This window comes from Glandiceps talaboti, chromosome 20 (genome assembly GCF_964340395.1).
Source record: "Glandiceps talaboti chromosome 20, keGlaTala1.1, whole genome shotgun sequence".
Taxonomy (NCBI): Eukaryota; Metazoa; Hemichordata; class Enteropneusta; family Spengelidae; genus Glandiceps; species Glandiceps talaboti.
Window position 1 is genome coordinate 10,623,208 of NC_135568.1, and position 144,179 is coordinate 10,767,386.

Here is a 144,179-nt window from a genome sequence, read left to right on the forward strand (position 1 = left end):
ACTATTATCTTAGGTTGTTTCCATCGTTTCAACAAAAAGGGAGCTTAAATAGGACACTGTTCTTCGGGTTTCTCCACCTTGTTCTATTGTTTGTGTTACCATAGTAACAAATTAACACATTGATGAAATATAAACTTGTGCATATAATGTTTCCGCTACGTACCTCTACAAATCAAAGAAGTTATTCAATCATTTAAAAAAATTTAACAGCAATAAAAAAATACTAAATTGAATAATATGTATAGTGTTCTCTACACCTCTACAAAACAAAGAATGTAATAACTCAGAGACAGTTATTCTATGAATTAAAATTGGAGATTGTTATTTGAGTTTCCTCTCTCTCGTAGGTCTATTTTCTATGCTTAGCAGCAATAAAAGATTACCAAATTAAAGAAACATATCAGTGGTTATACAGTGGAGCTTTTTTCCACTTCTACACAATAAAGAATTTAATAAAGAAGAGACGGGCATTCGAATGTTCTCCTCTCTCTATATAGCATAAATTTATTTATACTATCGGAGACTGTTATTCGAGTTCTACCCCACTCCCTCGTTCTGTTTTCTGTGTTTAACAGCAATAACAAATTTATGTGCACGGTTTTATTCTCCATCCATCTTTATATAACAATGAATTAAAATCGGATATCGTTATTGAGTTTCCTCCTCATTCTATTTTCTGTGTTTAACAACAATGACATAGTTACCCGTTAAAACTATAAATGTCGTATTTAGTCCGCTCCCCTTCTGCAAAAGAATGAATTTACTAAATTAGAGAGTTATTTGAGCATTCTCCCTCGGTCTGTTATCTATGGGTGTCAACCCTCAAATGATTGTAATGAAAATCATCAATAACAAATTACCAAATTAAACAATTATTCATCTATAGCGTTCTCTTCATCTTTACAAAATGACGAATTTACTAAACAGTAAGACTGAATTCGAGCACCCTCTCTCTTTCTGTTTTCTGTGTATGTCAACCCTCTGTAATTGTGTCGCTGTTGTGTCACCACTGTCATCACCGTTTTGACTATTCATCGTTGATTGATTTACTTAAATCATATTCAACACCATGGTCGTTACCAATGTAGTATTGATTATGCCTTCAAGCCTTTACAGTTGCCCTGCATTGTTAAACAAAACTCAATTACTGGCAGCTAGCTTAAAGCACTGCATGAAATGATTGGATTGATAAATTATTCTAAATATATGTAATTCCCGCCCATTACTTATGCATTACTCTCTGTTTGTCTCTTTCAGCAGACTCACATTGGTTGTCTCGGACATACTGATTTACTTGTTGCTTGGCAACGGATGGTATACAGTCGAGACGTTAACAGACCATACACAAGTTCGATGCTCGCAATTTGACGTGATGTTCCATTGCGGCAATACATGAAGTTGATACTCGGATCAGTTGGTATCAGTTATTTTAGTCTCACTGGAGATGTCACCTCGTCCTTTTGCTCTCAGAACGTCTCTGTTATGTGGGATATTCAACGTACTTTGAAGCGTTGCTTGTCTAGTCGACATGCAGACACGATTGACTGACTATACGGGAATATATCTTCGGACTTCAACTTGATCATCGGCTTGTTAATGAATAGTTCATCATCTGTGTTTCCCGATGACGGGTTTGATATGGATAACTATACCATCGTTACCTCAGTCACATTCGGTGCTTTCGTGATAGCGATTGGTTTGATGACTGTTGTTGGCAATTTCATGCTGCTGTTCATTATCATTAGAACTCGACAACTACATACGATAACCAACGTCTTCATAGGTTCTTTAGCGGTTGGCGACCTAATCATGGGTTTTGCAGTGATGCCATTCACAGCTACATCATGGATCACAAGAGCCTGGGTATTCGGAGATGGATGGTGTCAAACTACGGCTTTCTTGCGTTCAATGACCGATACAGCCACTGGACTTAATCTAGCCATGGTCAGCCTGGACAGATGCTTTGCGATAACCCGTCCTCTCCGATATAACCTAATAATGACACCGTATAGTACCCTGTGTATGATTACTTACGTCTGGGTCCATTCAGCAGTATTTTCCTCCTTTCCGTTATTTGGATGGGGTAGCTATCACTTTTCAAAAACGATAGGAATTTGTACAATCGATCCTGCGTCAAACATTTCATTTCTTCTCATAGAAAGAACATTCAATGGTCTCTTACCAGGATGTATTCTAACCTGTGTGTTTATCCGGATCCTCAAAGAAGCCCACATGAGACAGAAACGCATCTTTGTGGCTTTGCCAGTACCATGGCCAGTAAACGCCCAGGGACAGACCGCTCCGAACTATAAACGTACAACTTTAAGAGCCATGCGAACCCTCTTTGTAATTGTTTTCGCTCTAGCCATCCTGTGCCTTCCTTATCATATAGTTTACTTACTGTGTGTTGTCGACCCTGATAAAGTGTCTCCTATTGGGAGAAGTGTGACTCTTTTAATCATGTTGACGAGCTCTGCGATCAACCCAGTCTTGATAACAATATTAAACAATAAATTTAGCGAACGATTCAATAACTTGATGTGTGCGAAATGTGCCAAAAGGACGGCTACGATTGACATATCAGCGATCGAAGCTAGCGTTGCTGTGCACCACACAAATCATACTCAGAGTACATATTTAAGATCCGATTACACGGCTAGTGCGATTGGCGGGACAAGTATGGTTGCACCGGAAATATCAACAGTGATGATAGAACATTCGGAGGTAGAGCCAAGTTGTTTGGAGAAAGATCCAAAATGTAAACCACACGAAATGTCAGATTTTGAGGAAGGCGAACCGAGTGGGGTCATTCCGCGGGATATTCCAGACTTTGTTTATAACGAACATACCGAAGATGATGATGAAACGAAAAGGGGGAAGCCTAGAGTGAAAGACAAAGATCGAAAGCACAAGAAACGCTCGAGGGAGCGTCTAAGGACTCTAATTCCTTCATCTTCGTCTCACCAAATGAACCCCAATTTACTAATGCCTCCGGGTCCAGTCCCAGAACTTACCATTCCTGCTTTTTATAGAAAACCAGAAGAGGAACATGATACTCCGTGATAGTACACACAGCGAATAAATATACCGCGATTGTCAAAGTGTACGTGATGTCAAACATCGTTCTACATTTTTTTTAAAAAAGAACACGGCAAGAGGGATTTAGCCTTTGTGTGATTCATACGACGGACAACATATAGCCATTCCTCACTGACTATTGCTAAACATACGAAATGAGCCCATCTGGTTACATGTATGTATAACGTTAGGGGACGTTTACACCTGTTATTAATTATGAACTTTTTATGGACTTTTTTTCAAAGTGAAACTCTATTGGGATACTCATTTTTCACTACCAAGGTGCTGTATTTTTACAAGTTGGTCGATTTTCTATTTTGATTAAGTTCAATAATAAAATCTGGTAATTTAGCAATGGTGTGTTCTACAGAATTCATTTTCGGAATGCCTGTTACAACATATATCGAAAGTTGAGGATTAGCCTGATGGATGACCCCAGTCGTCGATTCTGGATTACAGAATACGCACACATGAAATTCTTACATTCTCCTATATTCTATGGCATTTTGTTTGTTCACACATGTATAGTGCTTTGCGGGATTACCAACCTAACCTGTGGCGTTTGATGTGGGGTTTCGAATGGAATAGGTGGACGAATATTTGCATAGATGTACAGTGCGATTGTAGCTGTATTGTAACTGGAAGTAAGTGTGTGTGTATGTGACAGACAGACAGACAGACAGACAGACAGACAGACAGACAGACATCAACGAATCGAAACGGTCAGTTCCTTTAAGACGTTCTGGAAATAGGGTACAATGAAAGATCTAGAGTTCATGTGTTTGATGCCTTGGCCTACGCGTTTTCATCATGCATGTACTTTGTGAGCAGTGGCTGATTTACAAATACGCCGAAAACATACATCAATTCCTCAGGGACTTGCCAGTAGAATATGCATTACCGATGTAATCGCACTATAAAGCTGCTGTAATGGCAAGCATTAGCCGGATTATTACGAGAAACTGACTATCTGCATCGAATACCTTTCTTCAACCCTACCCGTTATTAATCCTATCTGATGAATGATTCGCATTTCTAGCTAAGATAAGTGTATCATATTTAAATAAGGTAGACACTATCAGCTTACTCGGAGAAAAGAGTGTTCACTATTTTTCTTATAATTCCTCTGTCAGGAAATAAGGGATAAGGTTGATCCTGGAATTGTGAGTTAAACACGAAAGGATAAGAAAATGTGTTTGTAGACTGTACGTTGCTATGGTAGATTACAGTAGGGGTAACTGTAGCCTGAATTCGCGACGTGTGTTGACATGACAACACAATATAAAAGCTGGTAAAGAAACATTTTTTTTATTTAAAGGTTGATTCAGTCATTATTTCATAATAATGGCCTGGAACCGATTGCAGTGATTTGAATGTTTTCAGATTATTCTGATAAGTTGTTTTGTCCCAAAACTGTTTATTTGTGGGTGGGTGGATGGGTGGGTAGGTGGGGATGGATGTGTGTGTTTGTGTGTGTGTGTGTGTGTGTGTGTGTGCGTGCGTGCGCATGCGTGCGTGTGTGACATTATTTATGTGTGCACTCTTGTCTGTAGCTATGATAAAAAGTGCAGACTTTGATACGAAATAGACTGAAATTCTGGCAGTCTGGGAGGAAATTGTAACTGTGTACAGACAATAAAATGTCAATAATACCGCCATCTTCACATTTGTCGTATAATTATGCCTTTGCCTTTGGCAATTTCATCTCTCTTTCTTATTACTGTCTTTTTTCAAAGTGAACGTCATATACAACATATTTCTAGTTAGTTAGTAAATTACAGATTCTAGACTCAGATCTTTCGTCAGCTATCTAGTATGTCACAATTTAAGCTTATAATTTACACACCTTTCTCAATCTAAATTCGTTGAAACTACATGTATGATCATTAAAACGAAATACTCCTTTCTAAGAATAGAACTCATCACCTTTCGCCCTGAATTAGGTTTGATTATTCAGATAGGGGAAAAGTTCATTTGTAGCCAAATGTCTTTTCATTTGATTGTGCCTTACAGTCAATTGTCTCTGAAACAATTCTTACACTAACTGTGTTGTATCTTTATGTCTATATATAGAACACACGTTTGTACAAATAATCTGAGTGGAATACAAATACTAAAAAACAAATGGACTATCATAAAGAAATTGCGTATGTTTTCCATTAGGCTTGGTGATATAATCTGAGAGTGAAATTGTGACGGTTCATTTGGCACAGGTGTATTTACAAAAGTGAATTAAAACTACACGAACTGCTGTAACTTGAATATTATTTCCTTTTGATCAGACAACCATCAATATAATTACTGAAAATTGTTAAAATACCAATAATTAGACCTTGTACATGTTATTAGTGTTCGATTGCATCCATAATTAGTATCGAATTTGGGGCATTGATTTGCGGGTGCGGACCCATAAATAATTTTATTTGATTTATTGTACCATCTTAGTGTACAACTGCATGAATACCTTTAGTCAAGGGTAATTCAGTACTGTTCAGGGTGTGCAATATGATGCTTAAGGTATTATTATTAACAAAACAGTTCTTCAAACTCTTCCAGTTGCAGCCACCACAGTTTTAAGTAAACGTAGTATACGATACGCCTAAGGAAATAAAATTCTTGAGCTTTAACTGTAACTTTGTTCTGCCAAACTCCCACCCATTCCTAGTCAAAATCAACAACAAAACTCATGGATCACCATGCATGCATATATTCAAAGTACAAGTCAATATGATTTTAAGATTAAGCAAGTGATTGATTTTCTTGAAAACTGATGAATCCCAAATTTCTTTTTATAATTTCAATAACACCAGGAGTATGTTTTCATTGGCACAGTTTGGGATATTTGAATTACTTCGATTACAGGCAAATTGGCTACTGGGGCATTGTAGGCTACTGACGCCGATATAAATATAAACATGCCGTGAACACCTCATGGGGGAAAGACTGCTTCTCATCTTTCATGGTCACTGATCTGTGTGTCTATTTTCTGTTTATAGGACATTGATCTTTGCACAGTGAATTATTGAACTCGAAATGTTTACTAAGGTGGCAAGTTATTGTCAATGATATCGGGTAGATTTTTGGAATTTAGTCGCGGAAGAACAGTAGTTGACATGAAATCTTGACCCTCAAGTTGTGTATTTGTGAAATGTTTGATTGACAAGAAATACTCGAAAAAACATTGTTTAAATCCATTGTTGTAATAAATATCTTCAAAAAAATTTGATTTTTTTATTTTATAAAATCAATCATCAGTAAGCATTTCATATATTAAATTAATTTGTTTTCCTAATATCGTATATATTTACCCTTTTGACTTATAAACGTGGTAATGTAAACATCAAAATTGCCCTAACATATTATTTGAGTTTATTTGATATTTGACATCAAAATCATCATCCTGGATAATGCTGTTATTAGCTCATTAACATATTTGTAAAAGGTCAACAAGTCATGATTCAGAAGCTGGAAGACAATTCAATTGAAATAAATCTTGTTTTGATTCTTCAATTAACTTTAATGTTCGAAATCTCAGACCTCTATAGGCACTGTGCAAACTACACATACGTGTCTAGGTTGGATAATTTCGTGGTTCATTTCATCAACTCTCTTCCTGTGGATAAATTCTTTGTACAATTGCCTGACTGGCAACCAAATGATTAGTTTTTTTCACAAAATCACTTACTTGATTGGGTTCATTGTTGACGCCATCAAATAAGCTGGGTTATTTGTAAGTGTAACTTATGGCATTTGCTCGACTTGTAGCATTTAATACAGAAAATGAAGTCAATCATACCATTCACAGTACGCCTGGTTATCGATAAAGGTATTTCATCTTACCTTGAATGTACTACTGGAGGCATTGGACGTGACAGAACAAGACACGTGCCTTGAAGACGAAATGACACATTATCTAGGAAAAATAACGATGGCAGAACTCCGTCACCCGGACCTTTCAACGTCTTGACATGTGTGTGGGAGTATTGATTATCTGTTTCCACTTTAAACGGATTTAATTCTTGATTGATGGTTTGATCTCACATTTCACACAATTTATATGCTAGGTAACATCTTTGGAATATGGCCATAATTATTATTTGCTTGTATGATCATGATACCATGATGATCACCACCACCACCACCACCACCACCACCACCATCATCATCATCATCATCATCATCATCATCATCATCATCACTACCACCACCACCACCACCACCGCCACCATAACAGCAAAAACCTTCGTTGCCACCACCATCTAAATCATACCCGCAACCAGCAGCATTATCACCAACACTACTATCGTTGCCACAGCTACCATCACCATCGCCATCATACCTGCACATCATCACCAGTCACAGCATTATTACCACCACCACCACCACCACCACCGCCGCCGCCGCCAGTACTACACTGTGGTTGGTTAATATTAAAAATGGCAGCTATATGCATAGGGAACTGTCAAATGTACGACTTGGTTGTTGATAAACCCAGCATCAAACTAATATGTCATTCCTATTAGACAATCCTATCGCCATTTTCCTTGTCAACCGAATCATATTTGTGTAGTATGAGAAAAGAATTCGACAATGGTGTGAACGTTAGAATTTTAATAAAGTGACAAAAAGATATCCTGACATAAGTGAATACCATTACAAAATCAACACCAGCTTTATCTGTTTTTGAAAAGTGTACTCATTAACTCAACACTTTCCAAAAAATGTGCAAAACGTTTGTTATTGTCTGTAGGCTTACAGGAAGTGATTTGTAAACAGTACCGGGTAAACTCAAGTAATCACTGGCTATACAAAATGTTCTTATATAGTGGTCTGAGCTGCCAGTAAAATAACAAATAATCACAGGTAATCAAGCTATGTATACATGGTGATGTTTATATGTGGGAGAGAGACGCATGCGTAGACTAAACTTGACGTAGTGATAATATCTCAATTTGTTTACACATTACTTTACGTAAATAACAAACTTATAACATTTGTTTGTTTTTAGCAATTATTGAGTTACAAAAATCCGACTAGGTATAAATTGTTTCACAACTTTTCAAATAGATAAACATAATACGGTTGTTTTATTAATTCAAAATCCAAAATTAATAATTGCTCATCCGCAATACAACTTTGATTTAAACTCTAAAACGTAGTGTAATATTTCAGAAGTGCTTTCACCTGTGATGAGATCTAGCCCACCTGTGAGATCCCCCTAACGTACTATTTTATCGAACACGTTATCTCCTCGGTTTTTATCATCCTTTTTTTTTTAAATGTTACAACCTAGGGATATTTTAAATGTCAGGCACGAGGGATTAATTTTTAATGCAAGTGATTATTCATCAGCCACGATGTAAAAAATCTAAAATAATCCACAATAGAAGTCTGGTTTTTATCAAAATAATGGCGAGTAATCAATCACTCGTTGACACGTCATGAATTATGACATTCAGGATAATATTATCAAATAGAGTGCATTAGAATGTTTTTATGATCTTCTAAGCCTCTAATAGGTGTAAATGTATAGACAGCGATATAAATTGTTCAGGGCTAGGTTCTGCAACATGAAAGGTCACAAACGTAAGAAAGTGTTGATCTGTGCTCCCTGTGGTCACCGTGTGTGCAACAAAAACGTATCAGCATGCATGATCAGACGTGTTTACGTATACTATGGTGATAATTCGCACCTTAATAAGTCATATCATTATGTTAGGAAAATTAAACCAACGTCAATGGCAGTTTTTCAACAGCAAAACCATGCAAGACGTGTTCATCATAGTGATTACAAATGCATTGTTGCGTCAGAAAAAATTGCCAAACGCCAACGACTGGGTTTTGCACATATTCATATTACACCCTTTTAATACTACATATGTTTCCTTGTCAATCATTATGACATTTACAGTTGGAAAAATCTTACTTTTATGTCCAGAAAATTTGCTCAACGTCAACGTCTGCATTAATTTGCATAACTCTTTTAAAAGGGAATGTCACTCCAACAAATACAGACATTTTCATAAACTCCCGAGTGTCGCATCTGCTGCGCAGTAACAGAATATTCACCATCATCACTTACATTTGCACTCACAAAACACGACTGTTGAGCCAGCTTTTTGTTCGCCTGTCACCATAGTTACACACAGGTCTCGCTAACTCAACAGGTGTATGTTATATTATGGGTTGATTTAATTCAACAGGTGGCTGTTGTTGCGGTTCGCATGACTGGAAGTATCTACTTATTTTAACCAATCTGTTTTCTACTATCACCGATTCTTCGTCTGATCAAATTCTTCTTCTATGAATTCAGCTTCCATTTCTGCTTGTTTTACTCTTTTCCGAGTGGCTAGAACTTTCAATTCTAATTACCATAAGTCTCGTTTTCGCTTTCCTCGAGGCTATACTCGCCATTGAACTGGTAACAGACTTCTCATCACTATGACTGTAATACGACCGACAACTACTGACCATAATACCAGCTATCACAGCTGGGGGTGCACACAAAAACCTAGTCCTAGTAGTAATGTTTATGGAGTTTAGCCTTGAAAGTGCCAGTGTCCTGACTGGCTTTCATAAGCCATTTTAGGTACACATGTGGAAATTTCGGGAATATAACTTGAGGCTGTCGGATCCAAGGCAGTATGTTTTCTCTCAGTAGGAAACCCAAAACCACTAATATTCTCTATTGAATGTTATGTAGTTTGCTTTGACTTCTCTGGAGTTAGCAAACTTCTATCTAACATTCAATTTCTAATACCTAGATCCAGATTTACTTTCCTATTAACTTCCACTTCAAGTTCCCTGTCAATCTTTTCCATTTCTGATGCTCCTCAAATAGCTGAATTTCGGTGAACGTTTCTTTATACGAATTAAATATTCCATCCAAAACAGAGCGTTTAATTTGGATCTCATCAAATGAGGTAGAAATCTTCATCAAAGTTGCAATATCTGCATAGAGTCTAGTCATATGAGCAATATATAGCTGATCTTTTTAAATGATAAATCGGAAATTGCTTACCTTCTGGCTTATTGAGGGTACTGGCTGCCGTTGCTTGCATTTCCAATTCTATAGCCTCTTCGGTTGGATCTGCAGGTGAACCACTTGATAAACCCTCTCAGATGTGTGTGGGTCACATCTTTTGACTTGGTGACTCCACCAATGGAATGGTCCATTCCTTACCATGATGATGTCATTGATATCCTTTGACGTTAGTGCTCAAAGTTGACGAATGTCTAAGAACATTGCAGGATCTACTAGTTCTACGTACCTCTGTCACTCCCTGTCCGATCACTCTAGCTACTTCAAAGACAAATTTTAGGCCTTTGTATACATTTCAAGTCTTTAATTGTGATGTTCTAGGAACGCTCTATAACTGACGAGTGAATAACGAACGAACGGGTCTACAACGAAATACAAAATAAAAGATACATTTAAATTTAATATGCCGTCGAATTGCATGAAATACATTTATAGTCAAAATTAGTACTTTGAACATATAGGCTTGACTTGCTGTCCTTTGAAACGTGCCCGGCCAACCCAGAACGTTAACAGTGCTGCGTAAGAATTGTGACTTCAGTTCACTTGAAATTAAAACGGAACAAAAACTCACCTTAGACAGTAGCGTCTCCAGGGGGACAAAGTAAGTTGACTGCCGTTGTTGTTGTTGGCTATATGACAAACGACCTCCCCACCACAGACTCTGAGCGTAACAGATTACTAAAGGGGTCAATTTAAATATTAGTACAGCACAGGTGTACGTATAGCAATGCAGCCAATCAAAGGAACACTTACAATTCCCTTCGGTGTGTACAGCATCTCCATGAATATTCATTGTCCAAACATGAATGCATTGGCCCACAGCAAAGAAAGATACCCTATAAAAGCACAAGATCAACTTGATGTTTCTCTGAAATCGCAAGTAGTTGTAGGTGATGTAAACTCATGAAAAGATTCTCCATAACCCAAAGTTTATGGAAATGACTTTATATCCTAGAATGGCGTTATTTTTCCCCTGTATAACTTCTTGTTAGTAGGTTTACTTTTTCGTAAAGTTCAGACTCAGTGGTCTGAGGTTCAGGCAAGTGTCAACCTAAATACGGAATTAATTCAAATGATAATTACCTAATATAAAAAAAAATATTTTCGAATCGTCAAATTTATGAAAAATTTCGAACAAATGGCCCTACATATTCTAGTGCTGTGACAGACTTAGAAAAGGTTCATGACCAGTGCTAGTTTGATTTTGAGTCATTGCAGAAAGAAGACGTTAGTTTATTTTAGTTTTACCAGGTACTGCATCGATGGCAATATCTTGCTAATTCTTGCGAGACGGGGTAACTTGTTCTGCTCTCTTTGGGGAGCATGTTCTACCGTTGCCGCAAAAAAGGCCTGAAGGTTTTACAACAAAAAGCTACCCTTGGAAAATTAGTTGTATGGGGTTGATGTACTTCTTCATACATTCATTGCGTGGTTAAGAATAGTACATCTTATTAAGTTTGCAAGAGTGAAAAACGTGCCTTTTTGGGGTTTTCTCTCTCTCAATATTTCAATATAATTAAGGTAATTTTTCACAAACAAGATCATCTAATATCATCCAAGGTCGTAACTAGTGAACATTGACGTGATGGAAAATTTATCAACACGTGCATTATGATAGAATAATATATCAGTCATGCATGGACAGCGATGGTCCTTAGGGAATTTGTGTGGATGAACATGTCATGAATATTTCAAAAGCACACATTATCATTGGTAAGGTAGAGTTTATGTTTTAGTAAGAATATAACACATCGGATGTGTAAACCTCAACATTTTCATCGCCATATTGATTTGAAAACACAATACGCTTCTTTTATTAAAAAGTGTGGAGTTTACTAATTTACATATCAATTGACCGGGGTGTATTATACATTTGCATAAATATGTATCGGTTGTTAGGAATAAATGCACCGCTGAAATAATAGGTCACATGACCAGGAGTGGTAATGAAAAAAAATAATTTGTATAGGTAAATCTTTCTCCTGAACAAACCTAGAGGCAAGAGTATAGCAGAATGGACCAGCTGTACAATAGATACCCATTTATAATCAAGCTAGGGAGTTAAAGCTAGGGCTATGAATTGGTAAGACTCCCTAACTTAGTCTTGATGGAAATATATCTGCGACACTATTCTACGTATGCCCATCCCGGACGAGAAAGTTACAGTTATATGATATTATTTTAATCATTTTTTTTGATAATTACTTTTCAAATATCAATTTGAAAACTACAATCCAATTTCAAATGGATTCAGAAGTTTGACTTGTCGAATTAATTTTACACAATAAAGAACTCCGTTTTCAAAAAGTTAATTAATGTTTTTAATTACCACAGCTGCCATCTAATTCCAATCTAAACCATGCCTTACAATTCAATAACCCCTGGAGCCAGTATAGACACATAAATCTAGCATTTGTGGTGTGAATAGAAGGCGTTTTGACTGACACACACAGCAAACCGTTTATCACACATACGCTAGCATTTTGAGATATTTACGTACATGGAACATTTGGAGGTGAACACTTCGCATTCAGAACAGACGATGTAATTAGTTATGTTTCCCCAAGGACAATAAAAACACTTGCAATCAACGAACAGTATCTGCAGCTGTTTATCGATTGAAATTCATAACAAAATATTACTTTACAGTGGAGATTCCTCGCCGAAGATAAAGACAAGTTCTAAATATAAATGGAAAATCGTTGTTACTTTATCGTTGATAGCTGCTTTATCTTTTACAGAGAAAAAAAAATCCCATCGCTGTAAATCAAGACACAATACGTGCCGAACTGTGAAAGGAAACTTTTTTATATTGATATCAATATTGAAGACCGTCTAAGAGAGTACGCGTTGATGACGGCGCCCTCAAGTGGCAGGATCCAAATATCCCCAATTATACTCTGCTCTAGCCGGTGGCAGTACATGAGTGGTCTTTAGAAATTGGCTATTTTTCATGATCCTACGGTATAAGCATGTTGCTCTCAATGTATCTTTATATAACAAAGGTTTGCTTAATTAGCTGATTTCTAGACTGGCAAAAACAATGAGATCATTGAAAAATGATGAATGTTATAAATGATATATGTATGTGAAGATGAATTATCTAATAGACGATGGCTGATTATATATGCATGGAATAGAGTATATTTGATTATGAGAATGGACATTACGAAGTGCACCTTTTTGTATGTATGTATGTATGTATGTATGTATGTATGTATGAATGTATGTATGTATGTATGTATGTATGTATGAATGTATGTATGTATGTATGTATGTATGTATGAATGTATGTATGTATGTATGCATGCCTGCCTGCCTGTCTGTATGTATGCATGCATGTATGTATGTCTGTCAGTATGTATGTATGCATGTATACATGTATGTATGTATGCATGCATGTATGTATGTATGTATGTATGTATGCATGTATGTATGTATGTATGTATGTATGTATGTATGTACTTACATATGCACGCATCCTTGAATGCACATACATATGCACACTTGCATGTACTCTGTTGACAGCATTTGTGTTCTAGCAACACCTGAAAGATCAGTTCTCTCCCCTGTTGTATGTATGTATGTATGTATGTATGTATGTATGTATGTATGTATGTATGTAAGTATGTATGTATGTATGTATGTATGTATGAATGTATGTATGTATGTATGTATGTATGTATGTATGTATGTATGTATGTATGCATGCATGCATGCATGTATGTATGTATGTATGTATGTCTGTCTGTATGCATGCATGTCTGTATGTATGTATGTATGTATGTATGCATGCATGCATGCCTGCCTGTATGTATGTATGTATGCATGCATGTATGTGTCTGTCTGTCTGTATGCATGTATGTATGTCTGTATGCATGCCTGCCTGTGTGTCTGTATGTATGCATGCATGTATGTATGTCTGTCTGTATGCATGTATGTATGTCTGTATGCATGCATGCATGCCTGCCTGTCTGTCTGTATGTATGCATGCATGTATGTATGTCTGTCAGTATGTATGTATGCATGTATACATGTATGTATGCATGTATGTATGTATGTATGTATGTACAATGTATGTATGTATGTATGTATGTATGTATGTATGTATGTACTTACATATGCACGCATCCTTGAATGCACATACATATGCACACTTGCATGTACTCTGTTGACAGCATTTGTGTTCTAGCAACACCTGAAAGATCAGTTCTCTCCCCTCTGTTGTCTATGATAAACTATATCTGGCATACAGCCAACAATTTTATCTTCCCAACACCCACAACATAATCAGTAAACATAGTTCATCACGGTCTTTATTTTCTCATTTCCATAATATACTTGATAATATTGACAGCAATAATCACAATATATTTTTCCACACTTTTGCAAAATACATACACACCATATAAATGTGATAAGGCAAAATAATTTTAAAAAATATTGTTTCCGACAACATGACTTCAGAAAATAGGATAGGTAGAGGTTGGAATTTTTATTTTATTTTAAATTTAACAAAAAAATACTCTGACCACCAGGATATGAATAAGATACTCGTTAGTCATAATACTTCTGCGGGAGTTTTATAAGGTGTAAAAGAAGTAAATGAAGACAATTGTTACCATTTTACCTTTTTGCATGCATAAAACTATGTAGGGTTGGGTGCTTACACTATGGTCAGTCGGGTTATTGGAAACACACAATTTTTTTTATTTGACCCATAGACCTGCCACATACCGTTGGTGGAGGGTCTATGTTTGGCCTAAGTAGGAAATTATGGCCACAACAAGTTAAGTCATATATCTTCTGAAATAACATACACTTCTAAAGTTCAGTACCTACCAGATAAGTAGTATTGCAAAAATATACAAAAAGTCAATTCACATGGCAAAAATTCTATTACAGAAGAACTAAAATTAATACATTAATTACTACATTTAATGTATGGGTATATTTTTTAATCAAAACAGTTATGAGAACATAATTACATAACATTACAAATACGCTTGCATTAATTAGAATAAAGTTTGTCAATCAAGTTACTTTTGTTCATGTCCAGATTTCGGCAATGTGACTGTTGCCTTTCTCATGGCAAGCTGACAATGATTACTGTTCACCACTAGAGGGCAGTGTGGTGAACAAATTGCATTAATTTACATACATACTCGTGGTATTTACGCTGTGTAATAGTAAAAACAGTCTTGCATGCCTGTATGCAAATGAGTGTGTGTGTGTCCAATGACATGCACAAAGTATAAAAACAGCTATATATGTTCAAAGTCGTATTTGTACTCATTTTTGGCAGATGATGGTCACTGGTAAGTACAAATTAGTCTGGTATTATGACAGAATCTGATGACATTTAAATGCAAGAGGCATATTTGGGGTATTTGCGCAAGTGTTTGGGCATTCTCTGCAGCCATAGTTTCATTAGTGTCGCGAGTCCAGCAGAAAACACTGCAAGCACGATTGCAAATACACAAAGTATCCACACTGTAACTCATGTACGTAGCATGGGATATTGTTATTATTACACGTTTACCCAAAACAGCAATATTTCATCAAACTCATTTGCATACCATTTGCATACAAGTACACAATACTGTTTTCGGTTTCACACTGCAGTACAAATACCACTAGTAAGTGCATGCAATGGTGTGAGTAATCAATGTTACATATTTTATTTACCGTAATACATGTATTGTACCTAGATCCATGGTTGTTGCTATTTCTGTATGTGTACTCTTTCAGAGATTTCGTTGAGTAAATTTGTCCCTATTTTACATACACTGATTCAACTTACTTTAAAAATGTTGATAGTAAAAAAAAGATGGCAGTGACATAGACCGTTTACTTTTACTTTAAAATAAACCATGTTCTGTCAGTAGTCCACTGGATTCTTGCCATGTTGCCCTCAAAATTTAAGCACCTCACACTAAAAATAACATCGTACAAAAGCAAATTAACTCCTAGGATTATTATGCTTACGGTAATTCAATTTGTGATATATTGTTTATAAAACACAAACAAAACAACAAATAACAGACAATTAAATTTTATGTACATTTTCAATAAAAAAGATGACTAGAATTTGCAAAGAATTGATTTTGTTTTCTTGGTAATTCTACCTGAAAGTATTAAAGTGACCATATGGATAAGGATTGGGATATTTATTTTGGATTTTTAATTTATAAAACAATTTTATCATGGCTTCCTTCTCAACAAATGAATGTACATAACATTGACAAAGTCTGTTTTTAAAACTCAATACACTGCAAAAAAGCTATTAAAAAAATGTGTAAAAAGTCTGCTATTGTACGTAAAAAAATAAACATTTTACACATTGATTGATCTTTAGCAATTTATTGAGTTACAAACAAGGACTTGGCATTATGTCATTTCACATTGATATTTCAAGTAGGACACCATGATAAAATTGTTTTTTATATTAAAAATCCAAAATAAAGACCAAATCCTCATCCATATGGCCACTTTAAACTTCTACAGAATTTAGGAGATGGCAGTAGAACTTGAATGATTTGATCAGAGTTACAGCAATGGCAAGCAAAGTGTGGCATTTGTTTGGTATACATACACAAATTTTATGTCTACATCAACACACACCTTAGTGAGTTCCTTATGTCTTTGATGTCACACACAGCATCACATCAGGCAAAAAAATTTCCACCCTTTAGATACTTAGTAATTGTTGTTGATAGCATCTTTGTTTTCATAGCTTCATCATTCCACTTGAAGTAACTGAAACCATGAATTAATACATGATAAATTATCTACCTGATGACTAAATAAGACACTTACATGTTACTGCCAAGTTTGTCATCTCCCAGAACATCTCAGAGGGTGAATATTATTGTCTAATGTATGAAATAATGTTGTGTAGTCAACACCACAGACATCAGAAACTCAATACGATGCTTTCTACAGTCAACAATATTCATTGACTGATTTTTAAAAAAAGAAATTTACACTGGGAATTGTTCCCAGTAATTTTCTTTTTTATGCAGACAAATACACACTGTCAGATAAACACAACCACACATTTCTACACAAGTCCATTCAGGTGTTGGGACTACGTGACCGGGCTATGCTGTACGCTCCATATCACATCACTGTGGAAATGTCAGGGGTTCCCAGTCAGTCCACATGCTATCCCAGAGTCTTCCAGGTCCGGCAATATAGCACCCGCAAGCTCCATGTGATTCCTTCATTTATGTAGATATAAGTTGGTAAATGCTTACCATTGCTGTACCAACAATGCAAAATAGTGACTTGAAATCACAGCTTTATGCCAATGCTTTTAAGAATATCTGCTGCCAGTGATGATACAGCTACATCAGCATGAGAACTAGCTGTCTGTGATAGGTGCAGTATAGAATCAATTAAAACCTGGCCCTTCTCTTTGATAACAGCTATGTGATGTTTATCAGCACTCACCTGAAAAAATGAAAGACTTTTTTTCATTGGAGATCATTTTATCTTGTTCAATATTGATGGTCACTTGCTTATTGAGTGTCTGTCTTCATAAGCCGCAATGGCCATATCCAGGAGGGGGATATAGGAATGGTTCTCTGTCTGTCTGTCTGTCTGTCTGTCTGCCTGTCTGTCTGTGAACAGCCGTATCTCAGATTCCCACAATTCAATTTGAGCCAAACTTATCACAAATGTCTAGGGTACATATACACATCATTAAATTTTTTGTTCTTAACTTGACACATTACATAATTATATACACATGAAATGAAAATACAATCTAGCTGACTCATTACATGTACACACACCCTGACATATTACATGTACACACTCAAACACATTACATGTACACACTCCCTGACACGTAACATGGGCACACACCCTAACACACATCACAACACATGAAAGGTCTACTCACAGCCCGTTTGATGACTCTGAGAAGTAACTTCTGTTTTTTAGCATCAAACTTTGGCAGGGCAATGGCAAAGCATTCCATACTGTCAGCTGACATGATTTCACTGTGTTCACCACCAAATAGTTGTGCCATTAGTGACAAACCATTACAGGCTTGATTCTGTATGTCTCTGTCATCATGACAAAGCTAAAAAGAAAAAAAGAAAATATAATAAAATCCACACATTGTTAGTGAAATCTTGGGTTTGCCATTTTGTTTTCAAGGAAATCAACACTTTCATTTTTCCATAGTGTTAACAAACTATTCAACAGCTATATTGGGTTCTAAACTGGATCAACTTGAGTATCATTTTGACATTTATTTTTTAAAATTGTATAATTTGTAACTATTTTAATAACTAGATACAACTTACCAGGTGAATAAGATGACTTGTCAACTCCACAAATGGTTTATTGGTCAATAATAAATTTTCAGCCCCCTGTGTGTCGGCTTCTCCACCACCTTTCTTAGTCTGAAGAATTAAGCAAATACCAGTGAACATCAGTTCTGAAACATCTGTTGATGAAACCATCTGTTCTGTATTTTCTCACATTCCCAACCCACAGTTTAATGTCTCAACTTGTTTTTTTACTTGGCAGTTATGCTGATTGTTTTCACATATAATTCAATGCAGGTAGGTAGTTTGGCAGACATTTGAATTTGAATGATGAAAAAGTAGAAAATTGATCTAGCTAGAAAAAAGAAAGTCTGCTTAACCAGACAATATAGTGGTATGGGCATTTCATTCAGTTGATTTGGTTAAAACTACTGTACAAGCTGAGTTTATTATGTTTTCACTTTTACCATAGAGCGTTGTATTAGCGCCCTCACAGGGCAAGTGCCAACAACTTTGTTTTCTGAGAAGAGTCTGTCTAATGCCCAGCCTCACCATCCTTATTATGTATAAGCAACAAAGGTTGTGTGATAAACTAGTGGATAAAAACAAAGTAACTACTTCATAAAACCTTGATTACACATTACTAGTATGGTGTTAATGTTGATGTAATGGCATTGATAGTACAGTTGATAATAAAGGCGTTTACCGTTCCTAATGTCAATTTTACCATCCGATCCTCATGTGCAAACAACCATATTTGGGATGAAACATGAATTATCAATTCTTTACCAACTTTTGAGTAATTTATGCTCATCAGTACAATATGATAGAGAAAAATAAAATTATACATGACAAAGGAAAATAGTGGTGGATAAAAAAAGATATAATGCAACTGGAGAATGAACTGCTAAAAAAATTAGGTGTTACGTATGATAATGAGAATGTAAAATTCCTGTATGTTTTAAATATATGCTTAGATTACAAAGTTGCTTAACATTGTTCATGGAAAATAGTTGTATGAGTTTGAAGACAGATGGTTTTTTCCAATAGTATGGCTTAATGAAACATACCCGTAGTTCTCTGTACAACGGACATTTAAGTACAAAATGAAATATATGATAAAGTCATTCAATTACCTGTAACACCAGCCTAACAACGTTGGAGACATACTTGAGAATAACCAGCAATAGATCAATGAGTGATGTCAATAACTGAGTGAGTGTTTTGGAGTCTGTTTTTTCATCCATATCAGAGTATAGTTTTACAGCCTGATAGAATACATTACATAGGTGATCTACCATACCTATTAATAGACAAGGAGAAATTCAGTTCATTTGATATGCATGCCATGTGTGTCCTGGTGAAGTGGTCTTTGCTCGTTGACAGACAAAATGTCTTGTATCATTTTCATTATGTTAAGCAAGTACTAATGTCTGGGTGAAGTGGTCTTTGCTTGTTCACAAACACTTCATTCTTGTATGTACATGGACATGTTTATGTGTAATGTCTGTTTGGTGTGTGTGATGAATGAATTAGTGAATGAATGAATGAATGAATGAATCAATGAATGAATCATCCAGCCAATCAGTCAAACAACCAGTCAATCAATCAATCAATCAATCAATCGATCAATCAGTCAGTCAGTCAGTCAGTCAGTCAGTCAATCAATCAATTAATCAATCAATCAATCAATTAATCAATCAACATCCTTACCTTGTTCATATAGCATCATCATATTGGTTTCTCTGTGCGACACCATAGTATGAAGTATAGCTAAAATATTCCTCATAGCACTGCTAGTAGGTACATTCTGATGATCAACCAACACTTGAAACAACACTGGAATTAACATCAACTCCTGAATTTCTCTAGAAAGTAATCAAAATGATATCAATTATAGCAAGTGCGCGCAAGTCAATATGTGTATGAACAAACAAACAAACAATATGGAATTTTACGCCCTGGTCACTCTAAGATGTGTCTATGTTATTGGCTCTGCAGTGTTGATAGCAGTAATCAATACAAGTGTACTAAAGGCAGAAATAAGTCTGACTGGACTTTTCCTTTAAGTTGATAGCAGTAATCAATACAAGTGTACTAAAGACAGAAATAAGTCTGATGGGACTTTTCCTTTAAGTTGATAGCAGTAATCAATACAAGTGTACTAAAGACAGAAATTAGTCTGACGGGACTTTTCCTATAAGTTGATAGCAGTAATCAATACAAGTGTACTAAAGGCAGAAATAAGTCTGACTGGACTTTTCCTTTAAGTTGATAGCAGTAATCAATACAAGTGTACTAAAGACAGAAATAAGTCTGATGGGACTTTTCCTTTAAGTTGATAGCAGTAATCAATACAAGTGTACTAAAGACAGAAATTAGTCTGACGGGACTTTTCCTATAAGTTGATAGCAGTAATCAATACAAGTGTACTAAAGGCAGAAATAAGTCTGACTGGACTTTTCCTTTAAGTTGATAGCAGTGATCAATACAAGTGTGCTAAAGGCAGAAATAAGTCTGACTGGACTTTTCCTTTAAGTTGATAGCAGTGATCAATACAAGTGTGCTGAAGACAGAAATAAGTCTGACTGGACTTTTCCTTTAGGTTGATAGCAGTAATCAATACAAGTGTACTAAAGACAGAAATAAGTCTGACTGGACTTTTCCTATAAGTTGATAGCAGTAATCAATACAAGTGTGCTAAAGACAGAAATAAGTCTGACTGGACTTTTCCTTTACAATACTTGATATTGATGTAGTACACAAGATACATACTTGATATATGCAGGGCTTCTTTCGATCAATGCCAGGAGTAATTTAAGACCATAGGATGGCAGTGGGTCTTGGTCCAACAAGATCTGTTCATATTGTGGTAGTAGCATTTTACCAATGATGTCATCTACTATCCTAGTATTGGTGATGGTGGTCTCCTGGGCCAAGTGTTCATGATTAAGAAATAGAGATGTGATATCGGAGAACAGTCTTAAACACAGTGTACGGGTATCACCTATATGAGAAATCAGAGAACAGTCTTAAACACAGTGTATCGGTGTGTATGGGTATCACCTATATGAGAAACCAGAGAACAGTCTTAAACACAGTGTACGGGTATCACCTATATGAGAAATCAGAGAACAGTCTTAAACACAGTGTATGGGTATCACCTATATGAGAAATCAGAGAGAACAGTCTTAAACACAGTGTACAGGTATCACCTGTATGAGAAATCAGAGAACAGTCTTAAACACAGTGTACGGGTATCACCTATATGAGAAATCAGAGAACAGTCTTAAACACAGTGTACAGGTATCACCTATATGAGAAATCAGAGAATAGTCTTAAACACAGTGTACAGGTATCACCTATATGAGAAATCAGAGAAAAGTCTTAAACACAGTGTATAGGTATCACCTATATGAGAAATCAGAGAATAGTCTTAAAAAGTGTACGGGTATCACCTATATGAGAAATCAGAGAACAGTCTTAAACACAGTGTACGGGTATCACCTATATGAGAAATCAGAGAACAGTCTTAAACACGGTGTACGGGTATCACCTATATGAGAAATCAGAGAACAGTCTTAAACACAGTGTACGGGTATCACCTATATGAGAAATCAGAGAACAGTCTTATACACAGTGTACAGGTATCACCTATATGAGAAATCATACTGAGGTATCAGCAGATCTGTAGTTACTATCATAAATTAACTTCTGTTCTTACCACTAGCCGGCTAACTTCTGATGGTCCTGCTATCACCATTTTTAACTTACTCTGATCCAGCACTAACTGAATCAAATATTACCATAACAATGTTTAACTAACTCTGACCTAACCACAAGAACTACCAACTTCTGATTTTACCATTACCAAATTTAACTAACTCACTAACCAGTAACTGGTCAACAAGCTTTGGTAGTAGCATTCATGGATAGATAAGCTGGTCAATATAGAGGGCAGTAGCTGGCAAAAAAACGGCTACTCCGCAATCTCTTGCCTGCTGCAATTTCTGGAATTTGCCTTTAAAATGTTATTGTTTCACCCACTATTTAACAATCGTTGGACAGATTTATAGGTACTAGGTCTCCCACATTGGTATTACTGTCTACTTTTTCAAGTTTACCTGCTAACCTTAGCTACACTACTTTTATTACTTAAAAGTAACTCATCACCTTGTACTAACCACAAGAACTGCTAACTGCTTACCATTGTCACTAGTAACTAGTTCTGCTAGTGGTGGTAATATTGTCTCTGCTACTACACCATGATATATTGATAGTCCATCAGTATATTGAGATACTTACCATTGTCACTAGTAACTAGTTCTGCTAAAGGTGGTAATATTGTCTCAGCTACTACACCATGATAGTCCATCAGTATATTGGGATGTTGTGTTACAGCTTCTAGTACTGACAATGTTGTACTGATCAAGTCATCTGTACCAACAGCACCTTTAACATAACAATTACCAAAACACATCAGAAATACAGTAACACTAACAGTAGACAGGTACACAAGTGACTACAATATCCAACTAGTTTTACAACTAAACACATATATTAACTCCCCTTGCAAATATAAATATCCATTATTTAATCAATTTTGACCGGACAAACTTGAATAACACTGGCCTTCGCTTCACTATTTTATCGCTGTTCTTCTGTGGCCATTTTTTCAGATGGATTTTCGACCTCAAGAGCATTTTAGTTGATTGTATAACTGAGCTTATTCACTGTAGGGGGTTCTTGGGTAATATACCTAGAGTAATTGACTGTTTGTGCACACAAAATTTTCTATTGTAGTATATCTTAGTTTGTCTACAAAAAGCTTTCCACTGTTAGTAGTATTTTTATTTTAACTTAGCTTTCTGGCTGATAAGTTTGTTCAAAGTAAAATTTCCACTACTTACCAACTGCAGGTTCTATACTTGTTTCTCCACTATCAATAGATTTGATGTGTCTCAACAGAGCTCCAATATCTGACATGAATGTTTCACTCACAATTCGAGGACGGAAAATCTGTAAAAGAACATACTTACATGTATTAGAATTTCCTACTTATTACTAAATGTGTACTGAATTTTGTAATTTTGATTTCATTTGGTGGTTTCAAAATATATGTGTCTTAATAAAATTGCAATTTTGAAACGGTGCTACCTTTCCGCATATAGTGCCCACGATGTTGGTTTAATTATTATCTCAGTAGGGTGGCTCTCTGAAAGCTAGTTGCATAAACTTAGTGTACTGTTTTGGGACTTACAATGTTTACACTATCTTGATCACAGGGTGATTTAGATTTGCACACCAAAGGAACTGCTATCACCCACTTGTGTAATCTACCATATTGAAGAACAACACTTTTAGATTGTGTCTATCTTTGTAAACCAAAGCCTTCATTACCAGAGTCACATTAATCATATGATATTGTGGCATGTAATACAAATATTACCTGACTTGTAACTAGGTGTAGCTGGATTGGAAGCAGTGGTAGATAAGTCTTCAGGTTCTTAGCCTGTACAGTAGATGGGTGTTTTCTACCAGATACTATGTTTAGAGACTCCAGAATATCATCTACAAAGTAATCATAAATAAATTACATGTATTAAAGTGTTATCCAGCCATCCATCCATACATACATACTAAACACATGCCCACATGCATGCACGCACACATGCACACATACATGCACACACACACATACATACATACATACATACATACATACATACATACACACACACACACACACACACACACACACACACACACACACACACACACACACACACACACACACACACACACACACACACACACACACTCATCACCTATTGAACCAGAAATAACACAACCTGTAGAAAGTACAATACTAGAAAGTTAGTTTGTGTTATTTCACAAAGCCTACACTGTATACCATTAGTGTATTAGTGTCATAGGAATACTCACTTGATACTAAAGGCCATGAATCTATGATATAATTGGTCAGTAAATCCAGACATTTCATTAAGTAATCCCACATTGGTTGGTTGTCACTTTTGCCTGGATTTTTACGACTGTCTCTTTCTATATACATCACCAGCCTATCAAATAAAAAGAATGAAAGAAGAAATTTGTGAAAACTGTGCAGGTGAAGATTATATTGCATATGGATAATATATACGATGTAAGCCATGATGAAAATTGTAGTGGTCACACCACTACGATCGATGCAATGTAAAAACATGATGGTAAACATGAAGTTCCAACCTTATCAACCTGTTTACTCAGATGATGGTAAACACATCAAAATACTACAAGAAACCCAGCACTGTATCTCACATTTAAAGTAAATTTTTATCAACTTATCAACATCTCAGTAGTAAATACAGAAGTTTTATCATTGAAGGCATGAAAGTTTTCGAAACTTGGTTAGAAGTGTAAAAATGAAGTTCAGCAATCACACTGATGCTAGACCCCCCCCCCCCAAAAAAAAAAAAAAAAAAAAAAAACAGCAACAACAACAAAAACAAACAAACAGAGTTCGCTTGTTGAGCTTGTGTGACATTGTGCGATCATTCCTTATTGCACTGATACGATGCAGAGCTGACAAATATACTCCTGCAGAGCTGGCAAATACTGTATACTCCTCTTTGCACCAACAGATGAGTATACTACTACTTGCTAGAATGGATTCACAATATGCTTTATAGGTACTAATTACAGGTAAGTTACTAACCTTGATTGACAGCAGGTTAACAGCATTTCACTGTTACTTTTAATAACTTCTAAGATAGCAATGAAAGCTTTGGCCCTGACAACAACAGATGGACTTTCTAGCAACCTCATCATTCTCTGTATAAGATCCTAGTGTAGGAGAAAATGGTGGTGATTATGTTGTTATTTACATCAAACATTTGACTATTTAGTAAAGGATTTCATGACTATATCTGTCCGAGTTTTGCTATTAGTATTGCAGAAAGATTTCAGCAATACTGAGGGTAAGGGTAGCATATTGGGAACAGTGTATATACATACATTGTAACACATACAGTTACATAATTATACACTTAATAGATAGGAAGTGATAAACTACACATTTTTATCAGCACTGACACAGAAAGTATACAATGTGAACAATAGGTTAATCTGTGAAGCCATACAAAAATCACAAACACTAGATATTACGTTCTGTATGCTTATATAGTCTGAAGACTTCTTCACAGGGAAATTCCCACACCCATGTAACAGTCACATACCCAGGACAGGGTTGTGTGCATGGCTGAACCATCCCTGTGGAGTCACAGTGGATGTACCAGCTATGTGTAAAATTTCCCTGTTAAAAAAAAGGGGGGAGGGGGTGATAAGATGTGTGAGGTTCCCTGTGTGCCAATATACAGTCATATGGAGGTGATAAGATGTGTGAGGTTCCCTGTGTGCCAATATACAGTCATATGGAGGTGATAAGATGTGTGAGGTTCCCTGTGTGCCAATATACAGTCATATGGAGGCGATAAGATGTGTGAGGTTCCCTGTGTGCCAATATACAGTCATATGGAGGTGATAAGATGTGTGAGGTTCCCTGTGTGCCAATATACAGTCATATGGAGGCGATAAGATGTGTGAGGTTCCCTGTGTGCCAATATACAGTCATATGGAGGCGATAAGATGTGTGAGGTTCCCTGTGTGCCAATATACAGTCATATGGAGGCGATAAGATGTGTGAGGTTCCCTGTGTGCCAATATACAGTCATATGGAGGCGATAAGATGTGTGAGGTTCCCTGTGTGCCAATATACAGTCATATGGAGGTGATAAGATGTGTGAGGTTCCCTGTGTGCCAATATACAGTCATATGGAGGCGATAAGATGTGTGAGGTTCCCTGTGTGCCAATATACAGTCATATGCAGTCATTTTAGGATCACTTCAGCAAGTTGATTTATAGGCTGTATAATATTTTTGGTAGCTTTTAATGATTTCCATTTGATGGGCACAAGATAGAGTAAATCAATAAAACACAATTTGTCATTTTGTGTCAAGTATGATACAATGTATTCAATATCAGAACTGATATTATCCATAGACTGATTAGTCATCTTGTATCAGTTTTGCCAAAGAATATCTCCAAGTGTCGGCCTTGGTAACCCATTGTCCAGAAAGAAGCAAAGGGGGACTAAGAGTTACAATGGTTGTCAGTCCAGTAGTGTGCAACAGAAAGTGTTAGTACAATATAACAACAAACACAGAACAACATTAAGTAAAGACAGACATAGAACAGAAGTAAAGATAAGTTTGGTGTGTTAAGTTTTTGTGTGTACAAATGTATATATTGTATTTTTGTCTTAATATAATGTCCAATTTTAAGAAGATTTTTAGCCAAAGCTGAGGACCAGCATTGGTACCATGGTAAGTTCTGTGGTAAATACTGTGGTAGTGTAATTTGAAATCATCTTTTCCCGATATTTCCCTGCAAAATGTTGGCAAGTTCAAATACTTCTTTTAATTTAACTGAGGTTGTAATTTCCAAGAACCAATAACAACAATTTTTTACACTTAAACTTGACTGCTTCATGCAGTTGGCATTCATGAGGAAAATTTCAAAATTATTTTTTCTTTAACATAGGGAACTTTGTGCAATGGGTCTTTTAAAAATGAAAGCAGCATAAGAACCAGGTGTATTGAAATGTATGGTCACATTAAACAAATGTGCCTGCCTACAAACTACAAAAATAACAAGCCCACAAACACAAAGTAACAACACAAGTGAGAAAATGCAAAAAGTGTGAAAAGTTGAAGATACAGAGAGTCAAGACGACAGACAAGTTATACAACTGTTAGTTACCTTTGGTTTCTGTAGAGATTCATTTCAATATAACAACCAAGCCAGGTTAATGTACAGTACCAGAAATATATAATGACATAATCACATGCGGGGTAAGACACAGAAATGAACAAATCAAGGAAATGTCACTTTTAATGTCTTATCAAAAACATTCTGACCAACATCATAACAAGTACAACATTTCACTATCAGTCAGCAGATGTTCTGTACGATATCATTTTAATGATAATTTTATCTTCAGTAGCAGGCTGATGGTCAACATGACATGTATACTATCCACTCAGCCTGCAAACTCAGCATTTCAAACTCGGTATATTTGGCAGCACCTCATTATCTACAACTGTTAACCATGAGGAAAACTCAGTATAGAATTACTTCAATTAGCATATCATGTGGTAACTTGGCACAATTAGCATAATATGGGCATCATATCACATAATCAAAACAAGTCATTGAGAATGACATAGTCCCCGCTATGATTGGGTTTTAAGGAATTATCACTACTCTGATCACACAACAACACTTGTGAACCTAAATCAAACAGACTTAGATATGTTGTGTCTGCTTGTTGGACATGGAACATGCCTACAACAATAAAGGATGGGTCGGGTATGGGGGATCGTATCACAACGAAAATGGATATGCACATGTATGTCATAGAACACTGTCCTAATACCAACTTTGAATGAGATCTGTTCAAGCATGTCTGAGTTATGGCTTTGGACATAGAAAAATCGCAAACAAAATGGCTGCCAGGCGGCCATATTGGATCGTATCACAACAACAATGAATATACACATGTATGTCATAGAACACTGTCCTAATACCAACTTTGAATGAGATCTGTTCAAGCATGTCTGAGTGATGGCTTTGGACATGGAAAATTCGCAAACAAAATGGCTGCCAGGCAGCCATATTGGATCGTATCACGATGAAAATGGATATGCACATGTATGTTATAGAACACTGTCCTAATACCAACTTTGAATGAGATCTGTTCAAGCATGTCTGAGTTATGGCTTTGGACATGGAAAATTCACAAACAAAATGGCTGCTAGGTGGCCATATTGGATCGTATCATGACAACAATGAATATGCACATGTATGTCATAGAACACTGTCCTAAACCAACTTTGAATGAGATCTGTTCAAGCATGTCTGAGTTATGGCTTTAGACAAGGAAAATTTGCAAACAAAATGGCTGCGAGGCAGCCATATTGGATCGTATCATGAAACAAATTGACGTGCATATGTATGCCATTGTATGTTGCCCCTGTACCAAGTTTGAAAAAAATCGGTCCAGGCATCTCCAAGAAACGGCTGCGGACGGACGAACGGACGGACGGACGCACGGACACACGGACGCACGGACGCATGGACAGACGGAACCCAATCCATAAGTCCCCGTCCCGGACTTCGTCCGGCGGGGACTAATAATATAGGCATCATGTGACTTATTCAATCAATCAGCTTTGACGCATGATATCCATGCAAATGCTGAGTTTAAATTACTGAGTTTGCAGGCTGAGTGAAGCTTGCAGGTTTGACATTCAGCCTTCTGTTTACGCTGTGGTAATTTCGGTAAACTCTATATATCAGCAGCATTCTAGTAAATGTTCCACACTGGTATGAAAATCTGCTGATTGAATTAGTTTGGTTGTACAAGTGGAAAACTAAGGATGCAAACTACATACAAAATCACAAACCATGCACTGAAAAGTGTGACAGTATTATACCTTTGATAACAAGACAGAATGTGCATGTCTAGTTCTCCGTGACACTACAGTGGTCTTACTTTCCTAATATAGTAACCATATAAAGAATGCTATAACCATGTTCTCATTTCATCGTATGGACACTAATGGAGCTGTTACAAATTACTACATATCAACAACAGTATGCCGATAACTGGGTAATTAGAATTTAAATCACAAAACCTGAAACAAAACTTCACTTGACTTGACAAAAATCTCACTAACACTACTACATTACAATGTTTACCTCAACAAAAATCTTACCAACAACAGTACATTCATTTTAATCAACAAATATCCTTGTTTGTATGATTTTTGCCCAGCCAGACAAAAATTTGTTTCACGTTTTCTGATTTTTATACAACTGTAAATGTGCAAAGCATCCTTCCTCAGATGTCACGGAATGCAGTGAAATTAATTACTTACAAAACCAATAATAGTGTGACAATGGACACATTACTACATTACTGGACTTCCTACAAAACTATCAACTATCACTACAGAACCAACAACATTGTCAACACTCTACCCAAACTAGTGCAAATTACAAATCAGTATCTTGTATCGTGTACTGCACAACATGAATATTTAACATAGCTAGTCTAACATATTTCAAATATATGTGTATTATATTGCAATCCAGAAAAAAGATATCCTAGTAGCAAGGATACAGAATTCAACAATCTCATATTTAACTACATGGTTGCACACACACACACACACACACACACACACACACACACACACACACACACACACACACACACAAACTACTTCTCAAGGAAATATTATACCTTCAGCACTATAGTTATGGGGAAAGATTAACCAACTATATGGTTGTTTCTCTGCTGGTTTCGAAATGCCATATAAGAAAGGTCAACAAATTATAAATTCAGGGGGCATATCACCAGTATAGCTTCCCTATGCAATTCAACCCTGTAACGTTGACATGGCAACCAAAGTGTTGATTCACCTTTAACATATGTTTCAACTTTGATAAACAACCACAGAGTTGGGTAGACTAAACACATACAAGATGACAAGTGGTTGTGTTCAGAGTCTCTGTCCCCCCTGTTATTACTACTGGTAATAGCTTTTAGATTATTCCACTATTCATGAGGGAGGTTTTCAACCATCACATTTGCGAGGGATACTAACCTTGTCTTGTAGGAATTTCTGTAGATGAGTTCCCTCACTTAGCATGGCAGCAAACATAGTGATGACAGCCTGTTGGACTTTAGAGATACTAACAACTAATGCTTCCAAGGCATTAGGAAGACCTACTTTATCAATCACACTCTGGAAAATACTGGCTGAATGTCTGGTGATTCTTGACAAAGCCTGAAAATAATAGATTTTTTTTAAATTTTATATTTTTATTTTTATTTCACACAATGTATGCACATGTGATTACTTACAGTGTATGTGCATATCATTTCTAGTAATGGTAGTAAATGGCAGTAATTTTTTTAGCACAGTGGACTAACTTAAAGTTGTAATTTGACAGAGTGTGATGGTATGGTACTTATAGAAATGGCAGTAATTTTGAGTAGACTACAATAATTTAAAGTTGTAAGTTGAGAGAGTGCGATACTTACAGAAATGTCAGTTTTTTTGAAATACTTTTGAGTGGACTAACTTAAAGTTGTAAACTGATAGAGTGTGGTACTTACAGAAATGGCAGTAATTTTGAGTGAATCAGCAGTTGAATGATTGAAGAGATACCAAAGCAGTAGACCAGTTTCATTGGTTGATAATTTCAGTGCATGTAATCCTGTAGTCGTGGCAACACTCTCAATAATCTTGGCAGCATAGTGTTGAACTATGGCATCCTCCTGTTATCACACAAAGAGAATGTATTATGCATATTACATGTGCAGAGTTGTTTTGTACTGAGTAATAAATGGGTAAAAATTTCCTGAGTTCCCAGCAATAGTATCAGGGTTCCATTCAAAGTTGGACTGATGATATTACCCTTGTAGTTGAGCCTTCGGTTTTGTAAGATAGACACAAAGTAAAACTATTGTCACAACATGTTGATACAACAGTGATAAGCTATTTAATGGAAGTTGGTTTAATTATAGTCTCAGTAGGGAGGCATCTCTGAAAACTAGTTTATTTAGAGGTCCATGAACTTGCAGTGCTGTTTGGGACTTCCAATGTTTACACTATCTTGATCACAGGGTGATTAGAATCATCCAACAGAGGAACCGCTATCACCCACTTGTGTAATTTACCACATTGAAGAACAGTAGATTTAGTTTGCATCTATCTTAGCAAACCAAAGGCTGGATTACCAGTGCCATAAGATGACAAAAAAACTGAAATTTAGGACCTTTGATCAGTTGCTTCATATCATCTTTGTAACGTCGTCATTTTGTCATTGCATGTTAGGGAATAACAAGGGTCACCCTTAACAATGTTAACTATGAAACTCACCCCTTCTCTAAGACATCTGACAATCATGGTATACGTAGCTGATGGTACAGTCCAGCAGTCCACTTCTCTTCCTTTTTGTTCTTCCTGCATGGCAATCAGATTTAACATTTCTCCTAACGCTGGCAGTGCTGCTTGTTTTAGTTTAGTATTACGGAAATTGTCTCTGATAACTTCTGTAAGAGCTGCCACCACCTGAAAATGAAAAAGTGAGATTTCAAAGGTTAGTGGTAATCCAATACACATGTCCAGATGTAGTACTTCACTTTTGTTGACAACATGATGCATACCATCACGACAACTATACTAAGCTCTTGTCCATCCCACTGTCTGACCATCACATTAAATTTGATTATTTGCTTGACTGCTGAGTTCACTTGAGGAAAGATTTGTCCCTAAATCATGTAAATCATGCAAAGGAAGATGGATACAGAGGTGTATGGTGGGTGGGTGGACGGATGGTTGGAGAGAAGGAGGGTAGGGAGATTGGATGGATGGATGGATGGATGGATGGATGGATGGATGGATGGATGGATGGATGGGTGGATGGGTGGATGGATGGATGGGTGGATGGATGGATGGATGGATGGATGGATGGATGTATGATGGATGGATGGATGGATGGATGGATGGATGGGTGGATGGATGGATGGATGGATGGGTGGATGGATGGATGGATGGATGGATGGATGGATGGGAAGAATGATATCTCCTACCTCAGTAACACTAAGGTCTTCATCTAACTCTTCAATGTTGTGAGCCATCAATCCTAGTGGTCTTGCAGCTTTACATCGTCTGTAATAAAACCAACACAAACATCAATCTATAACATGAAATCATAAATGGCTTCAACTGGGATGTAGACAAGGGCCAGTAGCTGGCAAAAACAACCAGGGTGTCTTCAGGAATTTCAGCTACTTTTCAGGAATTTGTTTCAAGATTCTTGTTTCAGCCACTATATTTCCATTGATAGGGCAGATTCATGGATCTCGTTCAATATATTTACTACCTATTTTTTCACATTTGACCAGCTACTTTGAAGGTTAGCAACAACCCTGTTCAATATATCACCTAAAATAGTAAGCTATTATTTTTACAAGTGATTTTATGGGTTCGCATATTTTGAAAACTGAATGCTTGTAGTCATGTCTGCTCACAAACAACGATAAACAATATTCAGAATACATTGAAGACCAAGCTTATCATTCAACCATCAGATCTGAACTGTGATAACTATATACTTACATTTCTAGGTGTTGAGGTGTTTTGATCTGCTGCTGTACAGCTGACACCTAAAATAGAATGAACAAAAGAATGATTTGGGATATAATGAATGCCAATAGCAGTCTTTATTTGTGGTTATCACTTTGTATTTATGAATGCCTGATTGTCTGGTCTGTACTGAATGTGAAGTATTTGATGATTGAAGGTATTCGGTAACGTTAATTGTTTGGTGTGAATCCATGAGTCTCTTTGCATATTGTGATTAAGCGTGAATTAGTACACCGGTCCTGAAGTGATTCCCATTCGAGTTAGTTCAATATGGCAGTGATACTTGATTCTTGATTCAGATTTCTCAGTCAAGTAACTGGTACATCTACAGGCAATGTTGGGTACTGCAGAAGTCTTGATTACAACATTCAGAACCAATGAGTAAAAACGGTGAGGCTGTCTTTGAATTTTTCTATGCTTTAATAGGAGTAAAGTCATTGTCATCAACCCTATATCTCTCTAAAAATGATATATAAATACCTCATTGGCAAATCTGGCTATTGTTACTTACCAGTTTTGTCTTTATGACTACAGCAGCTAGAGAACTATCATTACAAATAGCAGCTATATATGTCAGTAACTGTACTCTCATTCTTTGACTTCCAGCAGATTTATCATTCACTGCTTTATTCAACACTTCTGCCAAACCATTGGAATGTTCTTCTAACTCCTCTGGTTTCATCTTTTTCAGTTTCTCAATGTTTGGTGTCTGCGTTGGTAGGGCTTTAGGATCCCATTTCAATGACAATGGCTTCTGAATCTGATGAAGGAAATTAGATAATAGATTTGAACACTTTTGAATGTAGTCTCAGAGTTTACAGACTTTGTGTTGTCAGTACTATTATAGTGGAAACTCTAGAGTGAAGTCTCAATGTTGAACCATAGAACCTGGTCCAAACCCAAAATGCTGCTTCCTTGCTCTGAAATCATATTTTGCATTAGTTCCAAACTCGAGCTGAAATATACTAGGTAAATTATTTACCCTCTGCATTGGAACTAATATAAAACAGACCCCAGTGTTCATTCCATGGTTCAATGTATTGTGACTCTATAATGTAAGACAGACATCAGTAAAAATAGCAGAGATAAATTCACAATTAAAATATATTCAAAATTATGTTTTCTCTTTGAACAATCTATGTGACAATTAGATCACAATGTATATTATGAAATCTTTAATCTCTGAGTTAAACCATTGGATTATCGATAATCTGTGTGAATGTCAAATCTCACGTTATATCAATCTCTGAATTCTTACTCAGATAGTCAGTTGGATTATCTATAATCTGTGTCACTGTCAAATCCCTTGTATAAATCTCTGAGTTCTTATTTTTGGATTATCTATAATCTGTGTCACTGTCAGATCCCCTGTATAAATCTCTGAGTTCTTATCTTTGGATTATCTATAATCTGTGTCACTGTCAAATCCCCTGTATAAATCTCTGAGTTCTTATCTTTGGATTATCTATAATCTGTGTCACTGTCAAATCCCCTGTATAAATCTCTGAGTTCTTATTTTTGGATTATTTATAATCTGTGTCACTGTCAGATCCCCTGTATAAATCTCCAAGTTCTTATCTTTGGATTATCTATAATCTGTGTCACTGTCAGATCCCCTTGTATAAATCCCTGAGTTCTTACCTTTGGATTATCTATAATCTGTGTCACTGTCAGATCCCCTGTATTAATCCCTGAGTTCTTACCTTTGGATTATCTATAATCTGTGTCACTGTCAGATCCCATGTCGTATAAATCAATTCTTTCATTTCAGAGTTTTGACTTTCTGAGGCTTTCCTGTCTCTACCTGTAGATCTGGCTGAAACAACTTGACTTGCTTGGCTTTCCAACGACTTTCCTGGTGTTTTTTGTGACTTTTTCATCTCACTTTTTCTATAAGCCATACTTTTATCATCAGCAGCCTGTCTTTCATATGTTGAATTCTGTGTGGTTCTTGGTCTGGAGCTGTACAGTGTTAGGGAAGATACACATGTAGGCACACTTGGAGTAAACTCAAATTATCTGTAGTGACATGATTGGACAATTGTTTGACCTCCATTATCAATCAATCAATCAATCAATCAATCAATCAATCAATCAATCAATCAATCAATCAATCAAATTTCTATAGCACTGATTTCCAGAGCAATGTTCTGTTCAATAGCACTGAATGGCTAGAGCACACCGTAGGCTTTGGTTCACAAATTATTCTTCAGTTTTGTTTTGAAACAATCCAGACTGGAGGCTTGGTGATTGTCAAGTGGCAAAGAGTTCTATAGTTTGGGGACGAAATATGAGAATGAATGATCTCCTTGCCTGTAATATGGTGTTGTCAACAGAGTCTTGTTAGTGTTGTGATTCATTAGTAAGTGAGTGTGGTGAAATATGGAATTTTTACACATGAAGAAATTTTCTTTTTTGTTAAGAATGACTACCATAGTTCCTTACTTATCTAGAAATCTATGAAATTCTACCAATAAATATTAAACACTATATACATTTAAAACATTACAATTTTAACACAATACCTTAGACTAAAGACTAAGTAAAATCTATCTACGTTCCCAAGAAATTTACCAGGGTTCTCACTAAAATTATAATACAAAGTTTAACAGAGTTCCCCCTCTGCTGTTTGAGTTTCTCATCAAAATTATGGGGAACAATATGGAAATTTGTGCAATTTATCAGTACATATCATATATAATACCATGTTGCCCCTGACAACCAACATCATCTTGCAATCATAATACTGTGGATGGTTTAGAGTGTGCCTTGATGACAACATATGTCATTCACTAAAGCACCCAGTGTATAAATGGTTGCCAGTCACTAGTAAAGACTATTTGTAATAAATGTTAAACGTTTTCAACACACATGCATACTGTACCTTAGACTGAAAACGGCCTGTTTTATATCTGTCACCTCTGGTGAAGTTTGAGGTCGATTAGGGTCACCTTGACTTTGACCTTTATCCATTGTTGTCTTGAACTGTTGACTTCTGCTCAGTGACCTTTCAGCAGCTGTAAGTTTGTCTGGAGTTAACTCTATCAGACTGTACTTCTATAGATGATGGCGATAACATAGGAAAACACTTTTTACAAAATTCTGATGTGATACTTGGACACAAATGATAAAGATATGATGGAAGACACTAAAATTCTGATGAGTTTAGCACGTTGAAAATGATTGTGTCGATCTTAGTTTGCCGATAGTACATTTTTCATACCAATATCCGATGTCACCCTTTTATGCAAACAACTACACACAACAACAATAGTTTTAGTTTGTGTCTATCTTAGTTTGCCGATAGTACATTTTCCATACCAATATCCAATGTCACCCTTTTATACAATCAACTACACAAGACAACAATAAGATTTAGTTTGTGTCTATCTTAATTTGCTGATGGTACAAAAAGTCTTGCTATAACTTAATTACCTTTAGTGTATTTGCTGTGTTGGTAGAAATGACAGTGTCACCACCAGAAGACGACCCTTTCAATGTTGATGAGTCTGATACAATATCTGAAGATGTCATTGTAGCTGTACCTTCCTGTACACCAGAGACTTCTTCACCAGTGGCTGTGGCAGCTGAGTTCTCCTTCTCACTGTCATCAGGATGAACCAACACACCTTGCCAAAATGGATGGTAGACTAACTTATTCCAATCCATTCTATGAAGACAATAAACAATGTTATAGCAAGTTATAAATGATGGGATATTTCAACTAGATTTTATCTGAATGCCTCTTGTATCTAGTTTCATTTGAATTAAGCCAGGCTTTTAAAAAAATTATGACACAGACAGACAAACACAGCCAGACAGACAGACAGACAGACAGACAGACAGACAGAGACAGACAGACAGACAGAGACTGACAGACAGACAGACAGACACAGACAGACACACACACAGAGACAGACATCCATGCACACACACACGAACATGCACATGCACCCACGCACGCGCGCGCGTGCACACACACACACACACACACACACACACACACACACACACACACACACACACACACACACACACACACACACACACACACACACACACACACAATATTAACCAACATTGTCTTCCCCTTACAGGAGCTATAAATTTAGAATTTATGATAAATAAAATAAATTTCAATTTATAATTTCAAAAGTAGAAACTTGATGTTAGATTTGCACATCCCTCTAGGTGTCAACAAAACTAGTTGCGGATTTTGTACTCGTTTATTAGCAGAAACTTTGTACAATGTAGGTCTGGTAACTGGAACAAGTCAATTTTAGTTTTCGATTTGCCTTACCATAATTACTTACCTTTCTTCTGCATTCTTTTTCAGTAAGTTATTCAACAAATCGGCAAAATCTGGAGAAGGCTTGGAAGCGACTCTGGATCCCTGGACTTTAGGTGCTGGGGGAGGTTTATTCAGAATTTGATTAACAAGATCTGAATACCTCTCTGCCATAAATGGTGGCTTTCCTGTGAATAATAGTTACATTTTGATGAATGATACCTGAGAAGACTTACAACCCATGATGCTTGAGTATAAGTTGAGCATACTTGGGATATTTTCATGTGTGTTTGTGGTATTTTCTGTGGCCATATTTTCACAAGCATACCACAAGTGAAATTGTAGCAGAAAACACTGCAGGCACAAATGCAACCCCCCCCCCCCCCCCCCACACCCACACCCACCCACCCACCCAAGTACCAATACTGACATGTACACTTACGCAGCATAGGGTGCTGTTATTACTACATGTACATGTTTATCTGAAACATCAAATTTCAAGACAAATCCTATCATGTGGTCATGCAATTTTGTCTACAACGAATGATCATGCTCTTATTTGCATAAAATTTGCATGTACATATGCGATAATGTATTTAGTATTGCACTGCTGCAGTGAAAATGGCACAAGTATGTGCATGCAATTGTGCAAGTAATCACTGGTACATATTGTAATAATTCATACTATATTGCTAGTAGTACATACGTAACAGTATACTTACCAGTATAAAGTTCATACAACATACATTCAAATCACCATTTACTTACCAGTGTAAAGTTCATACAGCATACATCCAAACGACCACAAATCACTAGCCATGGAATGGTTGCCTCCTTGCAATACTTCTGGTGCCATATAGATGGGAGATCCTACGAATCAAACAAAATCAAATTAAAATCAAAGTTTGTTATAAATTACGTAAAAAAAAAGACTAAGGTAGACAAATACTCTTCATAACATGGAGAAAACATTTTGCTTTATTCCATTCATCTTATTTTGTTCATGTTATTTTTTGTAGATCCTGATAGTGACCTTCTCTGTGGAGTCAAAACGTTGGTAAACTAAAGTTTTAAACGTAGACTAAAGGACTTGTTCTTTTATCAAACCCAATTTTACAAATGTCAAGTCCATGTCTCCAAATTGGTCCATCACTGCAGTTTGACAGACTACAGTTTTCACTTTGAATATACTAACCTAAATACTTCCTAGGTTTCCTGTCTTTTTCTTCATCACCACCAGAATCTGAACTACCACCGGAATCACCATCAAATTGCTGAAATAATTCCTCTAAGTCTTCATCTTCCACTTTGGCAAGACTAAAATCATCATACTTTAAACTGCCTGTCCCATCAAGGAGAATCTATATACAGAAAAATAAATATATAACAGTTGAATTACTTGCTGTCAAGTTCTGGACTTGTTAATAGTATGGCTAACATGTATGAATATTTGAATGTAATAACGGATTTCATTCATTGACAAACTCTTGACACAGGTATACTTTCGTTTCGTCAAATTGGCATGGAATGGCAGAAGCAGCTGGCGCACAAAAAATAATACTCTTTTGGTGTTGGCTGATAAGACTCGCCATAGAGGGCAGTGATGTATGCCAATGGGTAGAAGAAGATCGGGTCAATTTAAGGATGCTTGATCTCTTTAAAGTTAAGATATGGATCAAAGTAGCTTTCTCTTATACTATGGATGTTAACTTTTACATCTGAAAATAAGTTTATTTTCTGTTACATTTTTTGTTTCCTATACATGTTATTGTACTTTCTGTACAAGTTGACAGTAGTTTTAATCGGCAAAGTTTGATTGAATTGAGTAAGATGTCTGATTATCACTGGTACTCATCAGATCTATGGCATAATAGTAGTCAGACAAACCAAATATTAAATAATTCGATGGGGTATTTTTTGGGTATACCCAAAGCATACCACTGACCTCAGGATCATAGAAAACACACAACCTATAAATCTGCCATTGTTTTATTGATATTATAGACTCTTTTGGGGGCAAAAATGAGCATGAATATCAAACAAAATGGATTTTCTGTAAGTATTTAGAAAAAGTAGTATCTCATGTCCCTTTTGGTAAAGTGCTCCTCAATGACTTAAAATAAAAGTTACTAAATTCTTCAAAATTGTGCAATATGAAAACTGTTTTGAAGTTCCTACATTGAATAGCTACAGGTCATTACTAGATCAAGGTCAAAGTATGTATTGATGTAAAGCTATACAAAAAGTTCCTATTTTGTAAAATAATTTTTTTTGGTCCAAATAAAAAAATGTAAATTCAGAAATTTGTTGAATAGTCGCCACTTAGCAGTACTCTAGTGCACCTAGTGTTAACAGCAAAGAGGGAACAGTGTATCTGGATAAAAACGTACCTTGGATGGACGTAGGTCACAGAATATGATACCCAAGGAGTGTATATAATGTAGTCCCCTAACAAGGTCAATGCCAAATTTACGAACTGCTGACTCAGGTAAATGCTCATCCTGGTTAATCAAGGTTTCTAAACTTCCACCTATTAATAGTAGACAAATAGAAAACAATCAAACAGTTACCTTAATAAAGGCTCAGTTTGTATTAGGATTAAGGTTTAGGCATGAAAAACAGTTTTCTGGTAGAGCTATAGACAAAGTCAGTCCAGAACAAAAGAATGATCCTATGTAATCCTTATGGCATTTCTGGTAAGATATCACTCATGCAAGAACCTGGGACTGAAACTTTGGCCTTTAAAATTTCCAAAAAAGTATACTCTTATTTTCACATCCACCTATCATGCATCATGCAAGATACCCACGATTATGCACAAGTGTCAATGGCTGATCATAGTGGCGATGTAAAATTTTGCATTTTGGATACTACTAAATATCTTTCACATATTGTTTTGGAACATTATACCCTTGCCAGCCTAGCTGAGTATAGCTGAGGTATGTATTTACTAAACTATACCATGTAACCAGAGTTTCTCCACCTGCCATCTGTATATCCCTTTATCTCCCACTTCAGTTAAGCTGTTCATACTAATATTTTTATCATACAAATTGGTCACCTGACTGTCCAGATTTTTACTGCCACCAACTTATGTGACCCCTTTGTTGTTTCATGAATTTTACCGATACCATAAATTTAGCCACCTACCTGTACACAGTTCTACCACCAGCCATAGATGATTAGTTGTTTCATACCATTCATGAAAATGTACAATATTGGAGTGATCCAATTCATGAGTCAATCTTACCTAGAACAGTCAACAAACAAACAAACAAACAAACAAACAGTTTAGTATCATCTTTGATCACACAAAATGGTATGTACATACAAATCTGTATTCAGTGTTTTTCATTATGGGTTGTAATATGAAGTTATTAGTACCCAATATCAACTCTTCGTTCGTCATATCACCATGAGTGCCATTTCCACATCATGACACAAGTCATTAGATAAATTATTTTCATTGTGTCAGTGGGAAAATGCTACTCTGGCTTGCAAAATGATGATAATCTCAAAATTATTATTATCTCAATATCATGATAATCGCAATACCATGTGATAATCTCAATATCATGATGATCTCATGATAACTTCAAAATTATGATAATCTCAATATCATGATAATCACAATATTGATTCATGATAATCTTAATATCATGATAATCTCAAAATTATGATAATCTCTACATCATGATAATTTCAAGATCATGATAACCTCATGATAATTTCAAAATTATGACAATCTCAATATCATGATAATCTCATTATAATCTCAATATTATGATAATCTCAATATCATGATAATATCTTGATAATCTCAATGTTATGATAATCATTGAAACATAAAAAAAGATACTTACTCTGTTGGTGATCTGTGGTCTTTTTACTTTCTCAATACAATGAATAGCTACAAATGTGATGGTACCCTTTCGTCTTCCCTTGTACACTATGGAATGATTCCCTTTGCCGATTTCATCATACAGGACAAAGTTCTCCATTTTAGGATAAAATAATCCTGCTGTCTAATCTGTTCAGGGTCAAAGAAATTAACATAAAATAAATTATACTATCATAAATTATGTAATTTACAACATATGGAATATTTTAAGTTATCTATTTTGCATATCTGACAGCAATTTATGAATTATATATTATTCCCCAATAATTTGTCTTCATTCAGGTAAATATGAGTGAGATAAGGAGCCTTGTCACTATGAGTCGCTAGACGGGTAGACACAAACCCCTTAGGTCATGAGTATTTTCTGCCTGAATGCAAAGAAAAGCGTTGGGACAAATCTGGAAAAATACTGGTGATTTGGAATGTTTTGCCTGAAATTCTGAGCACAAATAGAATCAGTGACAAAGACACAGGTTGTCAAGACTTACAATGACCAGGGTATATAGTCCATATTTTCTGTTCAAAGATAATAACTTGGCATGTGCATGGACATTGGTATAATGCTTTTTTATATATAAATTCATTACAACCCATAACACCAAAGTACAGTGATTCCTCTGTGAGCCACAGTGACTTGTGTATAGATTCCTGCATGCAGAAGGGGTAGATTGGAGATCAATTCTGACAATGACCATGTCCTGACTTGCTTTGTTTGCAGTAATATGTGATTGTTTATAATGATCATACAACTTACTTACAAGTATAAAATCACACTATTTGAATTGCTTTACACTACTGAGTACTAACACTATTTACAGATTGATTACTCTAACACACTATTGGGCTCACAATCAAACAAATGAAACAGTATAACTTTCACACTTGATATGCTATCAACGATTGTGACAGTTAGGCAGTTAGATGTAGATCATTAGTACTTGAGTGTTATAGCTTGTAAATGGTGTGAAAATGGTGTGTTAACATGACAATTGTTGACAAAGGGGTCTCTGTTTTCTGGAGGTTAACTGTACTGAAGTCTATAGTTAACTTGTCAGCATTCTAACATCAGCAAGACATAGTGTCAGCAGATCCCCCCCCCCCTCCCCATCAGCATTGTGACATTCAAATCAAAGTTACAAACGACCAGGTCATCCCCCTCCCGGCTCCCCCATGTCTCCAGCCACAATTTGTTCTAGCTAGGACATACAGTGATACACATGTAAAAATAGTAAGTTGGTTGAATTAAAATGCATTGTTTTGTATTTTTCATTGCTTTAGCTTTACTAAAATCGAGAGCTGAAGTTGGATATTCATAAAATTCTAAGCAACTGGACCTTGTCTCAAAGGCAAACTTTCCACAAAATTTCTCCTAAATTTGTTAATGAAATTTTAGATATTTTGCTAACAAACAGACAGACAGACAGACAGACAGACAGACAGACGGACGGACGGACGGACGGACGGACGAACTGTCAAACAGACAAATGCCAAACGGGATGGAGAGAAAAAAAATATTCGATGGTTATCCTTGACAAGCGATAGCGATCGTTAATAAAATGTAGGTTCACACATACACAAACTTACTGAAAAATATGACAGCCACACGTTACCTATCTTGAGCAGCAATCGAGAACACGTTCAAGTTAATATGATGACGGGATCTCCATCATTTTCGTTGTTTACAATGTACACGTTCAGTCGATCGCTTCGCTGTTCTACCTCTTCACGATAACATAAACAGGTGCAAAATCCCTCAAATTTCCCCAGACAGAATATCGATCAACTTCAGTCTTGAAGGTGTTCAGAAAATGTGCCAAGTACCAACGAAATCTTGCAATTTCATTTTCAAACAAGACACTACCTGTTCAACCTGCTCTGACATGCAACAGAGGAGTAAAGAAATCGAACAAACGTACGCCACTAAACGCAACCATTTTGAAGGGTACCAGATTCCAAATGGATGGGGTCTATTTATTTTTAACGTGATAAGCGTGGTCAAGCTGTTTACTTTATTGAACTTTTTCTCTAAATTACATTTATACATCCATTTAGTAACAATTTGATTCCCTACGCTTGAAAATGGTGGTCTAATGGAAGGGCATCAAGAAAGCGCACACTATAGTACCTGGCAAAATGGTTCCTTCCAACAAGGGCAATCCCTGGAATTCCCTAGTCAAAATAGGCACAGCCAGTTAGTGAGTATTCTGACAAACATCTATATAACCATAGACAATAGAGTCTCTCTATTGTCTATGATATAACAGACACTAGCTATGTACGGTAACTTGTGAGCTAAAGTTAATTCATGGATGTCGCTGTAAAAACCATCGTTTACTTTACTTACTGGGGACGATATTTCATCAAATCTAAAACTCATGAACTAATTACGTAATGTACTAGGAGAGCTCCATAGCTGCAATTTTTTTTTTTATCGTTCCTGACATTGTATTCAATTATTTCTATATGCAATCAAAAAGAGTGACAAACAGCTAATAAACAGAAAATGACGTCAATATTGTGCAGAATCAGTTTGCAGGCATTGTAATCAATTCGACCCTATTTTCGTCATAGAACGAACTGTTAATAATGATACTGAATATCCGTTGCTACTAACCAATCATAAAACTAATGACAGAGTTACTTTTGCAAGGCATGGAGCTGACAAAAATGACGAAAAACGTGAAAAAGTTGCGATATCATTAGCCATTTTATTTAGAAGTATGAAATTGCGCCATCTGGTATATTACTTCAGGAACGTGCAACTTGTTTTATAATACATATACTTGATCGTTGAATTGATTTTTCGTTTATTTGTTTGTTCATATGTTCGTCCATCCTTTTACGGTTACATGCTGAGCTATTTACACCAAGACATTTGCAATATACGATATTTGTTTGCTTTATACTTATTGTTACAAAATTTCTTGTGACGCATGATTCAGATACACGTTTAGTCTAGTTCCTATACAGTATCGTTACCATGGTTACGATTTATACCTTCACTCACAGACTGTGGTTAGACACCACAGTTGGCATCACTTCATGTAAGATATTAGATAAGTTATTCATTATATTGCCCTAGACTTTCCCAATCCCAGGATGTAATGTAGTCTGAATTATATGGGTTGTTATTCTATTACAGTTTACTGAGGATAGAATTGTTTACTAATAGTTTTGCTTCACGAAGTCGAAATAAATTAACGTTATTGTGGGCATGCTGTTATCATAATCTGACTGAAATCTGATCTTGGAAGAGAATAGATTCGAATTCGTTTCATTTACCGTATTTCATGTCCAGTCACATAGGTTGTGATTTTTACGAAAAACAGACGACAACGACGACGACGACGACGACGACGACGACGACGACGACGACGACGATGACATGAGCAGCAGCAGCAACAACAACAACAACAACAACAACAACAACAACAACAACAACAACAAACATATAAACACTGACAAGCATACCATAACAGATATGAACGATTTGGGGAGGGGAATGGTTATATATATGCTAAGTCATCTACTGTCCCTTTGTTTACGCCGGAACAGTGGTCCGATAAATAACTTTGCTGACGGGTCACGTGACCCACATTATGAGGACTTGCGTACGTGCCTGGACACCCTAAACCATAGATTATAAATAAAGGTGTGCTTTACGTCACATATTATATTATGATATGGATCATACAATATTACAAGTTACTGTTTCATTCAGTATATGCTTTTTACCAATTTAATAATTTTTGTGACAGGTTAATTGTCTATGCTTATTCGACATTGTTTTGTTTTGTTTTGACCCCCGACCCCAACCAGGGTGGTTTGTACCACAGTTTGCAACCAGACAAGGTCGTGACTGTACGCATGAAGATAAAAGGTCGTAGATGCTTCGTAAAACAGACAGCAGACTTCAGTAATTTATCGCTATAATTTCGTGACAATATGATGCTGACGAACAAATTTGTCTTTTTTGGTGCGATGGTCATTGCGATTGTTGCGGTGTCCATGATATCGGCACAGTTTTCCTCGCCAGTTTACCCGACTAAAATATGGTGGACGAAGCGTGTAACACGCGAGTTTTACACAGCCGGGCGATTATCATCCCGTCAGATGAAATATGCAGCGGAGACAGGCTTCAAGTCGATCGTTTCTCTTATAAATACCGATGCACCGGGTCGGTTTGGTGAAGAATATTTGCCAGACACAGGAGAAGCCAGACACTTGGCAGAACAGGTATTACGTGTCAAATTCTATGCAACACCAAGTGACCTTAATTGGTGGACGGTTGATGCCCTTGAAGAATTTAGTGCAGTAACTAAAGGGCTACCCAAACCAATTCTAGTTTTCTGTAACGATACCTATGTTTCAACTCTCGCTGTCTTAATTCACGTTTCAAAAACGGAAACACCATCAGGAAAAGACGCTGCGAATTACATTTTCAGACTTGGCAGGGCAATGGGACACGAGTATGAAACGGACGATCGGGTCACGTCATTGGTTTCTACCATCACAGGACAAAGGTTGGATGAGAAAGCTGCCGAACCATCAGGTGACTTACCTGATTGGAAAAAGTATTGGCCAGCTAAGTATGTTTCATCAACTTTCTTCGATGCAGGGCAAATCTGGAGAAGTCATATTCCACGTATTAAAGAAGCCGGCTTTAAAGCAGTTGTTAATATGCGGAAAGGTTTAACTATGCCAAATTCCGCCCCTTCTCAAGAAGAGGTTACTTTAATCAATGTCCAAGATGACACAGGATCCTATGCCAAGGGAGGAAGGCAGTTTATACTGCGATTATTGGAAACACAAAAAGATCCAAATAAAACGACAGATTACATCTACCCGGGATCACCATGGACAGTTGAACTTCAAAACGATGAAGAATTTGGTGACAAGGTTGGATACAACGTGAATCTAGAAAAAGTTGAGGTCGAGAAAGCGGGTTTAAAATATTATCACATTCCAGCTCGTAAGTATATAATTTGCTTTGGTGAAAAAAGTCTTAGGTTTGAATTTTTTCTAGATTTACATCAAACAGCTACACATGATGATTCAGCGGAGGTCACCATGACCTAAATAAATGCAGACATTTAAGAACATATTCTTCTCTGCAATATACGAAATTGGACATTATTCCCTATTGCCACCATAATTGATTACGCCAACTGCAGGTTGAAGCTAACATTCCCCTTTTATTACCTTGTATGCAATATGTATATAAACACGTACCTAAAAAAAAAAAGTTGTAAAGAATTTCATTCCTTTATATTATGTCACCATGGACATGTTTCAGTTCGAGACAAGTCTTGAGACCAGCTGTCAAGGGTCAGATCAAACTGATATTTGATCAGTACTAGTGTCTAGTCAATAATCTCTGTCCTACGTGTCGCAGTCTCAAGTACCCAAACACACACGTGATCACATCAAAAAACTTGTCGCTAAATCAAATATACACCATACTCTCGGCCAACGTTTCTTGCCAAAATAAAAACATGAAAAATATATCTTAGGAAAATTATGTTCTCGGGACTGGGATGCGTCTTAGTTTTGTTTACGAATTGTGACAGATTATGTGCATTTTAACAATGAATATTTTAAGCTAGCTATATGTCTTCTGCCATGTTTGCATTGATAGTGACAAAACTCGATTAAAATTCTTCTATTAAAGTTCAAAATTGTTGTCATCAGTTCAAATTGATCGCTTGACTTTGTATGACATGCAGAAGTTGCCGACCACAGGGATACGTATTATTACTCAGGTTATTGTTTCGTAAGCAAAATATCACACTATATATTCCTGCTACTACAAATGTATCAATACACGCTCTTTACAAGAAGATAACAAAACGTTCTTTCCATAAAGGTAGGGGAAATACATGTATATTCAAGTCAAAACGTTTTTATATTTAGCCTGTAGACAAATAAGGAAAAGAACAATTAAGGAAATACTATTCGCCCCTAAGCCGCCCACGGCAACAGTAACCATTCTTGGTACGCCTCCTAGTTTGTCAGACGAATTATCACAGACTGTCTGTGTTGTAACAGAGACATGTAACTAAAAATAACCGCATTTGTGTAAATAAATCAAAATTTCACATTTCACAGCTGTTCCGTGTGCCCAAGGCTGCCTTGACATATTTCATGCCAACAAAGAAAGATTGATGGAGATAGCAAAACAGCATGGACCTGTATTGATGCACTGTACCCTGGGATATCGTACTGGTATGTTGGTTTCGTCACTCATGTCACGTGATTTACTCCTAAATTAACTAACTTTAGAGTTCACTTAACCTCGAAAGTAAAAACAAAAACCATGTAAAGCAATTGAAGCTTTAACTAGACTACCAGAAGACTATCTATATGTAACAAATAAAATACATTTACGATCAAAGGAGGTGATTTTGAAAGTTTAGGTTGTTGTGTTACTCGATAGATAACAGCATGTTTACTGCTGACAACAGCATGATCGTTATTGTGGGAAGTTTCAAAAGTTGAATGAACGTATACAAACCTCTCGTCTGTGAGGTACGCCGTGACAGGGCGCCCTCACACATAAGTCAAACCGGTGAGGGCGGAACGGCACGACGTGTCTTACAGTCTAACAAAAGTCTCTCTTCAATCTTAATCCTGCCGGTGGCGATGTCTGAGCAATAAAAGTGCTCTTGGCTTGCGAGTAAAACAACAATCTCGTCTGGCGACGTGAGTCGAGTCGGGTCACTAAATGTACGTAGTACACGATGTACGTCTTTATGTACGCACAACAATCTTCTGACGAACACTCCCTGTTCTAGCTACAGTAACACCGTCACATACACGACACTACAATTTTCCCCACGGATTTTCATGCATATATAATTTCAGGAAATAACAACAACACAGTATTATTATTGTTTTTTTTTGTTTTTTTACATATATTATTGCAGGTTTCTTTTCACTTTTAATGGAGGCATATACGTCATGCAGGGACTTTGATTGGTTGGTTGATCAGGCTCACGTGATTGGTTACGATTTTGATCCTGAAAGTACTCCATTTGACTATGCCGCATTAAAGGAAGCCGTGGCTTCACCAAGACCCCATTGTCCGCTATAAACATATCGAACTACATAGTATTAAACAACAGTTTGTATGGTGCGAAGGGATGTAATTTTTTTTGATTTTTTTTTTTTTTTTTTTTTGGGGGGGGGTGTACATGTGTGTGTGTGTGTGTGTGTGTGTGTGTGTGTGTGTGTGTGTGTGTGTGTGTGTGTGTGTTTGGTTGGTTGGTTGGTTGGTTGGTTGGTTGGTTGGTTGGTTGGTTGGTTGGAAATAGCACGGTAAGGTTTATTGCAGGGTATAGTTATCTTTGGTATGGGTTGTATGGAATAATGTGGTCTTGAATTGTGGCTAAGTAAAATGATCTTCTACGTTATGTCTAGAGGGATTGTCAACAACATAGATTTCAGTCAACACCAGCAGATATTAAGATAAACTTTCCTACAACAAAAAGTCAGAATTCTGATTTCTCTCATAAACTTGTTGAACGTTAGGCTTAATTACCCTTTGAGGTTTTGTCAATACTATCCGCCGAACTAGAGTAATACTATTTTTCATTGTGTCAGTAGAAATGATTGTCTATACTTCAATTGTTGCAGAATCGTACTTTATTGTAGTTTGGATATTTCGTCATGGAAGCACTCGTGAGGATAAGTTGTCTTGGACGAGTCGATGTACTGATATTTGGGTAAATGATGAATTCGAAGTCAATGGATTAGCGTAGACCTTTCGAGTGTGCTCTCTCCGTTTGTGGAGATCCAGAGGACACCATAGAGTTGAAATACAGCACGAAGGTTTGTGGAAAGGACATAAATCCATGCACCAACGCTCTCTAGGCTAGGAATGTGTACTGAATATATTTTAACAACAAGAACATTGAAATCCAGTAACATGAGTAAGGATGCAGACTATCGGTCAGAGTATCACACATACGACCACAAGGGGGCGGGCTTCCACTCCGTGGAAACGGATCTGGGCGAACAAGGCTGTGCTATACAATATTGATAAGTCAAGATGATCTTTGACATGTGTATATATATATATATATATATATATATATATATATATATATATATATATATATATATATATATATATATATAGCATGGTCTATTTTTATAATAGATTGTAGAATGACGTCATTCCTTGTATAACATTTTTTTATAAACATAGAATGTTTGTGGGTTTTTACGATAATTTAGATATTACAATAAAAGGGAGTGGGATGATAATATATATATATGCTTATATTTGATGCTTGCGCATTGCCAATGACTTTGTCTCAACGTCGTAAACCATGCACAGGCCTTTTTACGACACTGTCCAAAACGTACCCGCAAAGAGGTTTATTTCGTTGCTTCAACAGAAATATGTGCTCTGGATTGCGCGAATGAGAATTCTGAGTCTCACTGTTCCATTACTGAACTTTAATATATGAAGTCCTAACTAGTCTTCTCTCAGTGCTGGTTGATGGTTCATGAAACGTCACATCTCAAGTTATCAATTGACTATTAAACCTGCACTAGCTGTAACTGGAGTATTATATTTCGATCAGTGAAATATGTTCATTGAAAATTGTTAAATTACCATATAGACATTGCACATTTGGTACAGTTGTAAAAATCACGATCGCGTTTGAGGAGCTGATTTTGGGGTTCGGACCCAAAAATTCATTTGATTGGATTTATTGTACCGTATTATGTGTACAAATACACAAATACATTTACCCACAAGTGATAATAGTACTGTTCAGGGTGTATGGTATTACGAGTACTACTACGTCATCACATCCCAGCTAGTGCTAATATTTCCACATCGTTTACTCCTTTACCCCCTGTTAAAATTCAATGTGATTTTAATTTTCATTCCCATAGTCGAATCTTAGACCACTATATCATGCATATAGTGGTCTGAGGTTTAAAAATTAATTCACCGTAGGCGAATATTGTAGGCGAATAAGTGTGACTGGTCGCCGCTGATGGCGCTCTTGAAAAGCTCTTGGGCGTTCCTAGCAACAGCGCCATTTTCATCGTGGTTGATCTTTTTCATGTAATGTTGCTCAACCGTGCAGACAAACACTTCTGAAAGTTAAACAGTCTTACAGTGGAGGAGACGGTGGCAATTACTCATAGCAGACACTTGTACCACATTGTTTACAAAGAGTGTAAGACATCGATGTCTTAACGTCGCCTGTTGCCAAGTAGCGATTGTGAGGCGTGAACACTGTGACGAGACAGGTGCATCGGCAGTAATAATAACAACACTGCAGAACAGAGTGTCTTGCGCCGAAGTGACACTTTTTTTAGCAACGGTACATAGTTACACCGTTTCGTAGCTATTGGATCACTTGGTTAAAGTTAACGACATGTCGGCATTGCACTGGGAAGCGCTGAGGAAACAGCATGTATTGGATCGAAAACACTTCATTGAGAAAGAGCGACAGGTATGTGTATATTTTGTTGATTGATAATGTTGCACACGTAAAATACTAAACATCAAACTCTAGGACTTTTGTGGTGGGATTGTTCATCTGAATGTGAAAATTAACAATTCAGTGAATTTTGAGATGTGAGGACAAGTTGAATAAGACCGATTTGATTAATAATGCAATCGAGATTACATTCGCACCTCGGAAATACATACATATTTCATATCTATTAATTGTCTGAACGTCACTTTCGAAACACTTTAAGCAACAATGTTAGAGAGCCGTCGAGTTGACGTGGATGTTAGATTAGTTTATCATGTATTGTACGTGTTAAAATGGCAATTTTACACGCGTTAACCCTTGGAACAACCATTCGGCAGTTGACACAGACAAATACATACGTCTGAAGTACATGTATTTCATTGATTTTTGTCGATAGTTAAACAGAATGAGAACGAGAAAAATCGATACATCGGTAGTACACATACCATGCCAACCATGGTGTATGCATACCATCATTCATCAGGACTGATATTTTTTTTAACACTTACAAATCATCTGTTGATAGCTATTACCATAACTGAATGAAATATCGAAAAAGATTAATACTCTCAAAATATTAGCAGGGCTGGGTTTTTTTTAAATAGATAGATAAAGAAGTAAATAATTTCTCCAAAATACTATTTGACGAATCTTGGATCGATGTGAATATAATGTTGACTCCCCTAACTCCCATGTGACAAATGGAAACTTAAAGGCCAGGGGTTTCAATCCCAGGTTTTTTACTTATTGTTATCTTATCAGTGGAGCCATAAAGATTAGATAGGATTATACTACATCCAAGACCAACCTTTCCTATAACTGTCAGACCGTTTTTTTACATCAAAATTGTCAATCCTAATATGTACTGGGCCTATACTAAAAGACTGTTGCAAACTAGCATTGATCACAGAATTCATCACCTGTGATTCTTTGTAAATGTTTGTTCAATACCAGGTACTGATGTGTCAGATTTAACCTTTGAACCTTTAACTTAGCAGTGCCATGGCATTGTATACTTTTGGATAAAAATCTTATGATTTATTCATCAAGGTGCAATCAAATACCAAAAGTTACAAGGTATCCGTTTACAAATACTTCTGTTGATCGAAATTACTAAAAGTTGATAATACCCTGGCCAGTCCCCTTCTGTGTAACTTTCTTTGGCTTCAATAGCTGAGGCCAAACATAATAGATTGTATCGTTCTTATTATAATTTTCAAAAATATTGTGAGTGGGTAAAATACTTTTTAATTTTCTTTTTCTTTTTTTTTTGGTGGGGGGGGGGGGGGGAACGATGACACGAACTCTCATTATTTTGCCATCTAGTAAAACTTCTGTTGGCTCAATTTTCTTGTTCTCAAATTACATACAAAAACTTAAACTTGGGTTTCCTGTTAAGGAACCAGAACCTCAATTGTGCCACCTTAAACTATAGACAGGGAGATGGGGATGATAGTGGAGGGTTCCATTCTTCCTTCAGAATTTACATGTACATGTAGATTTGTATCTCCAGGGTTTAGTTATCAGAAGTGCAATTTTTGTTGTTGTTGTTGTTGTTGTTGTTGTTGTTGTTTTGTTTGTGTTTGTGTATTGTATTGTTTTTGTTTTTGTTGTTTTGGGGGAGGTTAGGGGGGGGGGGGAGGGGTGAGTTGGCCTTAGAGAGAAGGTGGGTTGGCATTAGAAATTACCCATACCCCTTCTGACACTACCAGATAATACTGTAGTTTATGTTTATATTCCAGTCTGCCATGTTGTAGATTTTTCTGTTATAAACCATGGTAGAAAACAAGTATATGTTGGTAATACTGTTTGAACAACACCTGCTGTACTATAGTAATTACTATATCCTCTCCTGTTAGCATTGACGCATATCGGTTTTATGTTGGTTTCTTTTGTTACATGAGGTCAGCGTTTCCTTTTATTCACCTGCGTCTCCTTGGCACATTAAAAGCTATAGTTCCATTGTTACGCTGTTTTTTTATTTGTTCTTCATTGTCCATGACTGAAAACATCTCAGATAATGAGGATTTCTAGTTATTCTTGGTGCAATTTAACAAGTAGTTTTATGGAATCGATTAAAGTGAACTATGGTCTCCAACTAGGATCCATTTCCAAACAATAGACTGACTTACATTTTACATTGTACATGGACTCCAAAACTTAACAATGCGTCATTTTTACGAAGTCTTTGAAAGCTGTTAAAGTTAGCGATCAGTCATGGGAATAAACTCTTGTATTATACCCTATAGTGACCTAGTATATATTGCAAGACTGACCCAATTGTAATATTCACAGAGCACTTATAAATCTTATTGAATAAAATCAAAGAATTGAAACCTAGCAACCAGTGTGCTATCTGAACCAAATTTTATACATCATTGATGCACATAAAGTTCTTGCTAACATCAAGATTTTCATTTTGTTTTTCACAAGAAAAATTTTTTTTTTTTAAATCCTTTTTACCCAAAGCAAACAATCTTGACGTTAATAGAGTATTAATATTCCATTAGATTATTAGTTATATAGCAAAAATTACCCCCCCCAAAAAAAAAAAATAAAAAAATAAAAAAATAAAAAAATAAAAAATAAAAATAAAAATTAAACTCAATTTATTCCCTTTTACTTGTTTCAGTATTACTCACTGGTAGTATTGTACATTCTTTTGCATAGAAATTTTTTTTAAACATAAAATGTGCCTTAAAAGTTAGATGATTTGTTCTAGAAAAGTCAGACCAATACTGTATCTCTGTTAAAAATTGTAAATCACTGTGTAATTTACAGTGATTGTATGACTAGGCCATGTTACAAACCAATATTGCCATAAATACTATATGTATGTTTACTATAATTTAAAGGGTCCATATGAATGAGGATTGGGTATTTATTTTAGATTTTTAATTTATAAAACAATTTTATCATGGCTTCCTACTTGAAAAATCAATGTGAAATAACATATGCCAAGTCCTTGTGTGTAACTCAATACATTACAAAAGATTTAATAAATGTGTAAAATGTTTGTTTATTATCGTATGTAAAATAACAAACGTTTTACAAATTTTTTTAATAGCTTTTTGCAATATATTCAGTTACAAACAAAGACTTGGCATATGTTGCTTCACATTGATTTTTCAAGTAGGACGCCATGATAAAATTGTTTTATGAATTAAAAAGCCAAAATAAACACCCAATCCTCATCCATATGGCCACTTTAAATAAAGTATTGTTGTTGTTTTTTCAAATAAGACCGAATCCCCAAATTTTGATTTAAATTTTAAATACTGGAATATTGGCACTAATCTAGTTATATTTTTTTAGAGAATTAAAATATTCAGTTTACCATCAGAAGAGCTGAATGATTTGGATATTAAAACAATTAAAAAATATGGGGGGGGGGGGGCAATGACAGTACACAGGGCTCTATATTTTATAACAATTACACAGGGCTAGTATTGTTAACCATAGTAGATTCCTTGCTACAAGAGATGGTAAATTTTTGGTCTGCAACTGGTTTCCCAGCTACCATTATGTAACTTGGTGATTATTTGGTCAGGTGTGTATATGCACAATGTGGTTACTATAAGATATTCACAATGACATTCTTTGGTGTCTTTCTGTCCTCAGTAAAATAGTGAAACAGTTATCTAAGAGAAATATTTCAGGCTTACTGTAAAAGTTATTTAAAGGGGTACAATCTGTAACTTTATGGTCTTTGGTGGTTACTTTTGTTTGAAGGGACACAGTCTGTATTTTTATGGTCTTTGGTAGTTACTTGTGTTAAAGAGACACAGTCTGTAACTTTATGATCTTTAGTAGTTACTTTTGTTTAAAGGGACACAGTCTGTAACTTTATGGTCTTAGGTGGTTACTTTTGTTTAAAGGGACACAGTCTGTAACTTTATGGTCTTTGTGGTTATTTTGTTTAAGGGGACACAGTCTGTAACTTTATGGTTTTTGGTGGTTACTTTGTTTAAAGGGACACAGTCTGTAACTGTATGGTTTTTGGTGGTTACTTTGTTTAAAGGGGCACAGTCTGTAACTTTATGGTCTTAGGTGGTTACGTTTGTTTAAAGGGACACAGTCTGTAACTTTATGGTTTTTGGTGGTTACTTTTGTTTAAAGGGACACAGTCTGTAACTTTATGGTCTTTGGTGGTTTCTTTTGTTTAAAGGGACACAGTCTGTAACTTTATGGTCTTAGGTGGTTACTTTTGTTTAAAGGGACACAGTCTAACTGGACTGTGATGGCTTACTTTAATTCACATTGAAATAGATTATTCCAACTACTAAAATATACTGAATCATGTCTAGTAAATATTAGTTTTCACCACAAATTTGTATAAGGTAAAAAATGAAATAATTACATAATTTGTTGGTTACCAATGAATTCAGAAACTTTCCAACAAACACATTTTCCATGTCTCTCTGTGCATGTTTAACCAGATCTTGCACTCGGCATCAACTAAGATTTGCAACTAAATATGTTTTAGTGTAAAAATGAGTCTTTTTGTACATCTGACTTTAATACAGTAAGTTGGAAATTTTACCCCATGTAGTTTACAGGCTGTGTCACTTTAATAACAATTTGAATTTTGAATCCATTTCAGAGTAAACGCAAAGATCTTGCCGAACAAAATCGGAGAGAACTAGAAGAGTATGAAAAGTTTAAGAAGAACGATCCAAGAGGAATGCATGCAGGTTATGACAGAAGATTACATGAGATGTTGCCGTGTGGGAGAGGGGAATACCATAATAGCCAGGATCCCATCAGAAGGAAGAACTTCATTGATGCAAGCAGAGAAGATTATAACGCAAAGGTTGCCAACAGATACACAGTAAGTAGACTTTAAAGTGACAATAACTGAGAAATTACACGTATTTGAGCATAGTTTATGATGTATATTTATAAGCTATTTGCAGTATTGTACTTATACCAGTAAGTACAAGTACCTTATAAATATACATCATAAACTATGCCCAAGTACTGGAGCACACTTAGCCACTACTTGCAATTAACTGAACTGATACAACCGAACGTAATGTAATAATTTTCATTTAACATTTTTCTCCCTTTTTTCCCTGTACAGTCTATCCACTATGCCCAGCAATGGTGAAAGAAAGAAGAACAAGCCATCCATGAATCCCATTGTTTCAATGATCCGTCCCTTGCCAGTGTGACTTCAGCTTTGTAATATTTTGGTGTCAGAAGTTTGGAGTGTACAATAAAAGTTGTGCAGTTGCTATAGTGATAACAATATATATTTACTTGTAAATTGTATTATCATCAAAAAAGTTATTCCTGTGCTTTATGAGTGCAAATCGAACTATTATAATAATTCAGTATTTTTAACCTTAGTGATGTGGTGAGAGGGGGAGGGAGGGAGGGGGGGGGGGCGCTATTTGAATAGCTTCTATCCGTCCATCTGTCTGAATATTCACACTTCCATGTGTCTGTATTCAAACCTGGCATAAAGGTGATATGCTATTTAAATGTAAACATGGCTACATAATGAGATGGGGTGGGGTTCTGTTACTTAGAATAGATTTAATCCGTCCATCTGTCTGAATATCCATCCGTCCATCTGTCAGTGTCCAGACATGATATACAAGTCAATTTCATTCAAACCTAGCACAAAGGTGATATGCTATAGGAGGTTTATAAACTACTTTGTTGATTTGTTTTCTTTGCTGTTGTTTTAAATAAAAATTTGATGAGGTGAAAGCATAATACAAAATACAAAATTATGAATGAAATGAATCATTGCAGTCAGTGGTATATTTGGCATCTCAGTGTAAATATGTATAAACTCCCTGACTGCATAGATCGTAAAGTTCAACCGATGTGCTGAACAGATCTGCTACAAGTGACTTCATCAACTTTTTAATTCTGCACACCAATCTCTGAATACAAAACTTATCATCTGTCAAAAGCAGAACTGAAAAGTCAAGTCATTGTGATCTGGTATATGAAATACCATATACTTGATAAAATGTAGAGAGTCACTATCCCCAATGTAATGTAAGATTTAGTACATGACTTCATCTGGAAAACTATACATACACATATTTTGTTTCCCAATAAATTTGATTTTGTTTTTCAGCATAGGGAAATGAAACTAGGGAATGGGGAGTTTTATATCAATGTCAATCACAAAGTTGAGACATCTCTATGTTTGAACAAAATTATAGTTACATAATTTCACTGCCGAGTTTTCTTGTTCTACGCAATGTTGGCAAAAATGTTTCTCTCTGCCTTTCTTTCTTTTTTGAGGGTTATCCAAATTTATGCTATTGATAAACATCTCTTGTGCCTTGGAGTGATGGAACAAGTCTATGAATTGAACCAGGATATCAGATTCCACCTTAAAGGGCATTCTTTTTGTAAAATTTGGCACAGAAGACAATGATATTATTGAAAGGGTTTGCTCATTTTGATTCAGGATTTCATATATATTGCTGCTGCGAAAATTGATTGTATGGACAATTTAAGAATGTCTATGTATAGGACATATAAAAACATGTTACTTCTCTGGTAATTGAGACTTCAGTTTACTAAGATAGACATAAACTAAAACTATTGTCAAAATATGTTGATACAACAGTGATAAAGTATTGAATGGATGTTGGTTTAATTACAGTCTCGGTAGAGCAGCTTTCCGAAAGATAATCCAATAAACTTGCAGTGTACTGTTTTGGGACTTCCAATGTTTACACTATGTTCATCACAGGGTGATTAGAATCATACAACAGAGGAACTGCTATCACTTGTGTTCTCTACCACATTGAACAACAATAGTTTTAGTTTGTTATGAATATAACTGATAATAATATATTTACAGGTTTGCTAACTTAGATTGAAAATAGCGTAGTATATAATTTAAAACTTTTAGATGTGGCCTATTACTACATGTACTCTAGCAGTTGAGGTCTCAGTTACTACGATAGACACAAACTAAAGTTATGATATTGTGACATGTTGATATACGCTTCTGAATGAGGCAATATGTCTAACAACTTCCTTAAGTTTCCAGGGTTCATTTTTGTAGTCTGAAAGATCCAGTCATTGGACTGCTGAGAGTTGGAGCATATTACATAAACGGTAACAGCAACGGATCTTTCAGGTTATTATTTTGGGGGACTTCAATGTTGATATTATTTTGATCACAGGATGATTAGATTCACACAACAAATCACCACTATCACCCACTTGTGTATATATAAAATCTACCACATTAACACCAGTTTTAGTTTCTCTCTATCTTTGTAAACTGAAACCCAAATTGCCAGAGTAGTAACTTAACTCAGACTAGAAATGAAATTTTTGTGTTGATTTTTCCAAGCAATGTGTGATTTTGTGATTGGATAGGTAATATTGTGGTGTTGCAATAAATTTACTAACATTTACTGATAACTAAACCTGATGTTAAAATGTGTGACACAAGGGAAATGATAAGGAAATATTACTGTTTTTGGATTGTGATTTTTAATTTTTTTGAACTTGTTGCAATGTGATTTGTTTGTGTTTAAAAACAAAACTGTCGAACCTGAATGTTGTTGCAATGCACAGTCAGTTTCAAAAGTATCATTTAATGTATAATAATTATATTTTTTGCATAATAATTGCCTTTTACTCCTGTATTAAAATGAAGAAGATTGAAACGACTTGTGCAGCAGTTATGTACCATTATTTACAGGCACCTTCGTCTGGAGGCTATCTCAGATGGCTTCAAATCTCTTAGTTTCGAATCTCATGACATTTAGCTCAATGAGGTGCTGAGATGAAATTTCAAATTCAACTAAAGCCACCCATACAGTCATTAACATCATGTCTTTGTAATCAATCACAGAATTTTGCGCAATGATAAGTCAGTGTTTATTGTGGCAGTTATGTATTATCAAAATTGTCAGCTCAAGATGTTACTTTTACATTTTTTACATTTCTAACAGCTGGAGGTTTACTCATTTGCATGAACAACTTTTGGTTCATGATTTCTCATTGAGCTAGACAGACTGAAGGGAGATCTTGAGATTTGAAGCCACGGATAGCTTAAGACTATGGTAGCCGAGACCCCTGCTTTGGTTGATTTGGGCAATTTCCTCTCAACATGAGCTTTGAGATTTGCCCTGCAGTTCTGTATTCAAACCTAAGTTGATGATAACAATGGCCAATGCCTCAACCCACTGAGATACATCATGACATCTTTACCATGTGATTGGCTGCTCCTGTCTACCAACAATGTTTACGTTGCATAGCTCCACCCTCCTTGTTAATTCAGATCATGTCAGGACATCTTTGACATCATCAAATACAGTAGGTAGATTGAAAGAATTTGTAGCCTGCTTTCTGGTAAACACTTCATTTAAGTATTGAATTGAAATATCAAAGCAAGGGTTGGAAGGCCATATCCGAAATCAACCAAGCATATTAAATTCAAATATCGAAGCGAGAGTTGGGAGTCTATTATCGAAATCAACCAAGCAAAGGTTTGACATGTTTCACAGTGGTGTATAGGCAATATATTTTGGAGGTGAACATAAAATTCTGTGTTGTGATCATGTTTATTTAATAAATTTGACTTTGTTGCAGTGAGTATTTACTCTTACACAAGTTAGCTAGCAGTTGGTTTTCACTTCACAAATGTGTGCATTAATTGAGTGGATATTACAGTAACAACATTGTGTGCTTTGGTACAATAAATCAATTATGTTTTGTCAAAACATTCAAGTATTGTCTAAGTTCCATGTCTGTAAGTGTAAATCACATACTGCAAACCTGGACACTTTCACTAGAGACTTACTTTTGCTTATTTCACTGAACAACAAAAAAAAAACGCAAAAATACGTAGTATCCTGTCATTTTAAGTTGATGTCAGTTTCCACATCCACTATTTCTTGCAGGACTTCACAATTTTCACAATTTTATAATTTTTTTCTCAAATTCATTTTAAAAAAAGTTTAGGGTTGTCAATGAAAAACCAGGTGGGGTCGGGTAACAGGAACCAAGCAATTTTTATTTTTAGTTAGATTTGTATCTAAAAAAAAATCAGATTTCACTAGCAATTAACTTTCTAATGTAGTGTTCATTACCATGATTGAAAGTCAATTTGCTATAAACACAATGATACATCTCATTGGGCATTGAGTTGTCAATGGCAGCCAATCAGGTTAACTCACGTTAAACATGCAACTGGCAGTGCCTGGGACCATTTTTGTATATGACTGACTGTATGTTTGGAGGTGGAGAACTTGTGATGACTCACTGGCAAGTAATCACCAAAATATAAACATTCCCTATATCTGGGTTTTTCACATGCAAATGCCACATATTTGAAAAATCCTGAATGACACACAATCTAAGCAGCTGTTTGCAGGGGAATGTGTGTCATTTGGAGAGGTTTTTTCATTCTATGAAACAAACAGACTGATTTTCAACTAATTTGTGTATCAAGTTACCATCCTACAACATTCACAAACAATTTGTACATGATACATGACCTGTGTGTTTCTCGAAGCACAGAAAAAATGCTGAAAACAAGACCCAGAAGCTAGTGCTCTGTACAGCAGTTTGAATTTCCAGCATTTGCATAGATTAGCCATAATCCTCTTTTATGAGTTCCAATGACTTGACATTCTAGGCAGTTGACAGAGAGATACATATCATACTCATAATGCCTTGGTTATTCAATGATGCATTGAAACTATCTTCAACTACTATTATATTGTACATACAGCATACCTTACGTAAACAAAATAAAGAGAGAACATTCAGCTCAACATTCAAATCAAAATAATTTATTCATTTATACACAGTATTTGACATCCTTTCATTCCCAGTGATAGAGGGCGATATAACAGTAAGTCCCACCAAAGGGTTCAACTAATTGGAAAGCAAGTACCCAACTATATACATGTACTTCAATTTGGGTTTAATATAACTATGAACAATAGGACAACATATATCTTTTTTTCTATTGCCTCCTAACCAATTCAATAATCTCTAAAAAAAAAAACTTTATTTCATTGCACATCAACAGTATAAGCTAAATGTATACAATGTAAGACTGATATTTTTTTTAAACAAAAAATGAAGACTATTCTACCAGCAACATTATCTAATGACCAAAGTTGTTATTTGGTCAGATTGTTGTATCCAGGTCATAAAGCTTTACATCACATACCCTATGTAGTAGCATGGAAACATTATTTGAATCACATAACCATATAGATAGATAGTGATTACATTACTGGGACAAGCCATTAGCCAAGCAAGTGGACTTGTTATCAAAGAGTACCAATATTTACACATGTGATGATGGGCTCTTACATAACACAAGTAAACAGCTGTAAAACTTCTATTCGGCCGTCTGCATGGACTGCAATTGAGGCAAACCTTATCTCCGTCTTATATCAGTTGTTATCAATTTATTAGGCTATTATAAGTAACGCTACAAACAGCTTTAGAGATGCAAACAACTTTTATGACACCCGTTTTTGCCAGGCAAGCCCGCGGGTTTGTTGCACTTGGACCGCTAATGGTTTGTGACTGTCATGATTTTATGCTCAAAAACTTAAAGATCGGGGAAAAATCGGGGGAAAAATCAAAACCGATTCACTGAGCGAACTGATATCGAAGAGCAAGCCAGCCATATTTGGACGTGTGCTAGGGTGTGAAAATTAGTGCACTGGTTTCATATCCACTCTCCATTAATTACATAGGAAGAGATACTGGGTATATGATAATATGTTGCAGGTAGGTTGATTTTAATTGTAGTTTATTTTTTTACAATTATTTACAATTTAATTTTATAACAATTTGAAAATATGATTCTAGAAAGTTAAATATCAATAAAATACAATGTAGTATACTTGCTAAGCTTAGAAAAAAACTTCATTCTATATAATCACTTGTCGATGTGCATCGCAATAATACAGAGTCGCAGTAACATGTCAACAAATGATTAGCCCTATGTAGTCGATGCGGGCCAACAGTACAAGGATATTCCAGTACAATTATTCAGTAGATATTGGTACATAGAAAAACAACTAATAATGATGCTCCTGAGGCTGGTGAGAGAGTCTAGGTAGTTTTCTATAATCTCCTGCAACAGAGAGAAATGTTGCCTAAAATAACAATAAATTCCATTGTCATGGACACAAAGAACAATAAACTCCATTGTCATGGCAACAAAGAACAATAAACTCGATTGCCATGGACACAAAGAACACCCATCACATCACCTTCTATGCAATATATAATGTCAACCTATAAGTTCTTTGGACACTGAATATTTTTTGGAATGGAATATTCTGCTTTGGATATAGAATATTCTGTGGATATGGAATATTTAACTTTGGATATATAGAACCATGATTTTAAGTTCTAAAATAATCCATTTTGTAGCTGAAGAAGCACAAAGATCATTAAAAAAATATGTACAAGTTCAAAAAGTGATTATTGCCACTAAAAGTATAAGGGTTTATTTACGTACTTGAGATTCCGAAACCTAAAAAATATAATATATATATATACATGTACTTGGCAAAGTTAGATTGTTTTGCATGTCAAAAATAGAATTGCAGTAATGTATCAATTACAGTAAAATCACAGTTCTACAGTAAATGATAAGACTATACACACAACAAAATATGAATGAATAATGATTCCTATCAGAAATAAAACTGACGTATGACATTTATATACACACGTTTTCTTCACCATCATAAACCAGACCCTTTTTTACATCATTGTCAAGGATGCACCATGAAGAGGCTATTCCAGGCTGTTGTGGTTTGCTCACTCTGTTCCATCCAATCAAGACTATCCCACTTACAGGGTCTGTTACATTGAAACATGTCACACAGCGGAAAACTAAGTTCTGCATTGTGTGAACGATTTTCTTCTGTCATGGGGTACCCATAATTCAACTTATCATATTCATTGCTGATCAACATACATCATCTGTTCTCCATCCATTTTCAGGTTAAATATTTCTTTCAACAGTGGAGGAATTTCCACCATGACTTTGTCGCCTCTCTTTTCTCTGGCCCTTTTATAGACATTCAACAGGGACTTGACGTGATCAATATTCAGCTGTCTCAGCTCAACTAGCAGATTCAATATTTTGGGAAGGAAGGTTCTGTTGTCTGGTCTCTGTTGTTGTACCTCCTGTTCTAAGGCCATGGCCAAGTTTTCTTGAAATGTATGTATCTGTTTTCGGTCCCGAAGTCCCTCACGGTCTGCAAGTAAAAGAAAAATATTTATTATTTTTCTACATTCAGTCAAATTGGAGTTATATGCAAAGAAAAGTTCAATGACTGCAGGTTGGATACAGAGATGACTTGCCAGGGCCACCAACCAACCTGCTAGATTAGATAGTATATTTTGACAGCGAAACAAATATACTGATTTGTCAGTAACATTTGTAACTAAGCTAGGGAGTTTCATGCTCAGTCTCCCTAAATTAATGTGTATATATGAGTTCAAATCGAAGAAAAGCTACTCCTGGTCATAGACCCTCAACTTGGTGGAGGGTCTATGTCCTGGTGGTATAAAATCAGAAAGACTAGACATCGCCCAACGTTAACACTTTCACAAAAACAAAAGTATCTAATAAATGTAACTTTGGAGGCGCTGTACAACATACCTGGTGCTGCTAACGCTAAGGCACACAGCATTGCCATTTCTCTGTCAGTGATGTTCAAGTAATTCACTTTTGAACAAAAGAGTTTCTTAGGAAGTGCAACCTCCTTGACCATTCCACCATGAGCTGTTAACATAGCTTCTATGGGTATGACAAAACCTTGCTCATGTAAATTTAGCTGATTGGGGTTCAATGTACGATATGCATTCACCATGAGTATTGCTTCATAGCTACCATACTTTAGCAGGATAACCTGGTCGGCGATGTCTAAAGCACGGAATTCAACTAAAGATTTGGCAAATGCTGCAGCACACTGCACTGAGTACTGCAACATATTGTAACAGACAAAGGTAATCTGCGAAAGATCTGTAATTGTTTGTAGTTGAGTACCATCACTGTGTTGTTCTCTATTCTTATAAGGATTTTGACTGGACATGTGCAGATCCTTCTTGAGGTCATTTTCTGTATTCAAACTAAGAGTGACCTGTGGAAATATAGAAATATAGGTGTTTGTTTGGTAATATATTTGGAATTATAATATTACCATACTATATACGAGCCATATTAAATGTGTCAATCAATTAAAAAAGGGTATGGGAGTTATGCAGTCTACGTCAGAGCCTCTGCAGTTCTTGAATTATAAGTCATTCACTGAAAATGTTGAAAATAATCACAATTATTTTAACAAAGCAGTCATTTTAACCAAAGGATCAACCAATGATATTAGTTACCTAGTTATTATTTGAATGTGACAATCACATGTTTAAATTCAATCAATAGAAATATGGCCTACTTGTTGATATTTTCCTCACTATTTGCATGCAATCTGATCTAACTAACCAATAAAATACTTATTCTGACATGTGACAATCACATGTTTAAATTCAACCAATAGAATATGGCCTACTTGCTGATATTTTCCTGATTATTTGTATGTAATCTGATCTAACCAACCAATAAGTTACTTATTCTGACATGTGACAATCACATGTTTAAATTCAACCAATAGAATATGGCCTACCTGTTGGCATTTTCCAGAATGTTTGTATTCAATCTGTGATTTGAATGCCTGAATGTACGCCGAGTGTACCCTCTCCACTAAATCTGTAAAATCAGGGTTGTTCTCTTGTGATGATAATGATGATGGTGCGGGCGATAATGAACATGACGGTGATGGTGGAGAAAGGTTTGATAAGGGCTGTGAAGATGCTGCTGCTGATGATGATGATGACGACGACGACGACGACAATGATGCTGTAGATGGTGATGGTGAACATGAAACTGGTGACAATTTGACTCGACTTGCTAGATCATTCAGGATCTTCTCTTTCTCAACGTGGGGAATCCGTCCCATTTTAACAGCTGTAAGATATTGAAATTCGAACGATAATTAATAATAGACATTTATAAAGTGCCTCAAGAAAATCATAAGTGTCATGATCATAGTGCTGTGTAATCACTATCCGTGGCATGGTACAACAACCAAAATATAACTTGAACTCTCTGGGGACATATACAATCTATTGCAGCCTATGTAAGCATATCTGAAAGCATTCAGTCAGTAACCTCAGTCCTACCAGGTCTCCATTTAAACCGCTAAATGTAAGTGCTTTTTACATAACGAAACATTAAACCAAGTTCTTCAGCAAATTACAGTCTACTGGTAGTTGCGTTTTTAGCGTTCTTAACACATACTCAACCTAAATAAAATTAACATATGCATAAAAAGCATCGTCGTAAACCACAGCCTCTTTTACAGCACTGTCCAAAACGCATCGTATCGTCTTTTGTTGCATCAGCAGAAAATGGTACTCTGGCTTGCGAGAATGATAAAATGCTTCACAAGTTTTCTAGTCACATGTCAGTCACATGTCAGTCACATGTCAATTTACTAAGAGTGGCATTAATTGGTCTATTTCTTTTACCAATACTATGTCAAAGCATTCATTTGCATTAAGAATAGTCTAAAAAACCTCTCCAGATATATTCACGAATCGTAAGTGCTTATTACCTTAAGCTTAAAAGAAAGCAATCGTGAATATTTATGTTCAGTTACTAGTTAAATATACAGGGCTGCTGACTCCCATGAAACAATACAAGTCCATAGCAAGGACCAACACTGAACAATGAATGCGGATCAAGTTTCAATTGTGTTTCTCAGAAAACATATCTACTGTCGGTGATACAAAAACTCTTAAATCACTCAAAATCCAAAGCTTACATTAATATGCACATTAAGATAATTACGAAGAATAATACGTAAATTTTGTTTACCTTTGGTTGACATGCCAACTGATATACATTTTTGGTATCGACAGAATTGACATTTGTTTCTAGAGCGTATATTAATTTCACATGGATTTTTATCAAAATATGGACAGGGTTGATATAGCAGATTCATTCGTAAAGTTCTTCGGTAGAACCCCTGAAAGAGAAATTCAAAGACCAATGCTCTGTATTAAGTTCTTCAGTAAAAACCATAATCTTAAATGAATAGAAAGTAATATTATTAATGGTTTTCAATGGATAAACTAATGAATGTACTTCAATTTTTTATTTTTATAGTAATTTTAGACAAAATAATAAAGTCAATCTTACCACGGACAATCACACAATGTCACACAAGCTCAGTGTGTCTGAAACATTGCCCATATCTACCTAATTTTTCTGTTTTTATAGGAGTTTATCAGGCAAGTTAATGCGGCCAATTTCACTTAAGTTCACCGAAACAGTGGGTGTGACAAATGCATGTTTTGTTTATCTTGGTTTATGTAATAGGTAGTCAGTGAGTTCGGGAGGATTATGATGTGACAATAAACAAGGGGGCATAGCCCCCGAGTTTTTGGCAAATAACCCTACCGAAGAGTTGTCTATCTTACTTATACTACGGCGGGATTGGCTCAAAGGGATCTTTTTTCAAAATTTTGTGTAATTTGTTGCATGCAAATTGAGTGCTGAGTGTAATATAGGTCACAAAACCAACCGAAATCAAGGACTCTGATTGGCCAAGTCGGTCTAGCTGTAGTATAAACAACTGTCGTAGATAAGGGCAACACTTGAGACATACTGGCTCTTTACAAATGCAAACAAAAAGTAATGTTACTACTGAAAACACTGAAGTCTGGGAAATGTGTACATATGTGTTACACTTTAATGTACTAGTACTAGTCTAGTGCAGTGGGTCAGGTAGTAATAGCTACGGTATCACAATTACTTGTATTTTGTTTTCATTTGTAGTGAGGCAGCATGTCTAATATGTGTTGTTTTTACCCGGTGGTGGCAGTCTCAGACTAAGTGGGTACACATGCTTCATAGAAATTTCACGGAAAAGGGGATGTTTTTCGCCAGCGATCTAGGTCCGTGGAATCATAAAAAAGGTACCTTTTCAGATCACCCTCCGAGAATAGGGATAGGATGCCCCTTTTCTACGCTCTCTCAGAAGAAACTTCCCAAAACCTCCTAGATTTTGGAAATAAGAGGGTGTTTTTTTTACATTGATTTTCTCCCAGATTCACTAAAAAAAGGGTGTTTTTGATTGAAATATTCTGGGAAAAGAGGTATATTTGAAATTTCACTAACAAGCATTGGTATGTAACCCACCCATCCAGGGACTGCCACCATTGGGTGTTCTTGTTACCAATGTTGTATGAACCAAGATGGAAAGGTATTTGTGATATGTATTGTTTCAGCGAGGATAGGTGAAATATTGGCTTAATACTTGTATTTAATTCAGAGTTTTCCTTTCTACAGGAATGACAGGATAATACTACTTGTCTGTACTTCAATGTTGTCTATAATTCTTATAGAACTTAATTATCCTCTTTGTACTGTCTGCATTTTATAAAAATCCAAAAGTTTCAATCTCATTTGCATAATCACAACTTTATAAGATTACAATGGCTTCCTTTCAAGTGAAATAAATAAAGTGGTGTTTTTACCCTAGGATCATCTGACTATCATCGGGTTAACTAGTTAAAGTTTCAATTTGGTTTTCCTGGCAATCGAGTGGAATTTAGGAGAAGTAAAATCTTGAAATGACTCTCCAGAACCCAAAGTTTGCGATAATATATAGGACTTTATTTCCTGGAGTGGTGTTCTCCTTTTATTTGGATGGTGACCATTACATTTTTCTATGTCTATTAATAGTTTTGCATCTTACTTGTCTACTTCCTGACACTGCCGTGTTCCGATTTTACACTACACTATCTTCACACATTACGTCTAGTCATTGCAATGTCGTTACTCTCGTACAGAATTCTGTGCCCCCTCCCCCTACAGCGTTCATGTATATAAACGTGATGACGTTGTCGCGTCCCCACGTGACTTTAATTTCAGCAGACTGTACTGCAGTTGAGTTCGGTTTTTACATTTTTACGGTTCACAGCTTTACCAAATGAATATTAATGAGCTATGACGACAGCCTGTCAATTTGTGATGGACTATTACTTCTAGCGCTTCACCCAGCATGGGGTTTAACAACATTTAATGCCTATAGTAACGACATTGACTAGACATAATGTGTGAAGATAACGTAGTGTAAAATTGGAACATAGTCATCAAAAACTAGACCACATCTTACCTTACAGCCCTCACATGAGTGCACACCATAATGTAGACCGGTTGCTATGTCTCCACACACACAACATTTAAAGTTATTTGCTGAAAAAAATACAATAAAAATCCATGAAATATAAACATATGAACAGTAAAAACGTATGAACAACTTGCTAACATTCAGAAAAGGGTCCTCTCACCAGTCGAAAAAGTTACAGTGCATGAAGTTGTTTTATCTGTATTACTTTACACTGTACAATATCATACCCACAACTCTCCCTAACTGGTATGCTTGGAGGTTCCTAATGTTTTATAACTTCTTCAATAACCTATATTTCTCAACATTTTAAGCATAAAAATCACATTCAATTAATATGGGAAAAAAAGTACGCTTAGGAACCTAAAAGAAAGTTCTAACTTTTGTATAAAAATTAATGTACTAACAACTACATTAAACATGTACTTTGAATAAAACAGTTTTCAATGTCATAGTATCACTAACTTGGGTAGTCAGTGTATATATGAAGAGTTTTAATATATAAATTTCTTTTGTTATACCTATTCAAATAAATCTATATCTTTGGCAAAGTCATAACAGGTGCATATATTTTCCTTATTTTCCTTGCAAATATTGTGCATGTCTTTCAAGAAAATCAAATTTTTAAAATTGCTACTCACTGATACCAGAACCGATGAAAATGGGTATTCAGAAACTCAACAGTGGCAATTCTACACTTGCACTTAAATGGCAAAAATATTTTTACAAAACTCTGTACACACTGAGATTTGTCTGACTTCAACAAGGAGATGATGTCCAACAGTACAAATCAGAGAGTTGTGGGTAAAATATTGTACAGTGCTATATTGATATTCAAAAGAGTGGATGCCTTGGAGAGGTTGATTATAGGGGTGTGATACATGAAGTCTAGATATTATCCATGGCTTCCAATCTCAATATCTCTCGATCGTCACCCTGTCTAGCTCAATGAGAAATCATGAAGAAAAAGTTGTTCAAAGCACTGCATAATTATAATTATACCCCTGTTCCTCATCAGCCTTAATGAGCGTGACAGTTAAAGCCTAAGTGGGCATGGTACCCTGACCTGAACTGTTACTTTGTACACACAAATTACATGATTTAGTGCAGCAAGAAATGTAATATTAGTTGCAAACAACCCTTGTTTTGCAATGAAAGATCATAAAATCCTTGCTAGGACAAAAGTCCTATCCTCAGTTTGAAGAGCTTAATAGTAAAACCCGGTCAAGTCTCTCTCTGGGCACGTAGCAGTAGTTATATGACAAATGTATCATGTGGGTACATATAGATGCGGGCTATCGAAAATGATTCCATAGTAACTATGTTATGGTGACACAGACAATTAACTGATAATGTATTCACTTGATAAGGCCCCTGGATAACTAGCTGTGACATCCCCAATCTGATTAAAATCTGATGTGGTGAAAGCGGCTAAATATCTTTATTTATCTCTATTTCCATTGTTTTGTGTTGTTCGTTTTGTTCCGGGGTATCCCCACCTTCCCAAATCTGACCCTCTGTAATAGAAACTCTCATTTGAATCTCAGTAGCCAATCAGGATGAGCATTATATGTTCACAGCTGCACACACTGGATAAATTGAAAAACAACATGGAGGTCAACACAGATGATTGTGTGGCACCTTAGTTGACGACACGTCGACCTGTCGGTGGTGGTACCAACTCTCAGAACGATTTTGAAAGAAGTGTACTGATTGGTTGAAGAAACTGTTCAAGATCTTTGAAATTCAAACTAGATTTTCCATTACACAGGGTCAGATGTGGGAAGGTGGTGATCACCCGGAACAACAAATGATGATGGAAATAGAGGTAAATAAAGACATCTAGCCACTTTCACCACATCAGATGACATCCCTAACTCCAATACTTCTTGTCATGTTGTCCTTCGATTTGCTCTACAGTAACAAATCAACCTTACGTACTAGCATATAAATGGACATATTTTTCATTATCTCTATACACTGCAGTGCAACACCAAAACATACTGCATACATGTATCCTGTATGCAAATGATATGCAAATGAGTGCACGATAATTCCTCGTATCTGAAATTGCATGACTGCACAGTACAATATTAACAGAATTTTCGAAAAAACATATTGTAATGATAACAGCCCATGTGTAAGTGCAAGCGTGGGCACTAGCGGTGTTTTCTGCGCTACTTTCACTCTCTACACTCATGAATGTATGACCACAGAGAACACTGCAATCACTTGATCATTCAAATATCCGAAGTACGACTGACATGCACTTACTCATCAGGGGACCAGTCAAAGTCTTTCCTAGAAGAAATTCATGCTGTAACATGTATCCTTTACAGTAAAAGGTCAGACCATGCACGTACAGGTCTGAGCTTGTCGACTCAAAGTAAATTTCTATAAATCTACAATTTATTGATAAAAGATCCTTTTAACTTCAAAATACTGATAACAAAAAAGTGAAAGTCTGATAAAAATTTGATTGTGATAGAAGATATTGAATGGCATCTGGCTTGACAAAAATAAAACTCTTACTACTACCATAGCTACCATTTTATCATCTGGCCCAACAAACTCTTACAAAAATTGCTACATTTTATCATCTGGCTCAACAAATTCTTACAAAAATTGCTACATTTTATCATCTGGCTTAACAAAAATCTCACTAATATTGCTACTTTTTATCATCTGCGGGGCTTGACAAAAATCTCACTAATTTTGCTACTTTTTATCGTCTGCGGGGCTTGACAAAAATCTCACTAATTTTGCTAATTTTTATTGTCTGCGGGGCTTGACAAAAATCTTCTACTTTTATCATCTGGCTAGACAAACTCTTACTATAAACATTGCTACATTTTATCATCTGGCTTAGCAAAAATCTCACTACTATTGCTACATTTTATCATCTGGCTCAACAAAAATCTCACTAATATTGCTACTCTTTATCATCTGCAGGGCTTGACAAAAATCTTACTAATTTTGCTCCTTTTTATCGTCAGCGGGGCATGACAAAAATCTCACTAATATTGCTACTTATTGTCTGCGGGGCTTGACAAAAATCTTCTACTTTTATCATCTGGCTAGACAAACTCTTACTAACATTGCTACATTCTACTGTTTGGCTTGACAAAATCTTACTAACACCTATCCTTTTTTTGTCTGGCATGACAATACTCTTACTAACACTGCTACATTTTGTATTTTTTATCATCTGGCTTGACAAAACTCTAACTAACATCGCTACTTTGTATTGTCTGCAGGACTTTTGACAAAACTCTAACTAACATTGCTAATTTTTATTGTCTGCAGGGCTTGACAAAACTCTAACTAACATCGCTACTTTGTATTGTCTGCAGGACTTTTGACAAAACGTTTACTAACATTGCTGAATTTTTATTGTCTGCAGGGCTTGACAAAACTCTTTAAGATTATCGTTGCTACTTTTTAAGACTGAAGTTGCTACTTTTTATCATCTAGCTTGACAACAGTAGTTCACACAAAGCAAATGTAGGAATGATGGAATGTCAAAATAACTCTATCTCTTGATACACATAGAGAATGCTCATAGAAATAACTACATTTTTCTAGCTTTATTAAACTTTTCTCTTTCACTCCTGGTATACACAGCACAAGTCAAAAACTCACCAAGAAATAGGGGTCATTGAAAAATCTTTCTTTCAAGGAACTATGCCGAAACATTTCCGATGAAACAATGATCAAGATGATGCATTGAATCAGCATAATTAACTACATGTATCTGCAACCGGGGTACTATTTTCATGATCAGACAACTCTGAAAATTATTAAAATACTACTACTTAGACATAACTGTATATGTTATAGAGATCTACAGAACAGATCAACAGAATTTGAACTGAGTCTAGTTCCTATACGGTATTGTTATGATTTACAACTCACGTTTTGTTAGAGACCACGTTAGAATCCACACTAAGTTGAACCATGATTCATTGAGGTGCTGATTTTTGAGTGTGGACAAAAAATCAATAGATTTGATATAATACACAACACAAAAATGTTCACTCACACAGGTATGTCATTCAATACCGTCTGTAGGGTCACAGGTACATATGTAGGGTGTACAATATTAATGATTAATTCATTTCATCGAACAAAACAGTTTCAAAAAATATTCCAGTTGCAACTAATGCTGCTTTGAAGCATACAAAACATTGGACATGCACAAAATTATGTCACACGTTCAGTAAAGATAGCATTTAGAAAAATTAACTGATGAGATCCCAATCCCACAGGTGGCCGACATGACTTGACACTTTTTTGTGTGTTTGCTATCAATAGCACTAGATTATGTACACAGTTTCTGTTATGGACACAGTAATCAGTTTTATTCATATGCAAATTAGTTATTCTGTTAGCATGTAATGATGTATGATGTAAGCATGGCCATTTAGTAAAAACTTTTCGATTCACATCACAAATACTACACCAAAATAGGATGAGACTTTGTAAAGCTATTTCTTTTCAAATTAAAGTGGCCATATGGATGAGGATTTGGTATTTACTTTGGATTTTTAATTTATAAAACAATTTTATCATGACTTCCTACTTGAAAAATCAATGTGAAACAACATATGCCAAGTCCTTGTTTGTAGCTCAACACATTGCAGAAGATTAATAAATGTGTTAAAAGTTTGTTATTGTACATTGGCATCAAAGCACTTTATGATTTTAAACCATGGTATGGACCTATAATGGCACAAACACTCCTTCATACTTCCTGAACTCCCAAGGGAGGTTGCATTGCATTGCAGCCTGTAAATGTATAGAAGGAATTCAAGCATAATCACCTTTATCCTACCATATTCCAAAATTACACAGCTGGATGTGACTTGGGTATTATCATGATTCTAATCTTGCCCAGGGACTAACCACAGTCCCTCTATGTGCATGGACTATGGACTAAAACAATTCAGAAACAAATCTCAGGCTGACAACCAGTATCGTGCAGATTCCAAGCTATGATCTGAAAAATTTGGCATTGCTCATGTTGCTCACTGTTATGATTGGTGGAAAGCCAAGAACAATGAATCAGGGTGGGTGGGTGGGGGGAGGGGGGTGTTAATTCAAAGCCAGCCACTCTTCAACCATTCGACCATCATGACTACATAATGAGAACAGCAAGGACAAGCATATTAGTGCCAATACAGCCTACAGGTTTCCAAATTCCAAGAATACTTGCTATATGTAATTGATACAGATAAACTAGTATAGACAGTCTGGATGCCACCATTGGCACAGGAGAAAAAAACGACAATTTATCTATACTCATTACTTGTATGATCAAAATCAATATTTTAGCATCACTCTATGATGCCTCAAACCTGATGAAAGCACACAATTTGGGAGACATCCCTTACGACTGATGAGAAACATCAAAATCGGGAGTTCTGAAACTATAATCACTTTATGTGATGAACGAATCCGGCAGGAATTCAAGGCTGTATCATGATAGCTTTCATCATGATCATTTTAATACACTATCCGCATATATTATGCATCTTTTATCAGGTATATTGATATACTACCTACGTGTGGATACCGAATAAGCAAACAACGTTAGCCGAACCCTAAGAGTCTCCCAAACACAATCTCTTAATTAAGCATGGTTTATTTGAGGGTGATTCATACCAGGGGCACATGTATATACAATATGATACTGCACTGTGTCTGTATCCTGCAGACGAGATTTATTGTAATACAATTCCTGAGGGTGATTTATACACATTGTAATAGAATTGGCGCATGTGTCTATATCTTGCAGAACGTGGTTTATTGACATCCTAATACAATTGTTGCATATGTCTGCATGGTATTGTGTGCAACTGTATCTCAAAATTATTACAGGAATGCATAGTCTTTCATGTAGTCCTAAATATATCATCCTCTGCAAAAGACAGACTGAAGCAATAACTATATCTGTTCTGACATTTGTACCAGCACAGCTTCTGCTGTAACACAATGAGGGAAAATAACAGATTGTCAACTGCCTTGAACACAAGAGGGTGAATCTGTAGATTTCTTTTATGAGCCAAAGCTATCGGTTTTCAAATTGCAAAGTTTGGCAAAAACTTCAAATTTTTGGAGCAATTGTTTCGCGGGAGGTACTAATTAATCTACTTCATGAGTGACTGAATGAAGTCTAAGAATACAATTTGTGAACTGATTGATCCCAGACACTCTCACCAGTCCTCGGGAGCATCGCTATTAGCTGTTTTGTATGAACCAATATCTACTGAATAATTGTACTAGAATATCCTTGTACTGTGGGCCTGACATAGCGCCATGCTATTGCGATGCCCCAAGCACATCAACAATAATTAACCCTATGTGGTTGATGAGAGCCCACAGTACAAGGACATTTGACTACAATAATGCAGTAGATATCGGTACATACAAAACAGACCTTTTAGATTCTACACCGTGAGTGGTCAAAAGTATGTCAGCTAGTGACCCTTCATGTGTGGTCAATAGCGACCCTTCACAGTGACCCTGCACGTATGGTCAATAGTGGCACTTCACATAGACCCTGCACGTATGGTCAATAGTGACACTTCACATAGACCCTGCATGTATGGTCAATAGTGACACTTCACAGTGACCCTGCACGTATGGTCAATAGCCTTTACAATCACTGGTATTTATCACTTCTACCAGAGGTCCTAAACATTTATGGCCAAATGTGTATCAATATTGGGATATATTCTAAAAAGTAGAGTCTGGATGCCAAGGTAGTGAGCACATGGTCTCTAACTACAATAGTCTGGATGCACTAACTAAACTGTGACTCAGTGACTTGGTGGTGTAAATGTAACGATACTGTATAGGAACTAGACTGTGAGTGGAGGTGTAAAAGGTAACGATACTGTATAGGAGCTAGACTGTGAGTGGAGGTGTAAATCGTAATGATACTGTATAGGAACTAGACTGTGAGTGGAGGTGTAAATGGTAACGATACTGTATAGGAACTAGACTGTGAGTGGAGGTGTAAATGGTAATGATACTGTATAGGAACTAGACTATGTGAGTGGAGGTGTAAATGGTAACGATACTGTATAGGAACTAGACTGTGAGTGGAGGTGTAAATGGTAATGATACTGTATAGGAACTAGACTATGTGAGTGGAGGTGTAAATGGTAATGATACTGTATAGGAACTAGACTATGTGAGTGGAGGTGTAAATGGTAATGATACTGTATAGGAACTAGACTATGTGAGTGGAGGTGTAAATGGTAATGATACTGTATAGGAACTAGACTGTAATTAGGAAAAACAGTTGTTGTTTTTTTTAACTGTTCCATTGCAGCTTATGCCTAATAAAACATTTTTGTGGTTACGATTACACTCAATTTTGGAATAGGTGGGGTAGGTCTACTTTTTATTTTATTTTATTATATAATTTTTTTTCAAGTGTGAATGTCTAGTTCAGGTTTTCCATTGTTTTCCATATGGTCTCTGTGTTATTTATTTCTTCCCATCAGATGTACAGCCATTACAGATTGGAAGAACAGTTTTTATATTGTCTTTTTAAGTTGATGTCAGTTTTCGCATCCACCGTGAGACATGACAATTTTTGTGATTTTATTATTTTTTTCTCAAATTTGTAGGGTCGGCATCAAAAACTACGTGGGGTCGGGTAACCAGAACCAAACAATATTGTTTAGGCCTTAAATCAAATAAAGTTGAGAAATTTTGCGAACATTATTTTTTTATTTCACTTAAGTATAATAGGGCTAGAGAATCTGAATTTACCTGAAACAAAAATTGGAGGAATTCATGCATGTTAAGATACAGGTATGCAAGGCAAAAAAAAAGGTTTTTGGGATAGGTATACATCAGATTTTTTTTTTCACAAATTACTTCAACCTTTAGACAGGACACTAATTGGTTACAATATACCTCTGCTACAGTTTGATGAGGTGTGAAAGAAGCCAAAAATATGTAGACAAACACAATAATCGGACTGCCAGGTACTTAGTGTTGTCATGTATTATACAGTACTGATTGGACCCTCTTTGGGTCAATTCCATGTAAAATGACAGTGGCCATGGCAGGATTAGGAGTGTTTTTTCTGGAAAGTCATTAAAAAAAGTGACATTCCAGAGAAACCAGGCATAGGACAATAACTTGAACAGTACAGTCTGAATATTGTGTGCCTCTATTTCACCTACAATTGTCTACATTCACTTCTTTTACAGTTCATCAAACTATTTTGACAAAGATACTTTGGCAAGAAACTTTACACAGAAATAGAGGTAAATTCTCATCATTTTAACTTTTTTGAACATTTAGGGTTGGCGCAATCTGATTAAAATCCGATGTAGATGTCGGTTGTTATTATATTCAATGTTTGTTGATATTCAATGCGTACATGTATGCCCATGACAAGTAAGACGCAACCTGATTGGCTGTGAGTCTCGCAGCAGAAATTCGTTTGCGCATGTGCGCCAGTTCAGATGTAGAGGAGGCGATCAGGCTAAAAAATATAAACATGTACCAAGAAGGTCAATTCAGGCAAAATAATGAAGGTAAAATAGCAATGAACGATTAGCCGACGTCTACATCGGATTTTAATCAGATTGAGGTTGGCGGCTTTAACTAGTGTCAGTCGGGTTATCAGAACACAGGGTTTTTTTTTAATATGGCCTACCATACTAGTACCGCTGATAGGCATTCTTATGTATAATTTTTATCTAACATTAATTTATGGAGTATCTTGACCCCCCCCCCCAGTACCACACACACACATACATACACGCACGCACGCACGCGCGCGCGCGCACACACACAAACACACACCTGCAATCTCTCACGCACCCTAATGACATACATACAGTGCACCATAATCTTTACAGATGTACAACGGTGACAGGTGACCGATATATAGTGATTACTCGCAAAATGTGACCCGTACTATAATTGACAATATGTCACATTATGTGAGTTGAAAATGTCACAACGACCATCGCTTGAACTATGAAGATCTCTAATATTAATATCACAGAAACAATATGGCACCAAATTATATACATGATATTACGTAGTATTCATCAATTTCATCACAAGGAAATAGTTTCAAAATTTTCACGTTTTCATACATACCTAACCGAGATCTTCTCCTGCTGCTTTTCGCCTTCACACTAGTATTGGTCTGGAAAGATGTAATCTCGTCGATTCTACAAGCCCTGGTTGTCTCCATAGCCAAGCTCGAGTTGACGACTACTACTTCGCTAAATGGTTCCCCCACAGTTGTGGTTTATTATTTAACTCAGGTTTGAACTCTGAACAGGTAGTTTGTAGTGTCCGTTCTACTTGGTGCTAGTCACGTTTATATTATAACGGTGTTTCGTTAATCTATGCAGTGATAATACCATAACAATTAACATCCAGGAATGTCCCTTCGCCGCCACGCTGTGACTGTCACCGGGCTACGATCGAAGACGATGAACTTCAACCAGTTGCGGCCAGAATAATACATTTAGATCTCGACAGTCTCCAAACTTCGACTAAAATCGTGCTTTCTGTGACGAGTTTCCAAGCATAGTGTAGCCCTGCTGAACTATACGTACGTGCGTATGGTCTCAGGATACGGTCTGCGGAGATGCTAGATGCAAAGTCCAGGCGTAGGCGCTGGAAGTTTATGGTACGTACTGTACTTGTCCTCTCGCGGGTCGACGAAAAGGGCATTGACCATAATCGTTTGGCCAGGACTGACGCTCATTTGTCCTTCGCAATGATAATAGATGACGTCATCATTATGCAATAAGAATTATCGCATGTGGGCGTGACATCACGTTGCGTTGATGGGCCGAGGCATACCTAGTCTAGCTACCTAGTCTATCAGCTAACCCTCGGATGTTCTTCCGATAAAATACGACACACAGCCGAACAACGCTATCGAGGATGGAACATCCGAGCAAGCCCTCACGTGCGAACTTCGTTCGCTTATAGTTATAGCATCGAAAGAAAGCCCGAACATCTAGCAGCAAGACTAAAGCATACCGAGTCTGTTAAAGGTATGCCGTGACGGGCCGCCCTCACACATCGGCCAACATACAGAATCAAAAGATCCGCACGGCGGAGTCACGATCACTGATGATGCACTGAGTATAATACAGTACCGTAGCCTGCGGGGGGGGGGGGGGCAAGGTGGCAGCTGCCCCCCCCCCCCCTGAGATTTTGGAATAAAGAAAGAAAAAAAGCTACTTTTTGAATACGTAGAGATGCTATTAAAATCGTTATTTACGTGACGATTCCTAGCATGCGCGATTTAAATGGATAATTCACTAAAGTGACTGTACACTGACTCCTGGCTAATATGTATCTTATATCGCTATTGTACGCTGGCTTAACTTTGAATTAAAATGTGTCCAGTTAAAAATTGTAACATTTTGCAGCAAATTACAAATTCTTTGTGCGGGAAAGTACAAAAGAAGTGCGCACATACACTGTGCATTTTCAGTAGTCTTTTAACAGTAGTCTTGAAAGTCTCCTTCATTTGAAGATAGGAAGTCGCAATTATAATGTCAGCGAGTGAAACTCAAAAAAGAGACGGAAAAAGTCGTCCAACGTGAGATCGCCTTCAATGTGCTCACTTTGCTATGTTATAAGTCATGCCTTACGGATATCATAGCGGTCACTGTTTCAAAGAAATTTCTCTGGTCACTCATAATATACGTCCCTCCACCAAGTCTCTATTACCGCTATAGTAACAGGATTATTTAATTAAACTTATGTATGCAAATAGAGTTCGATTCAATGGAAATGCCGCAGTTGCGTATCCTGATGGTGGAGGGTCTATGGGTCACTTTAAACATTATTATCTATTGTGACCGTACTCATAGATAAATGTTTATTAATTGTGGCATAATTGAGAAACACAGCCTTGTAATTTCACGCCCTCAGCGGTGATTTCACTCGAGTTTTTCTGAACACTTGGTAATTAATAAAGGAAGTCACATGATTGCTTTGCTTTACATTTTCTTATATCAAATTTTATTGAAATCATGCAAAACTTGTGCCAAACGAACACACAGAGAATTATATGTAAAGTGAAAACAATGTACGAAAGAGTGAGTTAGAGTATGTATATACAAAAAAGTATTTATAGGATACAGACACTGGAAATATACAATATGAAAACGGCTTGCAATTTTATTACTCAGGAATACTATCGAGACACCATACACTGATATAAACTGCGCATGTTTAGCATTGATTTGTTTAGCGTTTAAGGTGTGTATGTTGTTAACAGGTCTCTATATATACATTCAAAATTTAGCTAGATTCTGCAAAACTCTAAGACCATTGATTTAAATTTTGTGAAGGGTGAAAATAATTTTATTTTGCTGTGCTTCACTGTATATTAAAGCAGTGAAAATTTTTTACTAAGAATCTTTTTCTCAAACTAATATTTCTAATAATTTTATTGCTGTCGCCATTTCCTTTCAACTGACAAAAAATTCTGAAAAACGTCTGATTAAAAAAGCTATTTAAGGTCAAAATTCACTATATATTAATTGAAACATGCCAAAGCATCAAACCTCACTGGCAGAACCTACTCTAATGTGATTGTATAATGATATACTACTATATATACATAGACAAATACAAAATTTAAAAGGTCTATTTCCGATAACATGACTTCAAAAAATAGGGTAGGTAGGTCGGGATTTTATTTTATTTTACTTTTTTTTCCTAATGATTACTTCGACCTAATGACAAGGTACTCGTGATTCACAATACTCCCATAACAGTTGATGAGGTGTAAAAGATATAAATGAAGACAGTTATGTGATTCAGAAGTAGACAAACATGATATGCAGACTGTGCTGTTATAGGATAAAGTGACATCGTGTCTCTCTGGAATGTGATTTTAAAAATGTAATCAAAAATACATTGGCAAGAAATCGATATCTTCAGCGAAATAGAAGTAAATTTGATAATTTTACCCTTTTCTATGTAAAAATTAAATGTTTAGGATTATCGGCTTAAACTAAGGCCGGTCTTGTTACCGGAAACACAATATTTTTTTATTATTTTTTTTTTATTTACTTTTTTTTCCTTTAAGCAAAAAACACAACATACGTCAACTTGTAAGTGACTATCGAATATAAATCCTTGTTCCGCATTGGTGGCGCACTTTTTCGGCACGACGTGACACACCCCTTATATCAGAACTGTATATATTGAACAGCCGTGCTCGAGTTTCTTAAAACTTGTTACTTGGAGTAGATGGTTTGGAAGTCAATCGGGAAAACCCAAACCGAAATATATCACACAAAAATTCCAGAAATTCTGCAACTGTGATTAGAGACAGTCCGATGTAAAGGCCAAGAGATCCTCCGATATCACCAATTAGATTCTCTAGCTGAAGGAAAAACAGATGTGAGAAATGGTTAATGGTCGATTAGTCGAAGTAGTTTGGCTTGGAGTTTGCAAGTTGTCGATTCTAGCCTAGCTACTACCATTTATTTCTGAATGGCCGTGTCCTTGGAAAAGATTTGAACCTTAATTGTGTTCAAATCAACCCATCCGTATAATTTGGTACCTGATAGGATAGGGGTTGCTATGTGAAGGATTTAATTATTTACTCTTACAGAGCCTTCGATGGATTTAATACCCTAAGGGGCCGAGGAACAAATGTTTGCATAAAAGAAAGGCAATGAATATAAAAACACATCTATTGAAATTTAAGGAATGTTAATATGGCACTTTTTAAAATCATTTAAATCATTTTATTGTCCCAGGGGAAAATTGTTCCTCCAGTTAAGTAAAACTGAAGTCATCCTGACACACGTCACCTTCAGAATGGTCCTGGTTCTTAGGTTCTACTATACATGTATGTAATTGAAAAATGAAAACTGCTTACCAGATAGGCTGGTTTTTCTTCAACCTTTTCAAGGTTCAGTTCTTCAAAGTAAATTTCAAGACGAGCCAAATTTGTCCTGAAAAGGTACAGACAAAACGGTTGATGAGAATTTCAGTTATTACACAAAGATATTGAAAAATGTCAGCTGGAAGTATATGTTTAGCACTATACATAACCACATTCTGACGTCAACGTGCGTCAATGTGTCTGTGTGTGTTCTATGTGTGTTGTGGACGTGTGTAAAAGGGGTAGGACCTTCTTTTTGAGAGCCATGTCGTTCGCAAAATGCACTGTAGTTTTTATGTTTTTAAGTATGAGCATTCATGAAGTGAGAATACTCACTGTGCATGGTTACTGTTTCTAATCTCCTTAGTCTTGGGATTTATGGAATGAAGCACCTTTAACAGAGAATCCTAAAACGAAAAAGACACAGAGAAAAGTTTACAATGTAAAGAACGTAAGATATTAAAAGTTAGCTCGGGATCCAAAAACAGTACAGGAATTCAGCGTCATTTACATATCGGACGCTAACATGTAAACCTGATGAGAGGTAAGCACACACACACACACACACACACACACACACACACACACACACACACACACACACACACACACACACAACACACACACACACACACACACAAACAAACAAACAAACGTATATCTTGTGTAGCTGTACTTGAAAGACAGTGTGCTACACCTTCGTGACCTTGTACCCTCCAGTAGCTTTGTAAAGTAGCTGATTTATATTGTAATATTTGCTTTGTATACTTTATATTTACATTTATATTGTACTTTTATCACCTCACACTATCCGATAGTGAATGTAGAGGAAAATAAAGATCGGTTGTCCCTTTCAGGGTAAATCTCTTTATACTAACTGCCACATTCTAAGTTTAGTGGTGTTCGCAAAATCGACTCAGATACACAAGATTAAGCTAAGAATTTCCACAAAATATAATCGAGTTTGTCAATATTTTTTTAATCTTACAAATCATCAGATTGGCTTACTTGTGTACGCACCAAGTATTAACGTAAGTTATTTGACAATTTGTGTATTCGTCAGTTTCGTTGCGTTATTTCTATACTCACCAAGTAACTTAAAGATGGCCAGTATGATTGTGAGATCGTCTTTGAGAACCATATTTCCCTGGAAGGTAAATAAATAAATGACAATGTTGTAAAAGCTGTGTTGAATAGTTAGAAATATCGTTGTCAATTCTTAATCAGCAGTTAAGGGACGAAATTGGCTTGGATTCTCGACTGGTGTCGCACCTTAGTGGACCATTTTCCAAGAAGTTGCATTCATTCTATATTCTTTAGCCGTTTATTTAATAAGTATTGCAAAACATAACATGTTTCTTGTCACTTGTGCACTATTGGGGGGCCTCGTTGGTTGTCTTTTACAAGCAAAGACTAATAGAGCAGCTGCTAACCAGAACATTGTCCAGTTTTGGTTGAAAGAAGGACGCTTGGTACAATTATTCACTGACCCGTGCTGAACATTTCCAAATAAGGCGCCAAGTAAGCAGCACCCTCTAGTGGCCACGAATTGAGAAGTATGCGATGACATACCTCCTAGACATTTAATAATGATTTGTTAAAATTGAAGGATGCATATACTTACTCGCATGGTATATTGCAATCACAATCCAATTTATTTCTCTGGTGTAAGAAATACATCAGCTGACGGCATATTTCTGTTTTAAAAGAAAATAAATGTAGATTTCATGTAAGCGCGCGAGCTTAATTATTGATAATGTTAACAGACACAGTTATGTTACCAAACTATTACAATAACTAGTCTAATCTGCACAATTATTGATTTAAGAGGATGGACAAAACGAGCAGTACATATGTGATAAAGATATGAACATGACACATCCTCTCAATTATCAACATTGCTGACCAACAATATATACAAATTATTTACAAAAAAAATCAGTTTTACCAGATATAGAGGGAGTGTGATTTTACCTACCCTGTGTTTTATTCTGTATCATGCATCGCTGTCCTTCGTCATTGAATGTGTCAACGCAGTCACAAAACTTTAACATAGATTTCTTAACACAGCTGTGTTGACATGCCTTAAATTTAAAAGACAACAGAGATGAGTGAGATAAAACAATATTGTAAAACACTTCTCTCCGATTACCATTGGATACAATATACTGATTAGATACGACGTGTCACGTCACGGCTATCAGCTAGCAGGGTGCCGGATTGATCGATGCATGAGTTGATACAGAATCGGTAGCAAAAATGCTACATTATCGGTAAATTTTGATACATTATCGGTAAATTTTTACTACTAGTACTGTCAATATCGGGTTTATACATTACCAATTATTTACTACATTATCACTTGTAACAAGCCCTGTGACCTTATAGACTCTTCATAGCAGAGAAGACATTCTGTTTCATTGACACCTGTTACATCCACCAATGAAACTGTTACAAATTTACCAATTTGTCGCAAATCGAGAATTCAGATGATATATGCACGCTTCTTAGGATTATGAAATCATTTAATTTGTTTATACAAATTCCGGTCTTCGGAATGTCTGGTAGATATGAATGTAGATTATACATCTGAGCTTCACGATTCTCGGCCGATTGGTGCGTTTTTCATCAGAAACAAAAATATTTTTCGTTCATTTTCAATACAACTGTATTTCGACCTAATATAACTTTCATCAATTTAACTTTCAAAGGAGTCAAATACAGGTAAAGTAACGTAAGGGGGGGGGGGGGTATACTCAATCATTTTCAGTATATTCTCAATGGTGACGTCACTTTTCTGTAACACGTGACTAAAAGTTAAAACTACCTACACTTTGAGAATAGGCCCAACCTTCCTTTGAGAGTAGAAAGTCGCCGGATTCTCCGTCTGAACATTTGCCATGGGGTAGTGGTTGTCTCATAATTATGCCCTAATACAAAGAAGGATGCAAAATATAAATAGTGATGATGAAATAGGTATTATAAAGTGCATGTAGAGAGGTTGTGTCCATCGAAGCGCATACTCACACAAGGAGAAAAACGTAGAAATACGCACACAGCAACACCATTCACAAGCTAAGTTATTGTCTTGAAACAGGAAATATGGATATATATCCTGCTAGGTTTACATCACGATATAGCATATTATTCCCTCCTGTTTCTCTTCATTCAGCCAAAAATAAGGGTTTATTTGTCACTACTCGTCTAGCGACTCGTGAAGGAAAAGCGCTGTGTACTTTCTATATTTAGTTCAAGTTTCTATATAGATGCCTTTAGTCGTTCAAAATGACAATGTTTAAACTAGAAATGCTGGAGTTTGTCAGTATTTCGGCTAAACATACCTCTTTGAGAGCAACAGATGTCACGCAACCTGGCTGGACTGTTATACCCTCGTCCTCCGGAAACGGTTCCTTGTCGTGCTCGTGTATAGTGACCCGCACTCCTGACGACTGTCCAAAAATGCTGATGTATTCACTCTGCTCGGTGAAAAACGTCAGCTTTAATCCTAGGAGAATTACCGAAAATTAAAAAAAAAATTGATTAAAATTTGAAAATTTAAATGAAATGTCTTGTTTATGTTATAAGTGGTTGGTCATCATATGATTTATGTGGTGTATTTGCTGACAAAGCAATGAACATATTGAAACACATATTCCACTGATGACCAGATGAAGAAATTTCATCTGTTTAGAACAGTTACTGAAGTTGACAATAACGTTTAAAGTGTCTTCTTTTGGTCTGAGAAACAACTCATATATGCAGAAACTCTTAATATAATGAACTTGCTACATCATCATCATCATCATCGTCAGCAGCAGCAGCAGCAACAACAACAACAACAACAACAACAACAACATATCATCAGCATCATCATCATCATCATCATCATCATCATCGACATCATCGCCACACTCAACCAAACTACAACTACCAACAAGCCCTGTTTCTCTGCTAAAAAATCTTAACTTCCGTTGCTACATTGTATGGTCCGGCTCGACAAACATTATCCATTTTAAAGGTGAGGTGCAGATCACCTAACATTCATGGACATTAATTGTAACAATAATCATGGCAGGTGATACAGATGATATGCAGCAAAGAACATAAATGTTTGGCACCTCAGACGATACAATTTTACAATGTTAGTATACAAGATTTTTGTCGATTCAGACGACGTTTAGTTTTCGGTTCACTGGCTTATAGTATTGCTACTACCCTGTTACTCCTATCCTCGTCACCACAGTCGATCCCCAACGTGGATCATGGTACATCATGCCTTCATAATTCGTTTATCCTTCCTAAAACTGTCATCTTCTTAATTGTTATGTATTCTACCTCCATCATTCACGTGTGTTTCTCACTTATCGTTATTATTACTTATAATTACTTACCATTGCTAGCACCAGCACGTGTTGACTGTTTGATGTTGGTGTTATTAAGTCCGTCGTTGAAGGTAAAACAGTTCCCATATTTAGAATTGGGAAACATCCTGAAATCCCTGTACGAAAAGAGAAGTTGAAATATATTTTTACTCAATCTGTCATCTCGTAGGTTGAACGTTTTAATGAAAGATCAATCTGTATTTACTTGCATTTACTTATTTATAATATCCACGTGTATTGTTTAGTTCTGAGTTCACATTTTTAAGGGAAACAGTCTGTAATTTTGCGGTCTTGAAATCACATGCTGTACATTATAAGAGGCACTCCCTTCTAGTGTATTGATACAATTTTCCAAAAACAGACATTTGTTCTGCCCATGCCAACGTTCATACCGTCCCTGACAGCTATACCGACTCTAGTAAACCTTTATTATTCCCAGTGTTCTGGGCAGACATATCTATTCAAATCGTAGGAACGGGGGTATTCTGCAAGATAAATTCTTCGAAGACAACCTCTGGATTCCCCCCCCCCCCACCACACACACACACACACACACGCACACACACACACGCACACACACACACACACACAGAGATTCACCTCTTATGAAAAGTTGGATGGATTGAAATTAGCTATGCTAAACCTAAAATTCTAGACAGCAAGACTGACATGTACAAATTAGCTAACTGTTCGACTCACCTGTAACTGCAACTCTTCTGGTCAAATGTACACTGGAGAATAAAATCCTTTGGCTGGTGACCGTAAGATAAAATCTCCTTTCGAGACAACTTCAAGATACGCTGTAAATCACTAAAATCAGGTGTAGAGCTGAATGTCATGAATCCGTACCAATCAGGAGGTATTTCGCTTTTCACACGTTCAAAACCAGGGTCTCGGAAATACATCGTTTCGAATTCTTGCTTAAGATGACTGTCATCCAAGATTTCCCCGTAATTGTCGGCCCAATTCGAAGAAAGCTTACTCTTTACATCGACTCCAACAGTCCAATCTAGATATAAATGATATTCGCAAATTTCAAATTTGATTGAGTATCGAGTCAAGAAATCTGAACTTTACAGTAATACCACTCTTAGCAACCTTCCATAATTGCGTACGTACGTTCTGTCTGTCTGTCTGTCTGTCTGTCTGTCTGTCTGTATGTCTGTCTAACTGTGTATCTGTGGGTCTGTCTGTCTGTGTGTCTGTCTGTCTGTCTGTGTGTCTGTCTGTCTGTGTGTCTGTCTGTCTGTCTGTCTGTCTGTCTGTCTGTCTGTCTGTCTGTATGTATGTATGTATGTATGTATGTATGTATGTATGTATGTGTATGTCGTTTTCATTCTTTTCCTCACGTTTCATTTTTTACTCTCCTTTCTTGGTTTATAAATTATTTGTTTTGTTTTGATTCGTTTTTTATCTTTTATATCGTTTTCTCATTTTTAATGCTACTAATAGGCAAAAAGTGTAAAAAGGGTAAATTTGTATTACATTATCGTTTTGAGAATATGATGCTGGAAACCTTTCTGGCTTTAATCTCATATAAGGTGAATTTGTGTGTCCTCGGTCCACTGTAGAAATGTTCTATAGTAGTCTGAGGTAAGAGCAAGGAGGCCACTTGAAACTGTTGACTAAAATGACAACCTGATAGAAGTGAAATGTGTTTACCTTCATTACAATCCGGAATATCACAAAATTCCCAATCTACACCGTCACGTGAGTCGTCGGCATAGTAACACCATGGCGATGTCATGCTATTGGCGGAGCTAGGGTTTCTACAGTAATTCCCCTCCAAACCTTCAACAGAAATTTAAAGATATCAGTAAACATCAATATGTATAAGACAATATATCTGCCCTGAATGCATAAACTTAATTACTGAGAAAATGTCCAATGTCAAGATGTCAGAAGCTGCTGTTAGACATTCAGTTATGGCTTATTGTGAAAACAAAATTGGCCCTCGGTTGTTAAAAATGTCATGTTTGGCCTCATTAAAAAGTGTCTACCAGGAGCTTGCATGATGTTAAGTTCTAGATAGTTATTTTATCATGACTTTTTCGAGTGACTCTTTCATTTGCAAATGCCGGAGGGCAATCTAAATGTCTATAGTTTCTCTCGTCAGTATTTTCCAGTTATTTAGTCCCTGGTGGACCGAGTTTCGAAGTGAAGCCTACAAGGTACAAGACCTCTCCTTTTGAATCTTCACTTCTTTCGACATGTGGAACCAAGATTGCAACAAGAATAACATCAATGTTACAGTCACGTGTCAATTATCAATACCATATATACCTGCATCAGGTCTCTTGCTTGGGACATACTTGTGTTTCGAATCTACCCATTTGACGCACGGTTTACCACTTGCTGTAACATCCACCAATCCCCTATAAGATGTTCCTCGCCCTCGGTAACACCCGGCTCCGTGACCTGAAAGGGTACAGAGGCACGATCTGTAACTTTACATTGATTGGTTATGTTTTATTCAAATATATATACCATTATACTAAAAAATAACTCGTGCTTTGCACGGGATCTATGTATTTGGTTAAGTAAACCTGGCGTATGGCATAACCACATCTCAAATAGATCAGAGACTTAAGCTAAAACTCAGAGACTATTCAAATAGTCTATTAAAGTCTAAATAGTCTATTATAGACCAAGTCAAATTGCTTCTTATGAGTAGCGCTCAACAGACATCGTCCGACAAATTTCATGTAGAGAACTCTTTTGTGAAAATAAAATTTTCGTGATCCATTCTGTCGTATCGGAAAATACCCCCAGACGAAACGCTTAGTACTAGTAGTATAGTTTATTCCAACTAAAATGTTTAATCATGTCAAGAAACTTGAAGGCTCAAGGCATTCGCATAGTATAAAATGACATTATGACATAATTTATTGTTTTAGAGAAATTTTTACTGATTAAGTATCCAAAATATATCACCCATTTCTCATCCACGTTGTCACTTTAATCGCAACCCAACCAAATAAAAGGCACAAACAGTGGAAACGAGCGCCACCCTATATGGTGTCCTTACCGACTGGAATACAGTTGATTTCATCAGAGCCATCTGGACAGTCATCACGGACATTACATCGATAGTATGGATGTATACATGTACCATCATTGCATGTGAATGTGAAGGAAGGACAGTTACCTACAACAATAAACACAGCTGTGAATTAGGAGTGGTAAATTTGAGAACAAAACTACGATTTACAACCACGACTCCGCCTCAACGCCCCAGCCCAACTTCCTTGGTCAGCTCTTTAAGAAAACTAGTATCACCCGGCCCTCCCCTCTCATCCCGGACACATGCGAAATTCCCATATATAGGTCTAAAATATAAAATAACAATAACCAATGGATGGTCTCAGCAAATATCTCCTCGAAGGATTTCGAAAAATTATGACTAGCTTTCGCGATGCAGCTGTTATTAAACAGAACAGCATTATGTCAACAGATATAAAAGCTTCTGTAAAGGCTACGATTTCTCCTTAGACATTACATAATTGTATGAAATACACTGAGAACAGATTTCTAAATGTAACAAGTAGTTCTGAAAATGTCGAACATTACGAAGTAAAGTTATTTTAAATAAATTCGAAAGGACAGTGGAAGATTAATGACCGTGGAGATATCTTACCATTTTCGTCGACATAATATAGACAATGTTCCTCGTCACTGCCGTCTGCACAATTATGTTGGCGGTCACAACGTTTCTTTCGTGGAATGCACTGTTTATTTTTACAAGTAAATTCACCACTGCCACATTGGTAGGCTGTAAAAGGATTGGAAAGTTTTGATTTTTATCTGGAATGAATATTTTTTACATATTGAATGTCAAAAAAACTGTAAGAGTTCTAAGGTAATAGCTGTCATACCACACACAAAGTGTGATATACGAACGCGCTCGAACAAAAAATATGATATATTACGCCATTAAAACTTGTATCTTCGTCATTGCTTGAAATATCCAAATTCACAATACTTTTACGCATGTATATGATAATATAATGATAATAATTCTAAATACTCTTCATTCAGTCAGAGAAATAATATGACCAAAGGGTTTTCTCTATCGACTGGTAGTGACAAGGCTACTTATGTCACTTTTATTTTCCTTAGCTGAATGAAGAAACTGTTGGGGAATGATATCAATATACATGTATGTCAACATTTGTATCTTTTGTCATACAGAAATCCATGAAAGAGCTAACAAATATGTGATATTGGACTGACAGAAGTTTTTTACGTACACGTGGAGCAGTACTCTTGAGGTTTCGCCATGTCGCAGTGCTCCCATACCACATCAGGATCAGTTGTATAACACCAAGGTTGAGATTGGCCAAACGCTTGTCCAGGGTTTCGACAAAAATTATGGTCCCCCAAACCTTGATTTGTGACAAGGTCTGGTGAGTAGTTGTGTTGATGAGGACTCTGTTCTGACCATTTCTGACAGGTTTTACCACTGGATGTTACATCAATGCTACCTCTGTAATCTACACCTTCTCCATCCATGTAGCACTCTCCTCCTTAAATTAAATGAAATAATTCCAGTATCAAAAACAAAACGTACAACAACAATAACAAAAACAAAAACAACGATATTGCACGCAGACAGACAGACATACAGACAGACAGACAGACAGACAGAGACAGACAGACAGACAGACAGACAGACAGACAGACAGACAGACAGACAGACAGACAGACAGACAGACAGACAGACAAACAAACAAACAAACAAAGACACGAACAAACAAACCGTGTTCTCAAATACATTATTACCATATGTCTAACAGTTTAGTATGTTAACGAGTCGTACAGGTTTTCATTCGTTAGACGACCGATTTCTCAACAATACAGCTCAAAAATATCTCAATTCCTAACATACTTATGACTTTTTTACTTTTTATCGGGCTACACATTTCCTATCATGCTTGAATGTCCAGTCACAGAGGTCTTGTAAAATACCAAATTAAAAATGATGCTATGGTAAGTACATTACTCACGATATGTGCAGTCCCATTCGTCGCTCCAGTCACCGCAATGGTTTACTCCGTCACAAAGCCGCTGCTTAGCGACACAATGCTGGTTGCGGCAGGTGAATTCACTGTCTTCATCACATATTCGTGTATCTAAACAAAATGATAGACTTAAGTCAAATCTAGTAAAAGATGACCGAATTTGAAAATCATGAGAGGGTAACAGCCAATTTGTAACCTCTGCTGAATGGAGGTTATGATTTCATTCCTGTTTACCTGGTTGTTTGTCCATTTACTTGTTTGCTTGATATTCAATATTCATGATGTCGTCCTGTTTCCTGATTGTCTGTCTACCCGTTTGTCTGTCTGTCTATTCCCATCGCTTTCTCTATATCTATATGTCTGTCTCCATCTCACTCCATCTTGCTTTCTGTCTGTCTAGAGCTGTCTCTCTGTCTCTCCATATCTTTCATTCATATCTATCTGTATTTCTCTTTCCGTCTGTCTGTCTGTCTGTCTGTCTGTCTGTCTGTCTGTCTGTCTGTCTGTCTGTCTGTCTGTCTGTCTGTCTGTCTGTATGTATGTATGTATGTATGTATGTCTTTCTGTCTATCTATCTGTCTGTCTGTCTGTCTGTCTGTCTGTTGTTCTCTGTCTGTCTGTCTGTCTGTCTCTCTCTCTCTCTCTCTCTCTCTCTCTCTCTCTCTCTCTCTCTCTCGCTCTCTCCCTCTCTCATTCTCAAATAAAATAATTATAGATTTACTTACATTCATCACACTGTAGTTGTCTAATTCCAGCATCACAATATTCCCATCTAACATCAGGATCAGTTGTAAAACACCAAATTCCAGCTTCGTTGTCTGGATTTCTGCAGTAATTATGATCATCAAGTCCAGCGGTAGGATACCTTCCGGGTATTCTGGAATGAGTGTGTGGGACTTGGGACTCCCATTTCTGACAGGTGCGTCCGGTGACAGTCGTGTTAACTGTTCCCCGGTAGTCAAATCCATTCGCCAACATGTAACATTCCCCGCCTTGATATAAATGAAAAGTTCTTTATAAACATGGTCATTGAGAGTTTGTTTATGAGTGAAACATTATAATAAAGCCTTTTATTTGTGTATAAGCTTTGTTTTTACATTTTAGATTCATCTTTGCTAATTAATACATTACACTCATTTCAAGATGCTCTATTCTTCTTTTCTATTTGCAAAAGATCAATTTCTGCTTGGGAAGACTTTACGTGTTATTTTTTGTGTGAATTTTTGCTTACTACCCCAAATCACATCAAAACATTTTTTTTTTAAATCGACAGAGTTGGTAAACGCATATCGTTTAGGACAAAAATGATTGTGTTTCTCCAATAACCCGACCAACTCTAGTTTAAGCCGCCGACCCTAAACATTTTTTTAAACATTTAAAATAAAAAGATAAATAAATCTTTGTCTTCAAGTATATATGTTTTCTTTCCTTGGTGATGTCTGTACATATTTCATCAAACTATCACAGAAGGAGTATTCCGACCGACATTTTGTTTGTTTTGGGGTTGAAGCAATATTTGTCAAAATTAAAAACAATTAAAAAAGATAAAATTAAATTAAATTAATTCCCACCTTATTTTCTGAGGCCATGTTATCGGAAAAACACAATTATTTTTATTCTACTTATTGTATAAACGAATTATTCTTGATGAATTTTAACGTGAAATCAAATCTAGGTTATTACCCAATATCACCTCTCTATGAGACTCAGTTCCTTTTTAGCATAATGATCCTCGACTCATAGCGGCATGCGGAAGGGGTGCACATGCAATAAACATGTATATATACTTACGATATTCACATCCCCATTCATCCGACCAGTCTGTACAATCATTTTCTCTGTCACATAGCTTGTTCTCTGGAATACACATTTGATTAAGACATTGGTGTTCCCTCTCGCCGCCGCCTTCGTCATGTTCGTGTTGGTGACATTCAGCTGGACACAAACAAAATAGCATGAGTTGTTTCAGAAGGTACTAGTACACATCACTTTCAACAATAATAATACTCATAAACCATGCAATAAAGAAATCTTCTAAATCGTTTGTGTGATGTTTATAACGAGTCAAATCCATAAAGGCCCATGATTCAATCGCATTTGTGTTTGGATTCGACGGATTAAATAGAATCAATCATATGATTATGATCAATTTTTCTGTAGCTCTAAAAGACAACTGTTTTTTCCCACATAAACTTAACATAATCCTAAGCTAGATATAAGCTTACTCACGATAATGACAGGACAATTCATCAGTGCCATCATCACAATCCACCTTGTAGTCACATTTCTTGGAACTTTCAATACAACGATTGCTATCACACATAAATCCGCGACAAGTTTCTGAAAACACAAAAAGGGAAAAAAATATATAGCGAAAGATTAGAACATTTCACAGCTTATTAAATTGCTACTTCTATATAGTGTATTTCGTTAATTATATTTTTAAAATTATTACTATACAATATCACGTTTGAATTGGTAACAATCGCCCATTTGCTTTTATTAAGAATGTTCCTAATGAACGATCAGTATACAAAGTGACACACAAGATAAGAACATTTGCAGAGCGCAAACCATAGTTTCAATATGTTTTATCCCGTTCTGTTCCGTGTCGTTTCGTGTCGTGTCATGTCGTTGTGGTTCTTGCCTTGTTATTTTGATTCGTGCCTTGGCAATTTGTTAGATATCATTGCAAACTATGCATAGCTTATTTACATTCTGTCATGGTAGCATATAATGAATGAACTTTTTTGACAGAATATTCAATCACTGCTTTATTTCCGCCAGCGTCAACTCAGCTTTGACAAAATCAAAAGACATGACATCATTAGCCTACTAAATGATAGATAACGTACGACATTGCTCCAGTGTTTCATCTGTCCCTTCGTAGCAGTCTCTAAATCCATCGCATACTCTCTCATTTGAAATGCACATCACTCCATGTGATCCTCCCCATCTGCACAGAAATTCATCCTCATCACAAGCTGGAAAAAATGACACATATGTGTTATTATTAACCTTCGAAATGCGACCGAAAATACCCGAAAATCACCCGAGTAAACCCGATCCATTCCCATCTAGTCATTTGTAGAAAGGTTTTCTAATTCTTTGCTTTAAATATTAGTAGTAAAGTTTAAATGATAACTCTGGAAAAATTATGAAATCATCCATAAGCTATTTTATAATTCACAGGGTCTTCAGACATTTTTAACCAAAATAAAGTAAAGGGGGCACATACAGACCTATTCAGATGTTACCCCAACAATTCGCAATAAAAAACTATTTACATAAGTATAAAATTAACTGCTATACATAGCCATATTAACCTAGATAGCACTCAAACTTATCATTTTGTATATTTCATTATAGTGAGTATGGCCAAACCTCCTGCAAAATTGTCTCTCTGTTAATGAAAATAATTGTTTCGAAAGTTCAGGTCGAAAAGCAGGGAGATAGTACTATACAACGGCTGATCTATCTGTCGAGGGCTGATCTATCTGTCGACGCGATCTACAGGCTGTCAGCAAGCCAGAAAGAGTTTAGGCGACTTTCCGGTTCTCCCACCATGCAACGTATTATTTACAATCAGAACGAGGCGCGGATCGATACCATTGGCTGAAATGAATCTGCTGTTGTCGTCTGCGGCGCATAGAATTTGGATGGAAATCAGTGGGCTTTGGTAGACTCAAGTGTGTATTTTATTACACATAAAGGTAAAAAGGACAACCGTTCTGTTCCATTTCGTTTTTGATAATGTTGGTGTGATAGGGGAAAATGTTACAAGTTTCCAGTAGGGCCAAAATTACGCCGAAATTCGTGGATTTTGGCTGTAAAATCGCACCATGGCATACATTTCGTAAACAACATGAAGAGTGGTGATATGAACCCAAGTCGTCTTCATACACCCCAACCATTTTTCCTTGGCATAAGAAGAAAGGCACCCAGAGAGAAGGGACAGTTCAAGTTGTAAACAAGGTTAGTTTAACTTTTAGACATTATTATGTATCGTCTACCCACCGAGTACTGCAGTTGTCGATCATTAGCTCTGGAAATATACGCTACGGACGGGGGTTTCAACATGTTTTCTCCCCTTCGAAGACGTGTCGAAACCCGGCTCGTAGCGTACATTTCATGAGCTAGTAGATCATATACTACATAAATGTTGTAAAACCATATAGTTAGTCATAAACGTTGCGAAAACTAGATAAGTTTAAGCTGAAAGACTGAAGTATGAGTGGCCGGTCAAATGACAACTGACAACTCAGGTGTAGCTTATGGGCAGATTTGTCGTTTTCATTTTTAAGGCCAAATAAAAAAAAGTTGTTTGGTTTCGTATACCCGACCCCACCTAGTTTTTCACGCCGACACTAAACCTTTTTTACGTATTCGAGAAAAATAATAATAAAATCGCGAAAATCGTGAAGTCTCGCAAGAAATAGTGGATGCGGAAACTGACATCAACTTGAAAAGATATAAAACTATTCTTCCAATCTTAAATGCCTGTACATCTGATAGGAAGAAATAAACAACATGTAGACCATTTGGAAAACAATGGAAAACCTGAACTAGACACTCTCACACATAAAACAATATAATACAATAAAACAAAAAATCTACCTATGCCACCTATTTCAAAATTAAATGTAATCAGAACCACACAATTTTTTTTACGCTAAATAACATGTTGTTTCAGACCAAAAATGATATTTTTAATAGAATCGCCCTCTAAAAAAATTAATTGTTGAGAGGGTGTTTAAGTGTTCTGTGCCCTCCCACTGGTGGTCTGCCCTCCCTCCTTCCCACTGGTTCCAACTTGCCAGCCAGCCCACTGCATACTCAATGTTGTAAATGATTTACCCACTCCAAACCAGAAAACATTTATGCTTTCCACTATACCAACAATACATTTTGGCATGTACAATCTGTGCCCCTCCCCACAATTCCATGTTTTCCCCTCCCACTGTATCAAAATCAGGACTTGCTTGCTGCAATTCTTTCTTGTTTGCTTCCCTCCTGCTACCGATCAAAAAATAATTCCCTGCCCACTGAAAAACAGCTATTTGCAAGAACAGCTTTGTTGACTGCACCTTACAACTTAAAGCTTGTTTCATGCCAGAGTTTAAATGGAAAACTGTTTTGAATGCAAATCCTGGAATGGTAAACAGTTCTTTTAATAATATGTTCTAAGTGATAATAATAATAAAACAACTAATGCTTCAATTATTGTGCTGCTCAAACTCAAAACTGTTTTGAATGCAAATCCTGGAATGGTAAACAGTTTTTTTAATAATATGTTCTAAGTGATAATAATAATAATAATAATAAAACAACTAATGCTTCAATTATTGTGCTGCAGCTAATGTGAAACCATCACTTTTAAACACTGCTCTGCAGTAGTTGACTTTCAAGTTCCAAAAGCTTGTATAATGTAGTACAGTGCAATGAGTGTAGTGTAGTGCATTGTATATAATGCAATGTAATGTAATGTAGCATAGTGCAGTGCAGTGTATAGTGTAGTGTAGTGCGATGCAGTGTAGTTTAGTATAGTGTAGTGTGGTTTACTGAACTGTAGTGTAGTGTAGTGTGGTGTGGTGTGGTGAGGTGTTGTGCAGGGTATAGTGTAGTGTACATATGTCATGTAGTGTGGTGGTGTAGTGCAGTGTGGTGTGGTGTACTGTAGTGTAGTGTAGTGTTGTGCAGTGTATAGTGTACATGTGTCATGTAGTGTAGTGTATTGTGGTGTAGAGTAGTATAGTGATTAGTGTTGTGCAGTGTATAGTGTATATGTGTCATGTAGTGTGGTGTGGTGTGGTGTGGTGTGGTGTAGTGTAGTGTAGTGTAGTGTAGTGTAGTTTTCCCATGAAGTACAACTGAATTTACACATAATTTGTTTTCAAGTTTTGTTTGAAATGCACTACTTTTACATGAACATTTCTTTAGTTTTCCTTTATTGATGTCAATCAGTATATGGTTCATTCATAATTAATAAAAATGTTTGTTTGTTATATCATTATTGGTTTTTGTGTGATGAATCATCTTTCAATTTTCATGTTACTTTCTAATATTTTTAGGAGATTTTATTTTGTCCACCCTTGAATAGAGTAATTACCACTTATTTAAATAATTATATCATTTGGCATTTCAGGAAAACATGAACAAGTAGTCTGATCATAATACAACACTGGACATTAATCATTATAAGGTGGAAGATGAATGTACAGTAGACCAGGTAGAGAGCTATTTATTTATTTATTTATTTATTTATTGCATTGCATCGATTTCCTATAATTAGAATTACTTCTTTGCCAGATAATGTGCTGCAAGGAAGTAATGTAACCTAATAATCACATGTTTGTGCTATCAATGTTTTGTTAACATATGTGTGTACATGTGTGTTGTATTAATTTTGTCTTTGACTTATTTTGTGCATGAATGCTGTGATAAACTATGATGCTACAAAGTCTACATTCGTCATCATTTCTAACTTGGACAAAACTTTGTATGTATTTCATTGTAAGACATCTAGTGGCTACATACGCTGTAACTCTTTCACTGGGACAGAGACTAACAGAAAACAGGTAATTTCTTTTTCCCTATCCAGTTAGTACATGATGTGTTCTTATCATATGTAGAGCATAGAACTTCAACAGATGATTATTTATATTACACAATATGTAAACTCTAGCATTTGGTCCAGTGTCATTGAGTGATGCTTCAACAATCAGGATAATGATATTTGAAATGTAAAAACTTAAAAGTATGGATGAAATAATGGTACAACAATATGCACAGTTGTATTAGAAATCTTGTATAATACACTAGTTTGTATGCTTATCATATGATGTGAATTTCATGGTATTCATACATTATTCTTATATTTCAGTCAGGTGTTGATGTACTTGAGTTAGTTTCCAAAACAGAACCAGAACCAGGACCTAGAGTCTAATACTGGAGAGGTAAGTCATATGTATGTTTGAAAATATTGTTCGATTAATTTATCAAAATCATTCTATAATATAATTGAAAATAATTCATTCATGTGAGCAGATGCGAAAAGAGTGTGATTTGTATCATTGTTCTTGTCATTGATTTTTCACCAAAAAATAGAAAAAACTCTGTTTGTGTTGTGTGTACTTACAAAATGGAATCATTATATTGTAATGTTCACTCTGCTGCTGGTCATACATACTGTCAAGAGCAACACCGTTCGCGATTAATATGGGATCCATCTGACCTGTGTGCAACCCAAATTTAGCTATGCAGAATGGGAGAACTGGTATTATGTCTATTGGACAATGCTTGTCGACTATGATGAAACATTACTCATGTTACTCGTAGGTAAATTAGCATCTAAAAAACCATATTGATATGAAAATAATACAGTTTTGAAAGTGCCTGCATCATATAAAATGGTTTAGAATATGACATTTTGAGAAACTGATAAGCTATCTACCTTGACAGTCTTTTTCATCACTACCATCTCGACAATGACGCACGCCATCACACACTAAATGTTGCTTGACACATTCCCAACCATGGTCACAAGGAAAATCTCCTTCAAGACAGACAGCTATTGGGAAAAGAAACAATGTAAACGGGTCTATGGTATAGCTATTGCTCTCTCAGCATAAAAAGCTACATTTGAAGTTAGCTTTCGTGAGACATTGGCCAAAAACAATGTTACATAATTTATGCAAATGTGTTATCATTATGCATAGAATGTTTAATGGTTAGACAGATAGACTGATAGGCAGGCAGGCAGGCAGGCAGGAGACAGACCCAGAGACAGACAGACAGACAGACAGACAGACAGACAGACAGACAGACATACATACATACATACATACATACATACATACATACATACATACATACATACATACATACATACATACATACATACATACATACATACATACATACATACATACATACATACATACATACATACATACATACATGCATGCATGCATACATACATACATACAAACAGACAGACAGAGCTGTAATATTACCACCCATTATAAAGGGTAAACCTGTTAACAGAGTTTAGATATAAATACCAAAATACTACATCATAGCACCTACCCGTTTTGCTTCGGTAATAATTTGTTTTACTGTAGTGCCCGAGTAATACGCTTTTGCCGTCTGGTGTTTCTGTACTCATGTAGCAGTTACCAGTTTTAGAGTAGTCCGCAGAATGACACACAAAGGCTGTACGTTGTAGACAAAATCGCAGACATTGGTCCATGCTGACTCCTCTGTTGACATGGTCATTGTATGATGTCACTGCTCGACCAATAGTCTTGTGGAAATAACTCCTTGGGAAAACTGGTAGGGAGAGATGGTAAAAAGGGATAAGCAAAAGTATACATAATCACAGAGATGAAAGTTGAACCAATTTCACCCATCCTCGACGAACAGTGCATGTCGCAGTTTCACTTCCAATTAGTATTTGTAGAAACGAACAAGATTCACAACAAATGAAAATGAAACTCAATTAATTGTAATACACTGGACCTGGTACTACATGGCCCACTTCAGTAGACTACATAAAATATAACATTATACATTTTCCCAGATTTCAATGACCAGTGGTAAACATCTGTTACAATTACTTATATTTATATTATTATATGTAGTTTTCAGTTTTAAAGAGTTGGTGTATCAACCAACATTTGTTTCTGCGAGGTTAGGTGAAATTGGATGATTAATTGTCATTGATGGTTACTGTGTACATTACCTAATGTTCATATGTAAGTAATATCAGAACAGTGCATAGAACATTTGTATGGACCAAATATGTGTTAGAAACAGAAAGGCAAATCACTGTCCCTCTGCCCTGATAGCAGAACTTTGGATAAACTCTGTCCTAATAACCAAAAGGGAGTGTACTGCATGGAGAGGAACTGTGTTCCAAACAAACAAATGAACATTTAAATAAATAGAAGTAAACATACATAAAAATAGTAAATATACCTGTAGATGTATATAGATACTTATTCATGTGCTAAAAATGATATTGTCATTTACTCATGCATATTATGTTTGATGTTTAGGTATATTTTAGCTTTATTTATGTCTGCACATATTTATATTATTTATAATGTATTTTTTTGGTTTTTTGGTTTTGTTGGTTTGTTTGTTTGTTTGTTTGTTTGTAGCATGGTTCCTGGGCATCGCATAGTTCATGTACCATAGCAATACAGTTACATCAGCTGTATCTGCAAGATTGTTCTACTTTTGAATAACCAACAACCGATAGTTTACGATTAGAGATTATAGTTACCAACAGAGAAATTCCTTGATTATGAAGACGTTTTTGATTTAATAAATAATTTACAAAAATATTGGACCTCACAGGCACCATCCTCACACTGATGACAAATTATGGAAGTACTAGATCAACAAAGTAACAGCGCCCTCAGTGTTAGAATGTGTTTTGGAATTGCAAAGTTACTGGTCCTCACCTTCTATAGATTCATAATGATTGAACTCAGCATCCACTGTCAGTGTAGCATTCGATGACGTCATAGATTCTCCATTCAGTAGACACAAACCATTTGTAGCCCAGTCCACAGACAGACAATCAAATGTCGTTGAATTGATGCACTTAAACAGACACGTCTTCAGAGTGTGTGATTCATCAGTTTCTTGAGGTGTCAATGTCGAACGGTGACCAGCATACTCCTCAAAATTGTTAAATGGAAACGTTTCTGAGAATATAAGGTGAAAGATGTTATGTTTGTTTTTGACATAACGGTATACACTGTTGGTCATGTTGTACACCACAAGGGCAAAAAAATAAAAACACATAAAGCAGAGCATATTTATTTCACGTGGTATGTTTTGGAAAGTGCCGCAAAATTATCCGGAGATTTAAATTATAACGTATAGAACCAAAACACTGAGGAACACACAACTTCCACAGGGGCACCAGCTGCGTGTATACATTCGATGAGGAGGCATACTTTTTGCTACATATTAGAGGAATAACTATAAATTGAAGAATATCCCAAGGTCATTTCTGCCAAGCTTGTATTTCTCGACAGCTATGAATGGAGCTATAAAAAATGTCAAGTATTGAATTTGGAGAAGGATGGCGGGAAATGTTATTTTTTTTTGTTCGCACAGCTGGCATTAGCATTATGTATATGTGTTACATACCTTTGCGTACATCAATATGGTTGAATTCGGCATCCTGTAAGAGTTGAACTTCTGCACTCCATGAATTCTCTATGTTGACATAACAAGTATTACGATCTTTCCAATAATCAGCTGAACGGCATTGGAATCCAGATGACGTCAAACACGCCATGATGCATTGCTCCTCCGTGACGTCACGAAGTTTAAATTCACTGAAGCCACGAAGAGCACGACCTTCATAAACAATGACCTGGTTCCATGGATAATTAGCTGTAAGTTGAGGTGAAAGTCAGATTAGCAGATATCCAGTCACAATAATTGGTTCAATCATGGAAACAAAGTTAACAAAGTATTTCGTCGTATTATCACATTTAAACAAGTTCAAGAGCAATTTCTTGTAACGTAAATGACTTCCCTTTGGTTTACTTTAGCACCGACTCCACCACACCTTTTCATCAAAAATAGTACCAGTAAATTAACCAAAGTTAGGGTTTAAGAATTGCATGTTTAGTATATGTTAAACGTGAATGATTGTGCATTTTACAATAACTTATATTAAATGTCTATGAGGTATTAGCAGTCGTTTACTACCCCGAGGGCTGTTATACTGCAACTATTTCGTGAGGCTGATAGTCGTGGGAAATAGTTGCTGCAGACTCGGACCTTTCTCTATAATGGTCTGAGCTACAGATCAGCACGTCTACTTGTTCCCGAATAATACAAGACAATAAATGTTTCATAACACATCACATTCTCTTGCAAGTATTCTTTTCAGAGCAAAGCAAATCACTGGCAGACTCTCAAGCTACTGTAAATGCTTTTAAAATTGTGCATGTCACCTAAAATAGGTATAGGAATTTGTATATCTACCTTCTCTGTTTTCATAATAGGTAATATTTTCGTCAGAGACCAGCATATCCCTTAATATTGTTTTGCTGCTGATCATTAATTCGCACACATTATCCAGCAGTTTGTAGTTTACAGATCTGCAGACAAAATCCGATTCATCTAAGCATGCGACTAAACACTCCTCCTCTGTTGAGGCGACCAGACTTTTGCTTGGTGGGGAGGATAATAATGATTCGACTGTTTTCTCAAACTCACTCTCCGGAAATGAAACTGTAGTCGATCCTACATAAATAAAAACAGAACAACGTTTATATCATGTACTATATTGCCGAGGTTCAGCCTCTGATATCGGTTTTATAATAATGTTATCAGACACAGCGTGAATATTTAAGGGACTGGACACAAATTATTGGGGGGGGGAGGCTGGAGTTTGCCAGAATTTTAGTGCATGACAAAGATTGACCCACCCTTACAAGATAATTACTGAGCCACCCCCCACCCCCCACCCCCCCCCCCCCACCCCGTCACTGAAATATCTCTGAAGACCTGCTCCTGGGAAATTGAAGTATTAAAGACTACTGTGTCGCTGTTGTTCCGTGTCACAGGTATTAATTGTTAGCACCTGCAGCTCTCCGGAAGACTGGTGCATTATGAATGCCCTTTATTAGTAGTCGTAGTAGTAGCATTTATTATTATTATTATTACTATTGAAATACCATAGTTCAAAGAATGGAGACCCTCCCCTCCCAAAGAACCACCGACCATGTAATTTATGTCCAGTCTTCAATGATGAGAATGTCATTTATTTTTATCTTTATGATTTTTCGTTCGTTACCTTGACAACATATGGACGTATCTTTCAAGTATCTCAACTTTGACAAGGCACTACTTTTTTCACGTATATTTACCGTGGGTCATATTAAGTTTCGCTCGTCCGGCAGTTATCAAGACTCCCTATCTGAGACCAGGTCTGAGAAAATTTGCATATCAGCATGTGAACATTAACACATTTAATAACAGTGGACACTAATTATAAGTAATAGTCCGTGCTAAACGTATTGACAAAGTGATTATTCTAATATTCATATAGTTTTGTCTTACCGATAACACCCTCGCCGCATCCCACAGATTTGTCTACACATTTTCCATCTTCACAACGTACCATTCGACCAGGGCACGGTGCTTTGGATAAAATGTAAACAAATAAACATAATTATTAGGACACCTTACTGTAAATCCTTGAACAAGGACAAAGAACATTCGATTTATTACACAAATATATCTCCTACTAGGAAGTTGCCATACTCTAAATAAATAAATAAATAAATAAAAAACAGGACAGAGAAATTGAGTAAGTTTTTTTTTCAGGAAAAAAGAGATTTCGCATGTAGTTGTATACAGCATTAGCAGAGAATTAACAAAAAATGTATTTAGATAAATATAATGATACCATCCATGACTCAATGTGTTTGTTACCGACAATTCAAAGTTTTTTATTTTAAAATTGACAAGGGCCGGGCAATGTATCATAGAAGAAAAATATTCCAAGAATGTAGTTTTCTTTACTTACTTCTTATGTCACATTCTAACGAAGTAATGTCATCACAACCCATGTACATGTCACATGTTGTTAGCTTAGTCACACATTTGCCATCTTGACATCGTACTTTATTTACTTCACAATCAGCTGTATATAGAAGTGTAAGAGATAACTTCTTACATAGGATAATGTACACTTTACATAAACTCCACACTGTACTCACAAATTACTTATAAGAATGGAACAGCTTTTAATGTTCTAGTAGCATTTTGAATACATTTATTTGATAATAGGGATGTTATTATCTATTTGAAAAAAATATTACTTACAAATATACAGTCTGACAGACAGAGACAGAGAGAGACAGACAGACAGACAGAGACAAGCAGGCACACACACATACACGCTCATACATACATACATACATACATACATACATACATACATACATACATACATACACACACACACACACACATACATAACTACGTACATCCATACATGCATATTGCTACTACTTCATTTAAATATGTCTTAACCAAAATAGATTCAATATACCAGTTAAAAGTAATATCAATACTGTAACAAGAGAAGAGCTACGAGGACAACCTTAAAAACGTTAAAAGAAAGGGTGCCATTAATTAAAGGAGAACGCTTAGGTATAGAATATAATTATAAGTCTAGGTAAACGACCTAGCAACGTACACACATTGTATATTAAAGTGTATTATCCACCCCCTTTCATGCATAGCACCTTTCATTCATGCATGCATGCATGCATGCACGCACGCACGCACGCACACACACACACACACACACATACATACATACATACATACATACATACATACATACATACATACATACATACATACATACATATGTTTGTCCCTACCGTAGGTGCACTTTGATTCATCACTCCAGTCACCACAATCGTTGTTGAAGTCACAAACCTTACTCTCTTGAATACATCGTTTGTTTGTGCATGTAAATGATCCATCGATGCAACTTTCTGGAAGGTGATCATTATATTATTGCAATTTGAAATACAATTAAACGAGGAACAAACTTGCACTGTTAATCTCATCGTAGGTGCTTTTGTATTTGTTTAAGCGACCAAACAGGTCACTTCCACCAACTCTGCATCATACAACCTCTTCGAGATCACAGGCAAGGAAAATAATTTTATCAGTGCTGAGATTGGCTTAGAAGAGGCCTGATGTATACTGGCCAAGAGACCTGATGTATATTGGGCGAGGCATTCGAGGAAACAAACACAGCTAGGAGTTTCTAATCTCATTAATCATGACCCAAACAATACAGAAGCTGGTGTTTAGCAGATCTCCTAGTTTTGTTTGGCCATATACATATATAATGACATCTGTGAACCCGGATGTTGATATCACTTTGAAACTATACAGCCAGGTAATTGCTATTACAACCTAAAACAAAATACAGGGGTGCACACGAACGTTGCAAAACCAAGAATGTCTTCCGATAACTTTACGCGAAAGTGCTTAGCAGTGAAATGTTAGACAGCGGAAGTTAAAATGTATTGCAGTTAAAAAAGTTACCGTATAATACGCAATTATGTTCATCACTCAGATCCTTGCAGTCTGGTATTTTATCACACGCCCATGCCGAAGGAATTCGTTTGTCAACGTCACACAGAAATCCATGTTCGTTCTCTGTAATAAAGTGAATAATGAAAACCAAATATAAACGTGATCAAATTTAGATTATAATGAATAATACCATTGGATTCTTAAGACAGCATTAAAAATGAACGTTCCAAAAGTCATATAAATTTGAAAGAAAAGGCTTCCACTAACATTTTCATGTTTTAAATGATGTTTTGCGTCTTCCTCACTCTATTTGAATAGCGACTTAATCATTCGAATATCAGGGAACAAATCCAAAATATATGAGCGGATATTTAGTTATTTAAAATATCTAGCAATGGTTTTATTTTGTTGACTTGGTTGTTCAATTCATGAAGCTAATTCCATGGTATTATTGAACTAAACACATTAACCATATACGTTTCATGACCAAAATGGGTGAATGGGTGTTAAAGTGGCCATAATGGATGAGGTTTGTGTATTTATATTTGATTTTTAATTTATAAAACAATTTTATCATTGCTTCCTACATGAAAAATCAATTTGAAACAACATATGTCAAGTCCTTGTGTGTAACTCAATACATTGCAAACGATTAATAAACGTGTACAATCTTTGTTATTGTATGTACAACACACCTTTTACAAATTTTTAGCTTTTTGCAAGGTAATGAGTTACAAACACAGACTTGTCGTTTCACATTAATGTCCCAAGTAGAAATCCATGATAGAATTGTTTTATAAATCCAAAATTAATTGACCAATCCTCATTCATATGGCCACTTTAACAGGAACTGCATTTAATTTGGCTTAATAATTTATAATCCATGATTTGTCCTTTCATACATGTTAACCTTTATCCATGTTTGTATTTTATGCCAATTGCTCTTCTCTTGTTAGAGTATCATTGTTTACTATTAACTGGTATGTTAAAGCTATTTTCGTTACTATAATGAGTCAATACGTGCTAGAAGAAGTCGGCGACCTTTAAATACGACTAGCATTGTAACTGCAGCTGACAAAATAATATTCAGGAAACCTATTAACTAGCCATATGGTGAATTGAACATATGAACTCTGAATAGTGTACACTGTTTAAATGCTTGATCAATGCAACCAGGTGTGTAATAGATTAGGTTTCATCAGAATAACAAATAACACAGAGCAAACAAAAGACCAATGCAAAATGGAATATCCATAGGTCGAACTCCAAAATGTTAAGGTTTTTTGGCGATTATGTTAGATATACGTGCAATAGAACTTGTATTGATCATATCGAACCAACACTGATTTTTAGATAGTTGTAACATTTTAGGGTAAATCTGTCGGTGTGTAGTTAGAGGAATTGATGGAAATAACAGAAAGTCACATATATCAATGATACAGAAGGTTAACTAGTAAAGCAGCTTACCACAGTTTATGAGAAGTTCATCCTCGCCATCACTGCAATGTTCATATCCATCACAAGCCTTTTCTTTGGGTAGACAATGACCATAATTTCCTCCAGACTTGCATTCAAACTCAGCAGAATTACACACTGCGAATGTAAAAATGTGAAATTTAACTCGCTAGTTTAAGCGTGTGTATGTATGTATGTATGTATGTATGTATGTATGTATGTATGTATGTATGTATGTATGTATGTATGTATGTATGTATGTATGTATGTATGTATGTATGTATGTATGTATGTATGTATGTATGAGTAATGCTAATTGTATTGCAAAATACTGCAGCATTAGTTCAATAATTGGTTCTAGTAATATCTGGAACAAAAGATGCAAGCATTATAACAATTAACACACTATATCTACCTTGTGATGTGGATAACGTGTTCAAATGCAATTTGATATATTTCCTGCTAGATGCAGTGTGAACCCAATAATACTGTACCTGTACAAAATAATTTAAATGTATTTCGGAAATAAACATAATTTGGTATGTATGTATGTATGTATGTATGTATGTATGTATGTATGTATGTTTATAAGTTTGCATGTATGTATGTATGTATGTATGTGTGTGTGTGTATGTATGAATGTATGTATGTATGTATGTATGTATGTATGTTTATAAGTTTGCATGTATGTATGTATGTATGTACGTATGTATGTATGTATGTGTATGTGTGTGTGTATGTATGTATGTATGTATGTATGTATGTGTAATGAAAAAATATAGATGTAGATATAATGTGTCTGTTGGATTGGGTTGTATGTTCGACGTTCAATTGTTGATAGGTACAGGATAGTTGCTAAGGCTGTTTCGTAAATACACGATTATGTTGGTTTTCTTACCACATGATAATTCATCTGCTGCGTCATAGCAATCGTTGGTTCCATCGCACATCTTTTCGCTACGAAGACATAGTCCATAGGGACTACCAGCCTCACATTTGAACTGACTGTCAGCACATTCACCTAATATTAGAGATAACACAAAAAGGAAAATCTTACACATATACTTCTGAATAATTCTGAAAGAAAGAAAGCTGCAAGTTACTCACATCTAACCCTGTCAGTAATATACATATATATCCAAAACGACCCACGAAGAAAAAAGAAAATCGTCGTTATTATTACTTACCATAATTACACTCTTCTTCATCACTACCATCTAGGCACTGCTTGGCGCCATCACATATCATGTAGGACTTTAAGCAGGTTATTCCATTACTGCATATGAAGTCTTTTTCTAGACAGGGAACTGTTGAGAGATTAGGGAAGCATTTGAATCGTTTGATTGATTAATGACGTATTTCCTTTTAAAATTCAAAGCTAAACAGGAGAAAGAAGTAGACTAGACTAGTGTTCTTGGTGCGTGACTATCGACGGCCAAGAGAATTTAACTAATCTAGAGATGAAGCGATTCGGTTTGTTTTTACTTAATTACCAATCGATAAATTCGTGTTATGCAATCAACTTTTAGAATGAAATATAATTTTGGAATTTTGTTTCCTGGTATTGATATCAAATTTTGAACATCCGTTATTTGAAACTCGAATCGAAAACCAAAATAAGAACAACCTTTAACGTTCTCACGTGATGAAGAATGGCTTTACGTCTATTCAGTGGTCAAGACTTGCAATTAAAATGATAAACTATCATTGTCTCATTAAAAGCAAAACTCATTCTAAACGGAATTCGCTATTTCAAAAATTTTCAACTGTATAGTAACCTTATATAGATTTCTGCTATCCACTTAACCACAATAACGAAAACTTTCCACCAGAACCAATCGCTAGGCAATTCCCTCGGTATAAGAATATCTGTTTATTGGCAAATAAAAGCTGAACAGGGCAATGATTAATTAACCCACTTAGTATAATTTAATCTTGATTATTAAGTCAAAAACAAAATTGATTGTCCTTGTGTAGAAAATTAAATATTACCATATTAATCAGACATGCAACTCCTTGCTAATTAGATCTCATTTTGGAATAGTTAATTCCTGTGTTGAAACAGTATAGTAGCCAAATAATTCACTGCCATAAACGATGGGCTTTCCAACTCACGTGGTTGTTTGAGTGACCGTGCTAAATCTGTAATCTACCGGTGGGGGGGGTCCCTGAATTTGAGACTGGCGTGTGTGGCCGAATTTCAAAACATCTAGTTATGTACAATCCACAGACAAACGCATTTATTGTTAGTAATTTCCCGCCACAGTCATCAGTCAGTCAGTTGCCTTTATTCTGATGGTATGAAGGTATTTCTAAAACATTAAGACGATTTCCATGTTATCGACATCATGAGTAAGAAATATTCAGATCAAAAGTCAACTCATTTTCTATGTTGTATTTATCATTGAAATTCATTCACTATTTACTAAAACGTTGCTCTTCTATCAAGCCAAAATGGCGTCGCTGTAAAACAAAATGAAGCCTCGTGCAAGCCATGTATATACACACAATTGCGCCAGAACATTTGGTCTGATTTAAACTGTTGATATGGATAATTACACTAACGTAGTCTTAGCTGTTGACAAGCTGTGATATTGAAAGCAGAAGTGAAATGGACATAGGCATAGACATGATAATGTCACAGCCGCGCTGGAGGGTGAAGTTAGTTTGATAAATGTAACTATTAATATGCTCATAAATCATAAAATGCTCATAAACATAACATGCCATCGTCCTTAAAGCTTAGCATTAGTCCACACCTGATATCTGATGTGATCTATTTAAACGGAAGACAAGGCGGTCCCTTACGGCCGGAGGCGTCCACGATGCTATTTAGTCGTTTGTTTATTTAATCTTTTGCAAAATTAAATTCACTTCTGTTATAAAGATGTTAATCATACTTATAAAACATGTAATACTACAATATGAGAACATTGATTTGTGTCCAGGGGGATTTTTATCAAAATAAATGAATCATATCACACTGATGAAAATAATAGAGACATCCTTAAAGGCATGAAATACATTAATACATTATTTTTCTTCTGATCAAATTCAGGCTCCAATTCATAATACATGACAGATGCTAAATGTCACAGCAGAGTACATCTTAGCTAGTAAATGAACTATGCAAATGTTTATTAGACACTTCCACTAAAGGAATAACTTTCATGCTTGCCCTTGCCTAATGTGGTGTTACTATATATGTAGGTCAAAATTAGTTTCAAATGAAATCATAGTACCCTGTATTCATATGGCCTAAAAAATAATTGTTACGTTCGGGTTACCCGACCCCACCTAGTTTTTCACTGCTGACCCTAAACTTTGTTTTACATATTCGAGAAAAAAATAATACAATCGCGAAAATTTTGAAGTCTCGCCAGAAATAGGGTATGCGGAAACTGACATCAACTTAAAAAGACAATTTAAAATTGTTCTTTCAATCTGTAATGGCTGTGCTTCTGATAGGAAGAAAACAATAACACAGAGACCATTTGGAAAACAACGAAAAACATAACTATCTAAACTAGACATTCACACATGAAAATATTATAAGAAACTAAAGTGAAATAATCTACCCACTCCACCTATTCTAAAATTGAGCATAATCAGAACCACACAATTTTGTTTATTAAGCCTATTCAGTTGATATATCTCCCATTTCTAGTAATACTGTCTTAGATCACAATAGATTCACACATACCTCGATTAACGTTAAATTATGTTTTAATGTGCAGTGTTTTTTAAGGGTATGATTTTCATGTTGGCATGTATGATATGAATGTATCATACGATTGTTTTTGCAAAATGTTCTTCCGTTATATGTTGATGGCTATGTTGGTTTAATATTAATTTGCTGCACGGTTTTGACTTGAAGAATCAAGATGTATGAATGAACTACAGAGCATATGAACATGTTTATATTCAATATTCAAACAGCTGGACAGTGAATGCGGAAATAAATGAAGAGGCATGGAGTTAATTTCAAGACGTGATGCGTACTCAACGAATTTTACCCTAGCTGGGGCATACGCAAGTATAAACACTGTAACCAAACAAGCCTGCCACTGAAGGGTTGTTTTCCCGCACATGTATACTTACACACATTACACAACAATAACAAAAACAAAACCAACTACAAAGCTCGAGGTGGTGGTGGTGGTGGTGGTGGTGGTGGTGATGATGATGATGATGGTGATGTTGGTGGTGGTGGTGGTGGTGATGATGATGATGATGATGATGATGGTGATGTTGGTGATGGTGATGATGATGATGATGATGATGATGATGATGATGATGATGATGATGATGATGATGATGATGATGATGATGATGATGATAAAAACAACAACAAACCTTACCATAGTATGGTAGAATTTCAGTTCCCTCCACTGCTGTTGTAAGTTCATTGTATTGGCTTTCGCTGATCGCAGATCTTCTCAGTTTATTAGTGTTACACACTGTTATAGCTGGAAATTTTAAAGATGGCGTCGACTCCACTTCGATATGCACTGACAGAGGATGGGCTATGTACAGCTGGACCAATAAAGCAAACTGCCTGACGAAAGCTCCAGCCGCTACTAGAAAGAAGACTGACCAGATAAGTCTTCCCAGTGTTGATTTTGCTCCTGCAATTCGTGGGATACCATGTGCCGTTGTTTCCAATCCAAACTTTTTGATTACATCGAAGTAAGTTTGCTGTTCATCGTTAGGTTCCACTTTCACAGTCGTCTCATCAAGTAGACTGTTTCTCTGTCCACGGTCAGCATAAATAGTGGCGTATTTTTGTCTACTACTGTTTCCATTCTCCTCGAATCTAAAGGGAAATAAATTAACAACTGATATATTCATTTTGTATATAATGAGCAAACAGTATTTCACATCTCTTCACGGTTTTACTCAACACATTGATCACTACTAGAATTAAATTATTGGGCCCCGGGAATAAAAGTGGCGATGCAGCGTTTTAATGAGCTAACATTTCACTCGAAACATACCCTTATACCATGCGCAAGCCAAGTTGAAGGCATTCAAACAGAAAATACGAAATGCAGAACTTATCTACTACATCAACTCAACGCGACTAAATCATTGGTTGTGTGGTGCTCGAAATACAACCAGCGAGACAGCACAAATGCGTTTCTTTGCTTGCAGTTGAGCAGGTATGAGACCAGGTTCATGCAAAGACGTGCAAAATTAATGTAATTAGTGCCAGTAATATACTTATCAGAGCATAAACACCACACTGGAGCCCGGATTCCTCGACTCTGCTTACTGATAGAACACAACGTATTGTAATAAAGAGTATGTTCCATTATAACTTCCAAAGATATAAACAAACTGATAAAAATGTCGTGTGAACCTATCCCAAAGGCACCGACTGTTGCTTTTGTATCAGATGTATATTGTTGTTACACCTAATTTTGTCTTTGCATGAAGGCTTTCCTTGGCTCACTTAATTCAAGCAAAATCACTGGTGTTTTTTTTTCGCTGGTTGTAAGCTTATGTGTTCAAACGTTCAGAATCGCCATATTTTCCCCATTTTTTCTTTTATTAAACTTGCGCCAGTACAATTACAGTTACCTCCAATAAATTATTATATTCAGCCGGAAAGTACTTGTGACATAAGCGTTTTGTGAGTACTCGTCTTTGACTCAAAGTGACAAGACTCCTTAGGTAATAACTCGTATTTTCCTCGGCTGAACAAAAAACAGAATAATATATTGTCTCTTCTGTGTTAGTTGATAATATCTACATAATCCCCTCGTTGTACATAGCACATGTTATTTGGCATATGGTCAGATACAATGTTTGTCTAAAGTTTCAAGGCTAAAATAGAAGGGAGCTGGCTGGAAACAAAACTTCGTCCAACAGAACAAAAATCTTACTCATATTGGCGTTTTTCATCATCTGGCTGGACAAAGTTTTACCAACATTTCTTGAGCTACTGTTATCTTAGAAGATCATCGCCAAATCATGTACATATTGTAACAATGCATACTTTTATCAGGGATAGCAATGGATTTAAATGTAGCAATTGAACTTAACATTTTGCCATACCAGGCAATAAGATGCAATACTGTTAAATTCGATTTTGTCGAGTCAGACGATAGGATATAATAATATTGGTCGTATATTTGTTGAGCCATACAATAATGCGAATGTGTTGACTCCTGCGACGATTGTTTCAAAACCGCTGTATCCCCCCCCCCCCCCCGAGGAAAGTCATGTTTCACAATCTATGGATCTTGCAATATTGTGGTCTTTTTAAACATACTTACCCGGTTTCACTTTCTGTCGGTTTGTTCATTTCGTCCATCGTCATCCATGTTGAATATCGTCTGTCTGCCATGATCACCACATTTACAGGTCCTAATTATCTCGGTTCATGGCCTACGCAGTTTTGAATTTTCAGATAAAGAGATTGTGAATTAAAACATGGCAGAGAACCAAAGTGATTAAACCAATGTACAATATACACATTCATATTCATTGATATGCTATCTCCCTATCTCCGTAGCCTCTATGTCTCCCTGTCTTGCCTATATGCATGTCTGTCAATCTTCGCCTCTGTCTGTCAGTCTATCTGTCTGCCTGTCTGTCTGTCTGTCTGTCTGTCTGTCTGTCTGCCTACTTGTCTGACTCCGTCAGTTATTCTTAATCATCCTGTCTCCTCTCTCTCTCTCTCTCTCTCTCTCTCTCTCTCTCTCTCTCTCTCTCTCTCTCTCTCTCTCTCTCTCTCTCTCTCTCTCTCTCTCTCTCTCTCTCTCTCTCTCTCTCTCTCTCTCTCTCTCTCTCTCTCTCTCTCTCTCTCTCTCTCTCTCATTATTCATATTGAGGTAAAACAATAAAATAACATGTCAATTGGCATTACAAAGTGACCTCGACATATATAGGAGATGGCACATTTTCCATTTACCTTATCAAAAACAAATTTCCGACAACAATAGGTAACTTAATCTGGAGATATTGTCTAGAACGTTAAATTAAATACGTATTTAAGAATAAAATTACTAACTGTCAAATTGCTTTTCCTATGTCACCAGTTGTTATTTGATAATTATTGACTGTCAAATGTCGACTATTTTCAGTTACTGGGAATTCCTATCAAAATGGTGGACATCGTGCATGTATCCTAATATTAGTAAACGGTTCACAGTATTCATGAGGGGTTTTCATTCTTCCATAAAACTATGTGCATACATGTGGCGTTTCCATCACAAAGGATTTAAATTTGTTAGGCATGCTTATATAGATTTTGAGTCATCAGCTGACAAGACTAGTACACAAAACATAATGTATGCAAGCTATTTTCAATGAATTAAGACGGAACACAGTCATAATTCATGTTTTCAAATGAGAGATGTTTTTCCAGGATGAGACGTCAACAAACTGTTATATATACACTGTATGTTGTGATCTACTGACTACGGTATAATGAATTGCAAATGATAGTTGCATTTACTACATTACCTGAAAGTTTTATGTATTGGTGTACAACATCTACGACGATGCTCGTCTGCTAGTTCATGAAATCTAGAAATATCTTATCTGTGCTGCCTAACCTGATGTTTAATGCTTCACAATGAAACTTGAAACTATTGATTGAATAATAAATAATACACATCTATGCAAATATGACACAGATATCAATTGAAGACCCTATACACAGAGCTTTTTTTAGACGCTGATTACATATACTGGTAATACTTCAAAAAGCATTAGCTATAACGGAAACATTTTTTTTCACAGAAAAAAAAGAATTCGCTAATAACTGTTGAATTACTTATACCTCTTAAGAGTCATTAACCTTTGCTCAAATAATAAGCCTAAGCGGTAAAAGGTAAAAATCTTACAGGAAAATCTAGATTTAATTGAATGTTATTGCACATAGTAACGCTTATCACGTGATTACGACGAGAGAAACCTTGTCTCCTCGTCGAGTTTCATTTCACCACAAAAGAACAAACAACTGCATCGTCAACATGAACGGATGTGACGTAATGATTATTCATAAAAGTGTTGTCGCTGGCTGTTCGAGGTTCTCTTATTTTCGAAATGGCTAAAGTGCTTGGGCAAGATTTGAACCACGATTGTGCCTCGGTCAACCCAGCTGTATAATTGGGGACCTGGTAGGATAGAGGTTGCAATGTGAATGATTTAATACTATGCGCTTATAGAGGCAGCAATGGATTGTATGCTCCCAAGGGAGGAGGTAGTCTTGTGAATTGTTCTATATAATTATAATTTCATCAATACCTTTTGAAATCATAAACAAGGACTTGGAGTTTTAATATATAAGGTCTCATGTTATTGAACAAAGTACTTAATTTGATCTGACAAGGTCGAACAATTATTTAATTGTTTGTTGTGATTAAGTAGAAATTTGACACAAAACACCTGTCAGAGTTAGGACGGGTCAGTTGTCTCACGACCGTAGCTCCCAGCCTATAGCTCACTGGTCACATGCCCCACATACTCACCCCACCCACCGAGTGTTATCACATCTTTTGATATACTTTGATGAACAAATAGTGTAGAGCCAATCATGTACGGGTGTAAGACTGTCTTTAAAATTGCTTCGTACAGAGTACTGGGTATGAATGAAAAAGAAAAACCATCGTGGGTGAAAAGGAGGATGATCACAGTCATATACATGAGAGGGCGAGGGATGAGGATAATACACATATGCATATTCAGACAGACAGACAGACAGACAGACAGATAGACAGGCAGAAAGACAGATTGTGCAGCTGCAGTGCCCTTTGAAAAGAAAGTGCGCACACCCTTAGTGATGTTGTGTTTTTGCATGTTGACGAGTTCTCGATCTTGTAACTCGTTATTATATTACATAAATTTATGCATGTATCATAATATATTGTTTGTGATATGACTACAGAAGCTGACAAATTGTTCCACACGTATCGATGACGCGGTTAGTATTTAGTCTACAGTTTTGTAATGTATCGTAAGCTATAAGCTTAGTAATACCCATCAATGTCGCTGTGACAAGAACTATAAAGTTTACAACGTGCATTGTTGGCATCAATATTACTGTAACAGTAAACCATCAGTAGATAGCCAATCTTACCGCATGTTTTGCTGTCAACGTCCCTATGACACCCATTTTATAAGTGTAACTTGGCTCTTGATTGGGGTCAACTGTCCGTCCACCATTTCAACTGTATACGATTTGCTTTGTCAAACAATTTCGTCTGATCGACGATTATTATCGGTGCAGTGACCTTCAGTGGCTATATACCAAACGACGACAAAAGAAGGCAGTCTGGCTTCTCTGGGATTACTTTTATTACGTAATGAATGAATAGAGCGACATTTTCAATGCAGTCTCAAATAGATTATAGGAATTCTAATAAAGAACTAAATAACAGAGGGGTCTGGAAGATACAACCCGTCCTCTGTCACTGTATACTTGATGCATAGAGTACAAATTATTATCTTGTATTGCGTTTACATAGTAACCATTGTGACGTTTAATTTGTGATTTTTATTGTTCTATAAACTTTTGATCCCAGTCTGGCATTAAGTTCGAACACAAGATTATATGCAGTCGTAAAACCAAGCATGCATTGACTAGAAGTGGTGTCAAAGTACTCTCAGCGACTCGACCTGACAAAAGGGCAATTTTAAAACATGTATTCCCAGCTTTACCTCTAGTAGGCAAAAAAAACTTGCTTTCTGGTTTCTATTGGCAAAAGTGCTGTCGTGGTCGCCGAAAAATAATTGTGGGTCAAATTCCTCCGCCCCCATTCCCACCCCCACCCACCCCCAACACCACCCCCACACATCGAATGGTTTACCCCTTATTGATTCTAAGGCACGGAATAAATGTCGGACTTCTCATGTGCCCTTATGATATTAGATTTTGTACATGACAAATTCGCTGCTTCCAACTAATATTAAATTCGACAAGCAATAAATTAAATACCACCTTTCGAAAATAACGACAGAAGTGTGACTCATTAAAAATCGTCAAAATTTCGTCGCTGGGGTCGAATCTAAAGTAAATTAATCACGCGCGTGTCATGAACAGTCATGTCTTTAAAAATATGACGGTAACGTCAACATCGTGCATCAGTCTCGTATTAAAATTAACTTCAGCTTCTCTTAAGCGCCTTGTATATCATTAGACCCTTTAAGCTGATATTCGTTTTAGTAGTAAATTCGACAAATTGGATTCGACGTCTACTACCGTAACGTGTTATGTGGAATATTGTTCGCCGTGTCGACTTAGATTAGGTGCATGAGAAATTTGACGATTATTCTGGGCCTGAAGCATTATTTGTCCTACAGTTTCATTACAATTTGATTTTGTATATAATATATCAAAACAAATATAATCCCAAAATGTAAATTCATGGAAAAGGAAGAAATCTCTGAAAACAAATTTCCATAAGTGGAAAAGGAAGAACAACTCGGAAAAGAAATTTCGATGTTTGGAATGTAAAGAAAGTATATTTTTAAAGTCATTTTATACATGCCCCAGGTTTGCAAAACATTTAATCTTACATTTGATACAACAAACGTGTGTATATCAATATGTACCAGTTTTCTTAATATATCGAACACTGAAATAATGCCACTGCATAATAAATTTGATTGCCCTAGCTGAATTTGCTAGAGATCTCATCGTTACAAGCTTTACTTTAACTAAACATTTTTCAGTAAGTATGATACTTTTAAACTATGAAATTAAAATAAAATAGAAAAATATTCATATCAGAACAGTATCCCATGAACCGACTGTTAGCATCATTGCATGATGAAAAAGGTCGATAGGTTACATTACACATGATACAACTAAACTATTAGGCTACATGTATACCTGTATAATAACGTATAATAATGTATGTATGAAAGGTGGTATGTATGAAAGGGGTTGGATAATACACTTTAATTCACAATGTGTGTATGTTGCTAGAACGTTTACCTTGACTTATAATTATATTCTACACCTAAGCGTTCTCCTTTAATTAACGGCACCCTTTCTTTTAACGTTTTTAAGGTTGTCCTAGTAGCTCTTCTCTTGTTACAGTATTGCTGTTTACTTTTAACTGGTATATTGAATCTATTTTGGTTCAGACATATCTAAATAAAAAGTAGCAGCCGTACATATTGTTTACAGTATTGTAGTGGTTTACAATATACTACTGTAGTATGTTTTGAAACTCCCATATATAGTGAAAGTTACTTATGGCCGTACATACATACATACATACATACATACATACATACATACATACATACATACATACATACATACATACATACATACATACATACATACAGACAGACAGACAGACAGACAGACAGACAGACAGACAGACAGACAGACAGACAACGGACGGATGGACAGATGGACTTACGGACAGACAGACAGACAGACAGACAGACAGACAGATAGACACAGACAGGCAGACACATACATACATGCATACATACATACATACATACATACATACATACATACATACATACATACATACATACATACATAAACTTTGCCCTATTTTATTGAAGTATGCATAATATAAATAATAAAGCAAACACATATTCCAATACAAATTATCTATCAGTCAAAAGGATATTTATATTATTGAGGAAATGAACTGTCACAATTCTTATACTGAGAGGATTTTGAGGTTCGACTTCAAGCTTCTTGATAATTGTGTGTATCTACAAATATTTATCTGAGGTTAACTTATAATCGATATATTCTCCTATTCAATGTAAATGAGTATAGCTTGGTTTCATCGCAACACTTTCATATTAGCGTTTTCAATGAAATGGAACAATTGAAGGACAGTTCAAGCAATCGTTAATAATTGTCGATTCTGTTATTGCATAATAGTTTAATTTGTTCATCCAATCGTCAATGTTGAAGCCAACATAAGATGAATTAATTGCGATGGCAATAAATGAAATTAAATGTTTATATCATTTTCCCAATCTTGTTAATTAGTATTCGATGTCATTTCATACAATTATGCTAATTGATTTCAAGCTTATTTCTACGACTCTTAATAGTAACGCAAGTTTTCAAAATTATATGCATAAGTATCATTAATGTATGCACAGTCCTTTTACGTATGGATACACTCCCATAGTGCAAAGCAACAAAATGTCGCCTGAACTGGTACGAAGAAATCGTGTGATGTACTGTTCTTTCACATGCATAGAAATAACACGGCAGTGAAATACATTGATAGTTAAAGACCAGGGTTTCAACCCGAGGTTCTTGCAGCAGTGTTGTGTTAAGTGGAACCATAAGGTTTACTTAGAACAGTTTCTTCTTCTGTAATTACGTTTTGTATTGAACTGTATTACAGCTGTTATTACAGGCCATTTATACAAAAAGTCTATGTGATTATGCATTGAGATTATTTTAATCTAACGTCGTATGACACTTGGTATATATAACTACAGAAAGGTGTTCGATTGCCTGCACATATAGCAGGCACTTAACACAGTATATTTGAAAGTATCAGTATTATTAAAACCGAGCAAAAATATTACTTTTCTGAATTGCATTTCTTGTGGGAAGCAAATTGAATACTCATCTCACAACATCGTCATTTTACAGGATACACCTGCTGTTGTAGCGCTTTAGATTTACAGAGATTCACCTAGCTCAGTCAAAAGCTCATATCGTTGTAGTTATTTTAAAATCAGACTGGCGTCTATGTAAGTGCTATCAATACTACACCGCATTGAACATTGAACTTTATCGGTGAAAGAGATACAGACTACAACCAGTGAAGTAACTTACAGTAAAAACTAAACATTCTGGCGGCGGCCATGGAGGTACGTTCCTTGGGTCTAATCATAGCCTTGGACCAGAAAAACAATTACAGCTTTAATTTTCTCATTACCTACTACACCAAGTGCATTTGCAGAATTTTCGTCAGCTATAGCACATAACTTTAAGAGGGGTGGATAGGAACCACCATGAATATTTGAGAAATGGAACACACATTTTAAGAAAGAAGTTGCCGAAAACTAAAGTTTTACACCGGTCGTAGAAATGATGGCACGACTTCAAAATATTAAAACACATGACACTGTGTGGCTTACATATGAATTTAAGGAAGAATTCGCCTCCATGAGCCAATTTGTATGATAATTAGAGAAGCTAGCATTACAAAATAACTATTTGCAGTGAAACTCGGTCGACTTAATTTTGCGTTTGTTTGCACTTTCCATCAAAATGTTTTAATTGTATGTGTTTAATTGCTTTCGAACCTAATCCTCTCCTATTTCTTCTTAGAAAGGTTTGAATATAATCTACGTCCGTTGCTGTGAAGTTATAATTAGTTTTGCTATTCAGTGCATTGATCAAAGCATGTGTGTACCTTAATCATGTTGAATTATATTCATATGTGTGTATATAATTGTTAATTTCAGTTACAATCAAATGTCACATGCCTGTAACTTTGCATAAGGTTCATGGAAAAAAACTCACTACCGTACAGTGAATTCTATAGAACGTGACAGGATATGCAATGACTTCATAAAAATGAAGTTATCGATGAAAATGGTTATTGAATTATAATCCCGAAGGCGTCTTATTTATCAGACCGTAAATTTTCACTTTTGTGATGAAAGAAAGAAACTGTTATTCACTTAGCATCTGTACACACACACATGCAAATTAAGGAAGAATGCAAAATGAGCGGAACATTTTATAATACTCAGTGGTAGCATTAACTAAGTTAACTGATTCCGCTGATGCCAATGACACTGTCAGTTCCAATATTTCATCTTATAATTTTATATTATTATTTTCTCTCAACTTATTAGACAAATTTGCTATTTTGAAATTATCAGCAATATATTGCAGGTGTTTTGAATAATTGCTTACAATATTTTAAATTTAAACACTAATAAAAATGTGGACTAAAACGACATGATCTTATAGAACCATGAAAACTGTAATAAGTTTATTTCATATCTTGGGAAACAGCTTTGAGCTACAATTGTTCAGGGGCTAAGAGTTCAGTATGGCGTATAGCTTCTAAGTTACATTAAATTATTAAAGCGGACAAGTATAGTTGGTAATACTGCTAGACTAATACACTGTGTCATATTGAAATAATTTCTGTACACTTCAAGATCTATTAGCCATATGAAACCATTCAACAATTACAACAAATGTGTATATGGTCTTAAGCTACTTATTTGCTAAATACATATATAATTGATGGAATACCATCCATTATACTGCCAACTTCAAAACAGTAATCTCATTTTCACTCTCATCCCAAAATTTAATTCCCATCAATTTGCATATGTAATATATATGACTACTTACAGTGCAGGTAATTTCATATTTGGTTTTTGTTTTGATATATTGGCGATTGTTCTAACTTCGGCTGTAACTAACAGTTGGACTGTACGTGTGTTAGGAGGTGTTTCATGTGATATGGGGTGCTAAAATATTCAATCAAGTCATTTCTATACATAAACTCTAACTGCATTGTAATTAATTCACATCAAATTTTAATGACAGCCTGACAAGGGGTTATAATACACACGTATTGCTATGGGCAATAAAATGATGTATAATTTTCAATTATTTGCTATTTATGGCTTCTCTTTAGAGTAAACAGGCATAGAGGTCACAGACAATTGCTATCCGAAAAGGGTATATAATGCTTGAATAGATACTTACGTTTTAATAGGAGTGTTCCCGGCTATACATACGTCACCACAAACAGTCTACGCCGATGATTAGTTCTTCTCAGAACAGCGCAAAGGCCGAACACGACCATGTACAATGAAAGGTGAACACAGACTCCCCTTCACACTGTTGATCACTGTTACATGTACATGTATATTATAATTTATGCAGTCACTGGCACATAATTTACAATCTTTGCAGTTTACGACCAATCCAAACTTCTAGATAATTATAATACTTTTCATATTAATATTGCATAAAACTCCATTTTCCTAATCCGTTCAATTAATAATGTGTTGATTACCTGATTGTAATAACTTCCATAACTCATCTGGGACTTTTAATAATCGAAACGACAAAGTCAATTACAGAAAAAGTAGGTAAAAACCTGTTACCATAATGTTATTACCAGCTCGTCAAAAGCCATTATTAAATGCTCAATCCAGCAAAATTCAGACTGATCAATTTCATTTTGACTTTTTAATGTACACGCTTTTACAAGATTATCTGTCAGTGTTATCAAGATCATCTGACATCCGTGTATTCACCGTCATCATGCATACCTCCTTCAAAGAACTTGCATTTCACTGTCACATACCCTCACTTTGATGGTTTTCTCGTATTATTGGTGGTGGTGGTGGTGGTGGTGGTGGTGTCGGCGGCGGCAGCGGCGGCGGTATTGGTCAGGCATGATAATTACCTTACCAAATGATGTCTACTAATTATCTAACGTTTTTATCTAATGGGGCATATACGTATTATTTCTAAATGTTCACTTGTGCCCATACCGTATATGTATGTTAGTGACTTAACTTATGTATGTATGTATGTATGTATGTATGTATGTATGTATGTATGTATGTATGTGTGTATGTGTGTGTGTGTTTTAGATATACATTTCATCAGCTTTGACCACAAACATGGCAGTTAAATAACAATATGTTCGATTTTGTGCTAAACATAAGAATAGTATAATGTGTGTTTATGATTAGGTATGAATGTATGTATTATGTAGCGGTTGGTTAGACAGACAGACAGACAGACAGACAGACACATTCATGCATGAATGGGTAAATAAATCATACCGATGACGTAAATGATAATTCCTGATAATTCCCTACCAGTATGTTTGTCTAACCACTTGTTGCATGTCTTTTGAAATTTCCTTAGCTGTGCTTGTTTTCGTTTGTCTGGTTTTGTGGCGTGTTTTGCGTGTGTATTAATTCTTTTGTGTAGGTCTCTTTTGCAGGGGGAGGACATGGGATATGATATCATTGTAATCCGTAACACATGTGGTTATTTAATCAAACATACTTTTTAATGTTCTCACAATTTTCCACATACAATTCGCCATCTATATATTCAACAGGCGACCTGAATATACAATACAGAGTAATGATTGTGGCAATATTTACTGTCGTTATATTTTGATCGCTTATGTCGTGCTAACTATGAGACAAATGAAAATAGTTCAAATATACCAGTTAAAAGCAAACAAGCATGTGTAACAAGAGATGCGTTATTAATATGATATAAAAAGGACACTTAGAAAATAAAAGGGTACATTTAAATTGGGTCATTTGGGGTTAAAAGCTTCTTGTTACTTTATTTGATCATGCTTACCGTCTGTCAAATTATATGATAGCAATGTCAACTGAAGGTGGTAATTTGAGAATAGCTTTGGAGAATACATTGTTCATGGTTCCATGAATCATTAGGACAGTAAAATATAATTACTTTGGAAAGGTAAATTGGAAACGAATGCGACGTTTGGATCGATGTTTTGTCCTTGGGGTGCACCAAACCAACTGTCAGTAAGTCCAACGCTCCCCTATCTAGCCAGCTCATACTGGGACTATTGTATCTACAGGGACTCTCTGAACAACTGTTTAGAGTTTTCCAATCTCATGGCGTTAATAAAAAGTACCACCAGCCAAATAACACCCTGCGCACATTGCTAGTGCGCCCCAAGGACAAAACACCGAAAGAACAACTCTATGGCACAATTTACCACATCACATGTGATCAGGACAGCAGCCATGCCACATCGGGCAGTCCAAACAACCCCTCAGCATCCGATTCAAAGAGCACACAAAGAGGGATAGGACCACCGGAGTTGGGGACCAGTGTAACAAGCCCGGCCAATGTGTCCTGGGATAACACCGTGGTTTTAGTCAGAGTACAGGCCTGGTTAAAACGTAAAGGAATATTTGCACAGAAAATCGGCCCATGTCTCTTGATTTGAAAAATGATTGTTGGAATCAAGATATATACGGAGCACTTGGGGCCCACCTATAATATTAGTTTTTATATAGACTTCGCACATTATACTCAAAGCGCTTTACAATTATTACTCCTGGAACAGACCTATAGCGGCACATAGGTCATTTATTCGCCCTTAATTCCTATGGGAGCATGCGATCGATTCAGCCCAGGTCCCCAATTATATAGCTGGGTTGACAGTGACGCAATCTTGGTTCAAGTCTTACCCAAACGCTTTGGAAAAAAAGAAAGACAATGAGTGTCGCTTTATATTTTCAAATGTAATTGAAGGATCTTACTTTGCATCTGGCAAGCGCTACATCAAATTTAGTATGCGTACTGTTTGGGTTTCAGTGCGTTGCACAGGACTATGTCAAGGCATGTCTAGTTTACCTTTTTATTATGTATTGTGTTGAAATTTAAGTTTCATTCTCCCTTAAAAACCATGTTTGCGATATTTTACTTCAATATTTAGTTAGCTTCAGTATTTGTACTTCAAAGGCATTCAAACTAATAGATCATTTATGGAACAAAATACATTGCTATGTTATTTTAACAATTTGTAATTTACCATTAAATTCATGGATCAACGTCGGTGAGTTGCATTGCATGTACATGTGTGTATGTTTAATGTACCATGGCCTTTTGTTTTGTGTATACATAATAACTAGTACAGACTGAGTGAGTAAAATAACGATGTATGTATGTATGTATGTATGTATGTATGTATGTATGCATGTATGTATGTATGTATGTATGTATGTATGTATGCATGCATGCATGCATGTATGCATGGGTGGGTGGGTGAATGAACGGACGTACGTACGTACGTATGTACGTATGTATGTATGTATGTATGTATGTATGTATGTATGTATGATTACAATGTACATGGACAGTTGAATGGTTCGTGAGTAATCCCCCAAGCCATCAGATTTCTTTTAAAAAATGCTTGTTTATTGCGTTGATCAATCTTAACAATTGTCAAATTAGTAAATTTTCGGGGGGGGGGGGGTAATAGACAACATACTATAATTAATTGATATTTCATATCATTTTATTAACATAGTAAATCTATATTCAAAGCCATCACTTTTCTTTCATGTCGACATGCACAATCGATTTAGTCTCTGATTGTATATAGTACACACATAGTATACACATATTCCACTATAATTTATACACTACCACAACAGGTGTCCCAACTGTCTTGTTAATCCGTTTTCATTGTTCTTTGACGTAAAAGCTTCCGTGTTTTATTTTCCTGCCATGATTCAGCTCAACAAAATTTCAAAGCGACCGACACAGGATGTTGAATCATATTAGATTGAATGGTAATCAGAAGTTCTCCCTGTCATGACTTTCTACACGATTAATATCATTTTAAGAACTCACTGGGGTAATTTACAGCGCTGTGTTTGATAGTATTTAGTCAGCAGGCTAGGTATATTGTTAAACTTAACAAAACATATGTTGGTTAATCCAACGTGAAAGTATAAGATACGAATTTAGGCCAATGTACTTTATCGTAAGTTAGTCATGCCATTCAGCGCTTTAGAATTCCAACTATCAGGCTAATGGAAAATTCATATAATCTGATATGAGGTATGACAAAAATATAAATTGTGACAGTTTCAATACATATTAAATCTTTCACTTATAGAGTTTTAATATGGAAGGTTTCATTTAATGATTGCGTTAATTCCCCAAAGTCTATAGTCCACTCGTCCGTTCGCTATATATATATAGTACTCACTGCCAGACACATTTTCAACTTCTTTAAAAATATGGTCTATGCTAAGCTGTTTGAGTTGAATATAATGTACAACTCGATGCAAGACAGGGAGTAGGTAGACTTCTGCATGTATAAATCGAATGAAAGCAGTGCATTGTAATTTTGATATATTGCCTTTAATTATCACCAACTATACTGCTGCAAAGGTATTGTCTATATGATGATCAGTTATATTAAATATGTTGTCAACATTTAGTCCCACGTTCAGAATTACAGTGTGGGTGTAATTAGTGTAAAGTCGACAGGCTGGTAATGGAATTAAAATAAAGGGAATGTGGTGTCTACAATATTGGATCTGATAAGTTGCTGATATGGTCTTGAGAGATCGTTCCAGTCTGGGGGTCGTTTTGACAGATAATGAAATTGTTTGGTGGGGAGGGATGTGTGATGTGAGACAAAAAGGTTTATAAGAATTACGTTTGTGAATTGTGAATTCAAAAACACGTCGTAGTTGTATAAGAGAAATGTCAATCTACATTTGGAGGCACGCGTATTGATTAATTGTATAGGCGGATGATCATTTAATTAATTTAATGTAAATAGCAAGTTCATTATAACAGTCATCATGAAAAGTATAGCAATTTCTATTCATGTCCTTGGAATGTATGATTAATGGTGATGGTACTTCATTTTGAACCTGAAAGCTATTACTTTGTTTGTCTATATAAACAAGGTCATATAGATGATAAAGTTTTGTAACTCCATGGTAATATTCATAATATAATTGTCAATCGTGGATTTTAATTATTAATGTAAGATAATATTACAATTCAATATAATTTGTCTACTAATCATGAACAAGGCCAAATACAAGATCAAGTTTTCTACCTCCATTTAATTAAGTAATGGTAATATCCATAATACCATTCTCAATCATGTACTTTAAGGCGTAAAAAATTGCGTGGTTCCGATTACACTCAATTTTAAAATAGGTGGGGGTAGGTGGATTTTTAATTTTATTTTTTTAATTTTATTTTTTTTCATATGTGAGTGTCTAGTTCAGATAGTTACGTTTTCTGTTGTTTTCTATATGGTCTCTGTCTTCTCATCAGATGTACAGCCATTACAGATTGGAAGAACAGTTTTATATTGTCTTTTTCAGTTGTTGTCAGTTTCCGCATCCACTATTTCTTGCGAAACATCACAATTTTCGCGATTTTCTTGAATATGTAAAAAAAATTTTGAACCTGAAAGCTATTACTTTGTTTGTCTATATAAACAAGGTCATATAGATGATAAAGTTTTGTAACTCCATGGTAATATTCATAATATAATTGTCAATCGTGGATTTTAATTATTAATGTAAGATAATATTACAATTCAATATAATTTGTCTACTAATCATGAACAAGGCCAAATACAAGATCAAGTTTTCTACCTCCATTTAATTAAGTAATGGTAATATTCATAATACCATTCTCAATCATGTACTTTAAGGCGTAAAAAATTGCGTGGTTCCGATTACACTCAATTTTAAAATAGGTGGGGGTAGGTGGATTTTTAATTTTATTTTTTTAATTTTATTTTTTTTCATATGTGAGTGTCTAGTTCAGATAGTTACGTTTTCTGTTGTTTTCTATATGGTCTCTGTGTTATTGGCTTCTTCTCATCAGATGTACAGCCATTACAGATTGGAAGAACAGTTTTATATTGTCTTTTTCAGTTTATGTCAGTTTCCGCATCCACTATTTATTGCGAGACATCACAATTTTCGCGATTTTCTTTTTTTTTCTTGAATATGTAAAAAAAAAAGTTTAGGGTCGACGTGAAAAACTGGGTGGGGTCGGGTAACCGGAATTACACAACCTCTTTTATTTGGCCTAATTATTAATTGTAAGATACATGAACAAGGCCAAATACATGGTCAGGTTTTTTACTCCATTTAATTAAATAATGGTAATATTCATAATATAATTGCCAATCATGTTCTTTAATTATTAATTGTAAGATAATATAATTAAATATAATGTGTTTACAAATCATAGGAATGGAGGATATTGGTCCCTCTATATGCTTGTAGAATGAAGAATGACAATAGGTCGTGAGACAACAGTAGTACATGTTTGTATTATGTGTCCAGATTTTGTATGTGTATGTCTCTGTCTGTGTGTCTGTCTGTGTGTCTGTGTGTGTGTGTGTGTGTGTGTGTGTGTGTGTGTTTGGGCGGGAGCATTTCGAGCTGAAGTGCATCAATTAAGTTGTTGGGGACTTTTCTGTGCAATTCTATGTTTTGTTAAATACAGAATATTTATAAAGAACACGCAATGATGGAAAGGGGATTACAATCAATAGTATTGGAGAGATGTAGAATAAAAAGACTTCTGTTTTATCATCATTCAGGGAACAAACCCTGCTTGATGAACAGATCGCTCAGAATACACAAACAAATAGAATGGCCAGGGACTAGACAAAATGAGTGAACAGGTACGAGCCTCTGTCGCAAGTAAGATCGTATTTTTCCGCTGACTAAACATAAGGTAATCCTTTAGTTTCTTAGCTATCGTAAAGAAGATAGTGATTTAAGATGATGGGACTGGCAGATAAATAAACAGACAGAGCGGATAGAAATAATCAGGTGGCCTAGAATATATAAATAAAGTGGAGATAGACATGCCGATAGACAGAGTGGACAAGAATGAGCCGATAGACAAGCAAATTGACAGACAAAGACACTACAGACGGTTAGACATAGGAAGCAAGTTAGCATCAATAAATGATTTCTTTAGTGACATCTTCCCCACACAGGTAACACGCTTCAACTAAGAAATAGGATGGCGCCCCCTAGAGACGTTTACTGACACGGTCTAAACATATATAAAAGCTAATCGGCATATAACACAGGGCTCTGACTGGTGACTTTAAGAGCTTTTGAGTAAACTTAAACTTTAGGAATCGGTAAATGATTGTTTACTTTAAAAATCACAAATATTCCATTTAAAAAAAAAATATGAGTTAGGGAAATATGACTGCGTTTAAATGAATTATATAGGCTGGAAGATTATAATTTCCATGTTTTACATAAATATGTACTTTCAGCTGTCGCATGCTATAGTAGTTATAGTAAAGTAAGAATAGGGTAATACACTACAAAATACTGAGTCATTGGTGCAACTGTTAAATGAGTATTTTAACTAACAGTTAAAATGTAATGTAATGGCTTAATAAACAATTAAAAGTGAAAACCTAGGTTATTGCAAGAATTAGTTGTATACTGTGAGACCTGTTCTATTACTCCAATGCTAACGAAAAAGTTTGAAAAGATAGGTGTATCACACAAAAATATACTGTATGAGTTATAAAGTTTGAAATTTCGGGAAACGTGTCAAACTTTCATCATTAATTTGCTTATTTTTCGTTGCCCTTGTACGTTGGTGCACTGTACTGTGTGTGTACTTGCACATTTACGCTATGTATTGCGTACATTTATATTTTTCAAAACAAAATATTGCCAAGGAAGAACGGGAGAGCTATTATTCTTTTTATACGTTTTTATTCAAACTTTAATCGGTCAACCATCTTTATATTGATACGTAAAATCTTAATCTTACTAGCATTACGCTGAATTCTGAAAAAGTTACTGGAATAACTAACTATTCACACAAATGTGAATGCAAATGTCCTGTCATTGAGTCCTTTTGTGGAATCGCAGGGATTTGCACGTCAGAAAGTCAAGCAAGTAACTGATAATGTAGTTGTCATATTACGTTTAATACCCGCTTTTCATATAAAACAAACTTTGAAAAGTAAAAGATGTGGACACATGGGAAAATTCATACATCATGATATGTTTTGAGGTAACATATGTTTGCAACAATGTCAAACTTAGTCTCAAATATAGTACCACCAAATGTAAACACTGCTGATTGTGATTGTCGTCTGCCGATAAGATACTCAATGAGACAGATAACATGAACAATTGTTGCAGACAGAACGGAAGTCTTCATAGTTCCATGGGTTTGTTTTAAAGTGGCAATATGGATGAGGACTTGATATTTATTTGGATTTTTAACAATTTTATCATGGCGTCCGACTTGAAACCTCACTGTAAAACAGCATTGACTAAGTCTGTGTTTGTACCCCAATACATTGCAAAAAGCTAGTTAAAACAATGTCTGAAAAAATTATTATTGTACGTACAATAACAAACATTTGACACCTTTATGATGCAAATTTTTGAGTTACAAAGAAGGACTTGGCATACGTTGTTCCACATTGATTTTTCAAGAAGCCTTGATAATTGTTTTATAGATTGAAAATCCAAAATAAACACCCAATCCCTATCCATGTGGCCAATTTAATTAAGTCTAGTCAACCAATTTGGATATGATATTATTTACGTATCGTTTTCTCGATCAATGTTGAAAATTATAACATGTTAATCTTAATGACTTGTAATATCACGCTAAACATTTTGTCCACACATGGGGTAATGTATAGATAGTATCTTTTCATTATTCAATGCAAATTACGTCCCATGATACATAACATTTAGGTGCTAACTAATGTATTGACATTTAGTTTATAAAGGTCTGCTAATGATCGAGATGAATAATTCAATGTAAACTTAATTCTTTCAGTTTGAGGGTGCGGTGGTTTTTTTAACCATGATAGTTCTAATCTTACAAAAACGATTCACTTTTAGTGGAATCTGTTTTGTACCCCTACATACAAATATTTCTGAAAAATGTCTAGTCGAGAAGGACGTTTTTCGCTACTAATCCATTACACTTGAATACATTAAAGTGTGTCTAACGTCAGTTTTTCTTTTCCTACACTGAACTATTGATCTCACCCCGTATAAATAATGATAATAAATCACATCAATAAATCGTCAAATGTTATTGTCCCTGGCACAGACATATATAAATTTCTCAATTACCTGGGAGGCACATGCCTCTGTAAGTGCATAGCATTAAAAAATACACATAGCAACCTCTGTCCTATCAGGTTCCAAAATGGCATCTTACTCTCTCGAGTTAAGTTGAACATTATATATTGATACCCCTATCTTGTATATCAATTCATTCATCATAACACTTACAGGAATTTGTGATACAAAAACTTATGATTTGATTTATCATCTTTGGTGTAAAAATAACATTATTTGAGTATATATAAATACACTTTATTACTTTTCGTTTATAAAGATATAAATAGGGAACTTGCAAACCCGTCATGTTTAATGTTGCATCATGGGAAATGGGATATTAAATAATAACCAATTAGCATCGTAAACAATAATGTTACAATGATCAATTCATAGTCACCTTGACCATTGCGAGAGGTTTATTTCATCGGTAGCTCCAGATTAGGTGCTATAATAACCACATATAATCCCATAGTCCTTTGCGTCTGAGCATGCTCAGTCTGGATTACAAGTTTCCTATTGGTTAACTATGAATGGCAACTCTAATCGCGATTTATTTCTGAATAGAAGCGATTGCAACAGAAGTATCCATGGAAGGTTTTTGAATTTTGAAATTCCTTTATTCAGTAGAGCAGCAGCAATAACTGCAACAACCGAACAACTGCAAAACACCATGATCATTCTGGAAAAACATTATTGGGACTCTTTCATGTAGTTCGGAAAAACAAGAAGACACGTTCTTTCTCAGATGGAATTTCATCTGTGTTGGCCAGTCATTGTATCAAACCAATCATTTTGAAATGGGGAGTGGAGGTAGCCATTTATGTATATACAAACGTACAAACATCATTAAACAGACAGGGTTGATAAACACTTCTAAGCAGCTATGACCCTTATTAGGCTCGTCTGTCCGTAAGGTCTCATGTTCTGAATAGCGGATCAATCTGTCGACAAAGTCTGTGTGCAGTCGAAAATTTCAGGTAACAATTTTCAAGTTTCTGTTGACATAAACTGTAATGTTACTTCTATATATACAAACTATTGGGTTTCGTTACATAACGACAGTGTGTGGTTTAACCCTGTTTGCATATATCATCGATAGCCAATACACAGTGATATCGTAGACAAGCTCCAAGAACTCCACCACCGTGATAACAGACAAACCGATGTAAAGTCCTAGAGATCCTCCAATATCACCGAAAAGATTCTCGAGCTGAAAAGAGAAAGAAAATGTTTCTTTAATTGTATTCAGTTTTAGTACTGGTACAATTACATCAGTACATATAATTCCACGTTGTGCACGTTTGACACTTTACTTTATAAGTGTTCATAATAAACTGCAATTGTCGAAATAATTCACATTACTGATATACGTTAAAATTTTGAATGCAAAGAAATAATATTTACAAAAAATTCGAATTCATATTTGTCAATAATACCTGATTGTCATGGGTCAAAAAATGTAACCTTTGATGATATTCTATACATAACTCTCGAAATGTCGATTTTTTATTATTTTGTTTTTTATTATTCTTTTACTATTGTTGGTTAGATTATTTGTTATTTTCTAACTCCACACTCTCACATAATGTATACAATTGGAGGTAAATACACTCATTCGTGCTTTGTACACAATAATCAAGTAAATAAAATAAACAATACAGAAACAACTTTAAAAATAAACTGTGATATAGACATGGACTTAGAATATACCAGTATTCGATAATTCTGTTTAGAAAATATCGAAACTGGTACTCTTACTTAATCGCAACCTTGTTAACATTTGTAATCCACTAACAATGGGGAACTTGCAATCCGGACTGAGCATGCTCAGACGCAAAGGACAATGGGATTATGTGTGATCATTGTAATACCTAATTTGGAGGTACTGATAAAATTAACCTCCAACAATGGTCAGTGTTACTTTGAAATGATCATTTGTGTTTGCAAATAATGTACCAACACAGCTTACAATATTAATTGATCATTTTTATTATCACATTTCCCATGATGCAACATTCAACATGGCGGGTTTGCCAGTTCCCTATTAAACCTATTAATCCATATTCTTTACCTTGTAATCTGGTACTTCTGTTACTTTCTCATAATTCAACTCTCCATAGTAAATTTCCAAATGGACCAAATTCTGCCTGTAAAGTGATAAAGTAAAAAGTTTGATATTAGACCTCCCTTTCTTGGCAATGACACTCTAGTATTAACAGTGGACGATAGAATCAGTAAGTATCGACCTATACTACTAAAATGTGTTTTGCTTCACTCTCACTCAAGGTGTTCATTTGATTCTTGTACATTTGAAAATTATCCACTTGCTTTATCCAATCGCATTACATACCCATTAGTAACATGCATCATTAAATAATGCTCTTTTTCCTCACAAGCGTTCATTATTACATTCTGAACAATTTCTGCAAATTCATGCCTGCGTTTTAACGTACGTCTTAATAATAGTTATCACAGCAGAAATTAGTTAAATATGGTCACCATTCAGCAGAGCCCTGGTGTCTTATGGCGACACTTCTAAAGTGATTGATAAAATTCTATACTTACTGCGCTTGGGTCGTGTCCCGAATATATTGTGTCTTTTTGCTGACAGCATGCACACTTGTCAATAGTCGATTCTGGATGAAAGAGATGACGAAATCATGATTATCACAGCGGAAATCATAGTTATCACAGCGGAAATTAGTTAAATATGGTCACCATTCAGCAGCACCCTGGTGTCCTAAGGCGACACTTCTAAAATGTAAATTATAATCATTTCTCAACACTGAAGACTGGAAAACTCCGCAAAATATTGTTGTGCGAACGTGTTCTTCCAAGAAGTAACCTCATGGGTTAGATACTAAATATACATACCAGGTAGCTATCAGATGGCCAATACGACTCTGACACTGTTCTCTCATACCGCACTTCCCTTCAGACAAAAAGTATTTAAAAACCAGGATTACTGAAATGTGACGTCTGTCGTTTCGTTCCACACATGCATTTATATGGGAAACTCGTTTGGCATACAATTACCCAAAGTTATTTTTTCTTTCAAGTGCAGTCATCTGTATGTTTTAAAGATGATTCCATATGTATAATATAGGACATTTATACGCATAACCGGACACGACAAAGTATGGTAATCAAAAATAATACAATAGGGAACTTGCAAACCCGCCATGTTGAATGTTGCATCATGGGAAATGTGATAATAAATACTAATCAAATAGTATTGTAAACAATAATGTTACATTGTTTTTAACCACAAATGATCAATTCATTGTCACCCTGACCATTGTGGGAGGTTTATTTTATCGGTAGCTCCAGATTAGGTATTACGATAACCACAGATAATCCCTCAGTCCTTTGCGTCTGAGCATGCTCAGTCTGCATTGCAAGTTCCCTATTCAAATTTCTTACAACAACATCTTACCTAAATGTGAAAAACCCATAATAAAGAGTGTGTTTATTAAGTGAAATTAAATATGAAATAATTACTTCATTTATGTTCTCTGAATTGGATACTTACCCACACGGCCTTTTGCAATTACAATCTATCTGATTGTGCTGCTGAAGAAAATATATTAATTGTCGGCAGGTTTCTGAAATTAGGAAAACAATTGAAGTTGTAAGAACACTCATGTAAAGTATTCATAAGGTTATTGACAAATCATTGACATCATTCAATTATGGCTTTCAGTTGACAGTACAAACCATTTATGACATACATTAGCTATATTTAAATGCGTTTTATACGACGGATAGGTAACATAGATAGTCATTACCTTGTGTTTTGTTGAGGAACATACAACGAGGACCGTTACTACTAGCTCTGTCCACACATCCACATTCTAATAACATAGTATCTTGTACACATTTATGATTGCACGACTGAAAAAAATTGAACGGATCTATCACTAATATATAAGAAATGCCCATGATATTATCTTAGCACACTTTCGAGTTCAATCCTATTCTAATTTCTCAAAAAAACTCTGTTAAAAAGGTCAACAGGAGGAAGCCCATTTGTACATTTATTTTTTTTTGGCCTTGCAGATTATAAGCATAGCTTTTATAACGAAAAGATTTGCTCATTTCCTCCGATTTGCAAGACCACATTAAAGTCCGGCCATCGTTATTTCCATGATCTGTAAAACGTTTTGCTGTGTTGCTTTTTTTCAAGAATTCAAATATTTATCATCTAAGCTTATGCTATCTGGACAATACAAAGGGGTGAATGTGAGATAAATGATAAAAATATATATTATTGCATATTTTTGAAATCAGTAACTGTCAAAAAGAATTTTCAAATTACATAATATCTATATTGACACTGTATATAATATCTTGCATTACTAATGTCAAATATTCACTGTCGAGGGTAAGATTTGCACTTTTTATGAATTCATAAATATTGAAATTCAACGTTTCCAATATATTATAGATAGCATACGGATAAGGTGTTTCTAAATCCATTGGTATCCAAGCTCTCATCTTCTGTACAATTTCCATAGGGTTCTGACAAGCGAGAACTAATGCCCTGCAATGTACCAAAAAGTTATTTGTATATGAGCGAACAAGTAATGTGTAGAATATGGGTAAAGAAAGCAAAACGGGTTTAACAATTGCCTGTGTCTGTAGTCAGATTTGAGATTTTTATATAAAGTACTTAAAATGAATGTACAAATATATTTTAACATTTGTGCATTTTACTATCTGCTTTAAAAAAATAAAGTACAGCTGTTAGATTTAAGAACAACGGCTGACTCCTTTAAAGGGACGATGGCACAATATCTCACAAGCTCAATAAGCGAACATCGTTCGTTTAGGACAAAGCCTCGCCCTCCCTCTAAAGGAATGTTCACAAGTGAGAAAACACACGTTTATATATGATGTAAACCATGATGCAAAATGTAGCGGTGGCTACGATATGTGCAATGTAAAAATATGGTAAACATGAAATTCCAACCTTATGAACATGTTTACCGAGATGCTGGTAAACACATCAAAATACTACCGGAAACCCAGTACTTTATATCACCCTAGAAGTACATTTGCATCAACTTATCAACATCTCAGTAGTAAATACAGAAGCTGTTATCATTGAAGGCGTGGAAGTTTTCGAAATTTGGTTAGAAGTGCGAAAATGAAGTTCAGCAATCGCATGCATTGACACCACTAAACAAACGAAGTTCGCTTTAATATTGAGCTTGTGTTTAGAGCACTGACTAGTGTTTAGGGGACATGGGTTCAATTCTTACACGTGTCACTTTTCTTTCCTCATTTATAGCAAATTTAAATGAGTTTCTTTCATTCATAGCAAACCTGGACAATCTTTTCTCTAATGTGATTGTATAAATAAATGAATCGGAGGCTAAGTTTTACCTGTCTTAAAACTATTGCAGTTGCTGTCCCAGGTCGTACATTCAATCCGTTTTCTTCTGGAAACGGTTCTACATCCGGTTTGTGTACGGATACTCTTACCCCAGAATCGCGGCCAAATAAACTAATATATTCAGATTGTTCCGTGAATAGTGTTAACGTGAGACCTGGTGACATTAAAAGAAATACATAGCGGTTGTGTACTTATTAATAATACTTTACCAAAAATATATATGTAGACATAATTATATACATAAAGGAAATACTAGTACTGATCACAAGCACTTTAAAGAGAATAATGTGGTCAGGCTTTTGCTAACTTATAATTATACTATATAGATATACTCTTCATGAATCTCGAGTGGTCAGACTTCAATTCAATTTAATTCTTTATTTACTTTGAGCAATTTCTGCTCATCAGTTACAGAACTAGAAAATCAAAAAACGTCACATGCACAAAGGAAACGTTGCGGAGAATGTACTAATACAAATAACGTTGATATATGAACAGAACGTAGGATGCCTGCTTGTTTTAAATATCTACCTAAATTGCAAAGCTGTTTTACATTTTCCATGGATAGTAGTTGTACAAGTTTAAAGGTGGATGTTTTTTTTCCAATAATATGATACAACTGATTTCGATTTAGTAACACAATCACCCAAGATAGCAACAACGTCTTTTCGTATTGTTTGCACCGCGTTCACGTCAACATTGGATGAGCGGTAAAAATCAAAGTGCACAACTGGAATTTGATGATGATAAATAAATACAATATATACAACTTGTCTACAACTGTACATGGTTTCATCATAAACATTGAATTCGGCTTTTCGAAATCAGAACACTCGTGTCATTCTATTTATTAAACTAGACGAGTTTTATTTAAACAATTTTCAATGTGGTTGATTGTTTTTGGACAAATAAAAATTATTAGCCCAAGCATAATTTAGACTCCGCTTATTATAGGAATCACACACTCAGATTGACTCAGATAGTATTAACACAGTAAACACGAAAAAAAGGCGTCTGAACCTCAGCGCAGCCTCTTCGAGTATTGACAAATGAGGCATCGAACGGAACATGAAAGTGTTTATTGTCTGATTAGCAATCAATGTTTGTGTCCTTCATTGTACCGTTTTGGAGAACTTAATTAATGGCGGAGGAGGAGGCTGTTTCCGGGGTGGACTTGCAGGTAACTGGGGAAGGTCTGTATTGCCACTTACAGCTTGGGTTGGGAATGAGTAGCAGGTGTCTGGTACCACTTGCCAATATTTGGCGATGTATACCACGGGTACTGGTGTGGATAGTACGGATACCTAAGAGGCTGAAAAATACCGGGCTGCTGGTATATTGGTGTTGCCAAGTTTTTTGCCAACGGTAGAGTTGTGGCCGTGGTATTCACGGCAGTAGCGATGTCATCGTTTGCTGGTTGTGAGGTAACACATGGTTCGTTAGTAGTACTTGGCTTTTTAATTTGATAACGTGTACGATCAGGACTTTTCTTATGCTTGCCCACAACAGATGCTGCTGTTAAGTTACTAGTTTCTGTGTTAATGTTCGATTGAAAAGTTTCAAATACGATATCAAGCTTGGCCGCGTGGTACTTTAGATCACGATGATGCTTTTTCAAAACCGTACCGCTAAATCAGCATAGACCGTATCACTAAACAGTCTTTTTATGTCGTTCTGAAGAATCCAATAAATATTTATCTGAGGTTGGATCGAATTAGATACGAATCAACTTTATTTTTCCCCCTTTCCAAAATTAATTATATGTATGTTAGTGTTCGTACATATGCTATTAATATCGTTATTTCCCCCTAGACTGAACATAACGGAAAGTAAACTCATTTTATACTTAATAATGAAGTTGATTCAATTTACACCAGTACAGCCATGAATGCACTAGTAGCCGGCATTCTCTGTATGCTGACAAAAATGTTTTTTTCAGATTTCACCTTTCGAAATTATTTCGTGTTAATAAAATTCAAGCGTAGAATTACATGAGTGTGATTTGATTTATAAAAAGCTATAGAATGATCGATGTGTATGACACCGTGTGCAATGCAGTAGACAAATTGCATACACAGTATTTATTTATCATCATCAAATTCTAGTTGTGCACTTTGATTTTTACCGCTGATCCAATGTTGACGTGAACGCGGTGCAAACAACAAGAAAAGACGTTGTTGCTATCTTGGGTGATTGTGTTACTAAATCGAAATACGTTGTAATATGACTTGATAAGTTAATTTAAACTATTTTCTTGACTCCAACCGGACTCGAATATTCGCCGCTCTTGCTTTCCTGATCATTAACTAAACACTTATTGATACAGAGAAGTGTACACAGTTATAAATCTCTCAATGACCATAGCCATTGTCTATGCTAACACCCACTAATAAGAATTTTACTCTTAAATTCATCGTTTCCTTATACTGCTAGGTGCATGTACTTTGTTATTTAGACTTTCTGTGAGATATTGTTTTCAATTTAAGTCAAGTACAAAGGAGTGAACTATCAAAACATTGTGAACAACAAATACCCTTACCATATGAAGACCCTGGTTTTGTCGAGTTTCTAATTTCGGTTCCGTTAGTCCCGTGGTTGAAGGTAAAGCAATTTCCATATTTGTCATTCCCTGATACCTTGAAATCTCTAAATATAGGTATGATTATAAAGAGAAGAATTTGTATGTATTAGGCTTTATAGAGTTGAAGGTAAACACTTCATCATGCTGCTACTCACGATTACCTGCAAATATATATTTCCAATAAAAATAAACATGTTTATCTGGAAACTGTCACAAATAAGTTGGTGAATAGCTTTGGATAATATCCATGTAATATTAGCCCCCACGGGAAAGAGCGAGAATTGTTATTATGTCAAGCTCAAAAATATGACATTATATCCTGATCGTTCTACGTCACGACAACTCGCGTCTATGTTATGATAACGTGTGTCTATGTCACTGGTTCTGCAGTGTTCGAAATACGTTCAAAATTGTTATTACTTTCGCCGAGTTTCTTCGATATTACTGACGCTGGTATAATTATATTATTCTCCAATATTTTTCTTCCATTCAGCCGAAAAATCCTAGTGATCTAGGGTTTTACCACTACAAATCGCTAGACGAGTAGTGACAAAGCCCCCTTAGGTCACGAGTATTTTCCTTGGCTGAATGAAGAAATATATTGGAGAATTACATCTAATTGTCATATTGAACAAATAATTAATTATTCATTAACAAATTTGTGTTTTTGTATTGGATGTATAATTCATTATCATTTTTACCTGTATGTACACTGTCGTTGCTCAAATGTACATTGGAGTATAAAATCTTCTGCCTGGTGTCCATATTCTAAGAGCTCTTCACTTGTTAATTGAAATACACTCACAATATCACTGTGATCAGGTGTTGAACTAAAGGTCAAAAACCCGTCCCAATCAGGTGGTATTTCTCCTTTGACCCTATCGAACCCTTTATCTTGATAAAATGTTGACTCAAATTCCTGTATCAGATATTCGTCTGAGATGAGATGGGAATATTGTTCTGACCAGTTGTCCGGTAATGCATTGTCTCTGCTGTTTCCAATCACTATAGATAGAATAAATCCAAAATCACAATCTTGTCATATCTCGTCATACTTCCAAATCTTTCAGACTATCTATAATCGTTGCAGAAAATGCGTTGTGCCAAAATGTGAATATGATATAAAAATTAACTTGTGTTATTATTAAACTCTATGCCAAAATAAAGTTGTGTTGATGTCCTTGGAAAAACCGCCAAATTATCCAAAAGAACCAAGAACAAGTTTTCATTTGGCAAGTTTTGGAGATTTTAAGAACTTTGAATTATCGGGTAAAGTGGTCCTCAAGGCATATTCTACCTTCAAATTAAGTTCATATGACGTTGTAAGCTTCTTTTGTATATTTTGTCGGTGTCAACTTCTACTTAATGAGAACAGAAATACGACGTACTTAATGTCATGTCATAGCACATACATAAATAGCTCATGGCATTAGTTCCTTTCATATTATACATATTTCCATATCTTTCATCACTATGATTAACTGTGAAGCATTCTTATAGGGACTTTACAACCCCCAATGAATCATGACAGGGTTACGAACTTCCGAGACGTTGAGATAATTGTCTGACAGTCACGCATCCATGCATTGTGACTTAAGAAAACACTGTCGAAGCCATGGTGGATACCTGGCGAAAGATTTTGCGAGCTTCTAGTTATTCTTGGTGCAAAACAAACATAGACGGAACGCTTGCACATATGAGCTTTTATCATTCGATTCTTACATTGGTATATGCTTACCTGTGTCACACTGTGGTATATCACAAAATTCCCATCCTCTTTTATCCCTTGAATCATCTGTATGATAACACCATGGTTTGGTCATTGTGTCATCATTACTTGGATTGCGACAATATGGACCATCAAGTCCTGAAATTAAATCATATATAATTAATCATTCAGCTAATGCCAGTTGAGGACTTAAAATTTACTATTTTACTACCTTATTTACTATTTTATGTAAAGCAGCGGGTTTATATGCACAGTAGCGTATTTTATATGCAAAGTGGCATTTTTATATGTAAAATACAATGTTTAAGAGCTTGCAAGTAATACTTTCTACACTAATAGAATAATTCCACTCTAAAAGTCAAGCTTTTGACGTACTGCACTCTAAAGGTCAAATATCCGACAACAAATTCGACAGATACCTGCCGTGATGAAAGTTTCAGAATTGAGCAAACTCTATATTCAGTAGCTTGGTATTCAGTATCAGTAAGAGACTTGTGACATGTCCACCCTTTGAGATAGAACGTACATTACCAAAAAGCTATTGAATATACATTGCAAGGCCTTCAGTTTTGTTTACGATTATTGGATCGGAAAATATGTTTCGATGATCATCTGTCAAATGCTGTTGCTATTTTCCCTAGTTTGGTTTTTTATTAATGAACGTATTGTAATAACCTTAAAAGGGAAACAGTCCCATATTGTTAATATTGTATGAAAGATGGATAAGTTAATATGTAACTAAACTACAAATGAGCCGACCAGGGAGCATTGCCACCTGGTGACACAATGCATGCATGCCATACTTAAGGATCACACCAAGGAAATATGTACCTGAGTACGGCTTTTTCGCAGTCGTATACTTAGATCTCGAGTCATCCCACGCCACACAAGGTGCATGCGTATTTCGGGTGACAAATCCACGATATTCTGTACCCCTATTACGGTAGCAACCAAGCTCGTATTCTGTGAAAATAAAACACGTACATCTTATATATTAGCTATGCATGCATGACGTACTTGTATTTTAATATATGCTAATTTTAGGGCTATTAGACCATTTATTAGAAAATGAATATTAATCATACAATTGATTTTTCTATCATTGTGCAATATCAAGAATTATATTGAATTGCACTATAAATAAAGTGGCAATGTAAGTGACAGACCTGTAACTAAAATGTAACCAAACTGTAAGTATACCTAAATCTTGTTGGCAGAATACTTTATGACCGGAGATTAACACATAATAAATCACACTATATAATCATGCTCAGGTAATCATGTAGGCAATCCTATACCAAATTGGCAATCAATGTAGACGTTGAATTGTGTTACAGTAATTATGTTTAAGTCACGTTGTGTAAAGAAAATAAGTGAAAAAGTGGTAACAATGAACTCAGATAGCCACAGTTATGTATATGAATATCTAATTATGTGACTCATTGGGTGATGCAAAGACAATAAATGTACTACGAGAGATTGAAAATGATGATGTTTAGAGAACCTTGGGGACCCTTTACACGCATATTTCTATTTCTGTCTGTAAATGATTACTAGTGTGTGTGTGTGTGTGTGTGTGTGTGTGTGTGTACTTTTCAAGTGTCTTTCATTTAATTGTTGAAAAGGGACACTTATGTTAAGGTTCAAAGGTGGGTGTTCTTTTATAATGGAGGTATTCGTCTCTGTTCACTGCAGTTTGATAACAAATCATTCTGAGAAGAATTGAAAGGAAGTTCGATTCCTAACTCATTCTGTGGATATTTACAACAAAGGGTATTTTCATTATAATTGCTTGCGTTGATGAGTATGAAATGCAAACAATTGTAAAAACTTACGACGCACCCTTCGGGACACAGTCTATTTCATCAGAACCGTCTGAACAGTCAATACGCACATTGCACCGTGAATATGGATGTATACATGTGCCATCGTTGCATATAAAAGCATTTTCCGGGCAGTAATCTGAGGAGAGAATTTAATAGTCACGTGACTCCTGATACCAAATAAGTCATCAATAACGGCAATGTCACATACTATAGTTACACATACGTTTTGACTAATAAGGGGCACATGCGTGAGATTCATATTGTTGATATGTTAGATAGATACATGTATGTATCTGTGTGTTCATGTTTAGGGCAACAAGAAAAGTTATTTTCGCTACATTGCACTACTTCTCAAAATGCAGTTATAAAAGTCAGTATAAAATCTGGATTAGAAACAGTCTCCAGGACACAGGAACGAGAAATTGAGGAACATATCTTTTGAACCCTTCCCCGAATAATATTGCAGCATTTGTTTCAACAGCCTTGACGCCCCAGTTTGCTTCCCTGAATGCCTTTCCACAGTGTACACTAGGCCACTCCTTATGAAAGCTACATTTGCAAGTTCCATAACTATTCATAGTGTATATTCATAGTCTTCCAGTCAAAAATACAGAGTAGATAAGATTAGCATTGCATTTATTTCAATTTATTGACAGTTAGTTGAAGCTTAGTTTGAACCGTTTACCATTAAAAACATGTGAGGCATATTATTCATCCGTTAACAAAAGAGACAATGGACAGTCACTTTAAGAAATGTGTTATTTCAAGTTAAATTTTTATCAGCTGAATGGCCCCCTCCCTACCTTTAGTGCATTTATGTTTTCGAAGTCCTGCAATGCAGAATTCTTTTCTGACTTCAGGATCTGTTGTATAACACCAAGGGTCCTTGTCACCATTAGGGTTGCGACAATAGTTGTGGTCCCCAAGGCCAAGTCCTACATATGTAGAAACGTCTAGTACTGTATTCGAATGCATGTGTGGAGATTGTTCGCTCCATTTTTGACACATGCGACCACTTGCAGTGATGTTAACATGGCCTCGATAATCTTCACCATTTTCCATGGTATAACATTCTCTTCCTTTGAGAAAAACACAAAGGTTGAAGAATGAAGACTTAGAAATGAGATATTATAACTAAACCGCACAGGTCGGACAAGTTTCGCCTCAAATAGCTTCACAGGGGTAGCATAACAATAAAAAAGAACCTTTAGAAATAACTTTTAAAAGGAGATTTCAATTCACTAATGCTAGAAATAACATCCCGTAATGTTATGTTAAAACAATTTAGATACCATTCATAGAAGCACTTGCATATTAAATTAAAGTGAACTATTCACATCTTTGCACTGTGCAATATATACTGTTCAGGGTGTATTTCAGTAATATATATACCCAAGTTTTTGTATCCAAAACATATGGGTTTATCCTTATATCTGACAGAAGCATAGACACAAATAGTCATTACTAGCATCACAAGCTATAAGCAATGATTAAGATCACAAACGAATTTAACTTACGGTAGTCGCAATCCCATTCATCACTCCAGTCACCACAATCGTTAGCTTCGTCACATAACTGAGTACGATTCACACATATCTTATTGCTACACCGGAATTCCAATTGGTCTGTGCAGTGTTCTATTGGCAAATATGTCAAAACGAAGAACATCGAGAATGAGTGAAAATGAAATAACGATTATCACGATTAGGCCCAAAACTTCTATTTTAATTTTTATCAGTTATCATGTGCATTTGTTCTCGTCATGATATTTAATTGAGTTGTTACACATTAAGTGATATGTCACCATAGAGTCAGAAAGAAAATACAAAACAAAACCAACAATACTGAACTAATCAAAAATCTCTCGTGAAATACATTGAGGCTGTTGATGGAAAGTTGGTGACACAGGGATGAGCAGCATAAATATCTTTGACTCACCAAAACCACAGTCTAGTTCATCAGTACCATCTATACAATTTACAATACCATTACATCGCTGTGTATTTGATAGACATCGATTACCATCGCACTGAAAGCCTCTACAGATATCTAGCAAAGTAGAAAATATACAGAAAAATATCATTCACACAAAGAAATATGTCTATCTCCGAAATACGATTTCAAGTTGTTAGTTTTATAAAATCTTAAACAGAAATGATGGAATTTGCAATAGATACTAAGACTAAAATCAAACTTTTAATAGTGAATTGGATGCTCGGGTAGTTACTATAATAGAACACATCGTAAATCGCTTGTGTTGAGTTCCTTTGATGATGTATCATTATATTGATGCATAGATGCAATGCAAATCACTGTACTGATGTCGAGCGTATATGTTATTAATATTCCGTACTGTTTTGTATTATTAATAATTAACAATTTCTAATTGTTATTGAACATAGCTTAACATGTCATGTCATGCTACAGCTGTTTTATAGTGTTTTGGTTGATTTTCTTAGTACTTACTGCATACATCTTCTATTTCATCAGTACCTCTGTGGCAGTCATTATATCCATCACATAACTTTTCAGATTTTATGCAAATACCATGATTACTGCCATATTGACATCTGAATTCATCAGCCTTACAAGCTGTGGAAACAGAGGTAAATACATGGTTGTTTTCATGCTGTGCATTCTGCTGAAGACCTTGATATTTATCCACGATATTGTACCTTGTACTTTAAGCTATACATTTAAAAATCATTTAAAATTTCGTTCTATAATTTGTCGATACGTTCATTGTTTTCTTTCTGGACGGATGCCATTTATACTCCTCTAAATTTTGTATCTGAACACTACAAATTCTTCGCACTAGATGCATTAAATAATCCAAAACTTTGTTCTAAGTTTGATGTACTTCCATTTGTTTTTATTAAGGAAAGCCACAGTTCTTTGTTCATGTTGTGTTCCTGGCATTAACAATGACAAATAGTACTGAATGTATTTATGTCTTTCCGGTATTGAGAAATAGTCAATCCTTACCATATGTGCAGTAGTTCTCGTCACTTCCGTCTGGACAGTGTCGATGACCATCGCATACCAAATACGGTTTCAAACATGTCATGCCATGGTCACATGCAAAATCATCGTCCTTACACTCAGCTGTGAAAGTAGCATAATACATGTACCTTGCATTTAGCCTATTTTGGGATATTATATGAACTAATGACACACGGAATAAATGAATGCCACGACTGATCCTCCATAAGGTAAAACGTTTATGTTTGGGACAAAATTTTAATTCAATCAATCAATCAATCAATCAATCAATCAATCAATCAATCAATCAATCAATCAATCAATCAATCAATCAATCAATGAAGTAGAGAAAGAGGACACAGAGTGAGTGAGTGAGTGAGTGAGTGAGTGAGTGAGTGAGTGAGTGAGTGAGTGAGTGAGTGAGTGGGTGGGTGGGTGGGTAAGTGGGTGAGTGAGTGAGTGAGTGAGTGAGTGAGTGAGTGAGTGAGTGTGATGAGCAGACTTTCTGGTAGGCTCATAACCAGACATCATTCAAGTAGTTAACGCAAAATACATACATTGC

At 35.8% G+C, this 144,179-nt stretch overlaps 6 protein-coding genes across 8 annotated transcripts in view; 2 read left to right on the forward strand and 4 right to left on the reverse strand.

The window, feature by feature from the left end:
* Positions 1-16,474: 16,474 nt before the first annotated feature.
* LOC144450698 (serine/threonine-protein kinase ULK4-like) lies at positions 16,475-42,744 on the reverse strand. Its single transcript, XM_078141360.1, has 27 exons — positions 42,482-42,744; positions 40,834-41,000; positions 40,121-40,220; positions 39,361-39,500; positions 38,166-38,331; positions 37,739-37,840; positions 36,996-37,158; positions 36,118-36,352; positions 35,567-35,739; positions 34,386-34,644; positions 33,194-33,442; positions 32,656-32,702; positions 32,127-32,205; positions 31,414-31,605; positions 30,648-30,809; positions 30,133-30,315; positions 25,118-25,245; positions 24,349-24,482; positions 23,852-23,973; positions 23,313-23,421; positions 22,708-22,854; positions 21,178-21,409; positions 20,116-20,270; positions 19,539-19,705; positions 18,439-18,537; positions 18,030-18,212; positions 16,475-17,575 (listed from the first exon to the last, which is right to left on the reverse strand). Exons 2-27 carry the CDS (start codon positions 40,969-40,971, stop codon positions 17,417-17,419), a joined length of 4,023 nt encoding a protein of 1,340 aa, XP_077997486.1. The 5' UTR covers positions 40,972-41,000; positions 42,482-42,744; the 3' UTR covers positions 16,475-17,416.
* A 2,076-nt stretch (positions 42,745-44,820) lies between these two features.
* LOC144450893 (uncharacterized) lies at positions 44,821-48,051 on the forward strand. The gene is made up of 3 exons (XM_078141640.1): positions 44,821-45,843; positions 46,980-47,096; positions 47,798-48,051. Exons 1-3 carry the CDS (start codon positions 44,853-44,855, stop codon positions 47,962-47,964), a joined length of 1,275 nt encoding a protein of 424 aa, XP_077997766.1. The 5' UTR covers positions 44,821-44,852; the 3' UTR covers positions 47,965-48,051.
* A 1,902-nt stretch (positions 48,052-49,953) lies between these two features.
* On the forward strand, positions 49,954-55,639 carry LOC144450411 (uncharacterized). The gene is made up of 3 exons (XM_078140999.1): positions 49,954-50,350; positions 54,981-55,208; positions 55,461-55,639. The coding sequence occupies exons 1-3, from the start codon at positions 50,273-50,275 to the stop codon at positions 55,485-55,487; spliced, it is 333 nt and encodes a 110-aa protein (XP_077997125.1). The 5' UTR covers positions 49,954-50,272; the 3' UTR covers positions 55,488-55,639.
* A 6,669-nt stretch (positions 55,640-62,308) lies between these two features.
* LOC144450543 (peroxisome proliferator-activated receptor delta-like) lies at positions 62,309-76,837 on the reverse strand. The gene is made up of 6 exons (XM_078141187.1): positions 76,741-76,837; positions 67,594-67,673; positions 65,289-65,439; positions 64,036-64,376; positions 63,018-63,498; positions 62,309-62,610 (listed from the first exon to the last, which is right to left on the reverse strand). The coding sequence occupies exons 1-6, from the start codon at positions 76,835-76,837 to the stop codon at positions 62,309-62,311; spliced, it is 1,452 nt and encodes a 483-aa protein (XP_077997313.1).
* A 1,883-nt stretch (positions 76,838-78,720) lies between these two features.
* LOC144450729 (uncharacterized) lies at positions 78,721-120,277 on the reverse strand. 3 transcript variants are annotated; one of them, XM_078141420.1, is made up of 35 exons: positions 120,166-120,277; positions 111,755-111,866; positions 109,835-110,289; positions 106,661-106,780; positions 106,372-106,494; positions 105,486-105,611; positions 104,028-104,141; positions 103,349-103,465; positions 102,484-102,600; positions 102,015-102,095; positions 100,935-101,195; positions 100,086-100,334; positions 99,389-99,634; positions 98,007-98,249; positions 97,372-97,488; positions 92,774-92,902; positions 92,148-92,258; positions 91,710-91,853; positions 90,644-90,910; positions 89,904-90,029; positions 89,148-89,423; positions 88,535-88,669; positions 87,926-88,045; positions 87,181-87,315; positions 86,560-86,688; positions 85,597-85,906; positions 84,907-85,013; positions 83,857-84,020; positions 83,347-83,445; positions 82,494-82,599; positions 82,140-82,212; positions 81,605-81,662; positions 80,852-80,922; positions 80,510-80,585; positions 78,721-80,008 (listed from the first exon to the last, which is right to left on the reverse strand). In XM_078141420.1, the coding sequence occupies exons 2-35, from the start codon at positions 111,823-111,825 to the stop codon at positions 79,850-79,852; spliced, it is 5,235 nt and encodes a 1,744-aa protein (XP_077997546.1). In that variant the 5' UTR covers positions 111,826-111,866; positions 120,166-120,277; the 3' UTR covers positions 78,721-79,849. The 3 variants fall into 3 exon arrangements, with proteins under 3 accessions (XP_077997546.1, XP_077997547.1, XP_077997548.1); XM_078141421.1 differs by lacking the exon at positions 120,166-120,277 and adding an exon at positions 112,947-113,031; XM_078141422.1 differs by lacking the exon at positions 80,510-80,585 and having other exon boundaries at positions 79,957-80,008.
* A 9,872-nt stretch (positions 120,278-130,149) lies between these two features.
* LOC144450544 (uncharacterized) overlaps positions 130,150-144,179 on the reverse strand; it is a 23,329-nt gene continuing 9,299 nt past the window's right edge. Inside the window, exons 13-30 of the mRNA XM_078141189.1 lie at positions 143,621-143,740; positions 143,102-143,227; positions 142,574-142,684; positions 142,153-142,272; positions 141,439-141,714; positions 140,652-140,771; positions 139,641-139,772; positions 138,819-138,947; positions 137,782-138,085; positions 137,039-137,145; positions 134,490-134,653; positions 133,558-133,644; positions 132,890-132,995; positions 132,634-132,706; positions 131,976-132,033; positions 131,667-131,737; positions 131,173-131,248; positions 130,150-130,311 (exon numbers count right to left, since the gene is read on the reverse strand). Coding sequence (XP_077997315.1) covers positions 130,150-130,311; positions 131,173-131,248; positions 131,667-131,737; positions 131,976-132,033; positions 132,634-132,706; positions 132,890-132,995; positions 133,558-133,644; positions 134,490-134,653; positions 137,039-137,145; positions 137,782-138,085; positions 138,819-138,947; positions 139,641-139,772; positions 140,652-140,771; positions 141,439-141,714; positions 142,153-142,272; positions 142,574-142,684; positions 143,102-143,227; positions 143,621-143,740 — 2,342 coding nt within the window. The remainder of the gene's footprint in view (positions 130,312-131,172; positions 131,249-131,666; positions 131,738-131,975; positions 132,034-132,633; positions 132,707-132,889; positions 132,996-133,557; positions 133,645-134,489; positions 134,654-137,038; positions 137,146-137,781; positions 138,086-138,818; positions 138,948-139,640; positions 139,773-140,651; positions 140,772-141,438; positions 141,715-142,152; positions 142,273-142,573; positions 142,685-143,101; positions 143,228-143,620; positions 143,741-144,179) is intronic.

Coding starts and splice junctions, on each gene's coding strand:
- LOC144450698 (XM_078141360.1), bottom strand. CDS start 40,971: ATGGAGAACTTTGTCCTGTATGATGAAATCGGCAAAGGGAATCATTCC. Junction 30,316..30,647: donor TCAAAATTACTGCCATTTCT/GTAAGTACCACA, acceptor TATTATTTTCAG/GCTTTGTCAAGAATCACCAG. Junction 20,271..21,177: donor AGAAGCCCTGCATATATCAA/GTATGTATCTTG, acceptor ATTACTTTCTAG/AGAAATTCAGGAGTTGATGT.
- LOC144450893 (XM_078141640.1), top strand. CDS start 44,853: ATGGTCATTGCGATTGTTGCGGTGTCCATGATATCGGCACAGTTTTCC. Junction 45,844..46,979: donor ATATTATCACATTCCAGCTC/GTAAGTATATAA, acceptor CACATTTCACAG/CTGTTCCGTGTGCCCAAGGC. Junction 47,097..47,797: donor TACCCTGGGATATCGTACTG/GTATGTTGGTTT, acceptor ATATTATTGCAG/GTTTCTTTTCACTTTTAATG.
- LOC144450411 (XM_078140999.1), top strand. CDS start 50,273: ATGTCGGCATTGCACTGGGAAGCGCTGAGGAAACAGCATGTATTGGAT. Junction 50,351..54,980: donor TCATTGAGAAAGAGCGACAG/GTATGTGTATAT, acceptor AATCCATTTCAG/AGTAAACGCAAAGATCTTGC. Junction 55,209..55,460: donor AGGTTGCCAACAGATACACA/GTAAGTAGACTT, acceptor TTCCCTGTACAG/TCTATCCACTATGCCCAGCA.
- LOC144450543 (XM_078141187.1), bottom strand. CDS start 76,837: ATGGAGACAACCAGGGCTTGTAGAATCGACGAGATTACATCTTTCCAG. Junction 67,674..76,740: donor CAGGAGAAGATCTCGGTTAG/GTATGTATGAAA, acceptor TATTTTTTTCAG/CAAATAACTTTAAATGTTGT. Junction 63,499..64,035: donor ATTCTGGAAAATGCCAACAG/GTAGGCCATATT, acceptor ATATTTCCACAG/GTCACTCTTAGTTTGAATAC.
- LOC144450729 (XM_078141420.1), bottom strand. CDS start 111,825: ATGGCAGACAGACGATATTCAACATGGATGACGATGGACGAAATGAAC. Junction 99,635..100,085: donor CCATATTGATGTACGCAAAG/GTATGTAACACA, acceptor TTATATTCTCAG/AAACGTTTCCATTTAACAAT. Junction 83,446..83,856: donor CATCTGTTGCTCTCAAAGAG/GTATGTTTAGCC, acceptor TCTTTGTATTAG/GGCATAATTATGAGACAACC.